This window comes from Sabethes cyaneus, chromosome 3 (assembly GCF_943734655.1).
Source record: "Sabethes cyaneus chromosome 3, idSabCyanKW18_F2, whole genome shotgun sequence".
NCBI classification, from domain to species: Eukaryota; Metazoa; Arthropoda; class Insecta; order Diptera; family Culicidae; genus Sabethes; species Sabethes cyaneus.
The window spans coordinates 165,793,231-165,923,605 of NC_071355.1; the positions used below are offsets into that span (position 1 = coordinate 165,793,231).

The 130,375-nt window shown below is 39.5% G+C and overlaps 11 protein-coding genes across 32 annotated transcripts; 5 read left to right on the plus strand and 6 right to left on the minus strand.

The window, feature by feature from the left end:
* Nucleotides 1–2,710: 2,710 nt before the first annotated feature.
* LOC128740373 (uncharacterized) lies at nt 2,711–3,376 on the plus strand. The gene has a single exon (XM_053835911.1). The coding sequence runs from the start codon at nt 2,711–2,713 to the stop codon at nt 3,374–3,376; it is 666 nt and encodes a 221-aa protein (XP_053691886.1).
* A 401-nt stretch (nt 3,377–3,777) lies between these two features.
* LOC128741908 (zinc finger protein 260-like) lies at nt 3,778–6,329 on the minus strand. The gene is made up of 4 exons (XM_053838024.1): nt 6,145–6,329; nt 6,040–6,084; nt 4,654–5,989; nt 3,778–4,595 (listed from the first exon to the last, which is right to left on the minus strand). The coding sequence occupies exons 1-4, from the start codon at nt 6,235–6,237 to the stop codon at nt 3,904–3,906; spliced, it is 2,166 nt and encodes a 721-aa protein (XP_053693999.1). The 5' UTR covers nt 6,238–6,329; the 3' UTR covers nt 3,778–3,903.
* A 2,330-nt stretch (nt 6,330–8,659) lies between these two features.
* On the plus strand, nt 8,660–16,148 carry LOC128740374 (uncharacterized). Its single transcript, XM_053835912.1, has 4 exons — nt 8,660–8,773; nt 8,833–9,279; nt 9,760–12,112; nt 15,481–16,148. Exons 1-3 carry the CDS (start codon nt 8,660–8,662, stop codon nt 12,103–12,105), a joined length of 2,907 nt encoding a protein of 968 aa, XP_053691887.1. The 3' UTR covers nt 12,106–12,112; nt 15,481–16,148.
* Nucleotides 16,149–19,081: 2,933 nt separating this feature from the next.
* On the plus strand, nt 19,082–23,801 carry LOC128741826 (protein smoothened). Of its 2 annotated transcripts, none has more exons than XM_053837908.1 (5): nt 19,082–19,281; nt 19,351–19,509; nt 19,921–20,600; nt 20,660–20,876; nt 20,938–23,801. In XM_053837908.1, exons 3-5 carry the CDS (start codon nt 19,931–19,933, stop codon nt 23,249–23,251), a joined length of 3,201 nt encoding a protein of 1,066 aa, XP_053693883.1. In that variant the 5' UTR covers nt 19,082–19,281; nt 19,351–19,509; nt 19,921–19,930; the 3' UTR covers nt 23,252–23,801. The 2 variants fall into 2 exon arrangements, with proteins under 2 accessions (XP_053693883.1, XP_053693884.1); XM_053837909.1 differs by having other exon boundaries at nt 19,082–19,213.
* Nucleotides 23,802–25,786: 1,985 nt separating this feature from the next.
* Nucleotides 25,787–30,717, minus strand: LOC128743391 (androgen-induced gene 1 protein-like). The gene is made up of 3 exons (XM_053839955.1): nt 29,746–30,717; nt 26,233–26,453; nt 25,787–26,166 (listed from the first exon to the last, which is right to left on the minus strand). The coding sequence occupies exons 1-3, from the start codon at nt 29,896–29,898 to the stop codon at nt 25,827–25,829; spliced, it is 714 nt and encodes a 237-aa protein (XP_053695930.1). The 5' UTR covers nt 29,899–30,717; the 3' UTR covers nt 25,787–25,826.
* Nucleotides 30,718–37,001: 6,284 nt separating this feature from the next.
* Nucleotides 37,002–60,930, minus strand: LOC128741369 (androgen-induced gene 1 protein-like). Of its 5 annotated transcripts, none has more exons than XM_053837153.1 (5): nt 39,852–40,005; nt 39,572–39,792; nt 38,739–38,959; nt 38,367–38,680; nt 37,004–38,037 (listed from the first exon to the last, which is right to left on the minus strand). In XM_053837153.1, the coding sequence occupies exons 2-5, from the start codon at nt 39,767–39,769 to the stop codon at nt 38,030–38,032; spliced, it is 741 nt and encodes a 246-aa protein (XP_053693128.1). In that variant the 5' UTR covers nt 39,770–39,792; nt 39,852–40,005; the 3' UTR covers nt 37,004–38,029. The 5 variants fall into 5 exon arrangements, with proteins under 5 accessions (XP_053693126.1, XP_053693128.1, XP_053693125.1 ...); XM_053837152.1 differs by having other exon boundaries at nt 37,005–38,037; nt 38,358–38,680; nt 39,852–40,004; XM_053837149.1 differs by having other exon boundaries at nt 37,005–38,680; nt 39,852–40,002.
* A 6,329-nt stretch (nt 60,931–67,259) lies between these two features.
* Nucleotides 67,260–70,038, plus strand: LOC128743127 (uncharacterized). The gene is made up of 3 exons (XM_053839650.1): nt 67,260–67,494; nt 67,587–67,990; nt 69,748–70,038. Exons 1-3 carry the CDS (start codon nt 67,282–67,284, stop codon nt 69,992–69,994), a joined length of 864 nt encoding a protein of 287 aa, XP_053695625.1. The 5' UTR covers nt 67,260–67,281; the 3' UTR covers nt 69,995–70,038.
* Nucleotides 70,039–70,098: 60 nt separating this feature from the next.
* LOC128740375 (uncharacterized) lies at nt 70,099–70,437 on the minus strand. Its single transcript, XM_053835913.1, has one exon. The coding sequence runs from the start codon at nt 70,435–70,437 to the stop codon at nt 70,099–70,101; it is 339 nt and encodes a 112-aa protein (XP_053691888.1).
* A 4,208-nt stretch (nt 70,438–74,645) lies between these two features.
* Nucleotides 74,646–91,407, minus strand: LOC128741329 (ethanolaminephosphotransferase 1). 13 transcript variants are annotated; one of them, XR_008412209.1, is made up of 9 exons: nt 90,939–91,291; nt 89,593–90,219; nt 76,639–76,891; nt 76,329–76,585; nt 76,104–76,258; nt 75,812–75,992; nt 75,498–75,746; nt 74,876–75,086; nt 74,692–74,806 (listed from the first exon to the last, which is right to left on the minus strand). XR_008412209.1 is itself a non-coding variant. In XM_053837078.1 (8 exons), the coding sequence occupies exons 2-8, from the start codon at nt 89,647–89,649 to the stop codon at nt 74,741–74,743; spliced, it is 1,218 nt and encodes a 405-aa protein (XP_053693053.1). In that variant the 5' UTR covers nt 89,650–90,219; nt 90,939–91,291; the 3' UTR covers nt 74,646–74,740. The 13 variants fall into 13 exon arrangements, 11 of the variants coding, with proteins under 11 accessions (XP_053693053.1, XP_053693048.1, XP_053693047.1 ...); XR_008412210.1 differs by having other exon boundaries at nt 74,706–74,806; nt 74,896–75,086; XM_053837078.1 differs by lacking the exon at nt 74,876–75,086 and having other exon boundaries at nt 74,646–74,806.
* Nucleotides 91,408–100,352: 8,945 nt separating this feature from the next.
* LOC128741817 (alpha-aminoadipic semialdehyde synthase, mitochondrial) lies at nt 100,353–104,374 on the minus strand. The gene is made up of 6 exons (XM_053837880.1): nt 104,280–104,374; nt 103,967–104,113; nt 102,878–103,207; nt 100,869–102,819; nt 100,623–100,808; nt 100,353–100,559 (listed from the first exon to the last, which is right to left on the minus strand). The coding sequence occupies exons 1-6, from the start codon at nt 104,340–104,342 to the stop codon at nt 100,444–100,446; spliced, it is 2,793 nt and encodes a 930-aa protein (XP_053693855.1). The 5' UTR covers nt 104,343–104,374; the 3' UTR covers nt 100,353–100,443.
* Nucleotides 104,375–113,978: 9,604 nt separating this feature from the next.
* On the plus strand, nt 113,979–126,103 carry LOC128741262 (homocysteine-responsive endoplasmic reticulum-resident ubiquitin-like domain member 2 protein). 5 transcript variants are annotated; one of them, XM_053836941.1, is made up of 4 exons: nt 113,979–114,480; nt 123,332–123,825; nt 123,955–124,638; nt 124,930–126,103. In XM_053836941.1, the coding sequence occupies exons 1-4, from the start codon at nt 114,355–114,357 to the stop codon at nt 125,432–125,434; spliced, it is 1,809 nt and encodes a 602-aa protein (XP_053692916.1). In that variant the 5' UTR covers nt 113,979–114,354; the 3' UTR covers nt 125,435–126,103. The 5 variants fall into 5 exon arrangements, with proteins under 5 accessions (XP_053692916.1, XP_053692920.1, XP_053692917.1 ...); XM_053836945.1 differs by lacking the exon at nt 113,979–114,480 and adding an exon at nt 122,094–122,202; XM_053836942.1 differs by lacking the exon at nt 113,979–114,480 and adding an exon at nt 122,217–122,354.
* Nucleotides 126,104–130,375: the final 4,272 nt, after the last annotated feature.

Consider the following 130,375-nt stretch of genomic DNA (forward strand, 5'->3'; position numbering starts at 1 on the left):
ACGAAAGTTTTTTAGATACCGTACGCTCTCACTACAGCATCACTACGTTAGAGTAAATCACGAGTTCAAGCGAGTCACTCGTGTTTGTTTTCAGCAATATCAACGTAGGATTCAGAGGAAATTCAGGTCGCACCCCAAAGCTTTCTGGAAGTTTGTGAACGAGCAACGCAAGGAATGCGCGTTGCTCTGTTCTATGATCTATCGCGATGAAGCTGCCTCGAATTTTACAAACATATGGAGCTCATTCGCTGAAAAGTTTGCTGGCGTGTTTAGTCATGAAAATTTAACCAGCGACGATGTCGACTGCGCCGCAAGGAACGTCCCATCGTATGGTCAAGCTCTGAGTGACCTGGGGATAAACACTGAGATGATCTCTTTTGCCGCTACGCAACTGAAGTCCGGACCAGATGGAATTCCGTCCGTTTTCCTGAAGAAGCACATGTCTTGTTTGGTTAGACCACTACAGCTCGTATTCCAGAAGTCCATCTCCAGTGGTTTTTCCGTCTTGCTGGAAATCTGCTTATATGCTTCCTGTGCATAAAAAGGCAACAGATGTGGACAATTACCGAGGAATTAGGCAGGCGAGATGTGGACAATTACCGAGGAATTAGGTACATCGTTGAGTGCCATCTCGAAATTGTTCGAGCTAACCGTCTTGGAGCCACTTTTTTCACATTACAAGCAATATTTGACCGCGGATCAGCATCAGACCTCCCTGGTCGATCCACTACTACTAATTTGCAGTGCCTTACTACGCACATCGTCGACAACATGTCTGCAATGACGCAAACAGACGTCATATATACCGACCTGTCAGCCGTCTTTGATAAGCTCGGCTTGGGATAGGCGAAACTTTCCTGCGATGGTTCCGTTCTTATCTAACAGATCGTCAGCTGATGGTTGCCATCGGTGATTATAGATCCAGCACTTTCTGCGCCACCTCAGGTATTCCGCAGGGCAGTCATCTCAGACCGCTCATATTCCTGCACTATTTCAACGACGTGAACCTCGCGCTTGAAGGACCTAGGTTATCATATACCGATGATCTAAAAATATTTTCCCGTATCCGCTCAACTGAAGATTGCCTCGCTCTCCTACGTCAGCTGGATGTCTTCGCTAATTAATGTACCTCAAACAGAATGATTGTAAATCCCTCAAAGTGCTCTGAAATATCCTTTTCATGTAAAAAACATGCTAGTATTATCAACTACGCGTTGCTATCGGGCATTATCGAGCGGGTCGATCATATCAAAGACCTTGGTGTAATTTTCGATAAAAAGCTAACTAACATTCAGACAGCATGTACGTCAAACGTCAACAAATTCTCCTGGGCCATGGGATTCATTTTTAGAATCGCCAAGTTTCACAGACTTCTACTGCTTAAAAGCATTATACTGCTCCCTGGTCAGATCGACTCTAGAGTACTGTTCTGCGGTTTAGAACCCGAACTACCACAATAGTTCTGAACGAATCGAATTCGTCCAGCGCCGTTTTCTGCATTTTGCTCTTCGTCGGCTGCCCTGGCGAAATCCGTATCACTGACCGAGCTACGAAAATCGATGTATGCTGATTCACCTGGATACTCTCACCACACGGAGAGATACATCTAGAGCCCTGCTAATCGCCGATACTCTGCGAGGAAAAATAGATTACCCCTAACTTCTAGAGCGAATCGACCTGTGCAGCCTAGATCCCTTCGAAATACTGCTATGCTGGGGATGTCACACCGCCATACGAACTACAGCAAGTACGGGGTCCTCAGCGGTCTCCAGAGGACGTTTGGCAAAGTAGCATCCATATTCGATTTCCTATCGCGCCAAACCCTTCGTGAACGATTCAACTGCTTCTTCAGCCGGTCCAATTAACTTGTCTATCCGTTTTTGTTTATGTATTTTATTTATATTTATGTGAATTTATTACTATTTATACACTCGACCACTAGTTTTAAGAAGTTGAACCATCGAGTCTCTTGATGTAATAGATAAAAAATAAATAAGTCCGTAGAGAAGTTCGGATCTGATTAGCATTTTGTACACAGCTTTACGCGGTGGTGTATGCTCCTTGATCGAAGCATCTTGGAGAGGAAAAGTAGGAGAGCCAATAATTATAATTACTCCTATATTGTCTGGGAAGTTTCAGCTAACAGCCAGCTGTGATATTTCTTAAGAACGTTATACAGGCTCAAATCTGTAGACAATTCAAGTATCAAACTAGTTTTTGATTCAAGTAAAATGTTTTTGTTATTCTGTACTATTGAAATAAAAAAGTATATTGCTTAATATCATTCTCAGGCTATCATATTACATGCATTTTAGGTTAAATAAATCGAATTAACCGATATGTTGCATCAAAGTGCCCGCAAACTGCAGGTGAATCATCTTAAACAAGCAGGCCGTTATTCGTTACTATAACGCCTATTGTGTGATAGAGGATAGATTCTGTTGACGTTTGTACTTGAATTGATCCGATTGGAAAAACTGAATTATTCGTCATCTTCGGTAAGTCAAAAAATTAAAAATCCGATGATCTCTGTCTCACAAGCAGTATATATTTAGGTAATTTAAACCAGTGAATAAATGAAAAATGTATTTATAAGTTTGAAGATCAGCAGTTGACTGGTTTTAGGAAATTAGTTCATTGCAATAATGTAACGGCGGTAACATCTTAAAGCCTTGTTTTAGAATCAATATATTTTTTGCAGAATTTGACGATGTCAGACTCTGAGCACGAATCTTCCGCCTCTGAATCTCCTGTAACTAAAACGCGACGGGTTTTACGGCAGCTGTCCCGCAAGTCTGAAAAGCAAGGCAACGGAACCGCCGTTCACGAGGACAATGCAGAAGAGGATGACATCGAAAAATCAAATAACCAAGAAGGACCGGGAAAAGGGAACTACCAAGAAAAGCAAACGGGCATGCAAGCAAAATATGTTTCTTCAAAGCCAAACGGTGGTCCTGTGAATCCACCTAAGACTGCAGTAGCTTTGCAGCACCCAAAATATGATGAAATGGTAGAACAAGCAGTTAAAGAGCTTGTTGAGAACCAACGAACCGGAACATCGATTCAGAAGGTTATGAAATTCATCGAGAATAAGTATTCTGTTCCTGAAGCTAAGGCAAAGTTATTTTGCAAAAAATCAATTCAAAAAGGTCTCAAGAATGAAACGTACGTCAAAACCAGCGGTATTGGTTTGACCGGATCGATTGATTTTTCAGCCTCTTATAAGAAAAAGATGAAACGAGAGCAAATGAAATTGATGAAACTCCAAAACCCTAAAGACTTGAAGATAAAAACGAAAGCTGTTGCTAAGAAAAATGTTCCTAATCTGAAGGCAAAACCGAAGACGAAAGAGTTTTTCAGTATGTTTCACGAATAAAATCTTGTTTGTGGTGTTGTTTTAAAACATAAAACTGTGCTCTTTCATTTTAAATTTTAAATTAGGCAGCTGGACATATTATAAATATGAACCATTCGTTCCATTAACCACATATTCTTATTAAGACGTTGTTTAAAGTTTGAAAACCTACGCACAACACTTAGTCCAGGTAACAATTTTAGCTTTTCCAGGAAAAAATAACATTGTCATTTAACGGATAAATTAACAAATTTACCAATATCGTTCGGAATAGATCACAGTACCAACGGTTAGTTACTTTATTCCTTTGAAAAGTTTATCATTTTAGCGTTGAGCAACGATGGTAATAGAAGAGAATATGTACAAATATTGCAAAAAATTTCTGCTGAATGTCTTTCTAAGTGAGTAGAACCAATATATTTATAAAGCAATAACCTTTTGGTCAATATTTTGTTATTTTGGAAATTCATTTTCGACTGACGCAAAATAAACAATCGTATTGCTAGTATCACATTTATAGGTAATGATGCTCCAATATCGATTTCGATTTAAGTCACATCCTTTTCTGTTTTATCAATAGTATCTATAAACCTAACACCAGCTACTCTAGAACCTCCCTTTGTTCTGCTAGGTCCTTGCCGGTTGAACTTTTCGTTCCAGCTTTTATCTTGTGGCTCAATCCTATGTGTGTACTTTATATGGTTCGATAGGAAGTGGTCCTGACTAAAGCGTAACGGACAGAGCTGACAAGTAAACACCTTACGATCATCTTCTATATGATTTTCATAGTGTTTTATGTAGACCTGTCGAGTTGTAAGCTTTTTGCTACATATGTTGCACTCGTACGGATATTGTCCTGTGTGACGAATCTCGTGTTTGTACAGTTCACTCGTTGTGCTAAATCGGGACGGGCAGTGTCGGCAAGGGTAATTCTTTTCACTGGTATGAATACTTTTGTGTTTTCGAAGGTGAAAGCTGCGTTTGAACATTTGACCACAGACATCGCACTTGTAACGACGATCCTCCGAGTGCGATATCATGTGCGAATATAGATTGGAAGCGCCAGAGAAGCCAACGTTACAGATTTTGCACTTGTGTTCCTTTGGTCGATTGTGACGAGTGATACAATCGCGGACAATGGTCTCATGTTTGTACTTTTTGCCACAGATTGGGCAAGGAAAGTCAGCTTCGGACTTGTGTCGCGCCATATGCACGGTGAGTATGCTTTCTTGAGCAAATCCTGTAAAGTATTTATTTTACCAAAATGATTACTAATAAATTAAATATAACCGACAAACCTTTTCCACAAACTTCGCATATGTGCGCTTTGTCGTAGTAAACATACCGCTGATGACCTCGAAGATCTCTCGCCGACTTGTACCGCCGGTAACAAATACTACATTCAAAAGGCCTTTCCGTATCTGATGCATCATTATGGTATACCTTTGGCCTTTTGGCATGAACCTCCTGTGAGTGGCTATCCAAGGCATCTTGCGATTCGAAACCTTTGCGACATCCACAACAGACAAAAGCACCGCGCCCCTTGTGTGTAGATTCGTGCTCCATCAGTTCCTTCAATGTTCGCCGCGAAACGCTGCATTTGCTGCAAGCGTACAATTTCCTGTCCGCAGCACGTTGAAGATGTTTTTGAAGCATACTCTCGCTCCGAAACATTCGGTAGCAACCCCCACATTCAATGGCAAACTCTTCTTTCAGATCGGTTTTGGATAACGCTCGCTGTGGATAGTGAACCTCTTCTTGATGTTCACGCAGCTCAGTAACATCGTTAAATATTTTGGCGCAGCCACAACAACGTATCACGGTTTCAAGTTCAGTCTCGCTTGGTCTAGTCTTCGGCTTCCGATACGGAAAACGCTCATGAAGTCTCTTATTGTCAACGTTTTCGAACCTTGCTAGACACACATTACACTGGTATTTGTGCAATTGATTCGTGGACGAAATTTCTGTTTTGTGTTTTTTTGCGTGCAGCAGCAAGATACTTTTTTCCGGACAATTGAAATTACATCTGCAGCATTTGAAAAGCTTATCTGCATGAAATAACTTTTGGTGACTTAAAAGGCCATTGTTGGAGAAGAAATTGCAACCGCAATAATTACATTTCTTGAGCGGTTTCAAATTATTCTTATCAGCTTTGTGAATCTTAAGCTTGTAAATGCTGGGAAAATTCAGATAACATACATTGCATTGCATCTTTCCTGTTGCTTCACAGCTTGTTTGTTTAGGACGGTGTGTACGAACTGAATGCTTTCTTAGCTCAAGTTCAGTTTTGTAAGATTTGTCACAACCACAACAACGATGCACAATCTCGTCGTTGATAACAGTGTCTTGAATGTCTATCTCATCTACATCTTCTAGATATTCCTCTTTTACTTCAACAGTCTTTTCGTCTGCTTCTCCTACATCCTCTTCTACGACTTCATCTAGATATTCAACATCGTACACGCTATCTTCGTATCCATTTCCGACCGCTTCATCATTATCAACGGTTTTGCAAAACATACCAGAAAGAGTTTTGTGTGCTTGCTGGCATTGCTCTCGCAATCTATATGCGTCTGCTAGCCGAGAATAACACATAAAACAAATGTGTCTTGGAAATTGATCTTCTACAGTTATCTACAAAAAATTTTTAAGTTAATACTTCTATAATAAAAGCTAAGTTTTACCTCTAAACCACAAATAATGTATAAAGCATCTGCGGTGGCAAATTCCTGCAAATGAATACAAGTTAATATTCCGGTAAAATTTTTTTTTTCTTATATTTTATTCACCTTTTGCGCTTCAAAGATATCAAGCATAAGGCAATCGACGTCCTTGGCATCGCCAGCTAAACAAATGCGACAAATATTTTCGGAAAACTCCATGATCGGCAAGTGGATCTGCAGGTTTTCACATATCAAAAAACGCCTAAAACTTTAATCAGCAGGTTTAATTTTGATAATCGTTTGAAATGATTAACGACATCAAAATATTATATTATTTACTTCACTGTCACTCAGATCGCTCAGATCAGACTCACTTTCTAATGTGAGAACTGAGAATTGGATTTATCGACGTTCTCGTTCTCACCAGGATGCTGTGAAAGTTTCGATATCCTTAGAGTGACTATATACAGAGTGGCGACATGTCATCCCAAAAGTATGCAATGCTCTAGCAAAGCTTATTTTCTTTCTCTTTCCTGCATACGCGTTGGATTGGTCGTCTGCTCGATTGGAATGCCACTGACAAATAATTATCATTCCAATTTAGACATTGTCGCCACTCTATATATAGCCACTCTAGATATCCTGTTGGCCATCAAAGTATCGAAAATATCGCGATCAGAGCTTCCAGATGTGAAGCAATATCTCGAGACGTGCAGCCGTGTCAGCTGATGCGCAGATGCCATCACTGGTATTTGATCGTTGTTCACGCACGATTCTTTAAATTCTTTTTTCCTAACGCAAATTCATATTTTAATAGTAATTATCCTGTACTTACCAATTACATTGAAAATATGCTTGTTAAGCAAGGAGGGGTTCAGTGGGGTGTGGGGAGCCAATAATGAGAGATTGATGATTCAAATTGCTAAATTGCAAACATGATAATTTTCGCGTGGGAGGTGGGAGTCTAAGACTCTGAATCATTTCGCGAAATTTTTTACTTTTTAGTTAAAATTTGACAATTCGGTAGTTAGGGTTTATTTCTAATCCTCGTCGTAGTAAGTAAAGCCATTCTAATTCTCATAATTTGTCGGATGTATTTAACCATCTAACGGGTAAGACCGTCTGTAGACGGCCTTCGCTTTTGGAGCTCCAGAGGCGCATACAAAATTTATTTATAGTTGGCAATACGCAAAATGTGTTCAGAACAGATTTCTTGACATTTTGATACTAATATCATAACATTCTGACCATGCATTCAAAAGTAATCATCCTTCAAAAACAAAAATTCCGAAAAATTCGGAAAATAATTAATGCGCGAATATTCCCTTTTTTACTTTTGAAGAAAAAGGACATCTAGAACAAAATGATTGACCTAAAAAATGTTTCTATGAGTAAATTTCATGCATTATTTTAATTTTGTAATATATCTGAATTGAAAAAACATCTGGGCAGAGCGTTAGACATGAAAAAAGAAAAAGAGAAATTGGACTTTTTCTTACCTGGCGCTCCTCCAGATAATTATTTTTGTATGAAAATCAGAACTTAAGGTTTTTTTGTGTGTACTTTCATGATAAAATAGTCATTAGCTTGATCGCATCGTTTTTACGGTGTTGCCCGTTAGAGGGTTAATTAATACTCCAAAAGTTCTTGTGCTGATTTGACTATAACACACTTACCTTCCGATCAGTGAAGTTTGAAATCACTGAAAAGTGATTATTAAAGCATATTATTGAAATTACGCAACTGCCTTTATTGCTTAAATTCGTCGTACCGTTTTAAAATCCGTCCATCAAAATTTTTCATCGTCCGAACTAAAAATCACAACAATATTTACGAAGCTTAGCAAAATTAGTTCAGAGTGAGAACCATTTCATGTTTTGAGAGATTGATAGTTGTTTTGCTCAATGAGAGCATATAAGATATATGGAGACATGTTACTGTGAATAGCGAATTTGTTTATTCAGTCCAGGTTGGAACTGGAAGAATATTTGGTGTTCATTTGCCCCTATTTGATAGATTAAACTCATCTCATTTCAACCCGGGTTGAGTAAACAAATTCGTTATGCGATAAGCATCCATACATTGGTAAAAAGATTCAAGGAAAAATCAGTAAAATACGTCAAAGCTCTCTTCCTCACCTGTGCATATCTCATTGGCTCTCAGAATAACCATCGACCTGTCAAAAATAACCAAATAAAATAAAAAATAATCCAGATTTAGCTGCCAGGCACAATAAAGCACTTTTATAAGCAATATCGCACTTTGATGGTACTTGTACTTGTAATTAGCAATATATTTAACTGCAATATTTATTTTAGTGTATGCTCGCTTTATCGAAGACAAGATCGAAAAGATATCGAATAAGAATTTGCCATAATATCGATGAGGTCGATAAAGAAGCAAACCATCTGTAAACACGGCAAGGCAAAGACAAAAATTCCAAAAAGTCGTTGAACAAGGAAGAACTGTCAGTCAATGTGAAACTGGAACACCAAACACGCAATTTCGCGTCGCGACGTTTAGTCAAAATTTGAGATTTGAAATTTGGTTTCTCTTGAAAATTGTGAAGTGTTTACCTTATTAAAATTTAATTATCGCTTCATATACAAACGTTCATCTTGAATATAACGACTATTAAATAATGGAATCCAAAACGCTTTCATCTGTACAGACAGTGCAGATACTGGCTGAAAAAAACCGCGATAATAGCAAGGCGACCAAAAGGCGAAACTGTTCATCTGGTGCATCGAAAGAGGTAGGTATTTGAACTAAAGTAAAATACATGCGAAAAAGTAATTGTATGCTTTTAAACAGCCCAAGCAAGTAAGAATTGATTCTTTTGTTTTGGAAAAACAGAAAGCTGTTGCCAAAAGTCCGGCAGACAATCCTTACGCTCGAGAGATATTCATGTGCAAAACGAATGTCCGTGAGATTGTAACCAAGGCAACGGAAGAAAATCCCAGGTCACAAACATGGGATGCGCGCAAACGGCGCAAGCAAGAAAAGGTTTATCTAGACCGATTGTACCGCTCCTATGTTGAGGAGCCAAAATACAGAATTCGAGAACCGTTGCATCAGCTACGATTTGTGAATTCATATTATGAGTATAGGTTTTTTCTGGCGTTGAAAAAACCATTATGCAGCGAGATCGAGTATGCAAATTATATGAAACAGCTGCAGCTTGCTGGAGTAAAAGAGTGCATGGTCAGAATGCGAAAAAAGAATCTTCTACTTAAACTTGAAGATAACGTCGTAGCGCAGGTAGTTTGATGCGTGTCTTCTACTACAGGTTCGTTAATTGGGCGTTCGCAAGGGTGGCGGAAATGTCAAAATGAATCATTTGAGGGGTCTAGAAATGCGATTCAAGATCTTACTTATTGTTGCTAATGGGATAATCTGCTGGACTCAACGTCACAGATTACGTTTAACTTTTTAGCTAAAGGTAATGTGGTATATTTGCGCTTTGCCGCTGTTCTTCCCGACGAGACAGCCATTGCCTGTCATATCAACAGTCGATTATCAACCATCATACTTGAATGCAAAGACAGCATACCGAGAAGTTTACTTACTCCAATTTTAAACTTAACCAGTTTTTCAATATGTATTCCGAGTCACGAAAGTTTTAAAAATCAGAGACAAAAATAATTTGCGAACCCCTCAGGAAATTTCAATCAACTGTCAGTCAGCCCAATTAACGAATTCTGGCTGTATTTGCAAAAATATGATCATTGTTTTTTTCAGGTACGCAAAAGGTTTCCCGAGTGTTGGAGTGGCAAATTAGAAAAATTACCTTTGTATTTAATGGATGCTTACCAGCAACACATAAAGCGAAAGAATAAACCGAAACTCTCAAAAGAGGTCAATACTAAAGAGTCTCTGAATGATCAAATGGTAGAGGAATTTCTAAAGCACTCTAATGCCCGTAGTAGAGGTTCTAAGAGGCAAATCAATAGCATCGTTCCTATTATCGACTGTTATCTTGAACACAGTGAAACCGCTGGCTGGCTGGAATTTAATGATGACAAGCTTAACAAAAAGTATAAAGTGGGGCCGTATCTTGAAAAGTCTGCTCCTGTCGCACTTCCCGTCCCTATGGATTATCCCGAAGCCGCCACACCTAATAGTTTAGACACAGTACAGTCCTTCAATTCGGAGATGGAACATATGAGAGCGGAAATGGCTATGACACAACCTTCAAATGAAATACCGATTACTGGGTCATTTTTCGCCAGTACTATGGATGTGATTAGTGCTCTAAGTACAACGAGGAAAAATCCTACAGATGAGTCGTCGATTGAAGCAGTCGAAATACCAGAACTCGAGGTTTCTAGTCCTCATCCAAGTGAAGCCGTCACTGTCGATGACAATGTCGGTAGGCAGCAAGAAGAGGTATATGAAATAACCGATCCTCCTGCAGTTCGTCCAAATGAATCCACTAGTGCTCAAAATAACATTTCAAAATCAAAAACAGCTCAAAAAAAGAGCGCTCAAGCTACTAGTATGCTGGTGTCTCAAACAGTCGAAAAACAAGGAGGCGATCGTTCTACAAGTGCTTTAGCTCGTCAAAAAAGCTCGAAGGTGTCGTCGATTGAGACAGCGCAGTGTTCTAGAGCGTTAGATCAATTAAAGAGTCCAAATCGTGCTACCACTAATACAGGTCATCCGCCTAAGAGTACACTGCTTCAAGAAAAGAGCTCTCATCAGACTATTGCAAGCCCATCCAGCACACCAATATTTAATGCATGTATTCTTAGACCGAGAAGAATTTCTTATGAATCAGAATCGCAGCTTGATGCAAACTCGCTAGTGACACGCGACCTCAACGCTATAGCAGACACAATGCCAAATACGGAAGAGTTTTGCCCTCCAGTTTGTTCAACTCAAGTGCCTGGTCAAGAACAGATGCAGAATGAGTCTAGTTTCTCATTGATTACACCAGCACAACGAAAGATATATGAAATATCTGACTCTCCTCCGAGTGCACAGAATGTGGCATCTGCTGTTCAAAATACCAAAACAGGCACTTCCTACACTTTGGAATATTTACGCAACAACAGTAATATAGATCAACTTGTAATAGAGAAAATTAAAGAAGTGGATCCAAACCGTGCAGAACAGAGGATTTTGGTGTTGGATAAATATGTGAAGAGATTCTACAATCGAGCCCGTGATATGCTGGCTCGTAATATTTTTCCAGATGGATTGAGGCTTTTGACGAAAGACGAACTTAGTCAGAAAAAAGAGAGTTCCAATTTGAATCAGAAATCACCAATAACTATTACCGAAGAAGTTTCGTTACATAATGATATGTCTAAAAGCAACGAACATCGACCAAAAACTGCTCAATGTACAACAACAGCAAGTATCACAAACGGGTCAAATATTCCAACTATCCCTCGTAGGTCTATAAGTTCGGACTTAGTACTGCAGAGTGATGCCAGATCGGTGTCACAGAACCGGCAATGTCATACCACACCAGTTCCTGTTGCATCCGCTCGGTTACAATCACACCAAGAAACTCCTTTTTGTACCCTCGCTGCAACTCGTTCCCAAATTACAACACGCCAAAATATCGACCTGTTACCTCAGAATCGATCTCCTTCCCGAATGGATACTATATCTTCTAACACCAGCAGAGCGTTGCACGTTACTCAACAGCAACAACTTCGTGGCAGGATCGATAGTGCTTCGGATCATGATTCATCTAGCTCTAACATTACTGTGCTTCACAATAGCGTAAAATCTCCTGAGGTAAATGTTAAGCAAGAGAGGAACATTTCCGACTATGCATCGGAGGTTGAATGCCAAGGGGAGGTAAATAATGAAATCGTTTTAAGTGACGACGACGAGCCCGCCATGGTGGATGCCAATGAGTTGATTGAAAGACATTCCAAAGACAATCAGCTGGAGCAGATCGCTCAGATGCCTGTAATGCCACACATTATTAAGGACAGAGTGGATGAATTGTTTCAGAGTAATCATGACAAAACATTGTCGCAGAGCAGCTCAGATACTGGGACTGGATCCCAAAGTACTAACTCACAAAACGATAGGTCAGCTCGTGCGGACGCTGTGGGGTTTCGCTAGAAAACCGGTGAGTAAAATTTTATAGCAGGTAGTGTCTTGCTTTCGATTGCTTGTGTTAAAATCATTTGCATAATTAGAATTATTGTAATCGTGGTGGCACTCACCATGCTTAATTAGTATTGGTAGGAAACTAATAGACTGCATAATGTAATTATTGGTTTAGATTGCTTGTTGTTTTATTTAACTGAGAGTGCGCCGTAAATACTAAAGATAGAGCAATACTTAGTTCAGCAATCATGGATAATAATTTACTCTATAAATGCCCCATATATAATATTTTCGAATTTTGCTTGGCTGAGGTGCTACAGTTAAAAAAGCAAAATAAGTTCACTGAGTGCAGGACAAGCCTGAGATAGTTTCCCATGTCACGCTTGTTATCGTTTCTGTGCACAGGAAACATAACTGATTCTTTCCAATACCAATACACAGAATGCACATGAGGCGCACTTACACTACGATGAAAAGTTGTATTCGAACTTATTGAACACCCCGTATTTTTCACCGACTCTCACCAGTTGTAAACAGATTGTTCAGGATTTAAGGCATTTAAGCTACGGTAGATCCTTCAAAAGATCGTTGTTCCGGATCGTCGTTAGGGGGGCCTATTACCAACGGGACTGGATGTCTTCACACTAAAATAAAACGCTAAATTTATCTTACGGCAACCATCCGCCAACAGCGGTGGTTGCTAGTGCACTGTATTGATTGCTATTTATTATTCGCCTTTTATACACTTGCGGTAGATTTATTACATGGTCAGAATAATAGCCTTTGTGCATCACGTTCAGTTGAACGGACAATAGAGTTTTGTGACTAGCTTCGGCTGGACAATAGACGCTAACTGCGATGGATTACAATGCGGCTTTCTGCCGCAACATACTCCACCACCAAAACCAACGGTTTTTCACTATGGCGTGCGGAGGAACAGATGATCACATCTAGACGGAACGGATGAACGATGATGTCAGTGGGTTAGTTGAATTCAGCTTCTGGCGAACGACGCGGACGGTAATTGCTCGCTGGTCACAGCGGCGCAATCCAAGCCTGACTATGCGTAGTCCTAGGCCTGCATTCCTAGACGAATTTCTCGAACCGCAAACTGACCACTTCCAGGAATTAATACATTCTCGGATGCTGCAAGCTTCCGTGCTGTACAGCCCTCCTACTACTACGCTGAATCTAAGAACCGGGGACTCAGGAGCTGAATGTATCTTGCTAAGCGGCTGTGATTCGCCCACACTGGCATAGCTCCACTGGGGGAATTGATTGCTAGGCGGCTGCGAAGTCACCCACACCGGCATAGCTGAAGCGTAAATGTCCGATAACGATTGCAGACCGCACTACCTGCAATAATACGGCTAACACAACTAACGTCGAACAGGAACTATCCACTGTCCGCATACCAAATGTTCCACCTCTAGCAGCTAGCCAGCAACACCTGCTGACACGGTCGACGAACTTGATGTCCCGCGAGTAAAATGATGTTGCTGAAGTCACTAATTCAGCGTCGAAAATACCACGTGTTGCTGCGAACCGATAGCACGAACGATAAAACTGAAGTCCCGTTGGTAAAATGTTGTCTGTGCCAGGGCAAATCCTGGTCACGGCACCAATGTTCCGGATCGTCGTTAGGGGGGCCTATTACCAACGGGACTGGATGTCTTCACACTAAAATAAAACGCTAAATTTATCTTACGGCAACCATCCGCCAACAGCGGTGGTTGCTAGTGCACTGTATTGATTGCTATTTATTATTCGCCTTTTATACACTTGCGGTAGATTTATTACATGGTCAGAATAATAGCCTTTGTGCATCACGTTCAGTTGAACGGACAATAGAGTTTTGTGACTAGCTTCGGCTGGACAATAGACGCTAACTGCGATGGATTACAATGCGGCTTTCTGCCGCAACAATCGTCTTTGGAGAGTTTCCACGCACGATTTGTTCATAGACTTCGAAGCTGCATATGATATCATCGACCGTAAAGAGCTAACGGAAAATCATGGATGAGAACTACCTTCCCGGAAAGCTCATCACATTGGTTAAGGCTATGGACGGTACGCACGGCTGTGTGCGGATTTCGGATCAATTGTCGGATCCCACAGGGGGTTTCATCAAGGTGATGGTTTGTCATGCCTCTCATGTTATAAATTCAGCAGGTGTCATCACGCGGAGCCCGATTTTCAACAAGTCGAGTCAATTCGTCTACTTTGCCGATGATATGGACATTGTAGACAGGTCATCTTTGGTGGCGGACAACGGCACTAGCCGTGAGATTCGAAGGCGTATTATCAGCGAAAGTTGTGCCTTGCAATTGCTGTATGATAGAACAGACTAAGGCTCCGTACAAAGTGTACCCTTCACAAGACGCTCATTACACCAGTTGTTCGCCATTCGCAAAGAAACGTGGACGATGCTTGAGGAGGTCCTTTGATTGCTCGCAGTTTTCGAAAGACATCTACAATGGTGGTAGTGGATGAACTAATAACTCGTGTAGCTCTATTGCGAAAAGGTAGCTAAGCTGATTGGATTTAAGTTCCAAGGAATGGAAGGGCAAGTTAATTGAAGAAATTTTATTCATCAGGCGATATCTTAATCAGAAGACAGTTGTAATTTAATGTAAATGTAATGTACTGCTAGCTGGCAGTGATATCTTTGAAAAGCATGCAGAGCGAGTAGAGGATCTTCAACATTTGGTATGACGAAAAAGTGGGTTTTCCCATAGAGGTTCGCGAATAGGTCGGCGTATGAAAACAATCAGCGAGCTAATCATATTTTGATTTTGAATAAGCTGCTCAACTGTCGTATCTATATCGAATGACAAAGATCACGAATCGACCTGGACAATTGCTGAGACTAAGCCATCAAAATCCGGTTTATGCCTAATCCGTAGTAGTGGTATCTTGCCATCTTCTTCCTTTGCCATGAGACTTTCTGTTGTGTTGTTTACACACATTTAAACACGGAAAAAGTACTTTTGAACAACTGTTGCGACTTGGCAAGTAAACCTTGTCAAGTAAGATTTTCGTTAAAACGATTATACATTTATACCGAAGTCCACGTACGTGCTGGTAGTAAGTTACTGCATGCATTGGTGGGGAGATCAGCCTGTGAGAAGGAGACGTAATATTCCGAATTTCTCGCGGTTATGAAGCTTCAACAATCATGTTTCGAGATTTTCGAATGTTGCATGACAATTTTTCAGGTTCTAAGCGAGTGATATTATTTTAATAGAAAAATATGCCATATTTTACCTGTAGCGATCCATATGAACAAAAATCTTATGCTCTGTTATGTTTCGCTTTTTATTCGCTTGTTTAATTTTACGTTTGTTTGGTTTTGTATGTTTTGTGATGAGTCATTTGATTTTCCAGCAATAAAATCCAACAGGAGAGAATATTTCCAAACACCCCAGTTATTGGTAAAGCTCAATCTGTACAAGCATTATCAAGTCGCCTGGCTCGACTACGAATAGTAGCACCGATCAGTAACAGCGAAAGGGCTTTACGTCAGGCCCATACCACATTGTTGGGAAGAAGTTGTTTTCTAACCCAGATTGAAATCCTGACGGTGCAGTTTTATCGAAACCCGGCGGCATACCAACAGCGACATTATCTGGAGGTAACTTTAAGCTCAAAACAGCATAGAGTATGTAATTTCACTGTTACCGATTACGAAGTACGTAAACTCTTGAACCTCACTGGCGGCGATCGAGGATGGTTGGCACTGACTAGAGTTCTGAACCAAGTCGGACGATTCCAGTATAATAAATTTCAACACGTACCGAGCCGAATGGATTTTTACCGAATGAATATAAGTGAGAAACTGTTGTATATGTTTTTCAGCACCTTTCCAATTTGTGTCCAGGATGCCGGTTGGGTTATCAACTTTCGAAATAATTTTAACTGCTTTTATGAAGAACCTGTCCATCTAGAGAAGTTTAACTTTGTTCTACATTCCACCGGTTCGAGCTCAGCTGAAAATAATGCCATTGATTTGAGCGAAGGCTTAGATCCTTACATAGTACGTAGAATGCGACAACTCCGCAATAAATTATAAATATAATATAATATTGTTAGTTAGTGTTTTGTTACTAAATAATCTATAAATAAATGTATCTCGATTCCTAACAGTTGCTGTATACATGTATGTAAGCGGTTACACCCCTTTGAGATAAAATCAAACATTAAAAATGCTTCCGCGACATTTCGTTAAAAACCGCGTGTGTAGTTTAAATTTTGAATACAACTATTAGCTAGGATGTTTTATATTGGGATAACAGTAATTTTCGAAAATCATGGCCATTTCCAAAAAAAATATTTTATCGCAAAACCTCCCATTTACGGACGAGGTAGGTACTTCTTCAGTTGGGGAAATACAGTCTCTTGAACATGCTTCAAGCGATTTTTCTAAAAGTGCTGTAATATTTTCAAAAATCTCTAGTGGTCATTGGAAGCTCTGAACTGATGAACTACAGAGAAAATCTCATGCGAAAATGCATTTAAATGTTTTTTCAACATAATGATTAAAACAAGTAGTTTAATTGCAAATATAGTCATATATTTATAGATTGATACTTTTTACTTTTATGAGAATGCTTACAGATAGACTGAAACTAAACCGAATTTTCATCCTGTTCTACACTTTAAAGAACTTTAAAAAATATTTCTTATCGCCCATCGTTGCTCTTCCGTGCCATCTGTAAGCCTCTATACGTCGAGGATCCCCCCGCGGTTCTAGATGAAGCGTAAGTTTTAACCATTTCATTCTCGACAGTTATAAGATAGTCCGGACACTCTTTAATGTGAGCCGTCATTTCCGTTTTGTTGATGAGGTGTGTCGCATTGAATGGACAGGGTTCCAATTGTTTGTTCATATGTTGTTTCTTGCACTTGATGATATGGTATGGCAACCGATAGCGTACAATGCGATGCTCGCTATTGTAAGGACAGCTAATTAGATCATCATCCATTATCTGAATTGAAGGAAAAAAATTAACGAATATTACTCTTAATCCGTTTCCAGTATTGGGATAGATCTATAATGAAATAATTATTATACCGATAAAGGTTAGCCGCACATAAAGGAACTACCTAAACCGTTGAGGTTAAATCTTAATTTGTTTTGTTTTTTTCGAATGTCTGTCACACCAGAGTTGCCAATAAATAAATTTAAAAACCATCGATGACGTTTGTTAGAGATTGGCATTGGCATTGGCAATCAACGTTAGCTATAAAACGGAAAATGTGACGTGTTTGGAAAGTATAATCAATATTGCCCTTTGCATTGAAAGTTGGATTTTGAGCACACTTGTTCAGTCACACATTTTGTAGGTGAGAAAAGTTGCCAAAATTTCGTGGTAAAAACCCATGAATCTTGGTTGATTCCTATTTTAATTCTAATGCTTACGTAGAGTTGTTATCGACGCTACGAATAATATAAAAACAGTTTCTAAATACATAATTCCACGCATAATTCATAATTTGAACAAATATGCAGCATATATGAAATAAATGAAAAATTAAATACTATTTGCTTTTCCTACAACTGGTACTGGCGTCACTGCTAAATCAAATGTCAGCTCAGATGGGAGAGTTGTAATGATGGGAAATGCCGATCAAAATCTATAACGATTATTGATAAAGTTTTCTTATCGTTAATAATTAATAACGATAATATGACAGTATAAGCAAAAATACATAAAAAATAGAACAAAAATGTTAAAATAATAACAAGCCAAGAAGAAGATTTCATTTTAAACCCTCCAATTTTCGATACTTTTCCGTGACGATAAAGTTTGATGGTATTATCGATATAAGATTACTAGCGATATTATCAGTAGCACACTTTTCATCACAGTTTTGAAGGTTGCACTTTATAACTGTGCAGTCCAATTGAGTGCGAAGAGCGCAATATGTTAGAATGCCAGTGTCGCTGCAGTGCGCGTGGTAAACATCACACATATTCAGATAATGTATTTACATTATATATGCATATGTGTGTGTGCCTGAGATTCATCAAAATTTCAAATATGGCTGCCAAGTACTGTGATTGGAAACTTCGCTTGCTTTAAATTTCTGAAAAAATCGGTGCAAAGGGGCGAAGTTGTGGGATTCAATTCATCCGGACGAAAAGAAAAAGAACGTTTACAAACATTTCACTGGTATGAAAACACGGCGATGAGCGCTCGATGACAGCACCAACCAGCGCACGGATAAAGAACAGATAAATAATAATGACAATGAATAACTTTGACAATGAAGTTCCTGGTTCACAGACTTATTGTTACAGATTATTCTATACAGATTGTCGCTGTAGAAAACAGCGACACTGGCATTCTACATATATTGATTCCAGCTCTTTACGCTCTTAACGCGAGCAACAACCTAAACATTTTTTTAAATCTAGCTTTCTGATTTTTTAGTTCAACAATAAGCGTTGCTATTTCTAAAACTAGCTATAGCTTCTTTCAAAAAAAGTAGAATAAAAAAAAGTATTTTTGGGTTCATTAAAGATCTTCTAGAAACAAAAAGAGTATGAATTCAGCTAAAAATTTTTCTTTTGATTCAAAAATATGACACAACTTGTATTGTTGTTTCTAACTAATCATTTTTCTGCGTGTATTCAATCTGAATTGGAACCGGATAATTTTGGTCAGATAGGACCACGGATAGGACCAAATGAATTCAACACATTCGTCCAGTTCCGATCCGGATTGGATTTAAATAAATTCGCTATAAATAAAAATTTCAAAATTATTTTCACTGCCAGACATTATTTTCGGTGCTTTTATTTGACAGCACTCGTTAAAAAATATTTGGCATCTCTGCTGGCAAGACGCATTTATTTACCGTGCGGGCTGTTTTCTTTTCGGTAGCTGTTTTCTTGTTAGTAAAAAGGAGTTCATGGGTGGTCCTTTTAATTGAAATTATTTGTGTTTTGTACTGTACAATATATTTTAGCTCCTGTAATTTCTTATTTTTACTGTTTTCAATGCTTTGATTAGTGGTGTCAATTATATAGTTTCTCAGGAATAATAACTGATTGAACCCCAGTCATCCGCAGTGACTATAGAGCTATGCTGCCAATCGCTGGAATAAAATGAGCGTAGGTGCCTGGCAGCGGGTGTTGCAAAATTCGAATTAAAACTTGCTTGTGTTCGAGCTTCGCACTTAGTAATTAGTCAATTGATATGCACATCAGGAATCACCTCAATGAAATTAACGAGTTTTGCTATATTATAGCCGTTGGGTAGTCAACAACTCGATGCTCTGGATCCAGTAAAAGTGAGGAACTAAAACTAGCGACGACAAAGATTGAATGGAGGAAATCTCAAGAGACCTGTAGGAACGTATCTGTTAGTGCTGCTACACAATAAATATATGGGAAGATTTAGGATCTCGGTAAGTAAACATCGCAAAATTTCGATTTTTCTCCAGTGATTACAATCTAAAAGTTACCTTCTGTCTGTCGACGGTCTTTGTATTTAATTTGAATTATTTTTTTCAAATCATGAACCAAAATATGTATTCTAAATTAGTCGACTTTTCCACATTTAATATACTAAATTAATACAACAGTTTAAAATTAAATGTAGCTTTTGTCGAAGGATATTACTGATAAGAATCTGTGTCTTCTTGACAATGAGGCGACAATTCTACTTCTATGTATAATAGTACGTGTACAGAAGTTGAAGGTTGAAGCTATTACCAGAGACAAACTTTATTTATTTATTGACGAATAATGCCTGTTAGAGTAAACTAACAGAAGGATTGTGTTTCAAATACACTCCAAATAACTTCCTAATATTTTAGTCACACTTGAATGATGGTATCTCTCGTTGAATTGCTCACGCTATCATTGGCACTGCTATGCGCCTTACATGGAGAAGCCAAAGAGTTCACACAATCGACAAATCAAGTAACACCTCCTGATGCCATACCCCGACTGGAGCCAATCAATGGAACGCAAAACTATCGGATGCATGGAAAGAAAGGTAAAGATGACAAGACCTGGTTTGACGGTCGCGAGATGCGATACATATATTGCGTTCGACCTGCTAAATGCGAGCCAATTAGGCACAAATCCTGTCTTGGATCACCACTACCGTATTCGTCTATCAGCTTAGATTTAACAGACTCATTCAGCCAAGAGCAAACTCACGACAAGCTGTATCAGTACAATGCTTTGCGACACGTTCCGAAATGTTGGGCTGTAATTCAACCTTTCCTTTGTGCGGTTTTCACACCGAAATGCGAAAAAATCAATGGACGTGACATGGTTTACCTACCATCGTTAGAAATGTGCAAGATTACTCTCGAGCCATGTCGCATCCTGTATAATACCAGCTACTTTCCGGAGTTTTTAAAGTGCAACGAAACACTCTATCCATCCAAGTGCAACAATGACGTACGAGAGGAGATGAAATTTAATGCTACCGGACAATGTTTGAAACCACTGGTGGCAGCTGATTCACCGGCCAATTTTTATAAAGGTCCGAACTGGTTTGAACTGACTCCGAACTGATTTGATGAACTATATTAAACATTTCAGATATCGATGGTTGCGGTTTGCAGTGTAAGGATCCTCTGTTCACCGATGATGAACATCGACAGATCCATAAGCTCATAGCCTGGGGAGCAGGAGTGTGTCTTACTTTTAATCTGTTCACAATTGCTACGTTTGTGATTGATTGGCGCAATACGAAAAAGTATCCATACGCGTTGGTGATTTTCTACATCAACTTTTGTTTCATGGTGGCATGTTTAGGGTTCGTTGTCCGGTTGGTAATTTATTCTGTACTTTATTCTTACTAGACGTTCATTTTACAGTTGGCTGGCTCAATTTACTCCTGGCGGTTGGGAAGATATTGTGTGCCGCAAGGATGGAACACTTCGTAGTTCGGAACCGAGTGCCGGCGAAAATCTGTCCTGTATAGTTGTGTTTATTTTAGTATATTATTTTCTAATTGCTGCGATGGTTTGGTTCGTGATATTTACATATGTATGGCATCGATATTTTAAAGCTATTGGTAAGATTCAGGATCGCTCAATACGAAAAAATGGCTCATACTTTCATCTCATCGCGTGGTCACTGCCGCTGGTGCTAACCATTACGATAATGGCTCTAAGTGAAATCGATGGAAACAGTACGGTAGGAATTTGTTTTGTAGGATACCTTAATCATCCGATTCGCGGGGGCTTTTTGCTAGGGCCGGTAGTTTGCGTACTGTTTATTGGCGGATATTTTCTCAGTAGAGGGTTAGTCACACTAATTAAGTTAAAAATCTCAAGCAAGGAAATCATTCCGGCTCGCTTCAACAAGAAAATTAGACAGACAATTGTGCGAATGGGTATATGCACTGTTTTTACGTTTATTTTTATTATTGCAACCATATGCTGTCATATTAATGAATTCCGGAACAGCGAAAACTGGGCTTTGGCGTTGAAAAATTATATTATTTGTCAGATCTCTTCTACTTACACTGACGTGACCAGTTCGTGTAAGATCCAAAACCGACCAAGTGTTGCTATTTTACAGATTCATCTCATATGCCTTTTCGCATCAGGTATTGTTATGTCCTCGTGGGTTTGGACCAACTCGACTTTGAAGACATGGGGACGGTATTTTCGGAGGCGCTTCGGATCCGACATAGAGGAACCGGTGAAGCTGCAGAAGCATAAGGTTATTGCACAAGCCTTTGCCAAGCGGAAAGAATTCCAAAATCAAGGACGACTGTCAATTTCATTTCATAATTCCTACACTGATCCAGTTGGGTTAAAGTTTGATATAAATTCTGCCATGGGAAGTCATGATCTTAGCTCAACCTGGGCTAATTATCTACCGCGGTTTGTCAACAGACGTTACGCATTGACCGGAGCAGCGACCAGCTCGAGTCATGATCCAAGGAAAAACTCTGTTGATTCAGAGATAAGCTTCAGCGTTAGGCATGTTTCGGTGGAATCCAGAAGAAATTCAATCGATTCGCAGGTTTCAGTGAAAATTGCAGAAATGAAAACAAAAGTGGCGAGTCGGAGCCGAAGCGGAGTAAGTAGTAGTAAACATCATCATCATCAGCAACACAAGAATAGACATCATCGAAGACGCGATTTTACGTCAGCTTCGGGACGACGATACAGCCGCAAAGAGAGCAGTACCTCTGTTGAATCTCAAATCATTACGGCAATTCAGAAGGGAAGGCATTCTTCCAGTGGAAACAGTCAATTTTTTGGAGCAACCAACATGCAGCGAAGAACCGGGATAGGCGGCATGGATGCTGATCAAATAAATGATTTCATTTCCAATGGAAAACTGTTGCTTCCTTTCTTGCACCAATCTGGATTAACGTCCTCAGAAGATGACAATGGTTCTAACGCATCGTTTAAAGTTCAAGACTCTAAGTTTGATGTAATCCTAAAACAAATCGGGGGAGCAAATGGCTCAAGCAGCAGGCCGGACACATATAATGCCGGTTGCCAAATTGAAGAGTACCGCTCTAGTGATGATGAAAGCAGAGATGGACTAAAACCTTCTACCCGGGAAGATTTTCCCAGTGCCCTAAAAGATGGTCTTAGGAGTAGTAAGGAGGGAGGCCGCACAAGCAAAAACAGTTCCAAAAGCGTTCGCAGCAAAAAATCCTCACGCCAAGGAACAATTCGAAAGTCACAAAAGCATTCACGAGCTAGTCAGAAAAGTCAGCGCCAAAGTGACAAAAAGGAAAAAGCACGAGAACGGGAGAGGGAAAAGGAACGCGAAAAAGAGATCGAACTTATAGAACGGAACAATGTTACTGATTTTAATGACTCTTCGTTTACTTCTTATTGCTCGGAATTATCGCCGCTGAACGTTAACAGTTCCTATTCGGGCGTTTCAATGGCCAAAACTAATTCACGTAACTCTAAACGCAGTTGTGACGTAGGTATTCAAGCCAATGCTGACGAAATTGCCACTCAAACGATGTCCTCGTTTGAATTCTGCGAAAAGGCTATCAAAAACGAAGAAAATGAAGATATATACACTGAAAATCATTCACTACTAGGTCCGAAAACTATGTCCCACGTGGGGTCTGTGCGAAAGCGTGATTATGTTGACGTCAGTTTGACTGAAGCAGAAAAGCTCAAGTTACTGCTGCTTCCATCCAAGTAAAGCAATAGTCGAAATCTCCACTGTAATTATCATACTGAAAAATACTCGTTACGGAGCATCATTTAAACGAAATTTTTTACGATTATTTTATTGAATATGGAATATTAAGTGTATTTAGGGTAGCGCTTAGGTTGTAGATCGTTAACAAACCAGTTAGTTATTACAGTGGTAACTATTACTATGTTAGTTGTCTATTTACCTCGTGAAAATAGTAATAACTGAGTGTTAAGAAGATTCCCTTTTGTGGAACAAGACCAACATATGCATTAGAAAATGGTGCCTTTTTGCATTAAACAACGTCAATGTATTGGGTAACACTTTTACAATAGGATAAGAAAATATTGTTTATACACGTTTATTTAAAAATAAACGTGATGCGAACTGAGCACAAGCATTTTGTATCAACATTTACCACGGCAGTGCATAATTTTGATATAACTTTATTAGTTTGTAATTGTTTAAAAATGAATGTGTTGGACTAAAAGATTACAGTGATTGTACTATCGTGATTAAAAAAAGAAGAGCAACACTTTAAATACCTATGTTTAAAAAGCAAACAAACTATATTGATAGTTTATTTAAATATTGGGCTAAGACCCTTATCGTATGTTGTTTTTATATATGATATACTATTATATTATACACGATACAAGTCGTTTAAAAAAATTGTGTGCCACATTATAACTACAATAGTTATACTTACTTCAATTTTAACAAACCTGCAATTATTTTCCTAAAAAATATTCTACGTGTAATTTCGACAATTTGACGTATTCGTGCGACATTCTTAGGAAAGCAGCGTCTTTTTAATCGAATACTTTGTATCTCATATCCAACCTAATCCGTCTCGGTCAAAAACTGATCATTTTTATTAAACGGAATACTGCGGCGTGTAAAATACCGTGCAGACTTAACTATTCCTTTGAAAACTTTAGCATGATTTTAGAAAACCTCAAAACTATTGACCTCTTAGAGGATAAATACCAGCCGAAACAATTAAAGATTAAGACTGATACATGGCGAGGGACCGAACAAAACATACAGCAGATCGTTTGAAAGCATATTATCACACGAAGTAAACTCAATGTGAACTAGATGTCCAATAGAACGTTGGTGAAACGACCAGAATAATTCAAATCAATACAATATATTTTTATACTAACTATATTCTCGGTAACTTCGAGTATATCGAAAAAAAAAAAACATTACTCCGGAAAGCATTTAGTCGAACAAAGTGAACTCTATATATTGTATCTAGCATTAAACTAAAATAAGATTTTTTATTCGAACAAAAAACATTTTTTTTGTAAAAATATTTTAGTGTCATTGATTGATGACATTCCGTTAAATTGTATTCATTCGAAATACAGTTTTCTTCCTGGTTGTAATGTACATACAGGTGTGTCGTCTCGCGTCTTAATGAGAGCGAATCGGAGGTACCCAACCTAATTCTCTATAGTTTTGCCGAAAAACACGTTTTATATGCGTTAAAATCTTGCTTCTTGATCTTGATATTTAGGTGTTTTGGTTGTACATTTCGGTTATGTCCGTTATAGTGGGAATAACCGAAATGTACGACTAAAACACCTAAATATACCTCTAGCCAGGCTTGTTTTTGCTCATCTCAACTACAAAGAGACAAAGATATCTGATTCGACCAAGTGCTTTTGTTTTCCGTTGACCGTTTAGAGAGAGAGAGTAGATCGATTTGTCTTTTGCGGTTTGCCAGTAAAACGCTGGGAATTGAGATTATTTTCAGAGCACCATTGCGATTCTTGCTACGAAAACATGTGCTGTCACGGGTCTAGTTTTCCTTGCAGCAGACGGAATATGGCCCTTCTCTCTCTCTCTCTCTCTCGGTCTCTCTCTCTCTCTGCCATACACACAAGACGGGGGTATTATGGTTAGTTTAGTTACTGTAAAGCGGCGCAGCAGGTACAAATCACCGTCGGAGAGCATGTCATTATCTCGCAACGATTGTTGAATTACCTGTGTTAAGCGTAAGGTGCGAGCATACGATTATTGTATTGAAGCTGAATAAAATAGATACACCAAAAGCTTATTAATGGGTCATATTTTATTGTCTGAAAGTTTGAAAACGATCGGTCAACCAGATAATTTTCTACAGCGTTTTTTTAGTGAAGCTATTTGATGTGGGACACCCTTTATGAAGTATTTTGCGGTTTCGTCACTAAACGAGAATGATTAGCTGGGGCTCGTATGTGTAGAGTTCAGAGGGGAGCAAAGAGTGGAGGCGAGGATCCGGGAGTTTGGGATTTGGTGTTGTTGATATCATTCTTACTGCAAACAGCTTCAGCCAGGGCCCCAGCTAATGTCAAAAATGTACCGTGTAGAATACTTGAAAGAAAGAAAAAAGTCTTTCTTCCTTATTCAGGCTCGTCCACCATTTTCACACAGCCCCACTGGCCACTTGTGAATATTTCCTTAGTTTAGCCTCCCTTACCTTAAAGCTGTTGTATCCCAAAACTAAGAATCTAAATAGCAGAAAAACCAATTAAAAATTAAGGTGTTTATTTTATCTTTCTGCAAACAATCATTGAATATATCGATAGCATTACGTCGATTTTGACCTCTTGGTTGCGGAACGCAACGTCCACAGCTCTCTTACCCAGACACCGTTGTTGAATAACTCGCCAAAGAGATACAAACCGATAGATAAGCCAATTACGCCGGCGAAAAATGCGATACGCAGCGGCATAGAGAGCACCTCAATAATACCATATACCCAAACTCCACTCTGCTGATGTATAACATGCACCCAGGTCAAGTAACCTATTCCGAAAGTAAGTAATCCAGTAAGACCACTTTTACGGGACGGATATTGTCGGAAGCTGCTGTAAAGTTCCAATAGCATAAACAGCACAATGTTTGTGTGTAAAGCATGGTTGAGCCAGCTGAAAGTAAGATGATATATGTATATTATAATTTTTAAAACAAATTTCTATCGTGTTTCAACTCACTCAGGAAAGATCGGTTCTAACACCTTTGGCAGAATTAGTTCCCGGTCGACGAGCATTATACCCCAAAAAGTGATAGTCACGAGCATCGCTCCAGGAAACAGGAATGCTGCAAATAGGTAGTCCTTGATTTTTCGTGTTACGGGCATTCGACGCGGCGCCAACTCATTACTTCCGATGAAATCATTCAATAGGCTTAATGTAAAGTAAACAACTTGCATTGCCTGTAATGTAAAAAAAAGTTTATAGCTTATAATTTCGAACTTTTCTCAATTGCATCATGTGATCTTGTGGGTCACCAACAGTTAATTGGTCCTTTGGATATAGGGATTTATCGTTGGTAATAAGAATTCAATACAAGGGAAGAATGTATAGAATGAATGTATAGAAGTCAATATCCTTTAGGCCAGCGGTTCCCAAATGGGGGTTCGCCAAAACTTTAGTTCGCTGCAGGATAGTATAGGGAAATCCGTCAGGGGGTACGCGAACCGAAAAAAGGTTGGGAACCGCTGCTTTAGGCTACAGATTTCCACATTCGTGATGACGGTATCATTTCTGTGAACCCCCTTCGTTCATGAAGCGCCTTTCAATATCCTGACTTTAAACCAACCCACGCCACGAACAAGTCAACATCCTGACTCTTGATGTGGAATCACCAAGGTTGGTGTATATCAGCCAAATCAATTAAATCTGTTTTGTTGGAAAATCGTAACATTGAAGTTTGATACAGAATACGTCTTAGAATCCTCTTAGTTGGCCTCGAGATATGATGCTGGCCTAATAAGCCAGTCGTCGTATGTTCGAGTCCCGGTTGGGAGAGGCTGTTAGTTAGAGTCAATAGGATCGTAGCAACTGACCCTGCAATTGTCCTGTACTGTACTTTAACAGCTGGCTGCGAAATCTGTCGTATAAAAACAGAGTCAAGTTTCGATAACGGAATGTAACACCTAGGCTTTGCTTTTTTACGACTTAGAAATATTGTGAGTTTTATTGAAAGTTATCCACGCGCAACTCAAAAATGAAATGCTCTTCCATGGTTGCCGGGTCGATTTTTAATTATTAGAAGAAATTACACACAAATCATAAAGTTTTAGTTACTTTTGGCGACACAGTTATGTGAGCAACATGTTTGTTTACAACATTCTGGCAAAAGTTCTAGCGCGGTGTTTGGTTCAAGCGCGGTGTTTCCTTTACACCGTGGTCACGACAAAATAGAGCGATGAAATCAGAGTACTCTCTTGTCGACGATTACCCCCGTGAGAGCACTCACCTACCGCCAGAACAGGCTCTCATCAAGAGCCCGGATGTCATTGTCTAAGCTGTATCACTAAAAGCCTCTGGGTTTACCTCTTAGATGTCCTTGCGGATTCCAGCCAAGAGCTTCATTGCAAAACTCGTTCGCTCCTTTGCCTAAGGTGCATCCGATCCACTTTTACCTACGTTTCCAAATTTCTGTCGCTATCGGCCTTTGATGGGCTCCTTGCTGGATATCCAGTGATCCGGCCACCAGATTATTAGTACTTGCATTCATCGCAGCCATTAATAAATTCCTGTAGTTTTTGTGTTGTCTCCGCCAAGACACAAAATGTTTCGCAAGTGTACAATAAAACAGATTTAACATCTGAATTGAAAATTCGGGTTTTCGTATGTAGGGTGATCTGGTTTGAGTGCAAAGGTCAGTGCTTAGAAATCCATATTCAATTGATGCAATACGCCTGAATTGATACGCCTAAAATATCAATCAAGTTAATATCAAGCAAGAAAATGATTGACAGAGGCTAGTCGGGCAACCATTCAGCACAGCAATTCATAAATGAATTGTTTTGAAGGGTATAAAACTGAGAAAGACAAACACTGTCAGCAGTTCAATAGTCATGTCCATGGGACGACAAATAAAAGAATACTACCAAGGGAAAACTACATGCATGCATGCGCTGAATACGTTTCATATTCGCCTTCATACAGGGCTGTCAATTTTTTCGAGCACTGGCACAGGCACTCCTGGCTTTCCGTATATATAGCTATATCAGTCTTCGTACCACCATCCCGCGTTGTCTGGTTACCAAGCTATTGAAAGGCTTCCACTGGCTCAACTCCTTGATGGGCTCAACTGTACAGTTGAAGGGTTTAAGTCTTTACTGCCACAGATTTAGTTTTAGCAACATTGACTATTAGATCCGTTGCCTGGTAACTCTCCCAAACGTCTTGTTCTTTATTATGATCCAATAGATTCCACTATTCAGTCTCGACTTACAAAAGCTCGACGGATATGTCCTTCTTCCCTGCTGCCTTATCACTCTCCGGCTGCTTTCTTCATCTCATCCAAGATTGAAGGATTCGCACCTTCTATGTTATCCTGACCCTTTTCCTTTTTGTCTTTTGTTTTGTAGTTCTAAATCTGATTCAATTTTAATGCAATTCAACATTGACTCTATTCTATTATGTTTAAATCAATGTCTTGTAAATCTAGTTCTCAATTTTATGTTCATTGTCTATTTTCGCACCATTTTTAGTTTTGTGTTTTCACTTCAGTAACTTAGTGATCATTCATAATTACGAATGAGGTAGATCGTCTATTATAAATGCGCTTATTTTGGCTCTATTTCTATGTTTTAATCATAATTTATGTTCTATGTTCTTCCAGTTTAGTTTCTACTATGTATTCAAATTTTCAACTCGGTTTTGATTTACATTATTTATTGTATTGAAAGTAAGAAACAAACATTCAATGATCATTGACAACGAATGTCGTAACATGAAGAATGCGGAGGAACATCAACTAGTGCTCTATATGAGGATACGTGATGTAAAAGCACAGATGAAAGTGAGTGAGTTGGACGTGAAAATTTTAATCAATCAATATAATGTCCACTTAGCCAAATTGATCCTGGTGTTTGTTAGAGCTAATGTCAAACGCACATCTTGTCTGTATTAATATTTTTATTGCGTATATACTATATAGCAAATATAAATATTTGCTTTAAAAAACAAATATTAAATCGGCGAGGCCATTGAGCAATTCAATTCAAATATGAATCAGCGAAACACTTTTCTGTTATTTTTTAAACACATGTGGTAAAACCTAGAAAAATTAAGAAATTTTGTTTTTGTATCGTGTACCCTGCTAATTAATTTCGCTTTTATTTAAATATCATCTAATTTTGATTCCGTTTTTCTCAAGTCTTAAGTTAAGTTAAGTCTTAAATCCGGTTCAATTTTTTTGTTTGGTTGTTTGCTGAATATTTTGGTATACGTTTTGTCTTACTGCTGCTTTATTCAAAATTTTGTATTTATTTTGTTGTAATTTTGGTCTATTTTCAGCACAGGGCTATTGTTAAAACTACTATTTTTTCCCAAATCATCAATTCTTGCTTTAGTAATTTGGGAAAACCTAAATATAATTATAAATACTGTAATGTGAATGTTTATACGAAAATGAAAACCATTGAGTGAAGAGTAAACGTGTATAACGCGGGATAGTATCGAAAATTCTGTTCTCTACAAACCATTACTTACCGTATTCCATATCGTGAGATATTTCCATATTCCACCAAACTTAACTCCAAAAGGCATTAAATCCGCGGGAAACTTTATATTGGCAAAACCATAGAGTCCAACGATAGAGTGCACAACGGCAACCAAGTGGAGCAACACTCGTAAATCCGCCATATTCAAAGCACCGGATGGTTTGAACAAATTGTTTTACTCTATGTTAACCACAAAACAAGCAAATTGTGACCTTTCTGGTAAATCGCGTTCGGGCGTCTGCATAGCTCGAACTTTGCTCAGCTTAGTTCGGATTACTGCCCATCTATGTATTTTATTTATTACTTGTACTATACTGTAAGGAAAACAAAAAAAAACATCTTTCGATAAGATATGCCAGTGAGCAGCGAACACTGCCGAATCATCGCGGGAGAACACCTAGACTGCGAACAACAAGTGTAAGACTGACGATTGTATTTATTCGCTACCAACTAATCATCGATTTGAGGGTAGATGTTAAAAATTTTTTACTTCGTTAATTACGTTCGTTACGTATCATGAAGCACTTGCAGAACTTCAATATAAGATTCGTTATAGGGAATGATATTGGGAATGAACATTTAGGAGCGATCAAGGCTATTCGGTAAATGGGCTAACCGAACCAGTTCGAATAGCTAAAACAAGAATACTGTTTGAGAAACTGCTTCAATTACCGAAGATTAGTCATGACGTTGTGGAATAGCTCATATATTTCCTTAATTTCACAAAAAAACTCGAATAAATCCACCTAGTGATGAAAGGAACCTTTCTTATGCGGTCTTACTTGCTATTTGAGATAGAAATCGACACGTCTTCGCAACATAATTCATCTATTGGTTAACGTTGTGTTGTACGTTGGTTTACATTACATAAAATTTTTGGAAATTGAATGAGTTTACAAAATATGAACAAAATAGAAGCACTTACAAATTTTGATAGTTCCTTTTTTCATGAAATTGCTGAGTAAGTTGTTACTAATCTGGGTAAGTGCAAGTAAAAGTAAGTTGTAAGAAGAAATATTATTCTATAACATATACATTGCGTAGTAAAGGTCTAGTTTCTAGGTTTTTGAACTATGCATAATTTCCTGTAATGCCATTCTATTTGATTCACAACAATAAAATTTTCTTGAATAAATTTCATCAATTTTTATTAACCTTCGGTTACTTACGCTGCTCTACTTTGTACAACATGTGTAGGTTTTTTAATTCCATATTGTTATAAAGTTACAAATCGTAGTTTAACTAACGTATATTCTTCAATAAACTTGTTATGAGCAAAATATCAGAATTATTCAATGCAATAATACTTTAAATTGTTAGGAAAATAGATCAGCATAAACCGACATCACAGAAACGAAGCAAGCAGCATGTGAGGTGTACCGAAATTGACCCCAACCGGAATTTTCTCTCGTTTCTTTATAGGGAAAAATGGTATCTGTATGCAGCAAAACTACCAACAATGTAAAATGTTTAAAATGTATCCGTATATTGGTAGTCGAGTAATTCGGGGTCAACATTAGGGTATTTTTTATAATCAAAGTTCTACAGTTCCTAAACAAGCAAACATAGAGGTATACTATATTCAGCAAAGTTGTGTATTTTTACTATTTGTACAACTTTGTAATACATGAAAAAGTTATACAACAATTACAAAAAAGAGCTAAATCTAATCTAATCTAATCTAATCTCACACTAACGCAGCCAATTCTTGAAGGCATCCTGGAAAATGACGATTACTTGAATCAATCATTTTTCTTGTCAACGGCCAGGCCAACTGCGCAGCATGTACCGCAGAGAGAATTCCAAGGAATCAAGTGGAACCAGAAAAAATATCTAATTCCATTTAACTCCTTGAAATCAAGGGGAAGGAAGAAAGCGTGGACCTCCCGTACCAAACGCTTCCCGTACACATAGATAATGATTTATTTACAATCGTTGGGAGTATCTTTGCTAATAAAGGTTAAGTGATACTCCGGACCCTCAGGGATGAACTAATGGTATTTAGACCAGAAGCCAGGCTGCAATTGGCCAAGGATATAGCGCCTTATTTCGCTCTCTGAAAATAGATTAGTTTGCCAAAAATATTAGTTTAAATCATATAATACTTGAAAATAAAGTCGTGTGGTTTAATGGTTGCCTAAAACTACATTTGTAAGGTTAGGAACTGAAAACCGCACGACCCCGCACCTCCTAGCTTGGCTACTTAATTATACAAATTGAAGTATTTCCAGGTATGGCCACGTGGAGGCGCTAGGTAGGGGCTTGGGATGGCTAGAGCTATGTTGGGCGCTTCTTCCTAGTTGCCTTCCCCATTTCATACCCCAACAATTACAAAAAAGAGCTAAAATAGAAAAACTGATGTTACAAATTCGAATGTACAATAAATAAGATTTCTCTATCTTCGCTGAAGAGATAGAAGGTTACTGTCTTCAGCAAAATTTCTTGTTATAATATGCTCTAAAACTTTGCAAAACACATCAATGTGTTATATTGAAATTGAAGAAAAATAATTTTTTTATTTCACTTTTAGGGGGATTAATCCAAATTTAAATTCTACCAGACGATAGAGCATTCAATTTCAAGAAACGCTCCTAAAGGTTCGATAAACTTAAAACCAAGTTTGCCTAGTCAACACTCTAGTGCGAACGTTTTCTTTGGTTTTGGGCTATTGTGCGTGCGAGTAACCGTGTTACAAAAATTGGCGCGAGTGTTCGAGGGTTAATATCTTTTGACCGGTAAAACCAATTCTTATAATATTTTGCATATATATTCGTAGTGTCAAAACCTCTCGTTTGTTACTAAAATAATTGAAATTAGGTAAATTATAAATCATTATAAATTATTGTTAACTAGCTGACCCGATAAACTTCGTATTGCCACAAATTGAACTGTGTTATACATAAATCATGAATCTCGGATGACCTTTGTCACAATCTTGAGTTTTGCAAGTTTCTGGGGAGTTCATGTGTGTTTTAATATACAATTTTTCCTCACAGTAAAGTAGAAAACAACACCCCTCAATGCTTACCCTGATAAAATAAAGCGGATAGCGTTTAAATATTCGCCATCATTACAAACCATTTCGCCGAATACCATTTTGCGGAACACCAATTCTCGGTTGACCATAACTCGGAATACAGAGTTTCGCAGAATACCATTTCGCGAAAAACCTTACGCGGGATGTACCATTTCACCGAAAATCTTTTCGTAGAAAGTACCATTTCGCACGGGTGACCCATCTGAAGGAAAGTATTAGAGGTCAGTAAATCTAGGAAAATAAATAAACCTAGATAGAGGTGATCTCTACGGGGGGCTGCCCCCGCAGTGGCCGGCGCTTCCGACGGCAGGTCGCCGGCAACACTCGCGGTGTGGCCGTCTCGCGCTGAATGATCTAATGTTACTATTGATAGTTTTTGGTGGTCTTGTTATTGATTAATGTTTTATGAAAGAGTCTAAAATTTCTCGAGTTCGATTAGTTCTTGAGTTACGCAAAAATTTCTGTTTTATTTGTATGAGAGTCCTTATCCCCCTACCACAGGGGTGAGGGGTCTCAAACCATCATTAAAAAGATTCCTGCCTCCAAAACCCCCCACATGCCAAATTTGGTTCCATTTGCTTGATTACTTCTCGAGTTATGAGGAAATGTGTATTTCATTTGTATGGGAGCCCCCCTTCTAAAAAGGGAGAGGGGTCCTAATTCATCATAGAAAAAATTCATGCCTCCAAAAACACCCACATGCCAAATATGGTCCCATTTGATTAATTAGTTTTCGAGTTATGAGGAAATTTGTATTTCATTTGTGTAGGAGCCCTCCCTCCTAAAGTGGGGAGGGGTCTCAATTTACCATAGAAAAAATTCTTGTCTCCAAAAATACCCACATGTAAAATTTGGTTCCATTTGCTTGATTAGTTCTCGAGTTATGCAGAAATTTGTGTTTCATTTGTATGAAACCCCCCCTCTTAGTATGGGGAGGGATCTCTAACCATCATAAGAACCTTCCCTGGCACAAAAATCCCTACATGCAAATTTTCACTTCGACCGGTTCAGTAGTTTTCGATACTATAAGGAACATAGAGCAGACAGAAATCCATTCTTATAGGCATAGATTTATATGGGAGCCCCCATCTTAGTGGGGGGAGGGGTGTTTTGCCATCTAGAGAACCTTCCCTAGCCCCAAAAACTTCTACATGCAAATTTTCACGCCAATCGGTTCAGTAGTTTTCGATTCTATAAGGAACATAGGGACAGACAGACAGACAGAAATCCTATTTTATAGGTATAGATTTTGGTGTGGTGTATACGATTGCTCATAAATTAAACGTCCAATCAAAAAACCATTCAATAGTGATCTATCCGGCTATATTACCTGCCAAATGAAACTAATAGCGCATAAATCGGTTTGGCCATCTCTGAGAAACAGGCGATCATTTGAACCTTGTCAAAACTGATTTTTTAAGGCTAACTTTTAAACCACTTGTTTGTTTTCAATGAAACTTGGCATTAAGTTTAAAAATCAGCATTCAAAATTTAAATGAAAGAAAAACTTATTCACGATTAAATTCTACTATAAACCTTATTCACAATAAACACGTATTTCGCCTACGAATTGCAGGTTTCATCAGTGTCTGTTTTCGAAAAGTCTGTCTAATTCCAAATTTATGAGAGCGAACTGCAACAATGGGAAAGCCGAAATGTTTTAGCCAATTACAATCGCTTAATCAATCGACAAAAATTATAAGGTCGAGTATTGAAATTATTCAAAACTTACTGAATTAGATTAAGAGAGATCTCATTCTGTTTACCGGTCTTATGACAGGACATTGCACGAGCAAATATGTATCCTCTTCTTATTTATCGTATCGTGGTTTCCATCTCATGTTAAATTTTAAGTCCTATTCCTAATTTAATTTGCAATAAAAGTAAACAAGTTTGAGTTCATTTTCATATCCAATTCCACACATCAAATTTCAAGTTCATTTCCAGGCTTTATTTCATGTTCAATTTCAAGCATAACATGAGTCTAATTTCAAGTCCAATTTCAACCCTGATTTCAATTCAAATTTCGAGTGCAATTTCATGTTCCATTTTAAGTCCCGTTTCATGTCCTATTTTAAGTTATATTTCATTTCCAATTTTAAGTTCAATATGATTTCAATTAAGAGTCCAATTGTAGTAAGTCTAAGAACTCTAATTTCGACATCGAAGTCTAATATCACAAACAATTTCAAGTTCAATTCAAGCCCGACAGAAATTATTTAGTGGCACTTTAACTTATCGGAAGCTAATGAAAGCGCTAACACATTTAAAATCTATCGAACGCTCTACTCGCTGGCTAAAAGGTTAGCGGTTAGCTGATTAGCGGTGCCCGCCTCTGCCAGCATTGTACCTCAAAACCAACTAAGCGGTTCCGCATCTTTGTATGTATACTTGGTTTCATGATTCATGCGCCTGCGCCATACTCCTTCGTCTAATATACCGCTAAGAATTGATCGCAGGATTATAGGATCAAAAACCCCAAAAGCTCCCTTTCAACGTACACGCTTCGTGGCCGTAGAGTACCACCGGGCGAGTTTTGTACGGAGTTGTAGACCACGGGGCCTCAGCTGGCTACGTAATCCGTAGAAGACGATGTTGGTAGCCGCTATCCACCTTTCTACTTCACGACTCACATCATTGTCACTTCAAAAGTACCTCCATCTATCACCACCGCAGTTGCAACACCCAAAGGACTGCCACGCTCTCTGCCAGCCACCATATACTTTGTTTTAGTAGAATTTGTGGTAAGCTTTTCCTCGCAGCTTCCTCTTTAAAATGCATATACGTTTCTTCCACAGCTGTATGATGATATCGATGTCGTCCGCAAAGCTTAAGAGCATATGAGATTTCGTGATGATGGTGCCGCTTCTCTGCACACCTGCCTTCGGATAGCGCCTTCCAATGCAATGTTGTTTAGCAATTTCGATAGTCCGTCATCTTGCTTCAAACCATCTAATGTAGGCTGACCAGACGACCCGGACTATGCGGGACTCTCCCGGATTTGGATGGCTTGTCCCGGATTACTAAGCGTCCCGGAAAGTGTCCCGCATTGATTATTTTTTAATCGAAACAGTTTCTAAGGATGAAACATAAAAAATTATGTTACATTACATGAAAAAACCCTCCGACACGAATGCACTAACGAGTGTAAAGTGTCGTAAATAAAAAACAACAACAACAACAACAATGAAAAAACCTACTGCTGACACCGCTCGTCAGCCAGTGACACCCTCCCCAGTCACCGCCCCGGCCCCGGCCAGCCGGCACCTCGAACTCCTCATCTGACCAATGTCGCTGGTGACTGTTCTCTTCATCTTCAGCTTTCGCTTCATTATCACCCTGTATTTCAAAACTGGACGAACCCGGGGACAATTTGGTGCACTCAGCTCTTTTGAGATGAACTGAAGTCCATTGTTTATTATAGCATGCATACTGAAACTCCGGCAGGCTATCATGGGACTTAATGAAGGGCAAAATCCGTCTGGTCAGGTAACTACCCTCTTTGTATCTCCGAATTCTTATCTGTCACAAAAAACTGGTTTTCACACGGATGCCAATGAAACAGATCCCTTGCCAAGTCACGACCTTTTATCATGAACCCGGCTCGCGGTAGCGTTTGTAGCAGATTCGAGGTTGGTTTTGGGGATACCTGGGAATTTATCCCCTGAGTTTAGCTGAAATCGGCCTTCTCTGAAGCTTATTCATCATCGAGTCAGAAATATACATCGCGTTTCGTCACCACCCGGCCGTACATCCCACAAGACCGGATTCTAGCCTTTGTTTATTGTTTGAGGCTTCTGTTGGGCTACTAATACTTGATTTCAGAAACAAATATATTTATTTATTTTTTTACTTTTTTTAATGGGGCTTTCAACCAACGGTTGGTTCGCCCCAAAACAAATATATGATAGGAAGAGCCTCCAGAGAATATAACTTTTACATCCCACGGACGATGACTATTGACGGCGGTGTACTGGAACTCGTTGATGAATTCATATATTTAAACTGTTTTTTGCGGAATACACGCGAAATTGACTAAGGGAAGCAAGAGTCGGCAATGACAGAGCAAATGCACGAGCTTGCAACTTCAGCGTTAAGCAACAGGAGATGTCTACTAAATAAATTAGTTTGGTTTTCGCCTGAACATATTCGCTAAAGGTAAAGTCTCATTTTTCCCAACACTAGCCCTACAAACCAATAGAAAAAACAGGAATTGCCAGTTTATAATGCTGAATTTAAAAGTATACTTTATTCGAAAAAATACCAATAAAACACTGTTGGAATCGTATTAGTTTTATTCAATGGAGTCCAATCACAATCACAATGAAATTGTGCAGTTCACGCTTATTTTTATGATTTCTATGACAACAGAATTTAGAAGATATACGGCAATAAATATTATAATGAACTACGATTATTCAACACCTAAAAATGCATATGCTCCTTGCCTCGTAAACCAAGTCCGAAAAAGCTTCTAAAATTTCGCTATTGCTAATGCAAACCTACCGTTTATTATAAGCAACCCATTGCTACATGTATTATATATTCCTTAATGGAGTTTCTAAAAGCTTGCTCTGCTTATTCACGCTCATTTCTTTGCTACTACGAAGGGTTGCACCTTAATCAACTATCCATAAATTCAAATTTTGCTTTCGTGAGACAGTACAGACAAATAGGCACAAATGAGCGGAGTATACCCAATTTTTATGATATATAACCTGACGGTTTATGATTTAAAATTATCGAAATTTTATTTGTTTATTTTATATGTACTATACATTAATTTAATGGCTTCGATTTACAAGAACAATTAAAAACTGCGATGTGTATGAGAAAGAAGTTTAGCGAATCACGGTGCTGTGGCGGTTTTTCCCGCCAGTAATCTATAAGTGCTGAATGATAATGCAATGTTTCAACTTTCAGAAAAATTCAAAAATTCGAATGTAAATAGCTCTTGATGTTATATCTTACCATTGAACCTCGATTAAAGTTTATATTTACTATCACCGCAAAATTTGGTCGTTTATCTTGTGGCTTAGAATACATTTATCTGAATCTCGCGTATTTCATTTCACTCAGAGTAGTGTATTATTCAAGCGTAATTTTAACGAACGCTTAGAATCTATAGAAAACATTTTTACTATAGTTTCATGGGCTGAACTTTCGTATGAGGATAGAGGTTTCAAAAGTGCAGCATTGTTTGTTTCTCAAGCAATAATACCTTTGTCTCAAAGCTTCAGTTTCCTAAACAGGAAATAAAAGATTCTTTATGTCAGTAGTAGGTATAGGTATAATAGCATTACGCCGGGCATGCACTAATGTGAATGTTAGTTAACACAAATCACAGATGTTGGATAACATAACAAAATGTCTAGTTAAATGTGAACATCACTCTTCCTATATTCATCTGCAGAAAATTTATGTCATTGAGTTATTCTCGATATTTAGAATAAACAAATAGTTTAATATAAACCCAGGACAAACCTTTTTCTATTTGGCTATCATGCAATCTAGGATACGAATGCACAGTGACGACGTATATGTATTTTATTTTATCTTCTTACTAGTAGTACCGGTCTTTAACTGCTTCAGTTCTTTGGTCCAGATAATGCTGTTGAAAAACTCCCCCAGTAAATACAGTCCAACAGAAAACGCTAAGCTGACTACGAAAAACAAAATTCGCTGTGGAAGATTCAAGACATCTAATACAGGGTATACCCATATCCCACCGAAGTGGCGAATGATGTGCAACCATACTAGATAGCAAGCCATAAAAATCCCCAACCCAGTGAGACCATATTTTCTAGACGGATACTGCCTAAAACTGGTACAAATCTCCAGCAGCATAAAGATCACTATATTCGTATGCATCACATGGTTGAGCCATCTGAAAAGGAACGTTTGTTAAAGAATCATTCGAAGTGCATAATTGTTAGCAGACAAACCCTGGGAAGACAGCGTCCAATGCTTTAGGAAAAACTAATTCGCGATCAATGGCCATTAGAGTCCAGAAGGTGACGCCGACATTTAAGGCCACCGGGAAGGCGAATGCCGCCAGCATATAATCCTTTAGTTTCCTAATAAGCGGGGTACTTCGCGGTGACACTTCATTTGTTCCGAAGAAATCGTTTACCAGGCAAACAGTAAAATAGATTGCTTGCAATATCTGAAAAAAAAATAATAATAATAAAGAAACGAAATTAGTAATTCTGATCGTTTGTCGGTTTTGTTAAGGAATACATAAAAAATGGGTAATATCTGTAATTATGTAATTTAATAGACAGCAACACGACTTGAACATACTGAACTGTACCTATGTTCTAATCGTGAGATATCAACACCTGCAGGTTAGCAATGCAGTAAAAGATAATACCCTCATCGTTGGCCTTGATAACAAAAACCTTAGTAAAAGTAGTATTTGATCATTCTTAAACTCTTGATTACCAATGTAGGTATCAAATGAAATAAAAATTTCCATATCATGCAATTTGCCCAAGTATCTGGCTGTTGTAATAATCAGCAGAGTAAGTGAAAATGTAAAATAATATAAATACTGTAAGGCATTCTTATAAACAGCCTTGTTGAGACAGATTAGATTGCTGATTCTCACTCACTTGAAATCATCTTTTCTCGAAAGCTGATGTACTCAAGCAAACGTATCAGAATTTGTTACTTTTTCTTTAGCGTTTCCAACTTGTTTTGTTGAATTATGCAATGCTTTTCTCTGGCACAAAACATGACGAAATCTTATTTAGAATTTCCTGTCGGAAAAACTTACCGCATCCCAGACTGTAAGAAACTTTAGCTTTCCTCCGAATTCACCACCCTGTCGACGAAGCTCTGGAGGAAAGTGCACGTAGGTGAAATCATAGTATATTCCATAAGAAAATTGGACCGCCACGATAAAATGCATCAATGTTCGCAGAGCAGCATAGATTCCACGGTTATACCCATCGTTGGTTTTTTGCCTGGCCATATTTATAAATGTAAGTTGTCAAACTGAAAGTAGAATCAAACTGAGCCGATGCACAGAACGGCTATATCAAACCGGATTTCACCTCGTGAACTAACACAACAAATTAAAGGTCTTCAAAAATTGATAAACAGCACAGCAATAAACTCATGTGATTGTTTACATTCCCTTTAATCGTGTTCCCGTTACAAGCGGAAAAGCTATACGGTAAAGAAAGTTTTAAGAGTGAGTGAACAGTGAATGTGAACTTTCTCTCTTCTTTCAGCACGACGACACGACAACAACGTCGATAACAACTAACAGTCCGTGTTGCCATACATTTTTCCGGTTTTTGTAAGGGTTGATAATAGGGTTGATAGGTTGATAAATATGAAATAAAAACCCAAAGGTGCAAAATGTTTTTTCGGCAGTGAGTTTCAGTCGATACACACGTGTTTGCGCTTTCATATAGGGGTTATTTCAGGAATTTCGGGAACTAAAAGTTCTTTTTTCTCTTCGAGATCGCGCGGGATTACGTATCCCGATCACGGGTGTAATGGTTTACACATATTTTGTAAATATTTGTTAACGGGCAAAGTTCTTATTTCATTAAATTTGCTTTATTTAAATTTGCTGTTCTGGCGTCGGCCCTTTTGTTCAACGAGAATGAGCAGCGGAGTCAAATGCGTATAAATACTGTAGAAAGAACTGTGGTCAAAAAATTGATTTTTGTAAAGTCTCTACAAAAATTGTTCTTTATCTCTATAACTATAATAGTTAGAAGGTTACTTTCTTTGGCAAAGTTCTTTACAATAATCTTTTCAAAAATTTTGTAGAACTTTGTTTTGCTGTATCTCTTACTGTTCAAAAAATAAATTTTTAATCTTTTTTAAAATTTTTATCTCTGAACATACTTAACCAGTATAATCAACCATTTCGGCGCAATTAAAAAAACGCGTGTTCTGATACCAATGGGACCACTGTGCGTTGTGCAAATGGTGTTAAGGGGACATCAAGGATTAAAATTTTTGATAAATTCATTATTTTTTATTTCAAATTTTGATTCTGCAATCTTTTCCGCTTATTTTGATACTAATTTTGTAATGATCTGACCACGGGAAGTGGCCGAAAAACGATCATACACATAAGCATTCCAGTGCGGCGTGGAACAACCTCGACGGAATAAAACGCCGCTTCTAAAAAACCACGATTTTCAAACTTTATGTATCTTTTTCTCAGAAACTACACAACGTATTGGAACAAACCTTTTTTTGTTTTGTTGGTAGCAACTTAGCAAAGACTTTTATAATTTTTGAGTTTTATAAACGAAATACAACTTGAGGAAAAACGAAAAAGAAGAAGAAAAGATGGCTAAAAAAATACAATGTTGTCTTCTTTTTCTTTTTTCTCAAGCTTTGCCAAGCTCCTACCAACAAAACAAAAAAAGTTTGTTCCAATACGTCGTGTAGTTTGTGAGAAAAAGATACATAAAGTTTGAAAATCGTGGTTTTTCAGGAGGAACAAAAAGGAACAAAAAAAGTTTGTTCCAATACGTCGTGTAGTTTGTGAGAAAAAGATACATAAAGTTTGAAAATCGTGGTTTTTCAGGAGCGGCGTTTTATTCCGTTGAGGTTGTTCCACGCCGCACTGGAATGCTTATGTGTATGATCGTTTTTCGGCCACTTCCCGTGGTCAGATCATTACAAAATTAGTATCAAAATAAGCGGAAAAGATTGCAGAATCAAAATTTGAAATAAAAAAATAATGAATTTATCAAAATTTTTAGTCCTTGATGTCCCCTTAACACCATCTGCACAACGCACAGTGGTCCCATTGGTATCAGAACACGCGTTTTTTTAATTGCGCCGAAATGGTTGATTATACTGATTAAGTATGTTCAGAGATAAAAATTTTAAAAAAGATTAAAAATTTATTTTTTGAACAGTAAGAGATACAGCAAAACAAAGTTCTACAAAATTTTTGAAAAGATTATTGTAAAGAACTTTGCCAAAGAAAGTAACCTTATAACTATTATAGTTATAGAGATAAAGAAAAATTTTTGTAGAGACTTTACGAAAATCAATTTTTTGACCACAGTTCTTTCTACAGTATTTATACGCATTTGACTCCGCTGCTCATTCTCGTTGAACAAAAGGGCCGACGCCAGAACAGCAAATTTAAATAAAGCAAACTTAATGAAATAAGAACTTTGCCCGTTAACAAATATTTACAAAATATGTGTAAACCATTACACCCGTGATCGGGATACGTAATCCCGCGCGATCTCGAAGAGAAAAAAGAACTTTTAGTTCCCGAAATTCCTGAAATAACCCCTATATGAAAGCGCAAACACGTGTGTATCGACTGAAACTCACTGCCGAAAAAACATTTTGCACCTTTGGGTTTTTATTAACCAAGATACAAGAAATACAAGATAATGGAATTTTCAAAAGTTTAAGAGGTTTATGTCCCCTTAAGGCCCAGACCAGGGATGGAAAAAAATCGCTTCTAGCGATCAAGATCATAGGAGCGATCAGATTCAGATTCATTGACATCACTACTTGTAAGCGACAAACATTTTGTCGCGATCCGCACTGATTATGACAAACCTCTTGTCAGATTATGTTCATTGCACGATTGCGTTGAGAAATATAACAGATACAGACGATTGGTTGTGTGTATCGTATGAATCGCAATACAAACAACATGTGTGACCTTTTTTCTTGCAGCTAGGTAAAATGTAGCACTATGATCGACTGCTGAGACTGTTTAGAGAACAAAATCTTGTGGTCAACGCTAAAGATTCACTGTTTGTCATGATCTGTATGGATCGTGATCTGTACGGATCGTGATCTGTGCGTATGGCGATAACTCACAGATTTTATCAAAATCACTGATCTTCCATCCCTGGCCCAGACACAATGCATACGGATTTTACTAGGTTGCGGCAATTTGACAGTTTTTCCATGGAACTGTTTACCGTATTTTGATTCAAATTTTCGGACACAAGTTTTATGAGGAAAATGTATGGGAAGTCATGTCGGTTCGTCGGTGCTTAAAATGCGGTCAGGCATATAAATTAATATTTTTTCAAAGGGTAATTCTTTTAAAATTGACGAAGGGATGGTAGAAGAAAGTAATGAAATTTAGAGTAAAGAAGAAAGAGCGGAAAGGTGAGAGAGGAGGGGTTATTAGTAGCTACACTTAACAAGTAGTCGTTGTGACTCCTACCTTTTGTCCAATGCTGGAAGGTGCATGGATCGAACCAAGTATACTCTTTAAGCGTGCGACGTATCTTTCAAACTCCACCATCTGGTGGGTTAGGTTATTTATAGACACACAAATTGTGCCTCTTCCTCGATCAATTGTAATCGAACTGGGAACTACCGAATTGAGAAGTTTTAATCTAACTCGTTTTTACTAACCGGGACGACGAAACTGTACAGGCACTTGCGACTTACAAACAAGATACTGCACGTGTCGTTGTTCGTCCGTTAGCGTGTTAGCCGCGATTCGCAACGTGGTCGAAGGCTCCGTTCCTAGGGATAGACCAACCTCGTGTTTTTTTGTCTTGACCTTGAAACGCGGTCAGACATATAAATTAATAATTTTTGAAACAGTAGTTCTTTTACAATTGACGAAGGGACGTTTTCTTCTTCACTCTAAATTTCATTGCTTTCTTCTACCGTCCCTTCGTCAATTGTAAAAGAACTACCGTTTCAAAAAATATTAATCGGTATAAAAGGTTTTTATTTCGACTTAAGAACCAATCTACCAGGCCCATAGAAGTTGCTCACATTCAATTAACAAATTTAACGCTTGATCACGCCACTGTTCGTTTTGGTCAAGTGTAAAGAAATGTATTTGCTTCACTTCTTTAATTTCCTCTTCGAATTCGTAGTTTTCCGGTGCAAGAAATTCGATGCTGTCTTCCATGTTCCCATCGATCTCCAGAATAATTTCGTCCACTGTTATCTCTTTTTCAACTCCATTATTTTCCGTTAAATCTTGGACTCCTAGCTTTGATCTCATTGCTTTTATTTGATCTATTTATCCTTTGTTATCATTTCCATTTTGATTTCCTTTTTGCCGTTCTGGAATGAGTGGTCTCCAGCTATCTCGCATCGTTTCCATCCTAACATCGTCAACCGCCTTTTTTAAGCTAGAAAAGCTGTCTTTGAGCATGAAAGTTTTCCATGTGTCTATTAGCCTCTCCCCTGTCGTTTTGTTAATAATTTCTTTATAGCTGTGCTATATGTAACGCAATTTAATTGGCTATTATGTCTCGGTCTAATGGTTGTAAAATAGATGTCGTATTGGGCGATAAATATACTATTTGCACATTAGGATGATTAAAATCTTGAGGGTAACTCGGAGCATTATCCAAAACAAGAACAGCATTGAATGCCAAATTGTTATCGTGACACATAATCTCTACCTCTGATACAAAGCAATTTTCGAATCAATCCTTGAATACGGCGGATATCATCCATGCCTTTGCATTTGATCGGTAATGCACCAGCAGATCTTCCCGCTTTATATTTTTCAATACTCTTGGGTAAGCTGCACTGCCAATAACCAACGGTTTAGTCATGTGCGAGCCTGATGGAACGAAAGAGCACGGTATATCCTCTTTTATCTACCTTGAACCCAGAAACTGTTTTTAAATAATTGTCAATTTACGATCTCTGGGGCATTTTCCGGTAAAACAGTTTAATCTCATTGCAATTATATATTTGCTGACTACTGTATCCACCTTCTTTAATTACATATACGCTAGCGCCACGTAGTGCGACAGTTTTGCACTTTTTCCATCCCTTCGTTCTATGCGGTCAGGATCACGATTATTCCATGTTGGAACCAATTACAGGGATACCTCGATATAAGACAATTTATAATTTCAAAAAGTTGTTTTATATCGAAATTGTCTTATATCGAAACATGATTTTTTTTTAATTTGCATTAGCGGTCGCCAATTTTGCTCTGTGTTGAGAATTACGCTTATAGCACTATTTATTATTGTTTGAACTATTCGTTTTTTACAAATTTTAGGGTTATTTTGAAATAATAAACATCTTCGTGGCGCCGATTTTGGAATGGAAAATTAGCTTTGGTTTCGTTACCAGCTATGTCGAAGGGATTTGTTCGATATAAGACAAAAATTGTCTTACATCGAATTATCTTATATCGAAGTTGTTTTATAACGAGACTGTCTTATATCGAGGCATCCCTGTATGTCAAATCCCATATGGGGCCATCCATAAAGTACGTCACGCTTATAGGGGGAGGAAGCGTTGACCTAACCGTGACGATTTGTGACGCAGGGGAGAGGGGGGATGAAGTTTTGTGACGTCATATAAAAAAGTCAAATGAAAAATTTATTCGGGGAATTATAATTTAGCCTTCATTTCAAGATACAACTATTGAAGGCTTTTATAAAATTAACGTACTGATGGATTTCAAAACAAATAGTTAAATTTTTTGAATGACAACTTTTTTAACATTTAAGTGTGAACAGGACTCATTTATTCTTCTATAGTATGAACTCTCCACTTTACAGAATATCCGGTACACCACTGAAGAGCTCCTTGAGTACCGCGTCTTGCCCAAAAGATTTATGCAAACTTCTGAGGGGCTACGGGGTGCTACCAGAGACCAATGGCAATGTTTCCCCTTGATATTCGTGCTGAAATCATTCGATGAACATAAACTCATACCGAAGTTACACGGTTGGTTTTGAGGTTCTTCCGTATAACCTATACTGCCCCTTACTCAAAAGCTCACTGAACGATAGAGTTCGTGCCACTTGCGGATGACAAAATCCGTCAAAAAAGTTCTTTCAAGGCGTGTTGCTGCAAGACGTCAGCAGGAAGTCCTGACTATTTCAAGTAGATCAGACGAATTTGAGTGGATGAATGTAAAGGACGTGGAATAAAAAGGTTGGAATGTATACCTAATTTTTTTGTTGTGATGGGGGGCTGCCGTGACGTGACTTACTTTCCCGTGGGGGTCATGAATGTGTGACAAATGGGGGGGGGGGGGGGATTTGATTTTGGTCAAAATTTGCGTGACGGATGTCACCCAATTTAAAATTCGCTATTGAACATGTTATTCAATCTGTTCAATTATGTATGAAAAATCGTTAAATATGATACCTTTGGCTCCGATGGAAAGGAAACGGAGGCGGAAAGTGAAATACGGAATTGCAGCTGAAAACAACAGTCAAACTTTCCCCTTGGTTGAGATACAACATAGTACCTAACGATCTAAAAATTGTTTTTCGTCTGATAATAGTGGGCTGTTATCATCATATTTACTTAAAACTGACATTGCATTTATCAAGAGGTCATTTAAGGCCATTTTGAAAATATTTTTGTTATTATTCATGGAAAAATTGCTTTTCTACCTTTTTTTTAATTCAACCTGGAGACAGAAATAAATAACTGCTGCCAGTTTATAGTAAACATCTTAATAAAAACAAAGACGCAATATTGAATAGGTAAACGAGTCTTGAATTGACACTCTGACATTGCATCACGAAAAAATTGAAGTTAACCCAACATTGGCATCGTCAATACCGGGTTATGAATTCAAGCATATCTACCGGAAAGTAGTTTGAATACGGTCAAGGTCAGTAAAAGCAACATCATCACCAGTCGTACGTCAGCGGCATACTGTCGGCTCCTGCATTTTTCTACGCTCGTTATGTTACAGACGCAGATATATAATATATCGTACAGTTGGCCCTGCGATAGAATATAATCAGCTTAACATCTGAAATCGAACAATTTATCGACCGTAGGGAATGGCCTATATACTTAGTTCCAATGTAATATTTTTGAAGGATTCTCGTTATGTTGTCCAGCATAGCATGGGACTGAACGGGAATGGTCGACGAAATGCGTTCAATTGGGTATCGTATGTAATTATTACAAATACCGCATTATTTAGCTGGGAGTATTATTAACTAATTTTTCTTCGATACGTGTCCTAGCACGATCACTAGAAAGATGAAATCTTGGCTCTTTAACTACTAAACTAGTTTGTTTATTATTCTAACTGATAAAGGTATCGCTTTCGCTTCATCAGTATTTGCTCAGAATAAGTTTTAAACTTTTTAATAAATAAATAGTAGAATTAAAATGAAAAACTCCATTTATGTTAAAAGTGCAACAAAAAAATAATTTTTTTTAAATATTTAAATAAACTTTTTAACAATCCATATGTTTAGATAGAAAAATGCTAAGAATTAAGTAAAAAAGCTTTGGTAACATTCATCGATTTATAAATACCTACGAAGGCAACGGGATTTGCCGTTTTGGTTTGGCTATAATAGCAATAATGGTGGGAGTCTTAGTCACTCTGTACTTGCATTGCAATCAACCTTAGTGTTTACAAAAAAACAAGTCGTTAAAATGATTTTAACCATCACCGATGATCGATGGATCGAATGGAATTGGCAATGTTCTTAGCATGCTGCACCACTAAAAACCAAACATCTACCCGTTTATTGATCTGACAGCTCGTAAACTCTATAGACCGGACAAAAATGGAAAACAGCGAAAGCGAATAATTTTTTTTTTCATCGCTCTGTTAGGGCTATAAACCGAATGTGTAGAGGCCATTCTGGAAACAATTAAATAAATATTACGATTACATATAGCTTTCAGCAGCTACTTCTACCCATCATCTACGAAGAAAAATCTTCGAATCTTCGAATACCGCCTTGTTGTACTCTTTTCACTCATTTCTTCAACAGCTGCACTGACTGATTTTGGTTCCTGGTAAAAATCGGTGTTTGTAACTTATTCCGGAAGAATAGTAACTAAGATTAAAAACTTATCTCGAACATTGTTATTTCAACTGAGTTAGGTTTATACATCGATCAATGTTTTAATTTCTATTCGTCGGTATCATCATATGATAGCGGCAAATCGTTCCACGACGTACGGTATCATATGATGATACGGTGTTTTAAGTCACTGCTGGCCGGTTCTTGACATTATATCATTCAGATTTTGGTTATATCAAACATTTAAACTACAGTTTGTAAAAGTATTTTTTCCCATTCAATTCCACTATTAGTCTAAATTAGATAACTTGTAGTGTTGTAGTAGAAATGAATAGAAGCAATTAAAAAGCAAATCAAAGCCTTGGTGCTACATTCCGTTTTGAAATTTGACCTTGTGTTTTTGTTCAATACACTTCTCAGCCAATTGTTACAGTATAGGACAATTGCAGGGCTAATGGTACGATCCTATTAACTCTAACAGCCCCTCCCACGGGAGACTCGAACATACGGCGACTGGCTTGTTAGACCGGTGTAGCACCTCAAAGCCAACTGGGTGGTAGAAATGGAAACAATTATGTTACTTACATTTAAGATTGTAAGCATTATCTCTTAACTGCAAAAACGGGTATAGAAATAGTGTTCTGTAGACACTAAATATTCAGACAATCAATTTTGATAATAAATTTAAAAAATTGAAGAAAAATCACATGCGATGCTTAGAATGTTGCTTCGAACACGCTCAAACAAAACTATTTACATTTTTAGACTTTAAATATTTTTGGATCAAAAGCTAGCATGGAATAATACATATTTATATTTTGACCAAGTATTAACTTCAACGATTAATCGTTTCATTTTATTTTACTTAACTTTTGATTTGGGTAATCTTTTGTAATAAAAAGTACAGTTAATTTTTGCGATGGCATTGGTGTATAATTTGTCACCACTGCTGACTGTTATCAGCTTCTTCCCAGTTATGAATTACTAGATGCTATATACATAAATAAAAGCGATGTTATCATTGAGCATTAGGCGCGTGACTTCATACTAACCAAACACCAATATGTCAAGAACTTGGACCTCCCGCCGTACTCGCCGGGGCGCATCATTTTCGGTACGTTGAGATCATCCGGGATTTTGACGAAGTATCTATCGAAATATATCGCATAGTAATACTGACTAATAGCGATGAGGTGCCAGACTAGTACGAATGCGCGTGACTTGTATAATTGGACACTAGACATCCTGGGCAAAAGTTCTTCGTGCCAGTTCCACCAGCGGGCGGTGTGGGGGAAAAGCTTCTCTTCAACAGCAACAGCGACAGCAACACGCAATTGAAAAGGGCTATTCAGCCTGTGTTTCACTTCTCACTAACACACGCAGCTTATGCACGAGGTCGAAGGATACAAACGCATGCACAATTACTATGATTTGATTCGCTCCTTTGCTTCTCTATAAACAACTCAGGTGAGCTTAAACGGTTCCTACTCCACTGAGATTCACTTGCTACGTTGTGTCGATATATATATTTAACCTTTGAAGATTATTTTCAAATGTCATCGGTATAAAAACGTCCTGATAAAAATCACTAACACTTGAACGCACAAAAGTTCAGCACGAAACGCTACTAAAAAGACACGACGTCTAGCATATCCAGCCGAAGACTGACGGAACGAAGCTTCACTGTGCGCTTATCCACTCTTGGCTGCGTTTGCGTTCAATTATGGAAACCTTTAAGAAGACACGCAAGGATCCACCGAAATACTCATTCTCGGTCTCGCTTCACCCACACACACACTATGACGTGCTGAGTAGTCTGTCCAAAATCCACGAAAGAAAGAAATTCCAATGTTTATACGATGTCAATCAACATTGAAGTATAAGCACAGAACTGAGTCCGGGAGAGAAAGCAGAACGCAACAATGCCACCTCATGTGGGGTATAAACCGAAATACGAAACTACCTTACACAGTATACAGCGAAGAGCGCGTACGAGCGTCCACATAAAAGTTTTGGAAAAACAGTGCCTGTATGAGTTTCTTCGTGCCAACCTGCAGGGAGCGAATGGGTGGTGAACTGCAGACCAGCATCAGCAGAGTGGAGAGAACAACCGATGACGCGCCCCCATCGAATTTATTTGGAGGCACTTAGATGTACTAGAATGACTAGTTTTTGTAAAATTATTCCATGTTGGCGTACGCTGGAAGTGAAAAATTTTGATGTTACACAGTGCTCTTACGTAAGCTAAACAATTGGCCCCGTAGGAAAAGCTGGTTTGGGTAGCTGACTAATGTTTTAACCAGTAATGTAGGTTTAAACAATTTGACTCATCACGAAACGATATTTGCGCAATTAAAGTCAGCCAACATATGTAGTTTTAATTTACTTTACAGTGTACAGTGAGATCTCGATTTCAAAAAATTTTCACCGGAATTTGATTACGTTTTTGTGCAAATTATGCAGACATAATTCAATAAAAAATTTAATTTTATAATAAAATCCTGCTTCAGGATACATATTTTAAATTTTTAATGGCTACTTTATATTGATGAGAACGTTTGTTTAATTGCAGTTAACAAAACTTTCAAATGCACTACGGCGTATAGGGGGATTAGAGGGATAATGAGCACACGGGGCGAAATGGGTACCCCTCTTTTCTACGAAAGTACGCATTTTGTAACTTCATATGGCACGCGAAACACTGCTGTAGGTACTACAGTATCTATTTATCAAAAAATGTGTGATCTCTACTTTTAAAATTATAAAAAATTATAATTTTGGTGCACTACCAAATAAGCTTTTGCGATCATTTACATATCTTAAACTATCAAGTGCACGCTGCAACATGATGTATACATTGTATCTCAAATTTCACCTTCATTGAAGTTTTGATTTTATACTATAATTAGTGTAAAACCCCATTTTTACTTTAACTACTTGGCTGGGGGCGAAATGGGCACTCTTAGGTGGGGTGAAACGAGCACTATGTCACATTAACTAACCTGCCAGTTTCTTTGTTTATCGCGTCAATGCTTGTTTACAGTGATGGTATGAATATGCCAAGAGAATCCGGAAGACATAATTGGTCAAAAAAGGCCTTGCAAGTGGCCTTGACCACTCTAAGGCAAGACGGAATACTCACAAAACAAGTCGCCAAGTACCACAGCATTCTGCAGCTGACGTTAGCTCGGTATGTGAGGCCATACGAAAGGGCAATCTCGGGGCAGGAGGTGGACCAAATTGATTCCTTCAAAACTGTTTTCGCTCCCGCTGCAGAACAAGAGCTGGTGGTCCATATTTTGTATATGGAGGTTCTATGCTACGGTATTACTACCCGTGAAATCAGAACCCTCGTATACCGTATCCTGGCAGAGGAAAACGGAAAAGCATATGTCTTCAACACTAAAACACAGCTAGCTTAAGCGTCATCCGAAACTTTCTTTGTGTGCTCCAGAGGCAACCTCCGCGGCTTAATTGCTTTTAAGCGGCTTGTGGTCAATAGTTTTATCGGCGATTTGACACGATTTATGTTTGTGTATGTATTGGTGTGTATGTGTATGTGTATATGTGTATGTATGGGTTATAAGGGCTTATAAGGGTTTATAATGGTGCTCATTATGCCCCAGGGGGTGCTCATTGTGCCCCACACACTGACCGATTTTTAGTTTTTGAAGCATAAGTTTAAATTGCAATTTTCGTCATCATATCAATTATCTTTCAATTTGTTAACAGTATGTCTTTGATTATCGATAGTGAATGTATGTTTTGCAATGACGACACTTTAAAAATTCTGTCATTTTGGGTGCTTAAATCAGCCAACAAGTTAGCGTGCTCATTATGCCCCTACATTTTCAAAGCGGAAATATTTCTGATGAAAGCTAAAATTATGCCATTACAAATAATTTAAAAAGTTTTTGCCCCTCCGGTGTTGGGCCACTGAAGGAGGAGGGGGGGGGGGGGGTGGTGGTAGCGAAAAAAAAACAAAGAGAATTTTTGAATCGAGCAAAAAAAAATGGATTTTAGGCATTTTTATTTTAAGTTTAAACGTGAAAACAAAATCTATTCTTGCTTTTAATATATACGTTGTTAATTTCCATGCAATAATCTACGAAAAAAGACAAAAACGAAAGAAATTTTTTTTGGCTGATTTTTGCAAATTCCGCTGTTTGAATTTCCATTTCTATTTCATGCTAGAAGCGTTAACTCAACTCGTACACTCATTTTTCAAGTTTTTCAGGCTGTAGAGCCCACAGACAAGTGATTTTATAAATAAAAATTAACTCATATCCTACAAATTATTTTTTTGTCTCCCAATTTTTCAAGCCAATTTCCAAAGGGGAGGGGTGTGTGACAAAAACTTTTAAAATGATTTGCAATGGCTTTATTTGCTCCAAAATGATAGTAGTTTTTGACCGAACCAAGGACAAAGTTCTGACTTCGAGAAAAAGAATATAAAGGTTGCTGCTCTGTTTTAAGTATTTGTAGCCATCCTGCGATAAGTTGTTCTGAAAGGCCGGTACCCCAACTTCTGTTTATGGCTGGGTACGTCAGTGTGTTTACACAAAGAACCGAAGAAAGATGATGTACTAAAGGGTGTCCCACATCAAATTACATCGCGGAAAAAACACTGTAGACAATTACCCATTGGGTATTTCTTCTTGAAAATTTGGGTAGAAGTAGTTTACACTGTATTTTTATCGCTTGCAGTTTTTCGAAAATTGGAAAAAATGGCGTCAAAATGCTGTGAATGGGTGTGAAATGCTTGTGGCCAAAAAGTTGAATCTATCCAAGTCTTTCGTTCTGAAAGCCAAGAACCGGGAGGGATTGCATACGTACAAAGTGCAGAACCCAGGTAAGCAATTAGCATTAGTTTAAGCAGTAAGTCAATGGTTTATTAGCATCCCTGGCGTTTTATACTGCAGGTTGCTGTTTATCAGCTCTTTGAATGCATAACTGTTGTAAATTGGCATCTACAATTCTATTTAAATTCTTTTTGTCGGTAACAGCTGCAAATAAGCATTGTCAGCACTATAAGAGGGCTGGCAGTAAAGTAGCCGCATATTTTGCCAAAATAGCATTTAAGTAGCATTTAAGGCAACTTAAATGCTTATTAGGTTGCATTTAAATTGCATTGGTAATGCTTATTGGTTACCTGGGAAGGCTCCAAATCGTGACGAACGGCAAAAATGGTGGGAAAGTCGCAGGCCAGAAAACTGTAGGACACCCAGATGCTGACGAAGCCTCATTGTCTCATCATGGATGATAAGATTTGCGTCAAGGCCTTCCGGTTGTTTCCGGGGCTACTGTTCTTCACCGCCCAGCACATGTTTGATGTTGCGGAGGAAGTAAGGATGCAGAAACTTTCTAAGTTTGCCATGCAATACATAATTTGGCAAGCGATCTGCTCATGCGGCAAACGGAGTTCGCCGTTCGTGACTACCAGGACTGTAAACGAACAGTTCTACCTCAAGGAGTGTCTACAGAAGCGTTTGCTTCCTCTTTTAAAGCAGCATGAGAGCCCTACGGTCTTCTGGGCGGATCTACCTTCGTGTCACTATTCAAAGGATGTCCTGGAGTGGTACGAAGCCTACGAAATTACTTTCGTACCCAAGGGCATGAACGCCCCCTCCCCCACCACACCGGAATTAAGGCCCATCGAAAAATACTGGGCTATTATGAAGCAGGCACTATCGAAGCATCCCAAGGAAGTCAAATTTGAGGAAGAAATGAAGAAAAAGTGAGTTGTCGTACAGAAGAAGCTGCAGCCCGATATTGTACAGAACCTTATGATAAGAGTTAAGCGTAAGATGCAAGCATACGGTTATGGTATTGAAGTTGAATGGAATAGATATGCCGAAAGCTTGGGGGGCTCCGTAGCCGCAAGGTTACCGAGTCTGCTTTGACAAGCGAGTGGTCGTGGGTTCGAATCTTAGTAGAATCAAGCCATTCGATGTCAAGTGACTTTAGCATGGGTTTATTCTCAGGCCCCTCCATTTACCCTTCCTTTGTGCTGAATTCTATATTTACCCTCTGAAGCCTCTTGACAGTGCAAATGTCCCTCCTATAGTTAAGTGTACTGGTCAGAGGTACGAATGAGTCCTCGCCAGGGACGGCTATAATATGGGATAGTGCTGGCAGCGAGTAATAAGTGGGTAAAGTAGATCAAGCTTTGAAGGAATGGTAATAAACCCCAATACACGCAAGCACGCATACAATTTAAAATAAGCATATCGCTCACTCAATAGCGATTATAGCCAAAGAAATGCAGTGCAGGTCATACAGCAAACACCCGGGCGATATTACAATAGATCTACTATACTGGTCGCAGTAATGAGTCCACACATAGAAAAAAAATCAGATGGGTTGTGCACAAGACACGACCGCATATATAGGTGACGCAGGACTACGTAAGTCTCTTTGTAGTGATAGTAGCATGTGTTCATGCTTGTAATCATTCGATTCTTCATGTATACATGCTATAAGCAACATATATACATGCTACATGCGTTGTATGTAACATCTATCAAAGTAGTAACATTGCATACATTCAATTCTCAAAAGACTGTGCATTTGAAAACAATTTAACAAAATAAAGAACACAAACTATTGCTTTCCTGCTACCTTACTGAAATTAATGATTGTTTTTATTATGCATGGTTTCCCACGTTGAAGGGATTTTACCAATTCAATCCTATTTTATTAACAGCACATCTTTTCACTACACTTCTAATGAAACGGCAAGCATGTGTATTCATACAGAGTCGAATTATAACCGAACACTACAGCTGTAGCACATTTTTCCAACACAGATATCAAGTTCGCCGAGGTTTAATCGTCTCGCAGTAAAGAATTTGCGATCTGTTGTGACAACGGACTTGTGTCGTTTTTTCTGGCCCACTTCCCTAACACAGACATCAGATTGGACTAGGTTTAATCGCGTTTGTAAGAAATCTGTTGGCACGAGGGGGCTTGGTCACTCTCTCTGGCGTACTTCCCAAGCAAGGACATCAAAATGGTCTAGGTTGAACCGCGGTGTTAAGAAATCTTGTTGAAATGGGGAAGCTTTGTCACTTGTTTTGGCTTACTTCCCAAGCACAGATATCAAATTGGTGTAGGCTTAGATCATCGTAAAGAATCTTCCAACCAATCACGAACCGAGAATTCTGGTAAAACATAGGTTCATTATTTTCAATTTTTCAATAGTTCAATATCAAGAATCCATACTTTTATTCATTTGGGTCAATTCTTAGAAGATTTTCCGATCGATTGGTGTAAGAATATTGAAAATCGATCGGAAACCCGCTGAGCTATTAGCGTTCAAAACCTTTCATTTTTCGTGACGCTCGCATTTTTTGATTTTTTGGAATGACACCCTATCTCAAAACTTGCCGTAAGACGTAGTCCTACGTCAAAAAAAAATGCCGAAAGCTTACTAATTTTGTTGCCTGAAAGTTTGAAAAGGATCTGTCAACTAGGTAATTGCAAAACTTGATAATTTATGCGCTAGTCGTATACCAATGCAATGGTTTTTTTCCGAGAGAAACTGGTGACGGTACATTTTTGGATGCTTATAGTCATGCAGTTGCAAGCATATCATTAAGAAAATCGGTCAATTAGTTCTTGTAGTCTCAGACAATCGTCGAAGTTGCGAACGATCATATAGATTTTGGCATCATTCGCGTAAATCAATCTACTGCCGGATGGTAATAATCGGGATATATCGTTTATAAGCAAAGAAAACAGCAGTGGTCCTAACGTGCTACCCTGAGGTACTCCCGAATTATTTTAGAACCAACAGGATAAAGTCGCACCAAGTCGTAGGTCTCGTAAATAAGAATCAAGCCGGGCTTTTGAACCAACACACCCAGTTTATCACGCTTAGTCAGCAAAATTGCATGGTCCACGCGATCTAATGTTGCCTTCAAGTCAGTGTAGACTGCATCAACCTGATAACACTGGTCCATTGCACGCAAGCATAGAGAGACGAACTCCAGCAGGTTAGTTGAAACGGATCCCTCAGGAAAAAAACATGCTGTGACGTAGATATGCAGTTCTTAACATGAAACCAAAGATGCTCATAAACAATTGCCTCGAAAACTTTGAAGCAAGCGCACAGAGAAATAATTTCCCGGTAGTGTTTGACATTCCGTTTGTCGCCTTTCTTGAACACAGGAAACATAAAGCAGGACTATCAAATATTTACGAAGAAATTGATGACATTGCATGGAGAGATTGAATAATGAAGCGATTGGCGACCTCACCGTATTTCTTTAACAGCACAGCAGGGATGCCAACTGGTCCATGGCATTAGCACTGTTGTATCAGCATCAGTAACATTGTATGTTTCAGCTAAAATCTCATCATTCGGAACAAAACGGTGCTGTTGCTATACTTTCCGATGAAGTACACTCATTACTGAATACTCCAGAAAAATATTTAGCGAACAGATTACATTTACGGCTTTCGGTAGAAGTTTCGCCGTTTTCCAGATACACACTAGAAACTAACCCCAGTGTTGCGAAGCCCACACTAGTGTGGTCTAATTTTTTCACATACGCGCACTCATTCTAACGAACACACCGGCATAAGCATTCCTTTAAAACTCCCGCTCTGATTACTTCATGCACCGTAAAGAGTTTCTGCGAGTGTGTGTTTAGCTAACAGCTACAGTTGTCGTTCGTCGTTCGTCGTTGCAGCCCGATCTGCTGGTACCGGCCACTCACGGCGGCTCGTACTCCCGCCCGTGAGTAGAATCGAGGGCAAAGATGAAGAAGAAGAAAAAGTAATTCAAAATTGGCATTCCAGTGCACCACCAACCTCACGGACGGCTGAATCCTCACGTGTTTTTGACTCGGGAATAAGCTATGCATGAAGACGATGTGAGGATGTGTATACGCGAGTGTGTGAGTAGCAGAATGTCTACAGACAGCACCGGCGACTGTTTCTTTTACGCCTGCGTGTGCGGCGTAAGCGTTGAATGCTATGTTTCTTATACCTACTCTTTCGCATGTAAGTAGGCATGGCTGACTTCTCGCTCGAATCGCAATATTGGCTAAACAGGCGTTTAGGGCTAAATTGGCATTAAGGCGGGAGAGTTCAGTGTTGCCCCAAACGGGCTTAACGGAACGTGTCGCTACGTTGCCTCGTGAATTTGCAGGGTGTCGATTACCTGGAAAATCAGGGAAAACCTGGAAATGTCAGGGAAATTCGTTTCAACCTGGAAAAGTCAGGGAATGTCAGGGAATTTCATTTGAAGTCAGGGATTTTTGACATGGGGAGAAAATATACCGGAAAGTTAAGACTTCGCAAGAATAACATTTACTTCAAATATCTGGCACCTTTTCATTCAAGGCTTTCGCGTATGCCTTAATCAATTAGAATACGACACGTTATTTTTACTTACGTGCAACCATCTGCTGTGTATAAATTCCCGAGTTTCGAAATTTCGAAATGCATGAATGTGCAACTGACCTGCTTTAAACCTCAACAAGTGTTAAACCAATTTGATCGATTCAGGTTTCAAAGGAAAGTGCTCACAATCTAATCGATCATTACCAATGTCTTTTGGATTCTTTGATATTAATTTAATATTTAGATCAAAAATTGTGGATAAAAAATTTGCTTTTTTTTGTACGGAAAGTGGCATAAAAAGACCATACCAGCAAATTGTGTCTCTAGATAATTCCAGACTTCCGGACCGAGATCGGACTGTAACTGGAACGAGGACTATAATCAAACTGAACCTAGATCAGCCTTTGAAAATTTACTGGCGGGCTCAACGAGCAAGTGGACTGTATAAAGTCTTCGGGTATCGCTACAGCTTTCGGACAAAAACCAAAACACGTCTGACTCCTTGTAGCGTTAACAATACGTATGAATTTTATTCGACAGAATTCAATAAATCAAGGAAGAAGAATACATGTGTTAGTAAGAAAGTATTATTCATATAAAAGGCAAGAAATAGGAATGCTCAAATTATGATCAACATTTACTCAGCTTTAAAATTCTGATTTAGTCTAACAATTTAGTCATATCTTCGAAATTCGACTTCGAGCAAAGGGTTAATAAAGTCGCAAACCCGAAGTTTTCCTGAATATCAAAAGCTGGCTACAAGTAGGTCGAATAAAAACAGGTCAGGTTCTAAATAATATAACGATGCTGCGATGCTCGTTGAGACATTTGGGCTCAAAAATTTTTATATTCCTGAGGAACAATTATTTCCTCAAATTTTGATAACAAAACGAAATAGCTGCTCAGACAAATCGGACTTTGTGTTCGAAAATATCTTCGGATTATGTTCTAAACTAAAGACCAACTTTTAAATTTATTGTTTTGCATAGTTAAATGTTTGAAGCGGATTTTTACCCATTCATTACATGTGATCTAACAGGCGAAACGGCTCATCCCACAACCCTTTGATAAACCAGCAGACTATTTCATTTTTTTCCGAAAGGACATCTTGCAATTTTTATTTAGCTTGATTCTTTAATTCCGATGTGCGTTAATTAAGTTCGAATTAATTTTAATTTTGCACTTAGAAATTTTGCATAAAAAGATGAATTTGAAATAAAAAGAAGAATTAAATTCATTCGGAAATGATAATTCAAGAGTAAATAACCAATTTAGCCAAATAAACACTTGGTAAGTGAAATTAAGGAGATATTTTGCATCTGGAATTTTTAGAAATACACCTGGAAAAACCTGGAAAAGTCAGGGAATTTTATTTTCGCTGGATAATCGACACCCTGATTTGTCAACAGCTTCGTCTTACTCGACGCAATCAATAATCAATGTCCAGTCAAGCCCCGTAACTGTCCTGTACTCTAATAGCCGACCGTGAAGTCTGTCGATAAAGAAAGGTCAAGTCTTAGAAAAGACGTTCAAGCCAAAGGTTTTGCTTGTTTCCAGTCAATTGTACACAGGTCTGCATTCATCGCATCGCCGCCATAATCGCCGCGTCGAAAATCGAATTCGAAGGATCAAATGCATCAATGAATACGTGCTGGAGATTCCGGTAAAAACTATCCATTACAGGCGGATGACGTTCGTCAATAGTACTCAGGACATCTCGCAATTATTCTTCATTGCCGTGAAGCGTTGTTTGAAGCTTTGCCTGCTGTCAAAGGCCACTCCCAGTCCCAGTATGTATATTCGATCATTCGATTTTTTGTGTTTGATTGAATACTGCAATAATGTATCCGAAGTCAGCTGTTTGATCTGTATCAACAACATATGCGAGAATATAAGCGTTCTTAGGTATTTTACGTACGAATTCGCGACTCCGTGAGTTCTATAAAATTTCATGTAAAAAGGCCTTAATGGTGGAGCTCTGTACTTTGGAATTTTCAACCTAATTGGTTGGAAATTTTGCGATAAATAATTCAATTGCGTCCTATGACCGCCCATTTAGCTTTGACGTACGATGCTGGTCTAACAAGTCAGTCGTCGTATATTGGAATTTCGGCTTGGTAGTGCTGCATAAGTCGGTAGGATCGTTGCACTAGGCCCGTAATTATCCTGTACTCTAATAACCGACTGCGTAGTCTGTCGATAAAGAAAAGTCAAGACTTAGAGACGTCCATACTAAAGGCTTTGCGTTTTCTTAATTCATTGCGTAAAAAAGATTCGCCATCCTATGATTACTCCACAATTTTCAAGACAAACCTTGCTTTTGAAAGGTCGGTTCCCTATCTTCTGTTTAGGTCTAGGCATGGCAGTGATCTACACTAGTGCCAAAAGAAAACCGTAATTTGGGAAATCAGAAAATCATGAAAAAATTTCATTATTCATCACTTATTTCTATTTTCGTATCCGTAACAAAACTGGAAATGTTATTATAGTACATGCGATCAACAAGCTGAAAAATAAACTCTGCGAAATTACACCGTAATATTATGAATGTCATGTCAGGTATAGGAAACACATACCTACTTCTCCGACTAGAGGCTAGCGGCTGCGTCGTCGACTTTTATTATTGTTTTCGTACCCGTGATAAAAATTTTTTCGACGCGCTGGAGAAGTAAATTCACAAGATACCTAGGTAGAAGATCGCAGTACACGCGAATAGCTTATCTTGACTGCCACATGATAGTCAACTTGGCATGTTTAGAATAATTTTATCTGGATACTGGTTAATGCGTTCGAATGACTGTAATCATATGCACACATGCCTCTCCATGTGCTTGAATTTGTTGCATTTGGAAACATTTCACGGAAATAGAAAGCAGATGTAATCTTTTCCTTCGCATTACTCTATCAGTGGCAGAGCAAATAGCAAACGTAATTACACAGTTTGTATACTCAACCTCATCATTATGGCAAACGTACACGCAAAAACCTTCCGCACTTTGATTACAGTGACCCTACATTTATGGATCAAATGAGCGATTGCATAAGTTCTTTGCAAGCTATTTTAAATACCTTGTCCAAAAATGGATATTAGCGCAAAAAGGACAGCGAATTGTTCAAAATGTTTTTTAAAAAGAGAAGGCATTTACATTAGGTTTTTTTTTGTTTTGCCGGCGTTGAAGTAAATTTGTGCATCATTTGAATTCCAAGAAATGAAGTGTGGTGGCGGTGCCCGATCGTCAGTTCAGTTAAATGAAGTTGTATTTCGCTCGATCAGATTTATTTTATTTTTAGATCTTAATTTTAATGTTAGCTTCGAATAAACTGGTTACACATGCTTTGTTGATGTTGACTGGAGTAATTAAGTAACGTTTAAATATAATAAATTTCTTTTAGGAGGAAATTATTGTTTAATTTTGTTTGATGTCCATTCAAAATCTCTAACTTGCAACCCAGTAGCTAATAAAGAAAAAAAAACAAATTCATTGCTTCATTATATTACATAATAATTTTCAATTGAAGGCAACGTTGTCGGGCGATCGCTTCAAAAATTTCCTTTAGACATGTTTGAGAATCTGCTGAGACACTCAGTAGCTATTTTATTTCCCCTTACCAGTTCAGTTACTCACCAGGTTCCAATAGGTCAGAAATACCTCCCGCCCCTTTAAGGGCAGTTGATACCTATCGTTGACGGGAGTGCCACCAAAAATTTCTCTGACCTCTTTCGGATATTCCCCAATCACGCATAAATCGTAGTACATGGAATAAAAGTAGTGCAGCGCCGTCAGGCCATGGAATGATGTAAGGATGAGCAGCGACATGTTATTTTCTCTCGTGTTCAACTATCATTTAGCCTATGTAAACAAAGCGGTTGAAACTGTATCGACCTTTACACTACGCGATATTATTTCACGGTACGACCACACCTATGCTGAAACTTATTTGCATAAAAAAATCACTTAGGGAAACGAGCCGGCTTAATAGTGTGATTTTGTTTTTGTTGAACCGAGAGAAAAAAAATCGACACACAGAACTGCGATGCTTCGCTTTTGCCCGTCCCAATAGAACTAACTAAAGTTCTTAGTTCACTGCAATACTTCCGCATCCCCCCGAGACAGCAATACCGGCACCGGCATAGTGAGGCACATTCGTTTAGCATTAAAGTGAAGCTTTTTTCCAGTGCGTGTTTATTTAATCTTGCGACTCCTTTAGTCATTGCTGTTTTGTTAAATACTTTCGCTTAGTATTTACACTCAGTAAGCAATACAGGTGTCTCACCGTCGTATACTCGAAGACAAGAGCCCTTTCAAATTGCGGAGAATTCTGTAGGGATAACACAATTTATGGCAGTAAATCTCCTTTACCCTAGGGAGCAGCAGCGAAGGTTTCTGATTCAATGTCCATGAACTAGTTCCTTGTTGTTCAGTAAATTTATTTGCAGAGGCTCTGCAGACTCTAAAGCAATCATAACAAATATGGACTCGGTATTGTAATCTCTGTCGGCTCCATTGGTGCATTACAACTATTCAATAACAATAATTGATAATTGATTGTTTTCAACTTGTTGTTTAACTCTTTATAAGCCATTGGCAATTTGATTATGATCGCTCTGGGGTATAAACAACAAATTAAATCATTTTAAAAGTTTATTGACAAATGATTTTTTTCCTGTTTGTATCAATCATTGTGATAAATGTTATGTTAGGTAGCTTAGTGCAAATGTTTCAGGGGGCGAGGTACATGGTCAAATCTCAATGGTTACAGAGTTATTAAACATTTTTAGTTTTTGGCTCTGATTAAATTAGCTCCATGTAGTTAAATTTAAACGCAACGTGTTAAGTGTTGAATTAGTATCTGAAAACTGCACGAATTTATACATCACGCATAGCACACTAGATTACCGCGTGCGACGGACACGGTCTGACACGTATGAAAAACAACAACAGTAACAACCATGTTTTCCATAAATTTAGGGGTCGCCTAGCATAATGCTGCAAAACACAAGCCGCTTAGGTTTATCCACAGGCAGCAGTTCTTGAATCTGTAGTTTGAAAACGATGCATTTTCACCAATATTCAGCACGCTCCAGTGTGACACAGAGCTGTGCCGCATCTTACCTTGTATACTTACCTTGTATGGGCTTGGAATCATTTCCCATGAGCCGCAAAATTTAATGGTGAATCAGTGAAGCCAGTGCCCGACGTTGCACTCCTCGAAGCCCCGTTGAAAACTACATTTCTTCTCGGAAGGAGTTGTCGTAAATGTCCCTGAATTAAAAAAATTGTGTAGCAAAATGAACACTTCTGGATATGTGTTTACTTATTTGGATTAGGTAGCTGGTGGTCGGAAATTTTACAACCATACTCCTGCTGAGCTGTCGTTGCTACATAATTAGCGAAGAAATAGCAAAGGTGACTGTCCGCCAGTTCTTTCCGTGCAGTTTTAAACACGTTGCGTTTAAAATTAGATTACAACAAAACTAAAAGAGATATGCGTTTCAGGTCACAGTACGAATTATACATCGGTATCAGAGCTTCTAATTGGTAGATAAAAGCAAGCAACTTTATCACGCCTTTTTAGGAGAAATGAGCGAAAACGCTTTGAGAATAATTTAGTTTTTTGCTTCTGAAAAGTTTCTAAATCTCGTGAACTAGGAGGTTTAATGGCAATTTTCAGTGTAGAATTTTCTCAGCTTTCGAATTAAGGCCACAGAATTGCGCTAGTTAGCATACTTTTTGTACCAGAGCTAATTTAAGAGAAACAGAACCGAAAACTAAAAATGCTTAATAACTCTGTAACGATTGAGATTTTACCATGTGCATAGAGGAATTATTTTCGTCATAGGGTTTAGTTCTAATTCCCGTCGTAGTAAGCAATGCCATTCTAATTTCCATCATTTGTTGGATAGATTTAATGAATACTGCAAAAGTTCTTGTGCTGATTTGACTAAAACACACTTACCTTCCGATCCGTGAACTTTGAAATTACTGAAAAGCGATTATTAAATCATATTACCTATTAAAATTGTGCAACTGATTTTATTTCTTAAATTCATCGTACCGTTTATAATTCACATCAATGTTTACGAAGCTAACGCGCATGCATTTGTGTAGGACAGCATGACAAATGTTATTCTGCAAAATTTCTGCAGGTCAGGCAAGCTTTCCTAGCTGTAGAATAACGAAAATGCCTTCGTGAGCTATTTTCATTTATAAATGACGGAAATTAAAACGATTAGTCGGCATTTTATTCTTCATCGCACGAAAAAACGTAGGAAATTTGGCTGGTAGGACTTCTTTAATGATAAAAAGCATTTAAATAGATCTCAGCTCACTTTGATGGTAATGCATGATAAACAACAAACTAAAATATTAGGTAATAACTAGTTTTGCGTTGTGTGTCATAAAAATACTGATATTTTTAATAATTTGTGTTGGATTGGATAGGACGGGAATAGGCAATTATGACGAAGCAGCAACATACCCTATGTGGTTTTCTGAAAAATTTGCTGTAAGGGGCCAAACAAAATGCTGCGTCAACGCATCCGTCAGCGTCAATTTGACAGTAAACCCATGGGAAAACTGTCATAATAACGCTGACGGATGCGTTGACGCAGCATTCTGTTCGACCCTTAAGCTACATAACATCCTGCATATCGACGTTAGATTATTTTTGACGCAATTTTCGTAATTCACGCGAATGTTGGAATTTACACGGATGTGCTCTATGAGTCTAACTATGAGTTTTTTACGATTTTTGAATTAACGCAGTTTTTCTACATCATTTTTTGAATTAAGCGGATTTTTAAATTCGAGCGGTTTTTTCGACGACTTTGATTAAGCACTGACGAACTGACACGACACATAGAAGAAAATCCTCTAAAAACCATCGTCCTACACATTTTGCTTGCACACTAGCACCCTCTATTATGCAGTAGCTTGCATTTGCAGGGTTTTATGCTGTAGGATTTTTACATTTGTATGGTTTTATACTGAGAACTCAAAGCAGCACTCGCGCGCCGCGGTGTGTCCATTTTGCGAAACATGCTTTTTTGAAAAATGAGTGGTTTTTGATTGGACGATGGAATTAACGCGAGTGTCTCGTCTGTTTGTCTGTGGATTAAGTATTACTTCCGGGGGAGGCTGTGTCTGTCACACTGATCCGGAGATGGCGATCGTCATAACGTCCACTCCCTCACAGGCACCCTCGCAAGGTTCTGCCATCCTGCCATGCTACTACATGCTCCTTCACCGTTCACTTTCCTTGCACCTGTCGTGACGTGTACCAATCCAGAGATGGCGACCGTGACGACTTCCATCTCCTCACGCTCACCCTCGCAGGGTTTCTTGTTGGGTTCAGCACTTATGCACTGCACTTCCACTTCACCTGTCGAGACGCGAACCGATCCAAGGATAGCGACCAACATAACATCCATCCTCTCACGGTCGCCTTCGTAGTTTTTCTGTCCAAGCTTGGTTTGGTCCGTCGCGCTCGTCACTCCATCGATACGTTTGTCGAGATTGTCTGCTAATCAGGATTGATATTTCGCTGGTAGTTTTTCCACTGTCGTTGTAGTTGCAACATAATCTGTACTACAACGCCGGTGACGGCATTCCACACGCTCTCCTCCCGACACATTTCGCCCACTATGTTCTCCACCGTCAGGGGCATCTTCCTTCGTTTCGCGGCAAGTCGAGGACATTCAAAAACCAAATGCTGTGGTGTTTTTACCGTCTCTCTGCATTCCGGGCAGACTGGTGTCGCAGCGTGTCCGAACTGATGCAGATATTGCCTGAAGCAACCGTGACCCGAGAGAAACTACGTCAAGTGGAACTCGACTTCTTCGTGTTTCCTGTTCAACCAGATTGACAGAACCGGTATGAGTCGGTACGTTCATCTACCAGTTACGGCCGTATCCCACTCTTGCTGCCATTTGCTTAGCGACTCTTCTCTCGCCAGCCTCCAGGCTTCTCTGGTGTTTCTTCGTCCGTAGCAGTCGTTATCTTCTCCGAGTATGATGTTGATGGGGATCATTCCAGCGATAACACATATTGCCTACGACCATATTGTTCTATACGTACTGGCGAATCTTACAGCCATGAGTCGGAAGGTACTATTCAGCTTCACGCGACTGCGCTTTGATTGTAGTGCTGCGATCCAAGCTGGATCTTCATGCCGCAGTATCGACGATGGCACACTAGCCAGCAGTTTCCGCTTGCTACTACTCGGCCCGTAACAATTCGGCATGATTCTGGCTATCGCATTGATAGCCTTCACCGCCTTCTCGCAGGCGTAGTCGACGTGTCAGTTGAAGTTCAACCGGTCGTCTATCATTCTCCCAGTTACTTGACCGCGCGCGTTGAAGTAATAATGTGCTCTCCGATGGTGACGGCTGCATGTTGTACGGCTCTATGGTTGCTAACCAGCAGAACCTCCGTTTTATGCTGGGCGATTTGTAACTTTGCACCATGCATCCAGTTCTCGATAGTTCTAATCGCCTCTGTCACCAGCATTTCTACCTCCTTCAGTGACTCGCCTGTCACCGATAGCAGGATGTCATCGGCAAAGCCGACGATCACCGCCCCTCTAGGCAGGTTCAAAGACAGTACACCGTTGTACATCCAGTTCTAGAGCGCTGGGCTGAGGATGGACCCTTGTGGAACTCCAGACGTCAAGGTTTAGAAATTTGTTGAAAAACACGAAATTGATCCGAGGCTCGGTATGTGTGTGTATGTGTGTATGTGTATGTGTGAGTGTATGTGTGTGTGTGTGTGTGTGAGAGAGAGAGAGAGAGAGAGTCAATGATTTTTTCGATCGCCTGTTTTTCGAAGATGGCTAAAACGATTTCAATACTGCGAATGTATCTGCGTAATAACCGCTTAGTTAATTTCGTGGTACGCAAAAGCAAAGCCTAGGTGCTACATTCCGTTATCGAAACTTGACCTTTATAGGACAAACTTCGCAGCCAGCTATTAGAGTGCAGGATAATTGCAGGGCCAGTTGCTACGATCCTATTGACTCTAACAGCCTCTCTCAGTCAAGATTCGAACATACGACGACTGGCTTATTAGGCCAGCGTCATACATCGAAGCCAACTGGGAGGCAACTTGTACTCACTCAAATTAAAAAGCTTTCTTAATTTACCCAGCAATTTCATGAAAAAAGAATTCATCAATTTTTAAAAGTGCTTCGATATCGTTCAAATTTTGTAAACTAACTCATTTTCAGAAAAGTTTTGACCTGTATTTTATCATTTGGCGTTTGAGGTGCCTCCTTCTGAGTTAGGGCGCTTCCAAAAATCGTCGTTTTGCCAATCTTTTTTTAAATATTTTCTTTTATGCGCCACGTATATTCCGTGTAAAAAAAAAGACTTGAGTGGGCTTCATTCGGGGAAATTATATTTGTGAAAGTGGAGAAAAGTTGTATAATCCTACGCGTATTTTTACTTTGAATTAGAAAGGAAATTTGAGTAAGACTAGACACACTTGGAAAAAGCCTTGCAACGTAATTATTTTTCACGATTTGTCAGTTCATAAATTCTGCTGATCCCGAAAGGAATTGATACTTTCGGGAATTTGTACATTGGGGGAAATATTTTTCGGGGAATTGGTACATTCGGGGAAAATCTTTCGGGGGATTGCTATATTCGGGAAAATGGCAAAATTGGTCGCGTTTAAAAAAACCGCGTTAATCAACATCGTTGTAAAAAAACTGCTTTATTTCAAAAATAACCGACAAAGCTAATTAAAATATGAAAATCGTCGAGAAAACCGCTCGAATTTATAAATCGCTGCGAAAAGTGCACTAATTCAAAAAATGATGTAAATAATACCGCGGTAATTCGAAAATTGTAAAAAAATGTGTAAAAAAAGACCTGAGTGAATAATCAATAAACCATTGCAATTATTAACATTATATACAAAAAACTTTTTACTTTTCACTAATTTTAAGTAAAAACTCTACTACATTTCATCTCTTATTAATTCGTCCATCTGTAGATGTCAAAGTTTGAAGCAAGTTTCGGTTCGAATATTGAATATTCTATTTGATCTCTATGTCATGATCTCTAAAAAGCTATTAACACAATAAAAATAAGATACGTTTTATAGCATCCTACGCAGAGTTCGTTGATTGTGCACAAGCAGTAATACTAAGCTGTACACCCGCTAATACAGGTACTTATCACAATGATTCGCTCTCGCGTTATATTTCATATAGATGGGCTTCGCGCGTGGGAAGCGTTTATGAAGCTGAGGAAGAAACTTCACTCGTTCGCTCTAAATTTTCGATTTATACTCGAACGAATTGTTACTATCTCTCGCTCTCTGGTATCGGCATTCGTGCGGTGGCCATCGTCACCGCCATTCTTCAGTCGACTAGTTTTGTGCAAACTACGATGAGTGCCAGTGCGGATTCGTTGACTGTGATATCACCAGCAGATTGGCCAGAATTGCGTGATTTATACCGTGACAATTGGCCATGCAATCTAGTGGCGTACCACACTGTGGACAATTTCATTCGTTGGCATCAGAAGGATCCCCACATCAAGAATCTAACGTTTTACAGCCTGAATAACAACTGGCGAACGGACGGTACTTACGTGATAGTGGTAAGTGTGAAACAGAGCGCAACTTTGACTATGTACTATTCGCAATGCAGTTTATGACGATGATGTTGAAATGAGTGTGTTTTCAATTGCAGGATCGCTATCAGCTGTTTTTGTATACTCTCGCTCCCAGCAGCAGTGACGTAGTAGAGCGAGCATTGCACTTGCTAGATTGGAACCGAGGGTTCAAAGTAAGTTCATTCCTTGCCAGACATCGGAACGCAGTGATTAATGTGGTTGAGGCCAAAGGCCTCCGGAAGGAATATGATAGCTGTACCTATCTGTATCATATGCCAAAGGAAGAGTCAGCCAAACTGAGCAGCGTGGTTCCCGACGGATTTCGGTTAGGCACATTAACAGAGGAAGATGTCACCAAAGCGGATGCAGTATGGCCCAATAAGCACGTTGGGTCCTTATTTTTACTGAAACGGCTTGCTGCATGGAATCCCAATGTGGCACTGTACAATCCTAGTGGTGATCTGGTAGCTTGGTGCTTTAGGTAAGGAAAGCAATGGTAATATTGTGAGTAGGTATCAACAACTTAGATTTTCGTTTGTTTGAGACGTTTGAGGCCATTATTTAGATCACATATTGCGTTAGCGGCACGTTTAAAGATCTCCGATAGCTTGTTTCATAAGTAAACCTTGAAAGGCGCATGAGCAAAGATAAAAGAATTTCTTTACTCATATTTGAGATTCTATTACGACGCTAACGATTTTTTTTCTAATTATTTTTTATTAACTATCAGAACAATCAAACGAACAGAACAATCTGTTGAAAAAGCCAAATACCAATTATTATGGACGGTTTTTTGATTAATCAAAATAAAAATCAATCAAAAGTAAGGTCATATTTAAACTTTCACATGCTATGATAGAAATAACGCTTACCGGTCTAGGGCACAAGTTAAGACACGGTATTATATCATCATACCCATATAGCGAACTTCTAAGCTCAGTGTTAAAACTTGCTTCAATCAATGCTTTTATTCAATAGAAATATAGTCAGGTTCAATCAGACGGGTAATTCTGATTCAGATATGATATGATATGATTTATCTACTTTTCATGAGTAGGTGGTTTGCTGAATAAATCAATTTAGCGCAATGTATATAGCGGATATAATGTTGGTTAATTGAGCTTAATATGTAGAACGAGTCAAGTGGGCCGATGTGAGCAGGTTTGACTTTAGCCAGATCTCGTCAAAATAAACAGATCAGAAGAGCTTAGCTAATTTTATAGTGGAATGCTGGTCACGTTTGTGTGTAAGGTAAACACAGTAGTTTGACTGGAGAATTGAAACCAAATCATACCCATCTTCTACCTACTACGGTGGGATTTCGATTTTGGCAACGATAGTATTCGTTTTTGGTAACACAAAATATTTCACTTCCAAAAATATTCTTAAGCGTCAATCAGTTTCCGTATATTATGCATTGTTTTTTTTGTTAAAATTTAAGCCTTTTTGCGTAGTAAATGCGTATACTCCAACAATTGATAAATTTAACGTATGATTTTTATGAAAATGGTCATGTTATTATGTTTTGATTTACGCGGAACGTATCCTTCGCGTACAAAGCGGTTTGAGGGTATTTATTATTATTCCGTTCCGTCTGAACATGTTTTGTCCTGTTTCCTGGGCTGCAACCGTCAAAGCACAAAAGTTACTTTTCACCAGACCTTGTACAATTATTTCATCCGTGTTTGAGAAGTTACGAAATCCTAGAGAAAATGACCCTAAAGAAGATTTCAATGTTTTTTTAAGAAAATGCACTGCAAAGCAAAGCCTAGCCTAAGTACTACATTCCATTACCGAAACTTGATGTTCTGTTGTGCTGTTAAAATACAGAACAATTGCAGGGCGAAAAGCAGAATAGTATCAATTGGCAATATGGAAATCAAATATTTAACTTCCCATCATCAAAACTTGCTGATTCTTTAGCTAACATAGTTGGTAAAATAATAAAAGATAATATCATAATTTTGTTCCTTTAACTGCTTTGAACAAAGCATTGGAATTAAATATGGATGAAAATACGGAACAAATTCTTTCCGGAATTCGTCCAAAAGGAATCTTATCATATCATCTCAATAGTTTATGTTGGTTCACAAATTCACTGAAACTGTTCTTAAGTATACTGCCACTACTCGCTTATCAGTCCCATTTATATAGGAAACTCCGTAGGAGGTGGGACTGTTATGCGAGTGGCGGCAGTATATTAAATTACCTATATTCTTCTTCTTCTCACTTTTCCAGACTACAAGCAGGACCGCTTGGCGCCCTTCAGGTTGACGAGAGGCATCTAAAGAAGGGCTACGGTACTATAGTCACTATCGAAATGGCCAAAAAACTTGCCAGCATGGACGAAGATTGTTTTGCTTTAGTAAGCAGTGGCAATGTTCCTTCCAAACGAATGTTCGAGAAGCTTGGCTTTCGCCATTCCGATTATGCCTACTGGTTGAGAACATACCCCACTGAGCCTTCTCAATGGACTGATGAATGAATGAGAGTATATAATTATCGTTGAAAGCAATAAATTAGTCAAAATTATGCAATTCATTTGCTTTATTATTTATAATGACAAAGGTTCAGAATCGCCAAAGAACATTATCGACCGTAAATTTCCACTAAATAGTCATAGCCAATTCCGGTCCTGTATCCTGCCAGCAGAATAGATGCATTACGTTGTCCTAGACCACCACCTTGCAGAGAAGACATCCCGGTGCGGTTAGCTGATCGATCGTACGCTCGAATCGCAGTGATGTTATACGCTCCATTATAGGTCACAAGTCGGCTCACCGTCTGATTAACTATCCCCGGGGCAGAATAACCCTGAGAGTGCAGCACACGATCACCGGAGTTGATCGTTCCCAGGATCAAGTCCGAGGCTTGAATAACCCCAAAAAGGGCTACCGCGACTACAACACTTACAACGACTTGCTTCATCTTTTTGCTTCAATGAAGGGCTAGCGAAGCGAGATCAATCCTGTATCGAATACGAATTCCGTGCTGAGTGTCCAATTCATTTATATAGTCCATCTGTTATCAAATGGTGCTTGTTAACGAGTTTTACACCGTATCGCTACAAACGGAAGTGTTTGATAAGACGGCTGATATGCAACAAGTGTTCACGATATCTCGACAAAAATTAGATTTTTTTGGACTGAGGTGCGGTAGAGGATAGATTTCCATTAAGGGTAGTTTTCGTGTGAGATTGATTTTTCACTGTTTTGACGTTCGTCGATCAAATACTTTTTTGTTTTGTTCGTGGACGTCTGGAGAAGACTTTTAAAACTTTTGAGTTATTTTGTCCGGCAGAAGGGCATTGAGTTAAAACGCCGCTGCGCCAGGGTCGTCTTGTGGCAAATTTTTGAGATTTGTCAACGAAACACTGCCCAAGTAAGAAGAAAAAAAGTCTATACAGGGATACCTCGATATAAGACAACCTCGTTATAAAACAACCTCGATATAAGACAATTCAATAAAAGACATTTTTTACTTCGATATAAGACCCTTTGACATAGCTGGTAACGATATTCGAGCTAATTTTCCATTCCGAAATCGGCACCATGAAGATGTTCATTATTTCAAAATAATCCTAAGAATTGTAAAAGGCTAATAGCCCAAACAATAATAAATAGTTCAAAAAACGTAAACACACAGCACAGACCAAAATTGGCAACCGCTAATGCCAATTTTTTTTTTGAAAAAAAAAACGTGTTTCGATATAAGACAATTTCAATATAAGACAACTTTTTGAAATTATAAATTGTCTTATATCGAGGTATCCCTGTAAAAGTCTTCTTATAACATTTACTAACAAAACAAAAAAGTTTGTTGTTAAGGTCCCGAGAAAAAAGTACATGAAGTTTGGAAAACGTGTACAAGAGTTCCGTCTTGTCGCGTTGGGTTTGTTTCACGAGGTACTGGAAGATTTAGGTGCATTATTATTGTTCATTCACTTCATGTAGTAGATACGTTACAAAATAAATATCAAAACGACAAATAGATATCTAAAATAACAAATGCCGATTTGTTCAAAATACGTATATCGATGGACAAGACACAACACGTACGTCGGTCATGTCCCCTTAAACGGAAAAGCGATAATAGCTGGTCAATCATTCGGTGCATCTACACATTCATTCAATTATTTGAGCGAAATCGAAAGTTGCACCTTACATGCTTTGTACATCGTATACTTATGAATGAGACAAACAACATCGCTGGTTGTAACTTCTAACACGTGTGGTAGCTGTAAATCAATCTGATGAATTTATTACATAAACAGTAACGCTGATTGGGAACATTTCGGGGATTTCAGGTAGATAAAAATGTGTGCTTTTCGTATAAAAATTAAAAAAGATTTTCTATGAAAACTTGATCATACATATTTCGTTAGCTCACAAAAAAATTCGGTAGACTAGTTATAATGGCGGTATTTTTGCCCATTGGCATTTCAAATCTTGACAATATAGCAGATATTTATTCAATACGGCCAATTCAAAAAAATTTGAAAGTGAAATGAAACGCAGAAAATTTGATTAATTTTTGTGCTTATTGGCTATATTTGGTAGGAAATTTAAGCCATTGAAGATTTAAATATTCATTGAAACGATTCTAATGATTTTTTTGCACTGCTTAATTCTTACACGGAGAATAAAAATGTAGTTTCAACCATTTGTTATTATGTCAAGGAGCATGAGGGAATTTTTGATAAAGTATAGTCAAAGCGGTTCGGAGTTATGGTCTCCCCCTCTCTTTGTCAACCAGGGTGCTGATTCCCTGATGTCAAGGAACATGTGTGCTATGTTTGATATAGAACGGTCAAGGCGTTTCGGAGTTATGGCTCCACCCCTATTAGAGACCCTCCGCCCTTCCTATTAGGGAACCTTCCCCCTCCTTTTCGTAAACCCCCCAGTGCTGATTCCCTTATATCAAGGAATATGTGTGCCAAATGTGGTGGAGATCGGTCAAGGCATGCTAGAGTTATGGTGGAACATACATACAAACATGCTCACGTTCACTTTTATATATAGATCGAAAATAGATAGAGAGCAGATAGCTTACAAAAAGCTTATTTCCTCCGGAACATCAAACTTGTCCTGGGCTGTGAAGTACAGTAGCCCCGGAAGCTCGCCTTGACGTTAGTCTCATCATCCATGATGAGAGAGTTGAGAATTTTCCAAGTGCTTGCACAAAATCAATTCGCGACGTTGCTTTTCGGGTAACGCCATGTTTTTCTATTTTCGAAAAACTGACCGCGATATAAATACAGTGTAAATAATACAATCTAAAAAATTCCTACCCAAATTTTCAAGAGATAATACCTAATGGGCAATTTTCTACAGCGTGTTTTCCGAGATGCAATTTGATGTGGGACACCCTTTATGAGCAGTCCGTAAACTTTCTACAGCAATCGGCCTTTTAACCCGATGCCTTTCTGGCATAAAAATGCTAAAAACTGTTAATCGATATGGAAGTATATAATGTGGCGATTTTTGTTGCCGTTACCCTATGACAGCAAGAGAATTCCATGTGTGAAAAGCAAAGCGATGGGTAAAAACATCCTTAAGAACTTGACCCTTCTTTATCGACGGACTTCGCAGCCGGTTATTAGAGTACATAACAATTACGGGGCTAGTGCAACGATCCTACAGATTCAATAGAAGCATCACCCTGCCGAAATTCGAACGTGCGACGACTGGCATGCCAGTCAACCCAAATTGTTCTACATACCAAAACTCAAATTTTCAACTATAATTTTAAGTTCGAGTTGCTATAAGCCTGAGAAACGTGGTGTATCTTGATGAAGAAAATGCAAAAAAAGTCATATATTTATCATACACTACCTGCGATATATCATTCTCAACTCCTCTCCATCGTCCATCGTGTCATCAGAGACGGATAGCAAGAGACATTCCAGAACGTAGGTGAAAGTAAATCGGACATAGCTTGAGGGGAAAAGCTAACGAGATCCTCAGAGCAATACTTGGTTGGAATCTGCGGCGTTAAGGATATGCCGTTTTTGCATACCTTCATTATTGTGCATATACTTCATAATTTATTACCATTAAATCAAACTTGGGATATTTGTTTGTGATTTTGAGTACCGTGAGGTGCCCTAATTCCGTGAATTTTAGGGGGTGAGGAAAAGCCCACCTGAGGTCGACCCTCAGATGCGCGTAAAACCCCACCATCTTTTGACACAGTTGCTTCAACAGAGGAAGAAGATGCTTCTGTAGACACTCCTTGAGGTAGAACTGTCCGTTTATAGCCCCGGTAGCCACGAACGGCGCACTGGGTTTGCCACATGAGTAGATCATTTGCCAAACCATACATTTTCTGCTTTCAAAGTTTGCTTTCGGATCATCAAATTTGTGCTGGGCGGTGAAGAACGATAGCCCCGAAAGCTGCCGGAAGTCCGCTTTAACGTAAGTTTCGTCGTCTATGATGAGCATCTTCGTCAGCATCTAGGTGTACCGTTTCCGGACCCGTGATTTTTTCACCGTATTATGCCGTTCGTAACGATTTGGATCCTTCTGCACTTTGTACGTATGCAGTCCCTCCCGGTCCTTGGCTCTCTGAACGAAAGACTTGAACAGATTCAACTTTTTGACCACATTCCTAATCGAAGCATTGGGATTCCGCTTGAACGCTTTCACGACACGCTTGCGATCCTGATCATTTATAGAACATCCATTCTGACCGCGTTTCTCCTTCCGTTCGATGCTCAGAGTTTTGTAGTAACGTTTAACCACACCATTTTTTCTAATTTTCGAAAAACTGACAACGATAAAAATACATTGTAAACAGTACACTCTAAACTACCCAATGGGTAATTTTCAACAGCTTTTTTTCCGTGATGCAATTTGATGACACCCTTATGCTTATGGACATAGCCTCTACTAGTTGAGATTCGGCTCGAACCTACGACAACAGGCTTATTAGACCAGTGTCGTATCTCGAGGGAGGCAAATAGGCGGCGGTAATTAAATTAAGCAATTGAGAACTTATAAATAAGAAACCGTCTGCAATCCGAACTGATTCATGCTAAATATAGTTGCCATTCTGAGTCTCAATAGTTTTTATCAAAATCAATGTCAAGTGACAGGCGGTTCTTTTATCGAAATAAAACCTATGATTTGTTCCGTTTATTACATACATAATTTATACTACCTTATGTACAATTTAAGTAATAGTTGAACTATGCAGTCGTAATGCTTGAATTGGCCACATCCAGTTTCCATTATAGATCGATCTCCACCATACCGTCGTTACTATTGCCGTTTGTAATGGGTGCTGGTTTCGTTATCTGGATACAAGATTTGGAAAATTTAATTACTTTTTTATGCTGTTAGTGGATCATAGAATTCAAACTCACGACGTAGGATAAATTTGTACCTATATTTTTTTTATTAAACAGACCGGGCCTGTTGTGACTTCACTGGCTGTTGCATGCACTTTCTATACCGCAATATTCACCGGCTGCCTTAGTGGGTAATATGATTTGAGTATACACGTGGTTGTAGTGTGTGATACAGTCAAAGGTTTTAGTATGCAAGTAATGCTGGTGATTTCCCATATGGCGGTATCTGACAGTGGTGATGGTAAGTTGTTGAAAATGTTGAAAATTATTGCATATGTAAATAACGTATTTTGTTATTTGAATTACTGTTATCACAATAAAAGTAAACTGCCTTCATTTAGACTTTATAATACTACACTGGAACATGCTTTTAAAATAAAATGTATATGTTAAAGCCAGCTACAAAATACAACTTTTCAGCTAAGTAAAATAAATAATTGGCGATATATTTTATTAAAACCGTCGACTTAACAACATACAAAACAACATAAAAATCACATCGGTTTAGCTTAGTTGGTTAGGTTAGCGATAGAGAGATCTACGCCAATTTTGGTCGGCTAATCCGGCCACTATCAACGTTATTGTTGTTAGGGTTCCTATCATTCAGGTTAGTGCGATCTACTCTACCAGGTCTTACTTTGAAACATTTAATTCGGAAATGGCTGCACATTTCTCTGACGACTCCTTGGCCATAGTGTAGATGACCTACCGTCACCACAAAAGCTAGAGCGTACAAGATATTTCGTTCGTAAACAACCCACAGGTTAGATATTCCGAAAACCTCATAGGGAAAGATACACACAAGTGTAGCAAGTGCCATTAGATTGAGCATGGCATTCCACGCGTCTGTCCGGGTGTCAGTCATTTGGGCTACAATTAGTCGACACTAAAATAGTGGAAATACGAAAAAGCTATTAACAGTTTCAATAGAAAACAAAAATCGAACTTTACATTAATATTAGAGAATGTAGTTCCGCTGAGAACGATAAACATACGAGGCTCCAGGCTTACAATACTGTTTCGAGAGAATAGTGCCCATAATGTACTTATTACAAACAGACCAAAAAGTGGAATAAGCGGTCGGATCGCTTCCATGAAAGGGCGCATTTTGCCAGTTTTATTTTGGTAGGACCTAGAAAGAAACGTTTTGTTAGTTATCCAGCATTTTACGTGAGTTTTTGCAATTTACGATACAAGTAATATCCATAAAGCGATGTAAAATTCGAAAGGTTTTTTTACTTACTTGTAAACATTATAAATAATAATTGGATGACTAGTTACCAATCCAGATACGTATAACGTAATTTCGAAAATCAGGCAGGGCTTAATACCGAAAACAGTGTTTTGCCAAATATCTGCCCCGAAAATTCCCGTGATGGCTAGTGTTAGGGAGACGCCCTAAGTAGCAGAATTTAATTAATCACACATGTCAGTTTACAGCGTAGCAATCATGTAGTATCACACTTACCCACATAACAAAGTCATATCCCCACGGCAAGAACATCACACCTGTAACATATTTTTCCGCATGTGAAAGATAAAAATTAAGATACGCATTGAGCATTACAAAATGCATCCTAATTGGTGGTAAATCTTTTAGTCCAAACAGACTGAACACGTACACAGGTATCAGCAGTGTAGAGTACGAGTCCAAGCCATGGTCGAAGAGTTCACCTAGCGGACCACTGGTTCCTGTCCGACGAGCTTGTTTCCCATCAATACCATCTGAAAAGATTTATCGTTAATCGAAATTTGAAAAGCAAATCATCGATACCAACCTAAGGTGTATGCTACGAAAAGATTTATCGCTGCCAGAATCCAAACCCAGTCCGGAATAGGGTTTCGTTCCAATGTGGCTGCCGTGAAACCGAAGTCATAATAGCCTATCAGGAAGAAGTTTACCACGGTCAGCAAGAACCCGGTAAAAGTAAGCAGGTTCGGTGCTATCCATCGGGGGCAATATTGAACCAGCCAGTTCCAAAATGGGTGCATCACATAGACACTGAGAACACTAGTGTCGACGCAGTTGTACTAAAATGGATGGAAATATTAGTCAGTTTTAGGAAATAAGTAGTACCGGTGGGTGGTAGGTGTATGAATGGAATGTAAACTACTGATGAATGTCGTTAAATCTATACCTATAAAGAAGGATTTCTGTCTGTCTGTCTGTCTGTCTGTCTGTCTGTCTGTCCGTATGTTCCTTATAGAATCGAAAACTACTGAACCAATCGGCATGAAAATATGCATGTAGAGGTTTTTTGGGGCCAGGAAAGGTTTTAGTGATGGTTAGAAACCCCTCCCCCTACTAAGAGGGGGGGCTCCCATACAAATGAAACACAAATTTCTGCATAACTCAAGCAAATAGAACAAAATTTGGCATGTGGGTGTTTTCGGTGACAAGAATTTATTCTATGGTAAATTGAGACCCCTCCCCTCTTTATAAGCGGAATTATAACTCCTCTCCTCTTTAAAAGGGGGGGCTTCCATACAAATTTCCTCATAACTCGAGAACTAATCAAGCAAATGGAACCAAATTTGGCATATGAAGGTTTACGAGGGCAAGAATATTTTCTATAGTAAATTAGGACCCCTCCCCACTTTAAGAGGGGGGCTCCTGTACTAAAGAAACACAATTTTCCTCATAACTCAAGAAGTAATTAAGCAAATGGAACCAAATTTGGCATGTGGGTGTTTTTGGAGACAAAATATTTTTCTATGATGAATTGGGACCCCTCCCCGTTTTAGGAGGGGGGGATCCTATACACATGAAATACAAATTTCCTCATAACTGAAGAACTAATCAAGCAAATGGAACAAAATTTGGCATGTGAAAGTTTTCGAGGGCAAGAATATTTTCTATGGTGAATAAGGACCCCTCCCCACTTTAAGAGGGGGGGCTCCTATACAAACGAAATACAAATTTCCTCATAACTCGAGAACTAATCAAGCAAATGGAACAAAATTTGGCACGTGGGTGTTTTTGGAGACAAAAATTTTTTCTAGGATGAACTGGGACCCCTCCTCACTTTAGGAGGGGGGGCTCCTATACAAATGAAATACAAATTTCCTCATAACTCGAGAACTAATCAAGCAAATGGAACCAAATTTGGCATGTGGAGGTTTCTGGAGGCAAAAATATTTTCTATGGTGAATTGGGACCCCTCCCAACTTTAAGAGGGGGTGCTTCTACACAAATGAAATACAAATTTCCACATAATTCGAGAACTAATCAAGCAAATGGAACCATATTTGGCATGTGGGTGTTTTTGGAGGCAACCATTTTTTCTATGATGAATTAGGACCCCTTACCTTTTTAAAAGGGGGGGCTCTCATACAAACGAAATACAAATTTCCTTATAACTCTAGAACTAATCAAGCAAATGGAACCAAATTTATCATGTGGGTGTTTTTGTAGGCAAGAATATTTTCTATGCTATATTTTCTATGAATTTCCCCACTTTAAGAGGGGGGGGCTCCTATATAAATGAAAAACAAATTTCCTCATAACTCGAGAACTAATCAAGCAAATGGAACCAAATTTGACATGCAAGTGGTTTTGGACGCAAGATTTTTTTCTATGGTGAATTGAGACCCCTCTCTTCTTTATAAAGTGAGTTATGGCCCATCTCCCCTTTAAGAGGGTGGGCTTCCATACAAATGAAATGCAAATTTCCTCTTATCTCGAGAACTAATCAATCAAATGGAACCAAATTTGGCATGTGGGAGTTTTAGATGGCAGAAATTTTTTCTATGGTGAATTACGACCCCTTCCCCTTTTAAGAGGGGAGCTCCCATACAAATGAAATACAAATTTCCTTATAACTTGAGAACTAATCAAGCAAATGGTACCAAATTTGGCATGTGGGAGATTTTGGAGTCTTGAATTTATTTTACGATAGTTAGAGACCTCTCACCCCTGTGGTAGGGGGATAGGGACTCTCATACAAATAAAACAGATATTTTTGCGAAACTCAAAAACTAATCAAACTCGAGAAATTCGAGACTCTTCCATAAAACATTGGTCAATACAAGACCATAAAAACTATCTATAGTAACACTAGATCATTCAGGACGAGACGGTCGCAAGTGTTGCCGGTGACCCGCCGTCGGAAGCGCCGCCCACTGGGGGGCTTGCAAAACTCGAGATTGTGACAAAGATCATCCGAGATTCATGATTTATGTACAACACAGGTTAATTTGTGGCAATACGAAGTTTGTCGGGTCAGCTAGTATATCATAAGAGTGATATTGTTTGAAGTCAAAAAAAGTTTCCCGATTGTCTGGAGATTACGTAGATTATAGAAGTGTCACATGCTGAGTGTACACATGCTAAGTGCTAAGTGTATATCTTTCTAGGGGTTACAGAGCATCAAGAAAGAATCAAGAAAATTCAACTCAGAACATCCACCGTGGACCTACGCCACGAAAAAAGGACATGGGGGGCTGACAAAGGGAGTAGAAACATTCAAATGAAGAAAAGGGTTTTATTTCTTGGATTATGAGTAGCTACAAGTAGCTGAGAGACATGCGATCATGCCCTGGGAGAAACGCCGCAGGAGGACAGAGACCATGTTGAATTAAAACAACCGTTTCGAGCTGTAAGCAGACGTAAACTAAAACACTTTTTTGCAGTAGCTGCAGTAGCTTGCACTACTATTAAAATAACTCTATTTATTCTATAATTTCTTGACGAACAGTTTTATTGCTTGTTATTTCAACGATAGCTCAGCGAATGAAAATTTTATGGAAAACTAAGAAGTCATGGCTGGTTATAATTTCCTAGGTTTTTGGAAACACTTTTGTCTTGAGACGGCCAAGATATTGACTTGTAGTAATATGACCTTTGTAATCGGTCTCACGTAGATAGATCGACAAGTACGCATTGCAACCACCCGGACGAACCAAAAAGATTCGCACAGATTCTCTGGGATTCCTCGCAATAGAATCGTGTATAGAAATTCTACATAAGATTTGTACAGAATGCCTTATAGAGCCAGGATTGTTGTATGAGAATCGAAAAGGCGAGCCCACAGGATACCTATAACTCGGTAAGGGAATCCCCTTTACAATGAAATAGGAATTCTCGGGATTTTGAAACAGGAATCCAGTATGTGTTAGTAAGGGCAGCCTTACTTTTCCATCAGGATCCTTAAAAACTTTTTCGATTATTCATTTTGGCCAACAACCGCGATGCCTTTGTTCGTCGATTACCATTATTAGATCGCCAACAGTTACTCCCAGTATTTCCGATAGTCCTGCCATTTTTGTAATTCAAGCCGATAAGTTTCTTCACAATAAAAATATAGTAGGGGTCAATAGTTCAAGATCATGCAGGTCGTTTGACACGTGTGTTAGAGGTCGATTATTTAGACATATAACGTCGTTCGGAGAACCAAATCTTTTAGTATTATGTGTAGTCTCATCTTTACGCATCGTTCCAATCGTTCCCAACACCCTCCATAATACGGCACACCAGGAGGTATAAGGTAACAGGGGGGCCCAACGGGCACGATGGCTCGACCAGGTCGAAAGCGATTTGCGACTTCTGAGACGACGAGGAAATTGGCGACGAGTGGCCCAAGACCGAGTTGAATGGAGACGAGTGCTTGAAACAGCACGAGCCACCCCGGCTCTATGCTGCTGAAGAAGAAGAAGGAGGTATAAAACACCATTCGACTCCCCTAACGCTCATTGTGACGGCGAATAACCCCCAGATGTTTGGCAGTGTAGACTACGCGCTGATCATTTATTTTTCACCGGGCTTATTTGACGTGTGTCACAGTGACGGATCAAATCAAAGACGAAAACAAACATTGGCTAGTTAAAATCTAAAAGTCACGCTCACGTTCCTACAAGTATAAAAGTGAATTTATATTGAATTTCATATTTAAAAGTAAATTTCTTAGTCTGTGAGACAAAATTAATTTGCTAATTAAAACCTACTTAGCTGAATTACTATTTACAGTTAAAAGTGCGTAAAATGATAATTTGTTAACTAATAAAAGGCTAATGAAGTAACTCTAAAAATTCTAGTTGGAAAACGTTAACCTTAACCAGTGCTTAAACTACAGGGAAGAATTTCTTTGGTGTAAAATTGTACTGAAAATTTGTAAGTTTAGATAATTATATGAAATAATGTTACTAAAATTAATAAATAACTTACAGCTAAAGCTGAACCCATCGAATCTTTGCGTTTTGCTAAGGAAACAGTGCCAACAATTCTTTAGAAATTTTCATCGAGAGATCCCCTGAAAATGAGCCGGATGGGTGACGACAATCTGCAATCCGCTTGCGCAGTCTGCGATCGACCGGACGATGATGAGGACATGGTGGCATGTGACTCCTGCGGTTCGTGGTATCACTTTAGTTGTGCGAACGTAGACGAAAGTGTAGCGGATCAGTCGTGGAATTGTACTTCGTGTGGCAACGCAGGTCGCACGCAGTCGCAGAAAGCAGGTCCAAAAACGTTGACTGTACCATCCAACACAGGGAAGTCTTCGAAGACATCGGATGTAAACAAATCCAACACCGGGAAGAAGTCGACAGTCAAGGGGTCTGTAAGTGTTGCTTCTAGTGTTAAGGATAAAGCGATTCAGATAGAATTGAAAATGCTAGAAGAGCAAGAGCGAATTAAAGAGCAAGAGTTGATAGAGGAAAAGGAGATTAGGCAAAGAAAGCTACAGCTAGAAAGACAAATGAAAGAGCGTGAGTTAGCATTAGAAGCCAAAAGGTTGGCTGAGGAAAAGGCGTTCGAAGAGAAACAGCTCGCGGATGAGGAAAAGTTTCGTAAAGCTCAGTCAAAAATGAGACAGCAGTCTCTCGAAAAAATGAATAGTCTTGTCCGGCAACTGTCGCAGCGCGGTAGTGATACTTCGAGCGTTTGTCAAAGTGAGACGGCGAAGTCCGTGGAAAAGGTGAACTTGTGGTTGCAGCAATCAGATAAGCAAACAGGTGGAGAGAATAAGAAACCAGTTGACAATGTCTTGGAACGCAATTCCGGTAAACTGGTCAACAATGATGCACCCCGTCCCAAACGCGATCATATTCGTAGAAGTATCCAGAAGCAGAAGGAGCCCGGGAGAAGTGAGGACAATGACTGCCAGTATTCCAGTGCACGAGCGGAGATGCCACCGACCAATCGTCAGTTAGCAGCGCGTCAAGTGATGGGGAAAGATCTGCCGGTATTTTCTGGGAATCCAGAGGAGTGGCCTATCTGGATCAGTAACTTTGAACGGTCTACGGTTACGTGTGGGTTTTCTCAGGATGAAAATTTAATCCGGTTGCAGCGTTGCCTGAAAGGTCCAGCGTTGGAAATGGTGCGTAGTAGGCTTCTTTGTCCAACCAGCGTGCCGTATGTCATCAAAATATTGCAGTTACGATATGGTCGGCCAGAAACGTTGATCAAAACGCTAATTGAAAGGATTCATTGTCTTCCTCCACTAAACACGGAAAGTTTGGAGAGTATAGTGGACTTTGGTATGGCGGTTGATAATCTAGTGGAACATTTGAAGACTGCCAAGCAGCAATCGCACTTGATGAACCCGTCACTACTTCATGAGCTAGTAGGGAAACTTCCTGTAGATTACAAGATGAAGTGGTCGGAATATAAAAGTTCCTTTGCCGAGGTTAATCTTGGAACGTTTGGAGCGTTCACGTCTTCGTTGGTGAAGTTGGCGTTCGAGGTGATGGACGACACCCCCGCAGGAAAGACATCCAAGGAAACGTACCCCAAGCCCAAAGACCGAGGGTTTGTGCAAGCTCATTCGGAGCAACCTTCGGCTGGGCCATCATCGGCAAATAAGTTCTGTATCTTTTGCCAAATAGAGGGACACAGGGTTGCGGATTGCTACAAGTTCCAGGCCTTAAACGTAGACGAGCGGTGCGAGGTTGTCGGTCAAAACTCGCTGTGTTGGACGTGTCTCAATCAACACGGGAATTGGCCGTGCAAGACCTGGCAAGGTTGTGGGATTGAAGGATGCCGTCTACGTCACCACAAATTGTTACATGCGACAACACCATCCGTAAACAGAGCAGTCTCTACGAGCCATACTGGCCAGCAGACTACTGGTGCTCCTCTTTTCCGGATTCTTCCAGTAACTTTGTACGGGGAACGGTGTCAAGTTGAAGTATATGCGTTTGTGGATGAAGGTTCACAAGTAACATTGCTGGATGAAGCAGTTGCTGTAAAAATGGGGATCAGTGGACCGGTTGAAACGTTAAATCTACAATGGACTGGAAATGTCACTCGGAATGAAACGAACTCTAAACGAATACGAATGGAGATTTCGGGAAGCGGATCAACCAAACGTTATACGCAGTTCAACGTTCGTACTGTAGCCAGCCTTAACTTGCCGATGCAGTCATTGCGATACCACGAATTGGCAACTAATCACCCTCATTTGCGAGGTTTGCCAATCGACGACTACGGAGATGTTACTCCAAAGCTGCTGATTGGTCTTGACAACCTGAAGCTCACGATACCGTTAACGATTCGGCAAGGAGGTTGGGACCAACCAGTTGCTGCTAAGTGTAGACTCGGCTGGAGTATCTACGGCTGCGTACAGCCGGTATCGGAATCATTTACTTGTGGGTTTCACGTTGGAGGATGGACCAATTCAAAGCTTGGCTTTAACCAAGAAAGGGGTTACACTCGTCAGGTTACGAAGGTGGCTAGGCGAAAGGCTGATATCCGCGAAGCGGATCATCTGCACAAGCCATCCGCCCAGTTGGCAGAGAACGATGAGCTAAATAAAGCGATGATTCCCAGTATGGAGGCGCGATATCGTTGTCCGCGGGACAGTATATTGGCGAAGGCGATTTCGTGTTCGAAACGTGAGCAGCTGCACTGGAAGAAGCGAAATGGTAATGCGATTTTAATGCGAAAAATGCTGAACCGTTGTGCGATATTCTTCAATCGGTGGAAGAACAAGTTCCATCAGTACGATTCGCAGTTCAAGGACGAACCTGATGTGCGCATGCAGGAGATGAAGAAGAAAGAAAGAACACGGATAGAGAACGTGTCTGTGGGACTAGATGGTCGGGTACGGCAGGCTTGGTCGCGTACGAAAGGAGGAGTTGCACGAAGGCCGGCAGTTAAGATGGCTTTGTTCGACGTCAGGATGGAAGGTGATCCTGAGCAAGGAGATTGCAACGGGTCACGGGCTGGGGTATGTGACGGCGAATAACCCCCAGATGTTTGGCAGTGTAGACTACGCGCTGATCATTTATTTTTCACCGGGCTTATTTGACGTGTGTCACAGTGACGGATCAAATCAAAGACGAAAACAAACATTGGCTAGTTAAAATCTAAAAGTCACGCTCACGTTCCTACAAGTATAAAAGTGAATTTATATTGAATTTCATATTTAAAAGTAAATTTCTTAGTCTGTGAGACAAAATTAATTTGCTAATTAAAACCTACTTAGCTGAATTACTATTTACAGTTAAAAGTGCGTAAAATGATAATTTGTTAACTAATAAAAGGCTAATGAAGTAACTCTAAAAATTCTAGTTGGAAAACGTTAACCTTAACCAGTGCTTAAACTACAGGGAAGAATTTCTTTGGTGTAAAATTGTACTGAAAATTTGTAAGTTTAGATAATTATATGAAATAATGTTACTAAAATTAATAAATAACTTACAGCTAAAGCTGAACCCATCGAATCTTTGCGTTTTGCTAAGGAAACAGTGCCAACACTCATTGTTTCATTAATTTGCTGCTGGTCCAGCGACTAGTTCAACTTCATTAGCTGTTGGTTAGTTCCAAAGCAATTTGTACCGTTGTCAAAGATAATCTTTTGAGGAACATCACGTACAGCATTCGGTAGTCGACGCACCGAGAATCAGCGAGCGCCTGTCGGTCAATTCAGTTAACGTCGCATTCGTAAAGCAATTTAATGTTTAATTTTTCGTAAAGCTTCTAGTGCAATCTAATCACAAACGAGCGCGAGGTGGTTGATAGGCGACAGCAGCTATTCGATGAACACCTCAATAGTGAAGCTGCAGAAAGAGGCGGAACAGAAGCTAACCTAGGCTCATGGAAGATAATAATTTCTCAGCACCTGATCTCCAAGTAGTCGAACGAGTAACGGCTCTACATTGGGTTATTTCCAAGATTCGGGAGGAGGATTAGCTACCGAAGGAATGGATGGAAGGTGGGGTTTGTCCCATCTTCAAAAAGGGTGGTCGGCTTGGCTGCTGCTACTATCGCGGCATAATGCTGGTAAAAACCCCTTGCAAGGTACTCTTCCAGATCCTGTTACGCCAGCTGTCACTGATAGCAGATGGTTTCGTAAAGAATAACCTGGCAGCCCCCTTCTTGGGGGCTCATGCAACTATGGACCATATTTTTACCATCCGACAGATCTTGCACAAATGTCGGAAGTACAACGTGCCCACGTATCACATTTTTATTTATTTCAAACAGCATACGATACAGTCGATCGAGACCAGCTACGGCACATAATGCGCAATCACGGGTTTCCGGATAAACTGATGCGACTGATCAGAACTACATTGAAGCAGCAGACATATTCCACGCACTTGTACACCAAGAAATCTGTATTTAAAACTGCATTTTCAACCCATATTATACTGGATATAAACCAGTGATTATTGAAATACAAAGAAAACGTAGTTCTCAACACAATCAACATACATAACGTTTAATAATTAGCACATTGAAGTGTACACATATTAAAACATGGTGGAAAAGTGTTATTTCCGCGATGGTGTCCCGTTACGAAATGTAACCTGCTATACCTACCTAAATAACAATCTATTTCAAAAAGTAAATACTATGTTAGAAAGTACATTTAACAGACATAATTTAAAACTTGTTTAATAACTTAGTCACAATCGTATTTTTTGATAGCGAGAGCAAAATGTCAATGAAAGTCGGGTCCTCGTCGTATAACGGGACACGCTGGAATGTGTCAGCAGAATACTTTGATATGATAGCTAATAACTTTGCGACGGCGAAAGCCATGAACGCCAGGCTCAGAGCGGAGTCTAGGAAGATTGGACAAAAAACAAATGCGCCGAAGACCAAAAACATGAAAGGAAGAGGCTCAAGGGAAAAAAACGAGTGCCTTTCATGGACAGTAACCGTTGACGGAAAGAAACGAGAACTGGTAGGTGAGTTCGTGTATTTGGGATCGCAATCGTAATCGTAATCGGATCGTTAGGAGATTTAGCGGCGCATTCATGGGGAAAATCGGACCTACTCACGATTAAGCGGAAAATCGCAAAACGCTACGATCAAGAAGCATACGCCGCCGTACGAAGCTGACAATATTAAAACCCTTAATAGACCGCTAGTTCTTTATGGACATGAAGCCGTGACGCTGTTGAGGGAGGACACCCTTGCTGTGTACGAGCGGAAAGTGCTGCGGTGGAGTACAAACTGAAAGCGGAGAGTGGCGGATGCGTATGAGTCACGAGCTACCGGCACTGCACTGATTCCCATCGTACATCTGGCGAAAACCGGGAAGTTACGATGTGCTGGACACGTCATAAGGATGCCGGTCGACAATGCGACTAAGATAGTTCTCTTCAAGAACACCACCGGCACCAGGAACATGGGGGCTCAACGTGCAGGATGGCTCGACCAGATCGAGAATGATTTGCGACTTCTGAGACGACTGCGAAATTGGCGACAAGTTGCCTAGGATCGAGTCGAATGGAGACGGCTGCTTGAAACAGCAGGAGCCACCTCTATGCTGCTGACGACAATAACAACGATGACGCTTATATAAGTTTTGCGTCTGAGAACATTATATTTATGTAGTTACTAATGATCGCTATTTTCATACACAGCGAAAATTTTTTTGGAACGCACCCCCTAGGCCCAGGGAAATTACCTAACGACGCCAATGGTCACAGTTGCCGATGGGGGGGGGGGGGGGGGGGGGGGGTCGAATTGAAATAAAATAAAATTTTGCCTCTTAGTTGACATCGAGGCATGTTGTGTGTTCGAATCTCGGCTGGGAGAGGCTGCAAGAGTCCATAGGATCGACGCGGCCAGGGTCGAAACAAGCTAACAACTTATCCTGCATGCTTTTCAAGATCGCTCTTGAGGGGGTAATTCGACAAGCAGATATCCAATCGAGAAGTTTGATTTTCAGTAATTGTAGCAAACTACGCAGGCTATACGCTTTGACGTTAAACCCAGAAATATGGCGGAGGCCATTTGCGCTAGACTGAAAGCAGAGGCCAGGTGGATTAAGCTTAAAATAAATACTCAAACGAGACCAACGCGCGCTTTTCGCGGACGGTAATTGTTGACAACGACGAACCAGAAGTGGTAGATGGGTTCGTGTATGTGGGATCGCTGGTGGCCACGGACAGCAACACAAAACAAATGAGGAGATCCAGTGACGTATTCAAGCAGTACATTGAGTCTACTTGGCCCTTCGCAATACGGTACGATCAAGAAGCATAAGCCGCCGTACGAAGCTGACAATGTACAAACCCTCTACTATACCGATAGTTTTTAGGGATTCAACAATGCGTACTGAGGACATACACGCCCTTGCGGACGATATTTGGCAGAGTACAAGCTGAAAGTGAAGAGTGACGCAGGTGCAAGGACACTACTTGAGGAGACTACTAACGGATTTGGCGATAGTCGGTTCTATTCAACAACCCCACCGGCACCCAGAACAGAGGGACTCAACGTGCGATATGGCTTGACTAAGTCTAACCGACATTTTTTATTTTTTAAAAAGAAAAAAACTACGACTTCAGAAACGCTTGCGAAATGGGCGACGAGTAACCCAAAATCAAGTTGAATGAAGCTTAAGAGGGCATAATACCATTTACACCATATTTTTTGTCTTATTTCAAATATTTTTTTCTCGATAACGCGAAAAACGAATCGATTCAGGTTTTTTGCATTCTAAACATTCAGTTTTAAACTAATATTTACAATTTTGTTTTCATATGTGAACCTCTTCCCCTCTCCCCTGCGGCTCCTTGAACATAATCATTCGAAACATGAATTGCGGTACCATGGATTGGCGCTCGGGGGCTAATCCGAAACGAAAACTTCCAAAACGACATGAAAGCAAATTAAATGATCTCGTGTTTGACCCATCCTTTTTTTTTAAATTCGAACGCATAACAAAACGGCGGACATTCAAACATAAAAGTTAGGTTTTTAGTCAAAAAAATTGACTTTAAACATTTCTAAAAAATACAAAAATTACAATATCAGAAAAGGATGGGTCAAACACTAGATAATTTTATTAGCTTTGAAACAAAAAAAGAAGGAACAGAATTGCCGTTCTTGAGATATTTATGGCACCGACTTTAAAAACCTGGTTTCAAGAGAAACGGCATTGAAGTTTTTATTCGCTGTGCAATCGTTCCAGACATGCGCGGTACAAATAGCTATAAATTTCTCAATTTTTGTAATTCATCCAAACGGCTTCAACCGCATATGCTTAACATGTTAATCTTTCGAATTAATTAAGATTTTTTGGAAGTACTATGCCCCCTTAAAACAGCACGAACCATCCCGACTCTAAGCTGCTGACGACGACGACGAGCCCTGCAAATATTCTTGTGCTTTAAACCAAGACCCGGCATAGTCGAAACAAATAAATGGAGCTGACTTTCTCTCATCTTCACATCATACATGAAGCGACTGGTTTCATATATTGCACAGAACGTTTCAAGCAAGCGTCAGCTGAAGTTGGTGACTGTTCCAAGTGACGACAACTGAAAGTCAGGCACGAAAATTAAATATTACATGCGTGGACATACATGTAGGAAATGTTATTCAAATTCAATTCATTTGCGCTAAAAGTTACTGAACTTCTACTGAATATTTGATAGAAAAGTGAAAATGAAACTTTAAAACTGATCGTCATGCTGAAGTGAAACCCGTTTTACTGACACTGATTGAAGCCAGCTTTGAAGCAAAGCGGTGTTGCTTCAGTTGAAACCGAAGCTTCATTGCAATAAAGTAGTTCTGGCTATAATTTTAATTAAATTTTAGTATATTTACGGTCAGAAATGATTAAAGATAAACATTAAAGTAAAAAACAGTACAAAGACTTGGTAAGTATATCCTAAAATTCTTATTTAAAAATAGGACCACTCAAGATCTGAATTCGACTAGGTCCATTTTAGATCATTTACCCTGTATGATGTGTTTCCTACGTGACATGCTTTTTGATTAGTCCTTTTCGATCTTCCAAAAATGTGAAGTTACAATTAGCGAAAAGATTCGTTAATCTGGATTGAACGATTTGTATTTAATGATAACCGGGCTAATATTTTTAGGTTAGCGATTAACAACTTAACGGTACTCATCATTGGCGGAATTTACATGATAATCAGAATACTACAAAGTACGCTAGCCGTATTTCTTCCTTTATGTCGGTTGATACAATAACCATGAACCCCACAGAAAGCTTATCAAAATTGCTCGCATATGAAGAACACCACTTTAAGAATAAACAGTATTATCAAAAATCATTTGAATGAGCGCGCGTCTCTCAAGTTAAGCCGGATCTTGTCGAGCTGCTGCTTGTCATATACCTACTCGACATTCAACAAAGAGTTTGTAAATTTAAATTGCAATACGTAGTAATGAGGCCCTTCGCAATGCTTGAAAACACCTACAGTGTGTTGATTTGTTATATTTTTCTGGCATGTTCAAACGAAACATCATGGAAGAGCATGAAAATAATGCGTCAGTCAATATTCGAGCATTAAAAACTTACCTTATATTTCTCGAACCCTTTCAAATGGGCTTCGTTGAGGTATTTGATCCCGATCATGGTGAATTTGTGTATTCTTTCTTCAAATTGTCAATAACTTTATTTAGCTTGATGATGTCCTATGTATTCCAGAATCACCACTGTTCAATTTTATTTGCAGATACAAACGATCACACATCACCTCACATAGCTTACAAAACTTTAAAAAAAAATTCAATAAATGTTATCGATTAGCAGCCTTGCAGTTTTCCACGTGGATGGCGGTATTGTTGTATAAGCACCTAATTCAATGTATTCATCATAAATTCATTGATAAGAACAGGGCACATCACCTCATGTCTTGACGGAATTTCAACTCACTGTATAATTCACTCAATTCATAAAGGTCAATGTATACTTCCTAGCTGTGGGGTCAAGTTTGCTTACTCAGGATTGACAGCTTTTTTGGAAATAATTCGTAATATGATTGTTTGTTTTAATAGTCTTCACTGTTCGCTGTCTGCTTTCCCGTTGGCACTGCGGAAATCTCGAATGCTCATCCCACACTGATGACGGTGGCAGCCGTATAAAATGGGTCTGCCTGATTGCTGACATGCGATCCGTAATCAGCCACAGTTCGTTTACATAATACTGTAACAGAATTATGGGTTTTATAAACCGCATTGGTATTTGTTCTATCATTACGGATAAGGAATTTGCCGGCATCAGGTTTCTAATAACCCATTATAAATTATTGATAAACATATCGCCTGTTTCACTTTACTCATACGTAAATAAAATGAAATTCCTCACAACAAAGCAAAATAGAGAAAGCATGCTCTCTTATATCTGAATCTGAAATATTAAACTGCTAGCTGAACACAGAGTGCCTACATCCGTTTAGGAACACATTTTCATGTCCTGTCCCTGTGTACAGTTTTAAAACGTTACCGTTGCAAATCGTCTGATATACTTGACACCATTATAACATGTCCCAATAAAAGGGATGATAATTGTTTAAGCAACGCAAATGTATCCCAAATAAATCTGACACATGTTGTACACAAATTAGAACTATTTTGCGTGGAACTCTGTTATCTATGCCAATTCAAGTACCTAATGATTTGAATTAACAAATGAACAAAGTTTTCATTTGCACATATCACGTAGCATTAGTGTTGAATCAAAACTTGCAGAATCTTAAAAACTTTTGAACTAATAAGTTTAATACAACCCACAGACACTGATTTTTAAACATAATCAAAAATATTCCAATAAATCATTGCTGATTCTATCGTAGTCTCTCGTCCCATCAAACAAGTATTTATGAAACTATTTTCACTTCCTTTATTCTGCAAGAGCCGCCTCACCTACTGTCTATATTTTTCCTTTCATGTCGTTTTCATTCTCGATCCAATTATTGTAACAATCGGAAAAGTCCCACCGCAATCGAAATATGGCAAGATATATGCAAACTTTAAAGATCACGAGAACTTGTTAGCAAACATTTAGCAGTCAGCCGTTCTACAGTTGCAACTCATGTTTATATTTAGACGTTCACAGTTCCAGTGAAAGATAAATGCACTTGTGTTCACATAATAATCCCTAATCAGATTAAGATTTTCGCTGATGTGCGCGTAAAACCAGAGACGACGGAGTAAACAAACAATAACAGAATGTGAACACTTGAACAGATCCAGTAGAAGCCAGTGTTTATGAATTTTTAGCGTACACAACTATTGATACTGCTCAATCGGACGATTCAGACGATCCATCCGACTACAATGCTCCAACGATACTGCTTGACCCGGCAATTCCGTAGTACTCTATTTGTAAAGTATTGGCGGTCGTTGTATGCAGCGATAGAGGCAGCTCTTCAATGTATTTAATACAAGCTACTACCAATTATCAGTACTAGCGTTCTGACTGGGTACAACGTTATTCTGTTTTGCGGGGAATTGATAAGCTGTGTGCTGTGTTTCTGTGCCGGTGCTGCACATTCCAGTTGTATGCGTGAATGAATTTCCAGTCTTTCACTGTTCGCTTCGGGGTACGTTGCTAACCCGACAAGTCAAGCGCCATATGTTCGAATCTTGGCTGACAGAATTTACAGAAATCAGAGATAATAGTTTCAATGCCTCAAATATACCTCGTTATAGGTAGTAGACTGCAAAGTCTATCGACAAAGGAAAAAGCAAGTCTCCGGGATGCGCCGAGGGCTTTGGCTTCGCTTTGCGTGAATGAAATGAACTATGAAGGTTCATTCATTGATAGAGCACGTGTCGAAATTCAAAATTAATTTTGTCGTTGAATTACGCGTGCGTCATATCGAAATAAATAATGTTTGTAACAAATTAATAACTCAGCCGAATGTTTGCGTGATTCCGATTTAATGTTAACCAAAAACGATTGATTCTGCTATCATCAATTATACTATCATTAGAAATTTATATTCAGTCAACTTGTTCAATGTGCATATTCGTTCAAAATTTTGAACTTTTGTTTTGAATATTACGTACGTACAACTCTGATTGAACGGTTTATCTTTTGTTATAATATTATAACAAAGGTGTAGCTAGGTTGATCGAAATCGATTTGAGGCCCGGAGGACGAAGTGTCATATCCCAATTGAGATACGACGAACTGATGGATGTCAATAATGCGTACAATAGGGTGCTAATGGAATGTATGGGAAAAAGTGATCCTCGAAATATCAAATAAGGCAATATGTAAAATGTTGATTACCTCGATTTTTTATGCCAAATTGCTTTAAAATGTTTGAAACGCCGAGACGGTGTGGAATGTATGTATGGAACTATCACCTATCCAGGCAGAATAACCACTGACTTTGTCTGTGGAACATCCGTTCATAGCAATGCAATGGGACAATCTTGTCAGAGATAATTGTAAAAACTTAACTATTGGTCACGTTTATCAGCTCTTGTATGAAGAGCCAAAAAGGAATTGGTCGGTAAGCAATATCACTTATGCTTACCAGGCATGTTTGAGAATCTCCTTCCAAAAACTAGATCGCATGAACCAACCATTGGTTAGGGTAACCAACCTATATTGGACCCCATAGGCAGTTGTACATAATTTGGACACTTACATTTGATTTTGCTGTAAGTGTCCAAATTATGTATAGCTACTGATGGGGCCCAAAATACGTTGGTTATCCTAGCGTATGAAATTTCATACCCCGTTTCAAAACCTATTTACTACTGAATTTCAATAGTTAGCATTATTAATAGGTATATCACTAAAAGAAAGATAAGACGTCAATCTGATGTGTTTGTGAGATAATCTGTCAGTTTTTCTCATTTCATCTGTATTTTCAACACTGCAAAATTGTGATAAATGGCGGAAAAAAAGTTAAAAAAAATGACGAAAAAAGACTATCTCTAGAATCCATGAAAATGTCTGCATTTTGTGACGAAACATTACCTGAAGCGTAATATAGTAGAGTGGACGGCTGCTGGTTGAGATTAGCTGCAGGTTGATTAAATTTGATTATCTTTCAGATATCGTTCATCTTCCGAGCTGAACAGACGCGTTTTTGTTATCGCTCCGTGGAAGTCGAACGCGAACCAATTTATCAGTGCCTAGTGATTCTCTTCCTGCTCATCGCTGAGCCGTTTACGGGTCGCTGTGCGTGCAAACGACTCCGCGATGGGCCGTCGAGAAAATACTTTCCGTATAGACTTTGCGAATGTGCCAAAAAGACCAGATAATGTCAAAGTGCATCGTTTTTGTGCGACCGTATTGGGCTTAAAGCAAGGTGAAGTGCTACGAATCCAAAACAGTAGAACCCTCGGTGCTTCTTTCGTGAAAGTGGCTAATTTGGAGTTAGCGCAACGAATTTGCGAAGAACACGACAACAAGCATGATTTTATCATCGATGGAAAAAAATACCCACTAAGAATCACCTTGGAGGAAGGGGCAGTGGAAGTGAAACTGTATGATTTGTCTGAGGATGTAACAGACCAACAGATTGCTGAGTTCTTGGGAAAGTACGGAGACGTCATCTCAATACGAGAACAGCAATATGGGGACGATCTCGATTTTCCTGGCATCTCGACGGGTATTCGTGTAGCTAAGATGATCGTAAAACGAAACATTGAATCATGGGTCACCATAGACGGTGAGATGACACAAGTGTCATTCTATGGACAGCGTCAAACTTGCCGCCACTGTCACGAGTACATCCATATTGGTGTCACCTGTGTGCAAAACAAAAAACTGCTAGTGCAGAAAACATACGCCGATGCCGCAAAACAGATGGCTCCAATTTCGCTACCTTCGAAGCCAAAGAAAAGTCTCACACCCTTCGTGAAACAAACAAATACCGTCTCAAACTTCGCAAATCCGAGCGAGTCAAAAACTGATAACACTTCAGCCAATGTGGACATTATGCCGCCACCGAAACAAACACCCCGCCGACATCAACAGGATTTATTACCACCACCAATAATGACCGAACAAAACTTTCCTCCGCTAAACTCTTCTTCGATACCTACTCAACCCACAAACAGCGGGCTAATGACCTCGTCATCAGGTCAACAGCCTCCGGCTGGCAGTGGAATAACACGCAAAACTGCTGGTAGCAAAGTCGATGGAAATGAAACCGATTCGTCTGTCGGCTCATCCAGCTCTAGAAGACTCCGCCCCCGTCACTCCGCGCTAAGCAAGAAGGCCCGTGTAGAAGACGACGACGAAAGCGACATGCGGGATGAGGGTAACCAACTATCCTAATGGCTGATTTCTCTAGCTATAACCTCGCAACTATCAACATCAACAATATAACAAATACCACGAAGATTGACGCTCTTCGGAACTGCTTACGAACGCTTGAAGTAGATATCGCTTTCCTACAGGAGGTAGAAAACGAACAGCTCTCGCTGCCTGGATACAATATGATCTGTAATGTGGACTTCGCAAGACGTGGAACAGCAATCGCGCTAAAAGACCATATCCCATTCTCACATGTGGAGAAGAGCCTGGATGGCCGACTCATCGCTCTGCGAGTGCAAAATACGACTCTCTGCAACATCTACGCACCATCGGGCACAGCTGTTCGTGCAGAAAGAGAGAGATTCTTCAACAGCACGATCGCTTACCACCTACGACACAATACACAACATGTCATCCTTGCTGGTGATTTTAACTGTGTGCTACGTTCAAGTGATTCCACGGGTCCAAATACCAGCCCAGCTCTTCAAGCGACTGTACAGCAAATGCAGCTACACGACTTGTGGCTAAAACTGTACCCCACGACCCCCGCACCAACATACATTACACATAATGCTGCGTCCAGGCTCGATCGTATATACATTAGCACTGGACTTTGTGAACAGTTGCGGAGCGCTGCCACGCATGTATGTTCCTTCACAGACCATAAAGCTTTAACAGCCCGAATCTGTCTCCCACATCTTGGCCGCGAACAAGGGCGTGGTTTTTGGTGCCTTCGTCCTCACCTCTTGACTGCTGAAAACATCGAGGACTTTCAAGTCCGATGGCAGTATTGGACTCGTCAACGAAATTGTTTCCCTAGCTGGTTGACTTGGTGGATTTGTTATGCGAAACCAAAAATAAAATCTTTTTTCCGATGGAAATCGAATGAAATGTTTAGAATCTTTAACGCAGAACATCAACGGCTGTATTCACAATTAAGACTAGCATATGATGCATACTACCAAAATCCCGACATGCTGGTAACTATCAATCGCGTGAAGGCACAAATGCTTGCGCTACAGCGTCGTTTTGCACAAAATTTCATACGAATAAATGAAACGTTTGTTGCCGGGGAAAGCCTATCCACCTTCCAGTTGGGTGATAGACGACGCAAAAAGACAATCATTACAGAGTTGGAGAACCAGCAAGGAGAGCGAATACAAGACTCCCGAGAAATCGAGCTGCACATGTACCGATTTTTCAGAGATCTATATATGGCAGAGGAAAATAGACAGGACGGCCAATCTGATTTCGAATCCGAGAGAGTGATACCCGAAGACGACGCAAGCAACGCTGCTCTAATGGCAGAGATAACGATCGATGAACTCAAAAACGCCATACGATCATCTCAAAAACGAAAATCGCCGGGCGCCGATGGCTTACCAATAGAATTTTATCAACGAACCTTCGATATCATTTATAGGGAGCTCTACTTCGTTATTAATGAAGCGATGACGAACGAGCTTCCCCAAGAGTTCGTCGACGGCACAGTTGTATTAGTTAAAAAGAGAGGCAACGACAGAACAGCAAGAGCGTATCGTCCGATCAGCCTGCTCAACGTCGATTTCAAAATTCTCTCCCGTGTGATGAAAGCCCGTCTAGAACAAGTACTCCGAACGCATCGTGTACTGAGCTACGCTCAGAAGTGTGCAAATTGCGATCGTTCAATCTTCCAAGCTACACTCTCACTCAAGGATCGCATAGCCAAACTCAACGGTAGTAAACAGAGAGGGAAGTTGATATCGTTTGATCTCGACCATGCGTTCGATCGGGTCTCACATGCGTTCCTGCAGCGCACCTTACTCTCTATGGGTTTTAGCGAAGGTTTCGTCGGCTGGCTGTCTAGAGTTGCTGGTGCGTCTTCATCAAGACTATTGGTTAATGGTCACCTATCACAGCCGTTTCGAATCGAGAGATCCGTTCGACAGGGAGATCCGATGTCAATGTTGCTCTTTGTACTTTATCTCCATCCACTGCTCACGCGAATAGAGTGTATTTGTAATGAAGACCTCTGTGTTGCATACGCCGACGATATAACAGTAATAACTACCTCAACACAGAAAATCGTTCGGATATATCAGCTGTTCGACAACTTTGAGCTCGTGGCTGGGGCAAAACTAAATCGCCAAAAAACTGTTGCGATTGATGTCGGGTTTGTGGATGGGAACCCTTTGGCAGTAGCAGGTTTACAAACAGATGTAAAAGTGAAAGTCTTGGGTGTAATCTTCACCAATTCTATACGTATGATGGTGAAATTGAACTGGGACTCTATTGTATCCAGGATTTCGCAAATCATTTGGCTACATAACATGCGCTCCCTTACGTTGCAGCAGAAAGTGATACTACCTAACACCTTTGTCACTTCGAAGGTATGGTACCTTTCATCAATAATTCCACCACAATGTGCTCACACAGCAAAATTGACATCGACAATGGGAAATTTCTTGTTTCGTGGACTGCCTGCACGAATCCCAATGCAACAACTGACGCGTAGCAAGGAGCAAGGTGGATTGAAGCTTCAACTGCCGACGATCAAATGCAAAGCCCTGTTGATAAATCGTCACTTACGTGAGATTGATGCCATTCCTTACTACCAATCCCTACTCGTCCAAAATATCCCTCCCCCCGCCGATCTGCCTTGTCTAAAACTCCTCTCTCAGCAGATTCCTTTATTACCACAAGATATCAAACAAAACCCCTCCAGCTCGCTCATTCACCGTTTCTACGTCGAGCAAACCGAGCAACCACGGGTGGAACGAAATAGACCAGCTTTAAATTGGAAACAAATTTGGAGGAACATATCATCAAGAAGATTAACATCCAGTCAGCGCACTGATCTCTACTTGCTAGTCAACGAAAAAACGGAGCACCGTAGACTGATGAATATCATCGGACGAGCAACTAGTTCATTTTGTCAACATTGCGTGGTAGCAATAGAGACGCTGCAGCATAAGTTTTGTGAATGCCCTCGAGTAGCTGCAGCATGGGCATACATGCAGCGGAGGATGATGACGACGCTCGGCGGATGGCAGAGGCTTTCCTTCGAGGATCTACTTCGACCAGTCTTAAACCACCTACCCAGAGTAATAAAAAGTGATATTTTGAAAATGTTCATTGAATACATAAACTTTGTAAATAATAATATTAACAATAGAATAGATGTGAGAGAGTTAGACTTCAATTTGAACATAATAGAATAATACCTTATATTAAATATGCTATTTAACAACAAGAACTAAATAAAACAATATTTTATAAAAAAAAAAAAAAAAAATATCTTTAAATGAATGCAAATAGCGCCTCAAACCTTACTCTAAACATCAAACCTACACCTTCGCTTGTATTTATGTTGGTTTAGTTTAGAAGAAACTACTGTGACCCGGCAAAGTGTGTTCACTATCTTCTATCCCTACCCCCACGTGGTTCCGACTGGGGTACGCAACCTCGGTTGTCGTACGCAAACAGGGATGGGGGCACAGTGGCTCCCGCCCACCTTAAGATGGCAGTCCCATCAGTGGGATACGGACCTTAGATTTTCAACCTACTGTACCCAAAAACCAGGTAACAAAGGTAATGAAAATGAAAGAAGAAATCAATCTGGAATATTGGCAACGATCTTTAGCATAAAAATATGTTAATATTTTTTTGAAACGATGGTTCTACAATTGATGAAGGGACGGTAGGGAAAGAAATGAAAATTTTTTGGTGAAGGTGGGGAAGAGCGGAAAGGAAGGGGGGGGTATTGGTAGTTATGCTTGACAAGTAGTCATTTTGACTCCTACCTTTTGTCCAATACTGGAAGGTGCATGAGTCGAACCAAGCTGTAATCTAAGATTACAACCGGATTCGAACCCACAACACCCGCCAGGGCATGTGATTCGCTGGTACTTGTACCTTTGAACCATAGAGGCGCTGGACAAAAGGAGACCGCAAAATCCACTTCTCAAGGATAGCGACGTGTTAGGTTGGGTTATCGACACATATTGTGCCGCTTCCTACATCAATTGCAGATTACCACCGAGCGAGAAGTTTTAATCTAACTACCGACCATCATCTTGTTAGCGCTGAGATACGTTTGCGCGTCGCACTCTCTTCGCCCGATGCGCGCTTTGCCGAGGATTTCGGATGAAACTTGAAGGAAGATTGACGAGCGGAGAGAGGCGGAAGCCGGCATTGTGCGAGAGCGAACTATACCGGCTTAGACAGCTGCCCGTCAACGATACGCCGAACTGGAGAGGGATTTTAAACGAGCTTGTAGGTGGGACAAGAGGGTCTGGACTAACTCCCTAGTTGAACAACGGAAAACTGCCGCCGCCAATGGTGATATCTGTTTGTTGTACAATATTTCTCGCCGCCTTAGTGGTGGGGTCAGCTACTGACTGACCGCACAGAACAGCTTAAGCGCTGGACTGAACATTTTGAAAAACTCTTCCGAGTTTCAAATGTCAGAGACCAACAAAACCAGCAGCGTTTGACGCGAGCAGTTCGTCGAATTAATTGCGTCAACTCGCAGACGCCATCGCTGGATGATTTAAACAGCCATCAAGACTATGAAATCCAAGCGAGGGATAGACTGTATTTCAGTTGAAATGCTCAAAGCTGACCCATCTTTGTCAGCCCAGATGATATATCAATACAACATATATGGGAAACCGCAAAATTTCCGGTGCACTAGATGCAGGGAATATTGGTCAAAGTCCCTAAAAAGGAGACTTAACTGAATGCGGTAACTGGCGGGGCATCACGTTGCTTTGTATTACTCTCAAAGTACTCTGTACGGTAATCCTCAACCGGATCCAAGAGAAGATCAACGCTACTCTCCGGCGGCAGCAAGCTGTATTCCGTGCTGGCCGAACATGTGTAGACCATATCACAACACTCCGCCATATATTGGAGCAGATCAACGAATTCCAGAACTCTCTTCTGCTGATGTTCGTTGACTTCGAAAAGGTGTTCGACCGACTCAACCACGAAAACATCTGGGGCGCACTTAGACGTAGAGGAGCTGGATAAACTAGTTCATCTCATCGAGGCTCGGTACGAGGCGTTCTCGTGCAAAGTGTTGCACATGGTGTCTTGTCCGACCCTATTATAAGGGTTACTGCTGGTGTGAGACAGGGTCGCATATTACCACCGCTGCAGTTTGTTATCGTCATGGATAAAATATTAGTTGGAACGATATACAGTAGACCAAATCGAGGATTGTCTTGGAAGCCTCTAACGATGGAGCAGCTAAATGACCTCGACCTAGCCGATGACATTGTCTTGCTCGCACAACACAGAAATGATGTGCAGAGCAAGTTAGATGACCTCCGAGAGCTCCCAGGCACCAGGTCCCACAGTCAATGTAGCTAAAACTAAGTCTATGGTAGTGAATACTGACAATCCGACCAACTTCACAGTAGCGGGACAACAAGTTGATCCTTGGTATCTTGGTATCTTGAGTATCTTGGTAGCCAGATAACGCCCTGATATAGTCACACGGATTAGGAAGACCAGGGATTTCTTTGCAGGTCTGCTAAACATTAGACGCTCAAAGCAGATCATTCTACCTACATACGAAAACCCGAATTTTTAATTCATACGTTAAATCCGTGCTGTCTGCCTGCGAAACGTGCTGCGTCTCAGTGGAGACAAGGCAAAAACTGGAGGTTTAATCAGTGCTTGGAATATATCATTCGTGTCTGGTGGCCTGACAACTGGAACTCCAATGAGGAACTTCATCATCGCTGTCATCAACGGCCGATAGCAACAGAAATTCGTGATCGTAGGTGGAAGTGGATCGGACAGGCCATGGGGAAAGGAGCGAATGAGATTTTGCATTGGAAGGAGCGAACGAAATTTTTCATTGGATGTTTTTTTGTGACAATCACCATTTTGCGTAAGCCATCGCTAGAATCCATTTTCATTCGCGCACTACATAAGATAATGAAAAACGACCCTAATCCGTAACAAAGGATTCCCTTTCTGATAGACGAAAATATTCGGATTTTAAAGAATAGTTGATATAGGTATTTGGCATACTCTCAATTTCATAAATTGTAAGATTTTTTCAATGTTCGATGTTTCTTCAAACATCTCACGATACAGCTTAATAAGTAATCTCATTTTCCAAATAAAAAACTGATCGCTTATACGAACGATTCACAGAAATTTCGATGTCGTTGTTGCTACTAGACCTTCGTTTTCCAATCGTGCGAGCATCGTGCGGTAAATATCTGACGAAAACGGAAGGACTACACCACGTTGCTGAATTTCACCTGCAGCAGAATAATAAAAGTATAATAATTTTGCAGAAAATATTTTGTTTTTACTTAACATACCGTCTAAAATCATCTTAGCTGCTATGGCCGCAGGAAAACCAACTGTGACTGCCATTGCTGAGTGACCACCCTGGGTCGCCGGTTGGCCATAAGCTACAAAATTTATTCCGCGTTCTTCTCGTCGCCCGTCACTCCAGCGAATGCCAACATCATGCCGTAAGATGACCAAGTCACGTTCACTGTCATCTGCATATAAAAAAAAATCATTTATATTCAATACTTACACTCAATTAGAATTATACACACCAAAAGCTAATTTCTTCGAGAGATAGTGACTAAGTGTATCCAAAGGTGTTCCCATTTTAAAAACTGGTGTGTCTTCCAACAATCCCAAATCAATGATTCCATCAATGTTACCAACTCTTTCTGCCAACTTGTTTTTTAAATTATCGTAGAAGATGTCGGCGTCAACCAAACCCAGCAAATTGATAATCAATTGCCGCCAAGTGATCTCGGGACCTTTGGGATGTAGCATTGGATGAACATTGGGATCAATCAATCCCAAAAGTTGCATTGGTTTAATGCTGTCAGAAAATCCTTTGTAACGAATAGTGCCTCTGAGCAGAGTGTGGACATTAGTGAGTCCATACAATGATTTATACTTTGTAGAATCTCGATTCGGAAATCCTTCTAGTGCGAAACCTGGTAAAAATTCGAGCTCACGTGGGGCAGTCATCAATTCTCCTCCTCCAGAAATCTCTACCACTTGTCCCTTGCTCAAATATTTGGCTGCTGACAATGTGTTGAGCAAAACACCCCTTGGTGACCATGAAAATTTATAACGCAATGGATTGTCGGAATGTTCTGGAGCTGGCAATCCTCCGCAGAAACTGACAAACGATTCAATGGTACCACCTTTCTCCTGAACTTCTTGGAAACATTCCAGAGCAAGAAGATGATCAATTCCAGGGTCCAGTCCAACTTCGTTCATTAGCGTTACTCCAGCTTCCTTTGCACTCTCGTCCAGATTCTTAATGTCATCATTTAGATAACTTGCAGTCACCAGATGCGTTTTCCCAGCAACGCAATGTTTAGCAATTAATCCGTGCAGCGAATATGGTAACAATGAAATAACAATGTCGCTCTCTTCGCATAGGTTTTGCAAATTAGCACTTTCATCTTGTACATTAATGTAAACCGATTCAATTCCGTCGTAGCGGTAGGCTAGCCGGTCAGCCTCCTCCTTGATCTGAGACCCCACTTTAATACTGACATTAGATTCACGATGTAAATATTCAACGAGAGGCGCAGAAACAAAACCTGCTCCTAAAACTAGAACACGCTTCCTGCTCGTAGAACAGCCTTCAGTCTTATGTCGTGATTTATTATTGCTTTCGCGAAGTTCGTTGATATATTCATAAGACGGCGTAAGTTTTCCATTACTACAAATTATTGCTCCTTCAACGGGTTGGCAAAAGTTATGTTCTTCTAGTGGTTTAGAAGCATCGCTTTGCAGAATATCTAGCGCGTATGGATATAAGAGATCGCCGAAGAAATCCGTCGCTTCTCTTGGTAGCTGCGTGGGCATGTTGTCGATAGAGCAAACAAGGACACCTGGTCCTTTGAAACTTTTCATATCTTTGTTACGATCAGCATCGTACAAACAAAACGGTGTGTCGATTGTTGTGCATTCATTCATAAACTCAATGGAGCCTCCAGGATCCGCAGAAATATCACAGATCGCTAACATCCGATGCGGCAGAGCCGGTGCTCCTGAGCTTGTCGGTAACCACGGAGTATTTGCGGGCCGCAAAAGATTTTTCGCATCGGGAATAGTAATTAGCTTTGGTGATCCAACAGCCCAGTATATCCCGTTCACAATAACCGAAGCGTATGGAGCAACCGTTTTGTTAAATGTCGAAATGTATCGCTCTGGATACTGATCATATTCTACGGGATCAAACCCACCTCCATCCTGTCGTTCCAAATGATCGGCTCGACTTACCTCACAAGCGTATAACTTATTTTGACTGCCATGTTCAGCTACCTTGCGTAGTGCTTCCGTCGGAACGTATTCAATTGGCAGTTCTTGGAATACTTCTTGGGCTCCCTGAGATACGTTACCGGATCCGGTGAAAATAAACGTCAAGGGTCCAATTGATTTCGGCATCATCCCTAAAGCAATTTCATAGCCACAATCTCGCACAGCTTGACGTGCCATCGAAGAGTTTCGATAATTATGAGCAGGACCCACGTGCTGAAATTAAGCATATTGGTCAATCACCAGACTTCAGTCCTCTGTACACTATAGTTACCATAAACGGAGTATGATGGCCTAAAGCCAACAGGCGTAGACCAAGACCGTGCAGAATGTTAACCATACCGGCGACTCCGGCGTATTTACCGAAAGCTACCAGACGTGCTCCATTGCGGTCCATTAGCTTCTCGTAGTCAACCAAACGGATGTGCTTCTCCAGGCAAGCGTCCAGCAACGGCATATTCGATTCTTGTGCCTTTATGGTATGTGAGAAGAAGCAGTACGTTTTCTGTGGAATTAGTGAGTCTACTGGCACCTGTTTAACGCCAAATATGACGGATGCCTCACTGATGTCCTCCTGGACCGTGGCGCCAGCATTGAGGTAGGCCTGCAAAATGTGTTTATGTTATGCTATAAAGTAGTGTTCTATTATAGCTCGTTGTTAGCGTACAACATGATATGGCCCTGTTTATGACTGACGAACAATTTTCGCATCGGATCGAGTCCTGATCGCAATACCCTGTATGCTTGAATGTTTTGTATCTCACCGCATAATAACTGAACAGTCGCAAAAAGTATTGCTTATCACTGTATAGTAACTGGACTAAAAAAGGATCATTGATCGAATCAGAAGCGTCAGAAATTCTATTTGAAAACAAGTTGTCATGTGTAAAAAATACCTCAAACATCAAGACTGTATGTTTTTGAATCAAAGGGACTTAAAGGCATTTATTAGTGACCACTTCTGCTATTTAGCTTTCAATATGTGGACCAGTATCTCTCTTCCACCCTTATCAGTTGCTCTTCCAATTTGCTCAGAGATATTCTGCCAAATGACTGATTATAAAAGTACAGTGGTTTTTAAATACGTGTAAAATGTGAATCTACTATGACACATAAGTTATTAAAAACACCTAACAAACTGGACTCAGTGTTTAAAAAGTATCATAACATAATATATTTTTTATTTGCGACTTAAGTTTCAAATTTCCTTCACCCTCATAAGTTAGTGAAATCCAATAGATCACGAGGTTTTTGCGCACATGTCTCAGATGTCCAATTGCTCCTTATCAACACTATTCATGATTACAATTGTGCTTATCAGCGTACCCCCAGCGAATCGCAAATTTTAGCGCGTCTTCCTTACCTGCATCGGGTAGGCTCGACGATTTGATGGCTGGACTATCACTTTGACACCATTTTTAATCAACTTCTTCACCATTGCTGGACTGAAAGAGGCTCGTCGTTCCCATACTGACTGATCCTCACGACGGATAGCAATCACCTTGCCTGTCTGCAAATACACGTAGTTACAACCATTCAAAACTTATTGTTTCATCTTCAAATTATTCTTACTACACCCTAAAATCATTTAATTCGTTTTAAAAGCCTTTTTCTCTCCATAAAAGCCTTCAATGTAACTAGAAACTCGTTATAATCTATGGAAACTTTCCACTTACATGTTTTGCCCGACTGAACAGTCTTGGCGATAAGCTCTCTCGACATTTGATAATTCGAAGCATGTTACTACTTCAAGTGATACTTTACAACTGACTGCGAAATGTGCACGAGATTCAAAAATCAGCTCGCATTGATACCCGCCGCACAACAAGAACTGAATTGGACACAGGGAGCTTCTTGGCGTTATACACATCATTATCAGTAGCTGAAGACAAAACACGGGTATTCGGAACAGATCTTCTGTTTTTCACCCGGGATATTTAAGATAAGAAAATTTAAATGTGTGTAGTAGTGATAAACTAAGAGTTATTAAGTTTTCCCACTAAAGTTGGTGTATTTATGGAAAGTTACGAATTAGATACTATTAGACAGCTTAGTTAGATACCAGTCAGGGATGGTTCGATCACTTTGACTCAATTTTGATTCATTACCGTCTCAACCATGCAAAATTTGAAAAAGTTATGTATAGGACTATTGTAGAACTAGCTATTATCTTCAATAATGCTGAACAGAGTTTTGCTGTTTCGTTTGTATTTACGGTAGTACAATGCAGCTACCCGCCTGGTAACCAAATGAACGTTCATTCGATTACCAACAACAGGGTAGCAGCTTTTAGTGTCAAATGAGTTAAAATTCAGTCAAAGTGATCGAAGGATCATCCCTGATAGCGATAATAACATATATAACCTATAAATCGTATATAAAGATCATCAGCTTTGAAATTATTTAAAGAAATTCTACCGACAAACCGACATGACTCAACTTTTCAACTTTTGACCATTTAACCATTGGCGGAGCTACTCATTTCTAAGAGCGGCTATAACCCCCGACATTTTTGCAATCGTTTTATATTGCCAGCATATTAGAATTAACGCAGAACAACGCGAGGAATCTTGTTGAACTGATAACAAGTGAAAATTGCACGCAAATTTTTATTGGATATGCCGAACTACTATGAACATTAGTTATATAGTTTATATAATACAGTTTCCAAAGGTTTAAAAGTGGTTTTTCTGACGGATAGTTTTATTTTCTACGGTGTAAAACGTGTATAAAAGGATAGTGATTGGTTATTAGTAATTTTTACATGCTCAGAAACCTTATCTTATTGATCAGTTGAATATTTTCCAGCTGATCAAGATGACAAACAAGTAAAACTAATGGCTTATTATCGCCAGCTGGGGAATTTACTTAGCTGAAATATGAATAGTTTCCCAGTAAACAGGCTGTTCAACAGGTCAAATCTCTTTTTTTGCTGGATATTAAATAAACTATTATTTAAATAGAATATTTGTTTGGTCCCATCGCATACCAAAAACCATTCTCCACTCAGCACTTATCATGAGATAACTGATAGTGCAAAAGACACATTGGAAGAACACAACGTATATCATCTGTAAGTATGTATGTTTATCACCGCTTACGTGTATAATGGTTTCATATACTGATTGTGTCCAGTCGGTGATTCATAACCGTTTTTCGATTCGACTGTTAGGATCAGAAGCTCTCAATCGAATCACTTCCGTTAGTATGGTTCAAAAGACAAAAACGATTCAGAGATGGCTCGATTACTTTGGCTCAGTTTTGATTCATTTGACAATACCGCCAGCCAAAAAATATTTCAAAACGTTATATTTATATGGGAAATTTGTAGAACTAGTTATTTATTGTGTATCCAGCACTAAATTGGACTTCCGAAAAAACGGCAAACGATTTTTCTTCCGTACCGTACATTAAACCTAGTGTCGGAAGTAGTAGGGGAATTGTGCATAATGTGCCCCCCTAAGAATAGATGGATATATCTCTGTTATGCTTCCCCAAATTAACGTGACAACTACGAGTATATGTTGGTATTTAAGCTGACAACCAATTGCAATTGTTTATTTCATTAAGTATTGTGGAATAAATATGCTAGGAATTATTTAATAAAAGCACCTAAATGTTGTGTTTCTTGTCTGCGCGGGGTAAAATGCCCCACCTGCGGTATAATATGCCCAATGCGGCAATTTGAGTATTTCTACCAGTTACAGACAAACTCTGTTTTGTAGAAAGTAAAACTATTTCTTTTGTTTTCAAAATATCGTATCTTTATAGAAAATAAACCTAGTTTTGGCCTTCTGGTGCACTTTTTCTTTTCTGCATGGGGCACATTATACTGCTGCTGAGACATTTTGCACTGCGTAGTTGAATTACCTGGAATTTGGACGTTAGTAATAAATTATTCCCACCACGGTTACTCTACAATACTAATTGAATTAAATAAAGGCAATTGACTTGCACTTAGATCTGTTTCCTATGTTTATAGCCACATTTGCAAGGGGGGCAAATTGCACCACCGCAAGTGGGTCATATTGGTCTGCTTTTACTTATTTGTAAAAATATTAATGCTAAAGCAAATCAAGCGTTTCATACCGTAATTTTTGGCAGAGATGTCTTTTTGAAGTTCACTTTATGCAATCGAATCGCAACAACCGGTTATTTACAGATTTTTACAAGAAAATAGCTTATATAAAAGACGCCAAAAGTTACAACGGAAGCTGTTCAAAAACAAATTTATTTTTGTTTTGTTTTTACAGCATGTGACAACTGTCATACTTGCATAAACCTTTGCACGGTGCCTAACCTCAACTCTGGTTTGACGTTTTTGTGTGTTTTGTTTTGATTCCCTTTGTAACCTAATTTTATTGCTAGTGGGTTTATTACTTGTAATTCGTACCACTTGTTTGCGGAAACCGGAAATACCCGACTTTTCCGAAGCAGGAAAATGATAACAGTTCTGTACAACATATATTTTTGTCATTTTTGCAGTTTTTTGCTTCTGGGTCTTGCGAATAAGTAATCAAAACAAACCCCACAACACTGTCAAATCTGGGAGGAAAAAAACGCACTGACATCTGCGTGCAATGCTTTATAGTAGGCTAGTTCCATCAAATACTATGGATTCTGGGTGGTTTTGCTTTTTAGTTTCGCTTGATTAGGGAAAAACGAAGGTAGGGCACATTGGCCAGGGGGCACGTTATACACAATTCCCCTACGCTGTATAGCACGTCTCATTTGCTATACAGCGCACTACTTCCGACACTAATGCCCCGTACAGAGTAAACGCGACAGCGACGCTACACGACTTCGCTCTCATGTTGCTAAATGCACAGTCCTGCTTCGGGCGTAGTTACACGCGCAGCCTTGCGCGCAGCCCTTTCTCGCTCGAAGCAGGATTGTGTATTTAGCAACGTGATGATGATGGTCCCGCCGCATACCCCCACAAAAATTGAGCAAGACGGTATATCTATAAGATAATTATTATTATAACAGAATAAACCGGTTATACCAAAAACAAAACGAACTGGTTTTATATACATATGAAAGAAAAAATCCATCATCACCATCGTGGCGAACATAGTAGTTACTGTGTCATTACAAGAATAAAGAAATAAATTTAAAAAAATAAATACAATTTCAATTACAATGAGATCAAACTTCGCCAGTTATACAATCTTCTATTCGATAAAATAAATAAATAAAAAATCCGAAAATGAAATGGTCTGTTCAAAACGTCGTCAGTTATAATCTAAGTCAATAAATAATTTTTAAAAAACTGATTTTACCTGTGAAATATATAGCCTCTTAAACTCTGCAAGCATTGACGCACGTTTAATGTGTCTTAATATCGAATTAAAAACACAGAGAACAGACTACACTCAACCCCCGCTAATATGAAAAACACCTCGTTCAGATCAGGCGAATTCATTTTTAATCTGAATATTTGGTAACTCTATTCACTTTCACACCCGCGCAAGGCGCGCACCCTATGACCTTGTTGTTTTGATTTGACGAAAACAAACGTTTTGAAAACATGTCGAATGCGCGAATTTTGAACATCCAGATTGTAGAAGAGCAAATTAGCTCAACAGTATCAGCTAAAATGATCTATTTTGAGTGCTGGAGAGAAATAAGTTGCATATGAACTAGGGTAAATTAACCACTAGTGGACCAGTTAGTACTTGAGCAGTTCTCTTCCACGAATTATTTTAAACTGGTAACGCTAAACACGCAACCGATGGCACTTACAATACGAGTAACTTTCGGTTAAGCCCAAAAAATATCAATTTATGTTGTAAATCTCTATATTCAACACAATTTTTAAAACAGATTGGAATGTCCTTTTTCCTTTAATGGACCTTGTGGTTTACAATAGGATAGCGACCGGGTCCATTATAGGAATTCTAGTGTATTTTGCATGGAGAGGGTCCACTAATGGCGACATTTCGCATTGTTAACCATAAAATGGACCCTAACTGGTTGAAAATATCGATTTTAAGACATTAAATTCAGCAAAAATTGTATAAACTGAACTGTGTAACATGTTTAGTACTTTCTGTTTCATGTCATATATCTTCGGAAATACGAAGCACAAGCAAATAAACGCCGAAACTGTGCCCGAGATCCATTATAGGTAAAGGGTCCACCATAGGTTAACTTACCCTATATTGCCAAAGCTGCTGAACAAGAGGAAACGTATTAAGTTTTTTTCTTTTTTTCAATTTGCCCGGTCAACTAAACCGTCAATTGTGTATGACGCTTGATCAGTTTTTAATGTGAACGCATTCATACCAACGGGGTTCAGATTAAAAATGTTCAGATTAAAGCCTAGTATCGACCTGAAAAGAAATGGGCACAAAGATAGGCCAAGAAATGCTAAAGAAAAGATTTTCCGTTTGCGATTTCTTTACCAGTATGCACCTCACAAGAAATATTGTTTTACTTTCAGATGGCGCAGTTTTACATGCTAGTGAATTGAAACGTCACTTTTCCGTACGGAATAATATCCGGCGCAATTATTACCACAAGAAAAAATGACAGATAATTGCTTGCCTTGCAGTTGTCAAAATTTCTTCGGTAAATACCAGCATTTTTTCTTGAGCTGTTTTCTTTTCAGCTGGATACTAGGCTTAAGGAAGGTCATTCCAGCGGGAGTACACGGTACCAGGTAATTGACAAAAAGTGTGTAAAGGGTTTTTATGTAATCTACGAGTAATCCTTCAATAGAGCACCCCTCGAGCAGTAAGTGGCAAACTAAATCTTGATGTCGCTGCCGTCGCTGCTATGTAACTCCAGCACAAAGAAATATTGATAAAGGTACATGCATATTTTTTGATGCGTTTGGCAAACTATTTCTGGAGGGCGCTACCGACAGATTTTACACACAAAAAATCGATTACTTCCTTCGAGCCTGTTAATCTGTTCTCTGTGTTAAAAACATTTACAGTCGTTTTTCGCTGGTTGGGCCACCACCTCGGCCCAACTAGTGAAAACGATTCGTTAGTTGGGCCAACTGACAGAAGGGACTACCAGGTAATTGACAAAAAGTGTGGAAAAGGTTTTTATGTAATCTACGAGTAATCCTTCAATAGAGCACCCCTCGAGCAGTAAGTGGCAAACGAAATCTTGCTGTCGCTGCCATCACTGCTACCCAGATAACACAAAATCGTAATAGAGCTTTCCAGTTATGTGTGTGTTGGTGCGTGGTGCCTGAAAATGAGGCAAACAACAACAGTAAACACAAGAGATGCATTCTTTTGTCACCAAGGTACAGAAACGGAGCAACACAACTAATAATCGCGACTTTTCGGTTTGCTCCTCCAGCATCAGCTGTTCCCCAACATGAGGCAAACAACATGTATACACGCGTATTTCGATGTTCGCGTGTGTGGGTGCATGAACTGTCAGAAAGCTCTATAGAAAGTTCATAATAAATCGTTTTCATGTCAATTTCACATTGGAATTGTATAATAATTAGAGTATGTCAAATCGAAGTGAACAATAAGTTGTTTTGCAGTCGTGCGTGCCTTCATATACAATTCATGACTGTGAATTATAAAGCAGTATAGACGATTGCAATATTTGATTATATCTTAATCACAGACAAACAGACATAACACTCGTTTTCCATTCATCGTACCGATTAAACCGTCATTTCAAATTTGGGCTTAGTTGGGAATGTCTCCGTTTTGGTCAAAGTAGCGCTTTTTGACGAAAAAAGGGGAATTCCCCATAAAAGATACTTACTACTTCGAGGGATACCCATGTTGCTATTTGATATTTGGGAATGTCGATCATAGATGGCGCTAGTGTTCAGGCTGAATGTGAGGTACGATCATTTTTGTTGATTTTTCTTCCAAGAGTTATGTCTGTGTCTTAATCATATATTCAGGAGTATTTAGTTGCGTGTTATAAAAACTACGCAAAAAAGAATTACAAATAATTGTCAAAACTTTCGCACGTATATCGCCTCCACTTTGGTACATATATCACAGAGAACAGACTACCAGGTAATCGACAAAAAGTGTGTAAAAGGTTTTTATGTAATCTACGAGTAATCCTTCAATAGAGCGCCCCTCGAGCAGTAAGTGGCAAACTAAATCTTGATGTCGCTGCCATCGCTGCTATGTAACTCCAGCACAAAGAAATATTGGCAAAGGTACATGGATATTTTTTGATGCGTTTGGCAAACTATTTCTGGAGGGCGCCACCGACAGATTTTACACACAAAAAATCGATTACTTCCTTCGAGCCTGTTAATCTGTTCTCTGTGCATATATGTTCTTATATGGCGTGAAATATAACTTTTTCGTTCAGATATGATTTCGTATATCTCAGTTGCAATCGAGATATACAAACCAAATCGTTTACTGGGTATGTAACTCCAGCACAAAGAAATATTGATAAAGGTACATGGATAATTTTTTATGCGTTTAGCAAACTATTTCTGGAGGCGCTACCGACAGATTTTACACACAAAAAATCGATTACTTCCTTCGAGCCTGTTAATCTGTTCTCTGTGGTAAAACCACCCTATTGGCAGGCAACAATGTTTTGGGTGCCAACATGATAGCGTGAGCAGAAATAAGATAGTACTTTGTCGTTACGTTTCACTCAAGTAGCTCAAGTATGTTTTCGATGCCAACGTGTTAGCGTGATGTTAGCCCTTTGTCAACGCAAAGCAAATGAGATAAAGGTGCCAGTTAGCTGGTTTCACTCGACGGCCTCGACAGTGTTAGTTTTGGGCCCGCTGTCAAATTGTCAAATGTGCCCGGGACATTCCCTAATTAATTCGAAAAAGATAACAAAAGTAATCTCTGATTACTACGCACTTATCCGCCTTACTGGAAACCCCTTGAGTAAGAATCACTAACTATTTTCGTTCGTTTTTATGTTGAACATTGCTCGTTTGCACTACTCGCACTTACACGAAACCCCGTAAGTAGCCGTCGACATGATAAGTAACAAAAGCAAAATCATTGTTCTTCGTTGCTTTTACTCACGCACAAGACCCGGTAAACATCAACAGCAGCTTTCCTTACAAAACTATTCGCGACTGCGAAACGAAAAGAGATTTTCACTAGGGATGGCAAACATATCGATACTTATCGATAATATCGATATTTCCGAGGCATCGTCGATCATCGATAAAATTTTCGGATTAACGATAATTATCGATATTTTTAAACTCTTGGTTATATGACATACCCCCCCCCCCCCCCCTATTAAACACCCGCATTCACTTCTTCACCATGCGATTCACCCTTAAGGTAGGCTGACCGAACGTCCCGGATTAGGCGGGACTGTCCCGGATTCGGATGGCAGCTCGAATTCCTCATCTGACCAATGTCGCTGGTGACTGTTCTCTTCATCTTCAGCTTTTGCTGTCATCTTCAGTATTGCAGAACTGGACGAACCCGGGGACAATTTGGTGCACTCAGCTCTTTTGAGATGAACTGAAGTCCAGTGTCCATTGTAGCATGTATGCTGAAACTGCGACAGGCTTCATGGGACTTAATGAAGGGCAAAATCCGCCTGGTAAGGTACCTACCCCAGTGTATCAGTGTACAGATCCCTTGCCAAGTCATGACCTTTTATCATGAACCCATCCCCAAAACCAATCTCGAATCTGCTAAAAATCCTAGCCAGAGCATGAAGAATTTAACCCGTGGGTTTGGCTGAAATCAGCTTTATTCATCATCGAGTCAGACACATGCATCGCGTTTCGTCATCACTCGGCCGCACAGCTCACGAGACCGGATTTTATTTTTTGTTTATTGTTTGAGGTTTCTGTTATTCTTGCTCGGTAACACCTGTAGTCATTCCCAGACGGATTTGCAATACAGTCAGAATTCAGTTCTTTTGCCAAAGCACAATCCGTGATGCTGAGATCAGCCTTGACTTTCCGAATGTCCCTCAACCGCAGTTGCTACTCAAGAGTTCAACTCCAACGTCTGGCCTGCGCCTTGCCGCCAGCCTTGAGAGTTTACCTGCACCCCTCAATTACTCACACTACAGCTGTTTTAGGATAATCCGTCTGTCCCGCCAACTCCCGACCCGACGCTGGATTCTGCACATGACCGCACACAATGACTTTCATTTCTTCTCCTGCATGATGAATATCTCGAAACCACGGTACCTTTAAACTGCGAAAAAATATACCGAGTAGAACTGTTTACAAATACCCCATATAGTATATATATAGTTGGTTCGACCCATGCACCTTCCAGCATTGGACAAAAGATAGGAGTCACAACGACAACTTGTTAACCATAGCTACCTATTACCCCCCCCCCTTCCTTCCCACCCTTCCCCTTCATTCCCGAAAAAATCCTTCTTCATTACTTTCCCTTACCGTCCCTTCATCAATTGTAGAATCATCGTTTCAAAAATAAATATTAGAATAACCTAACCAATCAAGCTCAACATATTCATGTTGGTTACTGTCACACACATAGAGTATAAGGAACGCTGCCAGTGCCTTGGTTGGCCTCGCCTGTCAATATATAGTTTGTATTGAAAATTATCGATACTTATCGATAATATCGATAAAATGACGGGAAACATCGATTGTTATCGATAACCATTTTTGGCGATAATTGCCATCCCTAATTTTCACGGGTTTGGATTTTTAAGCCTGCTCTCACTTACGCAAAACTCCGTGCTGAACGTGCTGAATTATCAAAACAAAAGTAAAAATACTTCCTTCTCTTTTTTTCTCGCACGAAAATCAAACGAATAACAGCGATAACAGCATACCAGCAACATCGTTGTCGCCTTGCGCCTTGCCGCAGATAAACCTGACAAAGGTTTCAGAAAAGTGAGACCGTTAATTGCGCTACGACATGTAATGAATACTATTTTATTGATTACGTTTAAAAAATATATTTTAGTAATGCATTCGATTGCTTTTGACTGTTGGGGAATCAAAACAAGTAAGAAGCATTTTTATGATTTTTACTAATTTTTGTTGGTTCTTCATTTCTGATCGCCACCCCCCGTCTGTTTTGACCAATCAGAAAACCCCACACCTCACTAACACACCAATACTACAGTTGCTACAGTGAACCAGTATAGTGAATGAATTTGATGGATTTTGATTGTGTTGCATGCAGTGACCGAGCAGTCAGTGCCAATGTGATATATACAGGTGTGGCAAAGTTGGTTAAGTGGTGTTAGTGCAATGAAGAAATTTCATCATGGTGTGGGTGAAATCGTAAATCGACCAATCACGATGAAGCGTGACGTAAAACTCCAAAAACAAACCCCATTGTCCGACGCGGTTTGTTTTTGTAGTTTGACGTCGTTTTCTGATTTTTCGCTACTAATACCATCAAATGTCTTCATCTGCCACACCTTTTTAAACCTCATTGAGTCAGTGCCAGATCAGAAAAATATCAATTTTTGTGAATTTAAGGAAATCTTTGGAACCAAGTTGTGCTGCAAAGTATCACAACGAATTCACTGTAAATTAATACTATTCTACGATCAACAGTTGTTGCTAAACTTACAGAAACCTTCATCTAAATTTCATTTTGTCGAAACGCAAAAAAAAGGAAGAAAATTGTGACGTTTTATTGAAGCAGTGGAAAATCTCCTACAGAAATAATAAACCACTATTGAAGTGAAAACTAAATATAGAGTTTTTATTGTGTTGATTGGCGATAAACGCCTTACTTGATAGATTGTGACTCACATCAAACGCAGTTTGTCTCTGCTGCATTTGTTCGATCACAAGCCGATATAAGTTGCATCATGGACATAACACTGATAGTGAAAGCCTCGAACCAACAGTTTGAGGACCAAACAATAAAATGTGAACCTTCGTGGTCAATACGACGTCTTAAAGGACACCTAACGGAGGTGCATCCAGGAAAACCAGTAAGTACCTATACTATTTTCTATGTGTTCCCATCAATTATCCCTATATGAACGAAAACCACGAAAACGATCGAATGATTTCAATTCAGTCGATTTGGTACCGTCAGACGGAGTAAGAATGTACCGTTCTACTTTTCTTAGCGCACATATCAGCAACGTTCCCGCGGCGGGTGAAAATACGGTCCAAATTCGCTACATATTTGTCGAATTATATACAGATACATACCTACATGATATTGGATGCAAAATTTACCGGATGGCGTAATATCGTTCCATCTGATGTCATTGATCACCAGGCGTGAAATTAAAACTAAACGAGTTCAATTAAAAAAATCAGTTTACTACAGGGCTGTCTACCATTACCTACTATTGTTCGAAAATTTGTATGTTTGTCATTAAGTAGGTATATGTTTATTAAATGAAAAAAACAAAATTCAATTAGCGTTCTAAAAGCACCGTACAGCAGTAATACCGCGTACATATCAGACAGATCAAAAAATCATAGATATTATAACTTCACTAGCAATTCAAAATGCACACATTTGAATCCTAAAAGAAGTCCTCGATTATGTATCACAAAACGATATGCAGAGGTCCTTAGGCGCCCTTTTCAGGCATTGAATCAGTACAACGAAAATGTGTGCGTTTTACTCAGAGATCTAATCTCATATTGTCTCATTTAGCTAGATAATTTTTTTCTTCTATTATAGTTCACAGTCACTTTTTTATTTGAAAGCGATTTGGATAAAACGAACGCGAAAAAACTTGATATCTGCAGATCAATGTTAATTTTGCCTGGCTTTAATTAACCGTTTACGTTTGAAAAACATTGAATTGATTTCCATTCCATAGTTCTTTGCACTGTATACTTCTCTATAGTTCTTTGTTGTGTATACTACACAAAAGTATCTCTGAGAAATAGATATTAGCTCTATATTAAGAAAAACAAAGAATTCTCAACTTTTAGAATTATTCCGATGACTCCAAGCGATCAGCCACTATATTTGATAATCCAAATTGAAAAACGTGTTAAATGACAAAAACTTAGAATATTTCAGTTTTAAAGCTTCGTGCATTTGTAGGCTTAAATTAGAGCCCCCTTCGGCTACCAGCTTCTTACTCAGCAACCTTTTCATGGTATCAGCCCGAGCTGCCACAAATACAGATATTTGTGCATACATAAATTTGGGACCCTGCCGTTTTCTCCGGAGTATTTTATTTTCTCGGTCTAAGAGTACTTTAAAATTCAGAAACATTAGTAGAGCCAGAAACCACAGCAACTAAAATAATTATTGGGTCCCAAATTTATGCGTGCACAAATATCTGTATTTGTGGCAGCTCTGGTATCAGCCGGGAAACGACTAAGTGGAGATCTGGTAACCTAACCTGATGGAACCCAGTGTTGTATACTGGCAGGGAAGGGGTAACTCATATGAATACTGATTTCATGTCAGAGAGGGATGTTGACCGTGATTCCAATTCATTTATTTACCTTTGCGATCGTCTGACTCTAGGTTAAGTACGGCTCACAACAGCGTCTGACCGGGAGGGATGCGCTGTTGCTTGTCATTTGTATGGGCGCGAGGAAGAGATGCCAGTCTTCTTGATGGGATGTTTTTGGGATGGATCAAACAAGGAGACGAAACAAAGACGATGAGTGGACATTGGGTCATGAAATTGCAGAATGTCGAATTTCATAGTTGGGGACCGCTTAAGCCCCGTACATTCGGCATCGTAGCTCTGCAGAAAATCGGAGTCAAGGAAAAGAAAGTTTGTCATATTCGTGACGTAATGGCCTAATTTTGGCCCAAGGCGGAGGCACTACAAATGAGCTGAAAAAGCGTTTTGTCGCGTGATAGATTGGAACCCGGTCTTTGAGAGGATTGATTGAGGATAAAACCGTTTCTTCAATTACAGCATCGTTAGTGTACAGAAGGAATGGTATATCAAGATCAATCCCGAGAATTTAAACGGCCAAGTTGGTAGAGAAGCAATGTATCGACCGGTGTTAGGGCCACAGTATGCACGAACTATAATGGCGAAAGATGTATAAACTTCGCATCTTTCCGAGGTCGCTTTTTTCCACGCAAGGATATCCACAAAGTCATCTGACTAACGTACAAGTAACCAAATTCACCACTTTGTCATTGATGACCGGTTCTTCTCTAGCATCACCAATATTCGTAGCCGCAAGGTAACGAAGTCTGCTTTGAGAAGCGAGAGGTCGAGGGTTCGAATCTGAGTAGAATTCGGCCATTCGATGCCAAGTGACTTTAGCATGGGTTTATTTTCAAGCCCCTCATTATCCTACCTTCATGCAGAATTCTGTATTACCCCGATGAATCTTCTTGACAGTGCAAAAGCCACTCTTATAGTTTAAGCGTACTTGTCAGAGGAACGCAATGAGTCCCCGCCAGGGACAGCCATAGAATTTTACTGGCAATGAGGAACGAGTGAGTAAACTAGAACAAATTTTAAAGGAAGGGTAAAGCATAGCTCTGCCTATTATGGCCAATCCTTGCTTGTTAGAGGCATTTCCTTTTGGAACTCTCTCCCACAGATTTTGAAATCGAGTTTATCTACGTCTATTTTTAAAAAGAATCTTTTGTCAAGGCTCAGTCGGACGAATTAGCACACAGCAATCGAAAATTGAAAATGAAATATACAGCATAGTATTTAGTTTTGAGTAGAAATAGAATTTTTGCATTGCCTAAGGTCCACCAAATTGTAACATTAAAAAAGACAACATGTCTTACGTTACATTATATAATAAATAAATAAATCCAATACACACAATCAGGCTTAACAACTTAACAACTTAACAACTTAACAACTTAACAAGCATATCGCTCACTCAATAGCGATTATAGCAAAAAGAAATACACTGCAGGTTATACAACAAACACCCGTATACGATATCGAAATAAACCAACTATACTGGTCGCAGTTATGAGTTCATATAGAAAAAAAACCCACAACTACGACAACTATCCGCGTATACTGAATAAGATACTACTTTCTTCTGACGGTTGAATCAGAAAACGCTCAGTCACCGGAGATGCTGCTACCGGCACTATGCCGACACTAGACGAAAAAACCCGCAGTATACAAAATGATTGGTTTGTTGAGGACTGTGCTTGGAACTTTTTAATGTCCAACACCCCTCCAAGAGGTTAAATGAGAAATCGGGTTACTGAAGACCAATAAAGCCGCCGGTAAAGACCCACCAACGGAGTTTTATAAGCATGGCCCTAAAAGCTGGCAAGCGTTCTACACTGGGTTGTATCTGAGACCTGGGCAGAGAAGCTACCGAAGGAGTGGATGTAGGAATCATTCGTCTCATCTTTAAAAAGTGCGTTCAGGTTGACAATCGCGGCATAAGGCTGATGAAAGATGTCTACAAAGTGCTTCCGCAGATCTTGTTACGCCGGTTGTCACCGATAGCGTAAGGTTTTGTAGGGAAGAATTATGTGACACAAATTTTCACCATTCAGCAGACCTTGCTAAAATTTCGGAAATAAGTACAATGTGCTCACTCGTCACGTATTTATTGTTTCCAAAGCAGCATACGGTACAGATCAGCTACGATAGATGTTGCACAAACACGGTATTTTAGTAAACGGACTAGACGTATTAGAGCAACATTGGATATAGTTAATTGTGTGCGTTTTGGGGACACTCTCCAGTCCCTTCGAGACGCGGCGGGGGCTGAGCACGACTTCTTGCATGACATTTAACGTCGCTCGTGACGAGCGGGTATCGAAACGAAAGGCACGCGTTTCAGCAATGTCCTAGGTTCCGCAACCCAGAAGCCAGAAACTTGAGTCCTCAAGTCCAGCGGAAGTCCAGCACTTAAGTCCAGCGGAAGCATGAATGATCGAACTAAAATTATGAAAGATATAAGCTCAAAAGAGACGAACATGCACCTTCGACTGACGGTAATCGCCGAACTAGAAATGGTAGATGAGCTCATGTATTGGGGAGTAGAGATCCAGCGGCGCATCGGGTCTACTTTGCACTTTCGAAAAATGGCATAAACGATCTAGAAGCACACCGCGTCGGCTACCAAATTACAAAATCCTTATTACATCGGTAGGTAGTTCTTTACGGATTTGAAACTGATTTACTGCCGTGAATCGCATAACAGTCCCATTCATATAGGCAGTCTTGGCATTCCCCTCAGTGTATGCAAGAGGCGCGCGCAAAAATCACCACACACTTCCATTCCTAGCGACAGCAGAGCGTGCGATGGCGTATACACCACTGTCTAACGTCCCGCATGTGCACTGAAGTTTGGATTGCCTACTTTCAACACACACCCTTGCTTTGAATCACCAGTGTGCGGAATAACGAGGGAGAATAACTCTGCTGTGATCGCACCGCAGTGAGCACTTCTGCGAAATAAGCAAGCAAGCAAAAACTGCAATTTGATAGTCCTCTAAGCGTTGTTGAATGGTATACCTTATTGATGCATTTAATAAATCAGTCGTGTTTTGTAGCAACATTTGACAATTTTAAATACGCAGAAGCCAAATTTGAAACAAACTATGGATTTATAAAATGAATAGCCTACACATCAAATTTAACAATGCATGCATAAAGGTTATACAGTGGACTCTCAGAAAAGTCAATCGATTGGGGAATGGGTCGATTAACTTTTCCGAAATATTAACTTTTCTGAGTAGTCCTAAGAGTCTTTGAAAATGATAAATACAAAAGCGAAAAGTATATTCTCGGATACACATTTTTAAGTATTTGAAAGTTGTAATGTAAAGAGAGCAAGATATTATGAAATAATACTTAGTTCCTTTCAGTAAATTTAAAATAGTCGGTTATACTAGTTTACTTTTGATTTTTTGTAGTCTACGACAACGTTTTGACAATGTTCGCGCTTATTTTTTGTTCCCTGCTGTTAATTTATTTTGCATTTAAAATACAATTTGAGTTTGCGCTTTTCCAATATGTTATCAAAAATCCCGAAGTAACTATGTGCCCGTAACATTCCTGTATGAATAAACGCTTTAGACAACCAATAAATTCAAACTCTCAGAAAAGTTAAGCCAAAAATTAACTTTTTAGAGTGTTGCATGCGAGTTAATATTCGCTTAACTTTTCTGAACAATTAACTTTTTAGAGAGTTAACTTTTCCGAGAGTCCACTGTACAAGCAAATCATTCCAATGTTTCAGCTGAGAAAAATATATAAACGAATGTCTCATTTATAGTTCTAAAAATTAGAAATAATTGTTGCATCATTTATTTCATTACTTTAATTTGATTATTACAGAACGGACTCGATTATTCGGATGAAATTTTTTTTTATAATGTTAGTCACGTTCTGAACGTAAACACATTTCAAAAAACCCATTTAAATTTTTTTTTTCACCCGAATGACCGAGTCCTAACTAACAGTTTATGCAATTTGTAATTTATTTCATTATACACTGTTATAACTGTTAAAAATATCAGTTATGTAAGTATCGGTGCAAGTTATTCCTTAAATGTGAAAAATACTTTTATGACATTTTGGAAAGAAAGTACTGCCAACTGCAACTGAAAGTACTGTAAAATTAAATCAAATGCATATTAGTGCATGGGATCTTATAGCAATTCTGTGAATAAAAATACTCAAGTTTTTATTATTAATAGTTATCTAAAAGTATAGTTGTTTAAATTAAAAAAAATTGATTAATTTAAGGAGTGCCAAATCTTTTTTTACAGATGGCTTAGCTTTCTGGTTATTATAGATTATTACATGCCTTTCGGACGACAAGTTTCGTTCAGAAGTTAGTACAGAAATTTTTATTCAAACTTGAATCATTTTAGCACCCTACAAACAATAATTCAATTGATCGAGATACCATACCGATTCCATTGGGCTTAGTGTTGAGACTACGAGATCTCAATGCTCCAAAAATTGCTTTCTAACAGTCTCCTCGAAAAAACGACGACTGGCTTGTTGTCATTCTTGTACGACTTGTACCTATATATCATCATATCAAGTATGCGTAGAAGATTGAACGATTTGTGAGTTGTTCTTATTTAATTATAAGATTTAAATTGAAACTATTTCAAAGATCTCACTTTCTAAAAAATTTTTCGGTAACTCAATAAAATAGGAGAACATTAGCAATTGCAATTATTCGTATATATTGATTTTGATAAAAATAAAATAATAGTTCAATATCCTACATTTTTATTTATGAAATTCGTGGCATAATAAAAATTCTTACATTAGATAGATTAAATCAGAGCCTTCGTGTTTCTTTAACTCTCTATCTGGTGCTCCCCACCGCCTTTTGGTGGGCTCCGTAAATATTCAATAACTTTGTACGACAATACAGTGGGATTCAGAATTTGACAACAAATGCGTGTCACCTATGCCTATGCCAAAGATGACATCCATTTTTGATATGAAAAAATTGAATATAAATGCGTTAGAAATTGACTAAATATTAATAATCAACGATTTTTCTACGATTGTAACTATTCGAGAGCTATTGGAGTAAGACGTAGTCCTACGGCAATAAAAATATTATTTGAAACACTCTATAACCACAAAATATTTTCAAGAATATATTGAGGGCATCATTTTTCGTCCTTTCGAACATGTATGCGGAAACTGATAAATATTTCAGCATCTTTTTGGAAGTGCAAACCTATTGAAAAATTTAATAAAAGTGGGTCAAAACTAGTTAATACATAAATGATTTTTTACGATTGCAACCATTTTATACTAAAAAAATCCGACGAAAGCTATCAAGCCGACGCAAGCAAGTTTTTGACACCCTGCGGTAAGACGTAGTCCTACGTCCATAAGAATATTACCTTTCAAAACATTCGACAACTACAATTGTTTTTTCATGCACTTACTGATGTCATCATTTTGGGTCATTTTGAACATGCATGCGCAAATTGATTGATATTTAAGCATATCTTTGGAAGCGTCTTGTTGCCAAAAACGAATACTTTTGTTGCCAAAATCGGTCCGAGCCAAAATCGAAATTCCACTGTATTTTATAGGCGCGCGAGAAAACTTTAAACTTACAAAAATCAGCATAACGTCATACTTCTATCGGCGATACAATTTGATTTACACCCTGAATTAGAAAAAAATCTAGCAAAATAGCAAAGTTTTTTATCGTCCTTAATTAATTGTTTATAAAGAAATGGTTATCGCGGTCGTGGCACCTGGGTACAAAAATTATGCAAACAGTCTATTAAAATACCTTTCTAAGTTTTGACTGAGATATGGCAATTTGAATTTTGCGGTCAAATTGACTGCACACCATACAGACAACCTGAATTTTTTCTGCAGAGACAGAATGTGAATGCTCTGCTGCATCGAAAACGAAGCGCCAGTGAAAGCTCTGCAGAGTAGTGCACACCAGTGCGATTTGTGGTGAGAGAAACATACGGGCTCTTGAGTGGCGTATTTGTTGGGTGTGTGATTCTAAATTGCACCGCTGTTGTTTCACGCATACACAGCTGTACACTTTGTTTGCTAATCCCTTTAAGCAAGCGTTTGTTTTTTGCGCGCCGGTGCGACTGTATCGATCTCCGCAGTGTAAGAAATACACTTACATATTGGTGTTGCACCTCAGTGATATGCCAAGACTGCATATAGGAAACTCCATAGAAAATGGGACTGTCATGCGATTCACGGCAGTTTACTCACAGTCAGTGGCTAAATTCGTAGAAGTACTTTAAACTCCAGGAACAGGTGGCGATACAGAACTCACAGTAACTCAAATAACTGCATAGTTTATGCATGCACAAACGTCTTCATATCTGGCATGTTCCTTGTTCGATTGGTTCGATTCCGATATTTGGGAGTGTACAGTAAAGAAAGTGGCGGAAACGTATGACGACGAGGTACTTTCAAAATAGTTATTTGAAAAAATTCCATTTCAGAGTTTTTTCAGAAAAATGATGCTTATTATACCAGATAAGATGCTCGTTTACAATATGTAAATGTTAGCAGTTACATTATTAGTTTGAACGAGAAAAAATTCTACGGACCGTTTCCGTCATTTTACAATAATTCCTGCAAAAACTATTCATTTATTAATCATATCATATACATCTGACAAAACGCGGCACTTTAGGTAGTACACATGTACACTTGTTCAGCAATCTTTAAATATTACGAGTGTATTTTGGCTGACTTTCTTGTTGTGTTTGTTTCCTCTCATTGTACTATCAAACAAACAAGCTGATTTATCACTACTAAGTAGCAGTAACAGGAATCGAGTTTTTACACGTCAGTTCAGCGAGGAACAAAGCTGTAGTGGTTTTGTGCATATACTACTATGCCATCGAACTAATCAATTTAAACTCACCAGTAACCAAATAACAATACTAACAACTCGGGCGAGACTTGCATACAGACTGCTATAGAGAAGTTAATCGATTCGGCATAATGGAAACATTTAGTCGATACTAAAAAATGATACTGTGAAGATCTTTCTTTAACAACCTGTTGATGATATATTAGTCAAATTTTTATTGTTGAGGAAAATTTTTGTATGTGGCTTTCTCGATCTGAAATTGTATCTTTGTTGCAGAATCATTAGGTTAGGTTTGTTAAAATCTTCCGCTCTTATCAGTCGTGTATTGTGCTTTCAGCTGATAGCCAGAACGTAAAAGCTTACGTGTTCAAACTTTATTCATGCTGATAACAATAAGTCTTTTAGATTCTGCACTGTCTGTCGTATACGTGGGTGGTGTTTAAACAAATAGAGGAGCATCGTGCCATTGTAGATAGTGGGTTTTGACAAAACAATTGATACACATATGTTATGTTAAGTGCTGCACATTACAGTGAACACTTTTATGTTTTTTCCTTGCAGAGTACTGATGAACAGAAGCTAATCTATTCTGGTCAATTGTTGAGCGACAGTGTTATACTCAAAGATGTATTGCGCCAATATGACGGTCAGCAAGCCTACACAGTACATCTAGTGTTCACACCGAAAAATAATCGCTTTCATAAGGACCCCGGAGATAACAATAGCAAAAGTAGTACTTCAAAAACCATGGCACCAAAACTGAACTCAGAAACTGACAATGTGCAAACTTCGGCCAATGTTGCTAGGTCTAGCGGCGAGTCGTCCCGAACGCACGATGCGGCATCCGCTAGAGCTAATAATGAAACGGATGGCTTACGGCATCGCAATGCAGCGGCCGGACAAAGTACAAGTTCTGTCACTAGCGACAGAGCGTCGAGCTTTCCCACGTGTCCCATTTCAACAGCCTCAGCTGACCATATTATGGGCCAACAGTTAGCAATGCAGAACTGGATGCAGCAGACTTACATGCAATATTTTACTCAATACATGAATGCGTAAGTATTACATGTATAATTGCATTTTATGCCTTAGAACGTTTTGAACTTCTTTAGTACATTGCTACCATTACTTATAATTAGATAAGCAAGGTAGCGACATTAGCAATATATTTTCTATATTCGTAGGATATCTAGTGCACAAATCGAGCAACAAACCCGGCAATCAGACAGTCACAATTTTCCAGTACCCAGAATGCCACAGCCTAATCTGCAGCAAATTCCCGCAATGCCAATAACAGCAGCTAACGCAAATCCCGTTCTGGCCCAAACTACACCGAACTTGGCCTACTACCCGTACCTTTCTACCCTGAATTCATCACAAATGCCTTCGGCAAGTAGCATTCCAGCTCCCATCACATCTAGCGGAACGATTCTGACCAACCCGCTACGCCCTACCAATGTTCCTGCAGCAGTTTCCTCCAGTTCGCCAGCCCCAGCATCCGTGGTTCTTCCGAAGGGATCCGGTTCGCCTGCGGTACCACCAGCGGAAGCTGCAACGGGATCAAGCACAGGTGCTGCCGCCGGTGCATCATCCTCTGTTCAAACAGGAAGGACTACTCCTGACGGTACAGCCGACGCAACCGTAGATAGAGCTGATGCAGCTAACGGCGCACCCGGTGCAGCCGCTGATCCGGCACCAGCACCAGCCAGGAGATTTCCAAATATTGTCGTTGAAGAGCAGGAAAATCGTGACTGGTTGGATATTTTCTTCAGTATGTGCCGAGTGGGAATCCTAATGACCGTGGTATATATGTACTCATCACCTGTTCGGTGTTTGACGGTGTTTGTCATTGGGGCGTCGCTTTATCTGTAAGTACTATTTTCTTTTGATTTTTTATTGTGTCAGATATTATTGTACTGTTGTGCAATCGCAGGGTGTAGTGGGTAGAGTATAAGCTTTTATTTTCTGCTAATAAGGGCAATTATTCCATTTCTTTTTATTCATTTTCCACCAAGAATCTTTATTTAGTTAACAGTCCTTGATCTGTAACTAAAACAAGCTTGTTTGTAAGCCCTAATATTTGTAAAATTTCGTACATTTACATTGACATTTTTGTTCTAATGACTGGTTTTCAATCTTTCCTGTCTTCATTTCGCCAGGTATCAAATCGGATTCTTTCGCAATAACAATGCCGATCGTCTAGAACGGGCTAGACAGATTGTTGTTCAACAGCTCAACAACGCGCACGGTATACGACCAAATGGAGTCGGTCGCGATCGGCCGGCAGGTGCTCCGGCACCGGAGGAAGATCGTAACGGGGTTGGTGCTGATTCAGATATGGGAGCGACTGCAGCCACTGCAGAAGATGGTAAAGATGCCACAAACTCGACCGAAGCAGAAAAAGATGTAAATACTGCGACCACTGAAAATTCTACAACTGCTGAGCAAGAGAAAAAACTTACCTCCACCGCATCGGAACCGGTGGAAGAAGCAACCTTATCATCGACTGAACCAGCCTCCGCTGGAACTGTTGAAGTAGACGATTTGACGTCGACAGTGATTCCGGAACAAAATCGAGTCAATCTGAATGATGTCGCTACCTTTCTACGAACGTTGGTGCTATCATTTTTCACATCGATTATACCCGATACTCCCGCTGCCTAAAAATATAGCATCGTCTGACTTTCGATACACCAGCTGAAGAGTGATGTGTTTTTCATTTGCTCTAGACTAAACAAGAGCTAAGTAAAAATGCTGCAGTGGTGTGCAAATATTGCATGTACATAGTATCTATTCCCTACACTGCATAAACGTAGTTTATTCTAGTGTAAAATATAAATTTTATTACGCAATCTAGTTTTTGGCTTTAAGTTCTTTTGGGAGCACACAAGTTCTAATATAAGACATGAAGGTGAATAAACTAACTTTTATACATGCAAATTCGACTCCGACTACGCGTGCAAAAGTTGTCGCCAAAAATATACATACTCTGCCGTCTCAGAGGTACGCTAGATGCACTTTAAAAGCGATTAAATGTTGTAGGATCAGGTCTTCTAAAAGCTTTACAAGCTAGTTGGGATAGTCCTTTCAAAACCAATTTATTAATCGTTTGCTACAATAATTAAAGACGATATAACGGCAATTAAGTTCAATTAGCATTTGCACTATCTTTTAACATTGTTGTTTGATTTTCAACTTTATAACCTGCCTTACATTTTGGCACGAAATATATCTGTTATACTTAGGAATCTACTTTTCAGCAATTGTAATATAAAGTTGGAACGACGTTATCAGTTTATAAAATATGAGAAGAAAAATAAATTTATTTATGTTCACTGGTAAAGCCTTCGATTTAAGTAGCATTATTTACCTAACTCCCCTTTTGCTAATATTTTTCCTCTCCTAGGTTGAGGGGAATAACAGTTTTGCGAGTACCATCTAGTGTGCTGAGATATAAAACTGATGGTCTTGTCCAGTCGGAGTAAACCTCAGTTGTCGTACGCTACCAGGGATGGGGACACAGTGGCTCCCGCCCACCCAAAGATGGCGGCCCCGTCAGTGGGAAAAGAACCTTAGGTTAACAACCTACTGGTACTACAGGACCCGAAACAAAAAAGTTAATGAAAATGAAAAAGGAAATCAATCTGGGTTATTGGCAATGACCTTTAGCATGAAAACACTGACAAGAATCGGTACATAAAATATACTGACTCTTGTCAGCAGGGCAAGCTGGCAGCTGGCCGCTTGAAGCTTGGCATCCTGGAGCTGAGCGAGGTCCGCTGGCCGGGTACTAGCGAATATAAGACATCATCCGGCCAAATCTCGCTTTACTCTGGCATACGAGGTGAATGAAAATGCTACTCGAGAAAGAGAAGTTGGATTCATACTGAGCCCAGGGGCACATGTGGTCCTAATGAAGTGGGAACCGATTAACGAAAGATTAATCGTTGCCAGATTCAGAACACGGGCTAGAAACCTTACAGCAATCCAGTGCTATGCACCAACAGATGCTGCCGACCTGCAGGAGAAAGAGAGTTTCTACAGCCAGCTGAACAGCGTGGTTGAAAATATCCTGAAGGGGGACATCCTAATTCACTTGGGCGGCTTCAACGCGAAGATTTGCGCAAACAACGCGGACCTTGAACGTGTTAAGGGACGCCATTGGTCGCAGTGGTCCAAGGTCCCCAACAAGGAAAAAAGGGACGCCATGACGGAGTAATAACAACATGGTCATTGCTGGACCAGCATAAAGCAGCACATAAAGTCGCTTGGGTTCCCCCGACGGTCGAACAGAAAACCAAATCGACCACATCTTCATCACCCTGAAATGGCGAAGGAGCCTTCTTGATGTAACGCAGCGCTGGAATTGCATCTGATCATCATCTTGTTATCGCTGAGATACGTTCGCGCGTCGCACGTGTCCAACGATGGAAAGAAAGAGATGGGTGCCGTTATGACGTACGCCGATTGGAAGAATCCTGGGGTGAAAAGGACCTTGCCACTTGGTGTAACCGTTGAAGAGCAATAAAGCGGCATCAATAACGTCTTCATCACGGCCAGTGACAAAACCTTCGGCAAAGCGCGCAGCGGGCGGAGGGAGTGAGTATCGGATGAAATTTTTAGAAAAATCGACGAGCGGAGAGAGATGAAAGCCGGCATTGAGTAAGCGCGAACCAGATCGGCTAACGATCTGTAAACGATTTGTCGAACTGGAGAGGGCTATTAAGCTAGATTGTAGGCGGGACAAAAGAGCCTGGACTAACCCCATAGCCGAACAAGGGGAAACCGCCGCCGCCAATGGTAATATCTGTTTGTTGTACAATATTTCTCGCAGCCTTAGTGGTGCCAGAATAAATGTGAAGATGCAGTTAAAGCACAGAGCTGGTCAGATACTGTCTGACCGTACACAACAGCTTAAACAATGGACTGAACATTTTGAACAACTCTACCGAGTTTCAAATGTCAGACACCAACAATACCAGCAGCGTATGATGCCACCAGTTCGTCGAATTAATCGCGTCAACTCGGGAAATTGAAGCAGTCATCAAGAGTATGAAATCTAATAGAGCGCCAGGGATAGACTGTATGTCAGCCGAGGCGCACAAAGCTGACCCGTCTTTGTCAGCCCAGATGATGCATAAGCTTTTCAGCAATATCTGGATAACCGCAACTTTTCCGGTAGACTGAATGCAGGGCGTATTGGTCAAGGTCCCTAAAAAGGAGACCTAACTGAATGCGGTAACTGGCGTAGCATCACCTTGCTGTGTCTCAAAGTACTCTGTAAGGTAATCCCCAACCGGATCCAGAAGATCGACGCTACTCTCCGGTGGCAGCAAGCTGGATTCCGTGCTGGCCGATCATGTGTAAACCATATCACAACGCTCCGTATTATATTGGAGTAGGTCAACGAATTCCAGGACTCTTCTGCTGGTGATCGTTGATTCTGAAAAGGCAGTTGACCGATTCAACCATGAAAACATCTGGGGCACTTACGCGTAGAGGAGTTCTAGATAAGCTAGTCCATCCCATCAAGGTTCAGTACAAGGCGTTCTCGTGCGGCTTCTTGTCCGACCCTATAAAGGGTTACCGCTGGTGTTTGACAAGGCTGCATTTTAATGCCGCTTCTGTTTCTCATTGTTATGTATAAGATATTAGTTGAAGCAATTGACAGTAGACGAAATCGAGGATTGCCTTGGAATCGTCTCACGATGGAGCAGCTAAATGACGTCGACCTAGGCGATGACATTAGGCCGTATGAATAAAAGAGTTAGAGCAAACCCTCCCATAAGATTTACACGGTAAAAGCAAAGCAAACTGTTTTATTCCTATGGCCAATTGTCTTGCTCGTACTACGCTGAAATTATATGCAGACCAAGACTCCCAGGCAATAGGTCTTACAGTCAATGTAGCAAAATGAAACTAAGTCTATGGTAGTGAACACTGATAATCCCTCCAACTTCACAGTAGCGAGACAACAAGTTGAGCAGGTGAACGCTATTCAATATCTTGGTAGCCAGACAACGCCCGATGGTGGTACCAAGACTGATATAACCAGTAGCCACACTAATCAAGAAGGCCAGGGGTGCCTTTGCAAAATATTTGGCGCTCAAACGAATGTCATCCCAGATCATTCTTCATACCAAAAGCGGAATTTTCAACTCAAACGTTGAATCCGCATTGCTGTACGCTTGCGAAACTTGGTACATCTTAATGGAGATAACGCAAAAACTGCGCTGTCTGCGATATGTCAATCGTGCCTGAAAATTAGGCAACTGAATATACAATGAGGAACTGCTATTTTCGATATCATCAACGGTTAACAGCAACAGAAAGTCGAGGCTTATGACGACGCAGCTCAGCTAACGATATACGGGCTGTTGACGAAAATATGGGCTGGCGACAGGTGAGAACTATGGCGAATAACCGTCGGCAGTGTAAATCTCTCATTTCATCTCTTTGTCCATGATAAGTAAGTTACTACGGGGTCATATAGCCGCAAGACTACCAAGTCTGCTTTGATATGCGAATGGACGTCGGTTGAAATCTTATTAGAACCCTGCCATTCGATGTCAAGGTGACTTTAGCATGGGTTTATTCTTAGCCTCTCATTACCCTTTCTTCGTGCTAAATTCTGGATTACTCCGATGAAGCACTCTTGAAAATGCAGTCATTCTTTTAGTTAAGTGTACTGCTCAACCTCGCCTGTGATGGCTGTAATTGGAGACCGAGGCAGTACTGGCATGGTGGAGTAAGGTAAGTAGCGTAGAGCTAGTATTGAAGGAAGGGTACCGTGCGGTGCCCTAATTCCATGCGAAGCCTAATTCCATGCACTTGGTCTAAAAAGGTAGCGGTCTCTTAGCGAAACATGCAAAATATTTTCGAAAAAAAAAAATCTTTCAACGTATACTCCCTCAAGCATTCACATATTGATGGAGGAAATGTACATGTTTTGTTGAGAGATTATTGACTTTAATACCACAAAATATTCTGCACATAGCTAATAGTAAATTTCCATATGAAATTCCATATGATTATCATGTGCCGCATAGAAACACAATCCTCCCAGAAATACACATAAAAATTATACGCATATGAATAGTATGTGCAAATTTTTTGCGTTCACATAAATGATGACTGTTTGGCACATAAAGATCATTTACTGGGTACATTGAAAAATCTATAGGTAACTCAAGAGCAATTTCAGCAAAAAGAAAGGTAGCGCAGGTTACAGATTACAGGTAAACACTCGGGGGATATCGCAATAAATAAACAGTACTGGCAGTGTTCAGTCCACACAAGAAAAAAAGTAAGTTACTAGTAACAATAAAAAGAAAAAGAGAAACAGAGAGAACAAGTAAATATGACGCATTTAAGGTGAAATTAGTCGTCATCGATTCTGTAAATTTCAAAAGCAGTTTTTTTGTTTGAAACAAAAATTCTGTTCATGAAAATATATTCGCTGTGTTCAGATTGGCAAAAAGAATGCAGAATATATTAAAAACAGAACCCTGTTTTGGACCCAAGAACTGCTTCCGAAATTGGATTTTTCGCCGAAAAGTTAATGCCTGCTAATTTCCCGTTAAAACAGAATATTTTTCTTTGAAT

Coding starts and splice junctions, on each gene's coding strand:
- LOC128740373 (XM_053835911.1), top strand. CDS start 2,711: ATGTCAGACTCTGAGCACGAATCTTCCGCCTCTGAATCTCCTGTAACT.
- LOC128741908 (XM_053838024.1), bottom strand. CDS start 6,237: ATGGAGTTTTCCGAAAATATTTGTCGCATTTGTTTAGCTGGCGATGCC. Junction 6,085..6,144: donor ATATCTTTGAAGCGCAAAAG/GTGAATAAAATA, acceptor ATTCATTTGCAG/GAATTTGCCACCGCAGATGC. Junction 4,596..4,653: donor ATGCGAAGTTTGTGGAAAAG/GTTTGTCGGTTA, acceptor AATACTTTACAG/GATTTGCTCAAGAAAGCATA.
- LOC128740374 (XM_053835912.1), top strand. CDS start 8,660: ATGGAATCCAAAACGCTTTCATCTGTACAGACAGTGCAGATACTGGCT. Junction 8,774..8,832: donor CATCTGGTGCATCGAAAGAG/GTAGGTATTTGA, acceptor GCTTTTAAACAG/CCCAAGCAAGTAAGAATTGA. Junction 9,280..9,759: donor AAGATAACGTCGTAGCGCAG/GTAGTTTGATGC, acceptor TGTTTTTTTCAG/GTACGCAAAAGGTTTCCCGA.
- LOC128741826 (XM_053837908.1), top strand. CDS start 19,931: ATGATGGTATCTCTCGTTGAATTGCTCACGCTATCATTGGCACTGCTA. Junction 20,601..20,659: donor ACCGGCCAATTTTTATAAAG/GTCCGAACTGGT, acceptor TAAACATTTCAG/ATATCGATGGTTGCGGTTTG. Junction 20,877..20,937: donor TTCATGGTGGCATGTTTAGG/GTTCGTTGTCCG, acceptor TTCATTTTACAG/TTGGCTGGCTCAATTTACTC.
- LOC128743391 (XM_053839955.1), bottom strand. CDS start 29,898: ATGGCGGATTTACGAGTGTTGCTCCACTTGGTTGCCGTTGTGCACTCT. Junction 26,454..29,745: donor ATCTCACGATATGGAATACG/GTAAGTAATGGT, acceptor TTTACATTACAG/GCAATGCAAGTTGTTTACTT. Junction 26,167..26,232: donor TTAGAACCGATCTTTCCTGA/GTGAGTTGAAAC, acceptor TCTTACTTTCAG/CTGGCTCAACCATGCTTTAC.
- LOC128741369 (XM_053837150.1), bottom strand. CDS start 39,769: ATGGCCAGGCAAAAAACCAACGATGGGTATAACCGTGGAATCTATGCT. Junction 38,960..39,571: donor TTCTTACAGTCTGGGATGCG/GTAAGTTTTTCC, acceptor TTTTTTTTTCAG/ATATTGCAAGCAATCTATTT. Junction 38,681..38,738: donor TTGGACGCTGTCTTCCCAGG/GTTTGTCTGCTA, acceptor GTTCCTTTTCAG/ATGGCTCAACCATGTGATGC.
- LOC128743127 (XM_053839650.1), top strand. CDS start 67,282: ATGAGTGCCAGTGCGGATTCGTTGACTGTGATATCACCAGCAGATTGG. Junction 67,495..67,586: donor ACGGTACTTACGTGATAGTG/GTAAGTGTGAAA, acceptor TTTCAATTGCAG/GATCGCTATCAGCTGTTTTT. Junction 67,991..69,747: donor CTGGTAGCTTGGTGCTTTAG/GTAAGGAAAGCA, acceptor TCACTTTTCCAG/ACTACAAGCAGGACCGCTTG.
- LOC128740375 (XM_053835913.1), bottom strand. CDS start 70,437: ATGAAGCAAGTCGTTGTAAGTGTTGTAGTCGCGGTAGCCCTTTTTGGG.
- LOC128741329 (XM_053837076.1), bottom strand. CDS start 89,649: ATGATCGGGATCAAATACCTCAACGAAGCCCATTTGAAAGGGTTCGAG. Junction 76,259..76,328: donor GATATGACTTTGTTATGTGG/GTAAGTGTGATA, acceptor TCTGCTACTTAG/GGCGTCTCCCTAACACTAGC. Junction 75,993..76,103: donor ATTATTTATAATGTTTACAA/GTAAGTAAAAAA, acceptor GTTTCTTTCTAG/GTCCTACCAAAATAAAACTG.
- LOC128741817 (XM_053837880.1), bottom strand. CDS start 104,342: ATGCTTCGAATTATCAAATGTCGAGAGAGCTTATCGCCAAGACTGTTC. Junction 103,208..103,966: donor GTCGAGCCTACCCGATGCAG/GTAAGGAAGACG, acceptor CACATTTTGCAG/GCCTACCTCAATGCTGGCGC. Junction 102,820..102,877: donor GCCATCATACTCCGTTTATG/GTAACTATAGTG, acceptor GCTTAATTTCAG/CACGTGGGTCCTGCTCATAA.
- LOC128741262 (XM_053836941.1), top strand. CDS start 114,355: ATGGACATAACACTGATAGTGAAAGCCTCGAACCAACAGTTTGAGGAC. Junction 123,826..123,954: donor TTTACTCAATACATGAATGC/GTAAGTATTACA, acceptor CTATATTCGTAG/GATATCTAGTGCACAAATCG. Junction 124,639..124,929: donor ATTGGGGCGTCGCTTTATCT/GTAAGTACTATT, acceptor TCATTTCGCCAG/GTATCAAATCGGATTCTTTC.